Here is a 144,179-nt window from a genome sequence, read left to right on the forward strand (position 1 = left end):
AAAAATGCTGGCATCTCTTTCAAGTTCGTGCAAGTAACATATAATGTGTTGGTGTTCGGTCTGTCAATGCAAGTACATTCTTGTGGACAGTTTGCCTCTCGCGTGAGGTTACAAACAAGATCATATGGGTTTAGGTTTCTCACCTTGACATTCTTTAAACTTTGTGGATTTGCACAAGAGATGTTTACATGAACCCGCCATAAATGCCACCATAGAGCATCCTTTACATTTTGCCCAATGCTCAGAAACGGCTCGAGATAGCAGTCACAATTCAGTTGAATGTCCCTGAAATCGAATCCAAACAAGCTTAGCTGTCCGAGTTCAGCGAGACTTGAAAGGCCTAATAAAGAAGTGAAATCTGGAAATGTCTCGAAGTTAATTTGATTGAAGCTTACAAATCCCGGTTCATATGTATTGATTTTATCCAGGGTAAACCCTAGTGCATTTACGAACATGTCAATGATATTACTCGTGTAGTCGACGTGGCAAAACGGATTTACAGAAAAAGCATTTGTGATATCCGAATCTCTAAGTTTGTTGTGCTCAAAATATGCAAACAATAAATGTTGGGTAGGCTGTGATATACAAGCAGGGTCCAGTTTTAATTTGATTATGTGACAAATCAAGATGTCTTAAATGGGTTAGTTGATTGATCGTTGTATTTTTTAATTGTGTTATCTTGTTGGCGGACGGATCGAGTTTGTCGAGTTTTTTCAGGAAGTTTAAGCTTTCGACTTTCCGAATTTTGTTGTAACTGAAATCAATTTAAACGATGTGGAGCCAGTACTTCATGGTTTCGTTTATATGCCGTGAAAAAACTTTTAGCCGTGAATCCGTGTCCCAGTCACATACATCACTCGGAATCTCTGTCATAACACCATTAAGATGTTCGATCTTGTATTCATTGCTGTCGTTATATATCTCGGGATCAACAACCGGGGATTTCCCCGATACACTGATGTACTCGATAAGCAATGCTTTCTCTTGACCAGACCACGTTGTCTGCGATTTGCATGTGCAACACATGTCGAACCCAGGGTACCCTGAACACTTCTTCTAACTATCACAATTTTCTGTACAACACAGCAGATCGTCTCGTTGTATCCCGCTTGGTGACCAAGGCTGCAGATCTTGACACTGGGTGTCCTCACAGTTGCCACCGAATGGCATCATCAGAATCATCATGCACATGTACTGAGTCATTCTAAACAAATAAAGTTTAAACTATACATATGAATTGTACACGGATATCAATGAACGCAGTTTCCTGCATTTTGACGCAAGTAAATTTATGTAGATTTATATTTGATTAGTGCAAGTTTTCTTCCTGGATTAAACTGGCCCAATAAAATCCTGATTAAACAGTCAACATTAATTCATTGCAATGACCCAGTTATGCTACTAATGGACATAACCCTTGTGTATTAAGCATTTTCCGTTATTCTATGTTAAAATATGATATACAATTTAATATGTATTTGTCACTGACTATTAAATTGTTTATGGAATTTTGAGAAAGTAGTGTTTAGAAACTGACTGAAAGGAATCATTTCAATCGAGATAAAATAAATAAGTTTATACTGACACAAAATAAATTAAACTTAGCATAAATACAAAAAATAAAATAAAACAAATTATGTTTATGTTTAACAAAAGACGGCTTTAAATTTAACCTGGTAAATTGATATAACAAAAGTACTACCAGATTTTCAGTATCTTCATATTGAAACTGATGTCCTTAAGTAATATGGTCATTTTTGCATTTCTTAAAGGTTTGTTCGCTTCACTGGTTGCCGATATTCTAAGATCGGATGAAAATATCAATTTTAAATTAAACAGACACACAGTTATAATGGACAAAATAATATACTCGAACATACTACAAAAAAACGACACATTTACTAAATATTTAGGACAGCAAATGGAAAAATTAATATAAACCATGTGCAAATAAACTTTGTTGTGTTAGATACCGAAACGCATGAGTTGAAAATGTTTGAATTTGATTCAAACTTGGCTAGTTACATTTTAACAGCAAATACATTTTAAAAGATTTGAGCGGTCTTTTCCGATCATAACAAACTGGAAAGCTTAAATCAAAGGCATGGTGACTCTTCTGATATATATAGTCCAAGATAACAAATAGCTTCATTAAATATTTGACGAAACCAGTACTTTGCATTTTTAGCGACATTTATTAAAAGGGTTTTAAGCATAATTTCTTCAAGCTTCTTTGCATAGAAATTGTTCAGTGAGCAAGAACTTAAAATTCTATTTTTAAAACAATACAGACACATGTGTAAAATGAACTTAATTAACATGTGTTTACAACGTAATCGACAAATTCGAAAATATTTATCACATAAAACGCAATTTACAAACAAAATAGAGAATACATGTAGATGTTCAATGCATATACATGTAGATCAATATGCTAATTTAATTCTTTCCGGGCAAAGTCATATGGCAAATTTGCTTTAAGACGTTCGAAGTAAACCGAAAATAAATGTTAAGGACCCACGAGATCTCGACCGCGAATGACAAGACCCCTTCCCCTACCGATCTTGACATTCGTTGAACCCATTTGTTCTAGCAAATTGACAATTAACTACATATAATTATTCAATGAAAGTATTAAAAATTAATTTTTGATTAAAGCCGCGGCGAAACAGTGAATACAATTGAACCTTCTTTGTGACGTGTTTTGTTACATTTTTAGTTTTTCTATATGTTGTGTTTACAAATCAAATATTTTAATTTTGTTCACGTGAAACAGGGGTTTTCAGCTGACTTTTACAACCGATTGTTGTTGGCAATAATACAGGATCTACTCTATTTTCAAGTTGTTCTTTATTACATTTTTGAACACATATTTAAATGTCAAATGACACTTGGATGAAAACACATGTTCATCAATAAACTGAGGTTTACACCTTTGCTTTCGATTCAAAGCATTGGGAGATAAAAACAGTTTGAGGACATCCGAACAGATTTTTTAACCATTCACTTGTAAATACAAATATATGTTTTTGTTAGTGTATTGAATTTTACCACATATCGCCCCATTGGATATAAAAACTATGCAAAGCGCAAAGCGTCAAACACGCGACCAAATGAGTAAATAGCATTTTGTAATGCTGTATTCAAGTGTGTTCTATTATAGTGCTATTTTGACTTTTGTAAGTGTATGGAACTTTAATATAAGACTCGTATGCTAAAAAGGGAAAACAATATTATCTTGTTTAGAATATTCGAGCCGCAATGAAGCATTTTTTAGACATACATTGTCCCGAATTCGAACATGACTTATGTTCCTAAATGTTTTTGTATATTAAAGGAGTACATTACAAGACCAGAAATGTGTATTACATTTCCCAAATTAAACATAAACAAAGTGAAAAGGGCGGCTGAGAAACCTTATTGATCCAAGTCGTCCAAAATTAGACACAACACATAATCACACGAGGAATACCAAAAAACTAATCTATAAAATTTAAGTCATCGCCTTGGAACGGTTAATTTGGGGGTTTAACGAACGGGGTTTGTATGAAAATATGACCCAAGTGTGAATTTTACACACACAAAAACCATCATTGCTATAAGACAAGCTAACGAAGTTTTTTTAACTTAATCAATTTATAAACATGCCAAAGCAAATTGAATGATATTCAAATCTATATCTCTTTGTAAAATTTCCCAAAACCTATAGACCACGGGAGATCGGGTGTGACTCGCTTAATCGCATACATTTCGAATCGCATGGTTTCGCAGTTGTAGTGAGAGCAGGATGTTATTGTTTAATAAGGTATTTAATTTGTAAGGCCAATAGGAAGTGAGTATCTTTAAGGGGATTTTAAGTGGAGACAAAACGTGCGACATATCACTGACTATATATATGACACAAGAGAAATATCAGATTACAGCAGTTTATTTATGAGTGATTCATTTTGGTTAGCATTACGAATATTACAACTATTGCCTTAAGAAAAACAACAAATAACGAAATTAATGAAAATCTGAAAATCGCATTATAAAGACATACATGATGCTAAAGTTTTACAAAAGTTATATACACGTGCTCCCTTCTTTTCTTAGACATGTCAACATATTAGAGAGAGAAACAAATTAAACATACATATATTTATTGTAGATTGCTATAATGATGTTCTCGTATGGACATGGAACGTAAAATAAAGTTTATCAAAGAATGCTTTTCGTTATTCAGGCCATCAATGTGAGTTTCTGTATGATTGTGATATGCAATTAGCGGAATGTAAAACATGTATTTAGTAGGAACCATAACTTTATTCAGGCATGTGTATGTCTTCCTAATTCATAAATACTATTTAACAAAATATTTATTTCACAAAAGACCGGAAACGTTTATGGAGATTCGTGAATGCATTTGACTTTTATAAATAACACCTCTAATAATACTAAACTCGTGCCATCTATACAAGACACTTCAACTGAGTGGGCCTTTTATTCAACGTTGAAGTATTATTTAAATTATAATATTTTGTAAAATTTCAACAAGAGGTCTAAAATATTGTTCACTGGAATCTATTTTGTCCACGCAGAATAATACATCATGATAAATATTAAAATAGAATTTGCGCAGCTCTTTTATTGGATAAATTCTCCTTGTCGGTAAAGTCGATAAATGTGATTGTGGTTGTTGTGTTGATCTTCCTACCAGGGGTGGTGTTCCAGAAGCATCTTAAGTTAAATTTTATTTTTATCCTTAAATTGGGATTTTTTCTTAAGTGTTTTATTTCATACTGCAATAGTTAAGCATCGAAAATAACATCAAAATAAGATCACTATGTCAATGTTATTTGAGGAATACCAAAAACACATACATGTCTTTATTGAGTTAAGAAATACAAAACATTGTATTTTTTAACTTAAGTGAAAATATTTAAGAAATGACTTAAGATATTTCTTAAATACCACCCCAGGTCCTTAATGGTCTTGGTGTTTATGCGCATTTCGTAACTTATTTAATGACCAAGCGATTGGAAGTAAAGGGGCAGCACCAATTGTGTAATATCTTGTGTCTATTTTTAAGCATTATTGTTTCCAAATTCAACGGTAGGTTCGACCCGAAGAAACGCTGCAACCTGTGTGTGTGAGACGTCCAAACGTGTGATATGATCGTTCTTGACACTGACCAGCTTTCGTTCTTTGTCAAATTTAAAATCTTTTTTTCTCAAATCTGAATGTAAAAAATAAATATTGACTGCATTTGATTTAACAGTTAATTATTGTTGATTACATCTTAAAGATCATGTTTTAAGATGTAAAAGGTATATTTTAAATGATTACAGCATACAATCACAGTAATTTTAGATGGTTTTATTCCAATAATAAGGTTACATCGATTGATTATGTTTTACTATTAAGTACATTATACAAGCAATTCAACGGCCTTCGATTTAAATTGACTCACACGACAATTGAACAAAGAGATCTACATGGCAGTTATCGGAAGATACATTATGATAATCATTAAATAATAAGGCCGTGTAGAATGGGTGTAACTCTATCCCAAGTATTCTGAAATATCCTATTGATATAGCAGAAGTATGTGGATATTTTAAATGGACCGTTTGACGTTAAGTAATTCATTATAGGGACACTACTTTTTTAGTATTGTAAGTTTTTGTCTCTTGTATATAGATTTCAAGCATAACAATTTGACCATAGAATAATTTAAGGTTTATGTTTTTTTCTAAACTTGGTCGAATAATTATAACTTTGAGGATGGAAGGGAGTAAAGCCAATAGTGTGTCAATCCTTTTCATAAGATGAATATGAATAAAGGGCGTTCATTGTGCTTTTTCCATTTCAAGATTGATTTCAATGTGATGAACGAAATTTAGATAAGATTAAGAATGCCCTAGTGGTTCTTTCAATCGAGATGGTGTTTTTAATACAAGGGTTCATTTGGTTTAGAAGCATTACTGAGACATAACAATAGACTGATATTGACTCTTTGGTCAGGATCTATTTGGGTCAATATGCAGGCGTCTGTGTCAACTGAAATCCCTTTAAGCGATTGAGATTTGTCCCAAAGAATGGTACAAAATGCAATTATTTCTACATTAAGAACATTGTTGACCGTTTAAGTTGACTAAACCTCCCCACCACGCACAAAAGCAATATACAAATAACCACACGACAAAAGAAAAAAGCACCATAAATCTTGTCCGGGGCAAAAGGTACTTCACCAACTTTATCTTAAAAGAGTTAGTCATGTTTTCCAAATATACTTTGATATTAAGCGATTTTATAGTTCCGAGTGTCAGATTCTGAACAAACTATTGAGGTCGAGGACTTGTTGGACGAAGCTACATAACAAGGAGAGCGAATAGTCCTGAGCTCCGATGGGAACTGAATCAGGGTCTCCCGATTTATAACCAAGTACTTTAACTGCGTCGCGAAAGACTTAGACCAACAGCCAGGCTATTGGAAGTGAAGTTAGTTCATTCTAAAAGTCAACAAAGCTGACAAAGAAGAGGCAGCGAGCGGATGGTCAAGCAGTTTAAAGCTCAACTAAATGTTGACCTGGCTGATTAGATGCATAGAGCTCTCAATGTGGAACTAACACCTGCAGGCGGATGTTGCTTGTTTGCATGATTTCAATTATTCACTTAAATACACACAGATAAGATCGCCTTACTTTGGCATTACAATGTTGTAAACTACGGGCTCAGTCTGTTTGTCAAGTTCACCAATACCAAGGAAATACAACGCGAAAAAATCTTTTGGCAAGGGCATTAATATTAAGATACAGGTCAAAGCAGTTCTTTGAAGCCAGATACACCAAACGTGAGATGGATGAGAATGTCGACTTGGGTGATGGGCGAACATCTCTATCGGGTAATTAGTTGAAAGCGAACATGCCTGAACAAAGACGCAAATGACTTAGCTACTTTCCTAGAAGGTAACTTTTCATCGTATAAATTCGCAACTGTTCCATGAACAATTCATAATGATTGTGCTTCTTTTTGTCTTGTGTTTTTGTAATAAGTCATTCTAGTCATGACATCATTTATTTAAAATAATTGTAATTGTCATCATTATACTGTAAATTTAAAGCACCTAAATAATATTATATGCATATGGAACGAAATATGCTCCTCATATTCTTACGAAATATTGCCTCGCAGTTTAAAGGCCTTAGTTATTAAGTCCATAACCAGTTTTACTTCTTATATGATAATAGAGTAAATAAACACAAACTTGTATTACGAGTTATGTACGCGATCTCATGATATCATGTCAAACAAGACAATTTTCGTCGCATTATACTCTGGCCACAAATGTATATTGGTCACAATTACCTATTTATAGTATTGTATTTTAGCTTCTTGTATTTGGCCGTTTTTTTTCTTTTGCTATTGATTTATTTCTCACATTTTATAGGAAAAAAATTGTATTGCAAATATGGATATCTAACTGTGGGCCCCATGCTTTAAATAAGCATATGCGAAGTTCACTCGGTTTCCATAGCGTACGCTATTAAAGTTCAGTTTGCGTATTTAATTAAGGTTCGACGTTTCAGTGTTTAATTGTGTTTTGCTATCACTAACTGGTTTGAGGTCTGTTCGTTTTATTTGTTGGCGTAAGCAAAACGAAATTGCAACTTGAATCTCCCACACACACACAACTAAAATTACGATGGTTAATGTTCCCGATAGATCGATCACTTAAACAATATCTTGCCTGTGTACCCACAAAGGTGATTTACATCTCTCTGTATCGATCGTTTATTGGTAGCTTTTACATCCGATTTAGGGGATTGTGTGAGGCGAAATATTGCTCTTTTCATTATGTCGTGCAGCAGTAATTTCCACACAGAGTGATCGTACCACGTCCTCGTGTGATCACCGAGCAAGAGATTGCTGCAGTAGATGCAATGATCATAACTACTTGTTTAGAGTGTATGTATCTATTTAAATATTAAGTGCTGCTCAGTGAATAAAATGTTGTTATTACCGAAAAATAAAATAATATAATTAGTTTTAAAGAGAGATCAAGGATGTATGCATCTGGTTAGATTTACCTTCCTTCCTTTATGCACTAGCTTTTATTGCAATCTGGGGGAAATTGAATCAAACCTTGGAACGTTGAAAGCACTTATTGGAAACACATATTTATTGATTCTTCATCAGGATATTAGAATTATACAAAACCAAATAAATTAGATAAAAATAATGTTAATATTATGTAATTTATTTAAAACTTACCGCATAGAGTGGCAACGATTCTTTACGATTTCGCCAATATTGATAATTTATGTTGAAAAGATAATACGAATCACTCCGCTGGTCTTCTTATACATTCATGTCATATATAAAGACCTAAACGTATACTTTACATAGGTTCTGTTTTCCCTGAATCCTAATGATCCAATAAGAATCAGTTTTTGCATATAACAAACCCAATATATACACTTCGACAATCTTTAATCCGAAGTCAAAACTGCAAAATACTGAGCGTAATTTCACACCTTTGTCGTGGCGCGTCAAAAGCCGATAATTACACCTTTGTCGTCTGCGCGAACGCCGGTGTTCAGAGAGACATCGCGTATTATTAAAAAAAGGTTAATTTATTTCCGAAAATGTATGCATATGTATGTATGTATGTCTGATAATTTGTGCTATTCGTTTTATTTATATGTTCTGTAATTAGAGAAAAATAAAAACAAGAAAAAGAATCGTTTTATTCCCCCGTTTGTTACGAGTAAAAATGTATTGCTATCTGACTAGTTTACGTTTTTAAGTAAGCGTGTAATCGAACCATGCGAATTCCACAACGTTTTATTTTTAAGGAATCAAAGAAGTCTTCTGTCAAATGTTTATTTCGAATTATCGTTAATCCGAAGTTTTTTAACGGTCCCTACGACTTCGAAATAACGGTGTTGAAGTGTATGTAAAAGAAAAATGCTGATATGAGACATTTATGAAAACCAAATAATATTTCAAAACATAGATTTAAAAATTTGTTGACTGTAAAGTGAGGCCAGGGATTATAAACATGCAAATGTTCATCAATGTCATGAAGCAAATGCCTTGTATGATTGGTAATTTCCACTGTGAGGTACCCTCAACGACATAACGGTTGAATTAATTAACAGTTATCTAAAATCGGCACCCACATATGTCTCGTCTTTTATGCTTAAGTTGATCGCCCTTGGTAGAATTCCTTTATTCGTCTAACATCACAACAACGAAATCGATAACAAAAAATATATTTTAAAACGTTTTTCGGCGAATATCGTGCCTTCGAACTAAAGGTATAAATGTACTTAAAAATTCGCCGGTAAAATTATATATTTGTTTGCCACTTGTAGTGTTAATATTCCATATGCCGTACAAGAGAAGGACACAATTCTACCGTCTGATGTAAAAACAACTAATTACTTTTGAACGTGCTATGTTGCCAGTATAACTCGTTGGACCGTTTATCTTTCAAATTAACCTGTTTTATATATGCTTCTATTGTAAAAATATTTAGGCCTACTGCATGAAATTAGTAAAGGTGTAGACAGGTATATATAAAGAATACCTATGGATGAATTCGTTTACTAAGTTTTATGATTGTATCTTATATCGTTAAAATAAAACACCCTTTCAGTTTTGGCGGACGTATTGACAAATGGCAGGATGAACAGATGATGGGATTGACAGTCATACTGCACAATGTTAAGTGTTATTGTTTAAGTGAGAGGGACCTTTTTATCGGGATAAAATTGGGGTCGTGCAAAGTCCTCACACTGCCCTTCATAAATATACGTAGATTCACCCAAGTGCCTCCTGTTCATTTTGAGAATACACGAGATCAAATTTTGATGACGGACGGACATATAAATAAATAGACAGTTGGGCAGATACGCAAGACGAACAGAGGGTTAACGTATATTCCCCACTGTAATTAATGGGACTAATAAAATGACTACATGGCCAATGAAACTGGCTGGAACAAGCTTTAAGGTAAACACCATGTCAGACAGGATCAGTGGCTAGAAGGAAATTTACTTCGCAAGTTACATTTAATCTATCAAATAATTATGGACTTCAGTGCTCAAGGTTAACATGGTATTTAAAAAAAAAACTTTATGTATTATCTCTTATGATATTTAAATGGTATTAACGGTATTTAAACTGTCCTTTATATCTTTTCATCTCTATGCTACAAGCCCCAGTGACCTTGAATTTTGATCCGATGACCTCAAAATCGAGAGTCGTCGTCTTTTACTCTGCAGTTACCATCATACTATTTAATGGTTTTACATCAAAACATAATCGTGCGGAAACGAATGGTCTGCGGACCGACCTACCACCTTACCTATTGGCTTATTGACCAACCTACTGACATACCGATATACGGAAATTTGCAGTGCATAAATCCCCATGTCGAAATGGGTCATACTTATGAAACTGTTATATAAACTATATATTTATTGATGCACATGTACATAATACATTTACAAAATATATAACTCTGAATATTCCTTCATTGATGAAGAAGTTTATTTTACCTTTTTAACCAAGGTTCTACAAGGATACGAATAAGTAATCTGCTTTGAAATGCAACGTGCATTTGAAAAGTTAGTCTCAGAACACAAGTATTTAAATGACATGCCCAGTGTATTTTCTATTAAAGTCTTTTCAACACGGAATAAACTATCAACATCAAAGAGTTTGCTCATATCGATGTCACTATTTTCGGGGTACACTTTAGGATACCCATTGAATTGTCTATTCCTTGCTTTATATTTAATATTTTTAACGATGTCTCTGCGTTCTGGCTGGTTTGGTGCTGGCCCCAGTTTGTCATAAATATCGTGCATGATTTGAGCGTCGTGGTTACCGAACTCAACGGTATGTCCGACCCGAAGAAATGCTGCAATCTGTGCGAGTGATACGTCCGAAGGTGCCAGGTGACCGTAGTTGATAATGATCAGCGTTTTCATTCTGTCGTCTTTAAACTGGTTCCAGGCGCATTTCCATTCGTTCTCTGTCCACAATCGGCTGCTCTGATTTTCCGTTTGGTTAAGATATTTTTCTGATAGTACTACTAAAAAGGATCTGGTCTTTGCAAATGTTTTCATAATGATATTGTCTCGTTTACTGCCAAATGGTATGTCTCGGGAGGGAAGGAAAACTCGATAGTTATTATCTTCTAAATTAGGTAGAAGAACTTTTAAAATCCAATCCCGAAGTATATCATCTTCTTCGTTAAACGTAAGTGCTACGTCATGCTGAAATCTCTTAGCAGTTTCTGATTTATCGGGGTTTATTTGTCTAATTTTCAGAAATATTATGAGAGTTTCATATCTTAGCAAAGAAGTTAGGAATCCACATATGATCAAGGCTGCCAAAAAAGCAGACATAACCAATACAGTGACGATCGACGAATATGGTTTGCAGTCTAACAAGGAACTTGAAAAATTTCGGGCTTCTATGATTCCATGGTCTGGTACGGCGCATTTGAAAAGTTTCTCATTAACGCATCTCTTCACTTTCAGCCACTTTTCAATCCAAAGTTCTTGACATCCGCAGGTTAACTGCAAGCCTTCCATATCTGTGATAAAAAGATTTCTATGCTGCACGTGTTGTGGTAATTGTGCAAGCCGTACGTTATTCGATAAGTTAAGTGTTGCGTTCTCCAGAACAGCTATCACACCATCATCTATTTGTTCCAAATGGTTATTTGCAATGTCGAGAAACGATATTTTTGATAAATATGGCGCATTTGACAACACCTTTATTTCATTGTTGGGTAATATTAATGAAATGAAACGAGTTAATGTCGAATTAGGTAGAAATGCTGGCAACTCCTTCAAGTTTGTGCAATTAACATATAATGTGTTTGTGTTCGGTCTGTCAATGCAAGTACATTCCTGTGGACAGTTTGCCTCTCGCGTGAGGTTACAAACAAGATCATATCAGTTTAGGCTGTGCACCTTTTTATTCTTGAAACTTGGTGGATTCGCACAATAGATGTTAAAATAATTCCGCCATAAAACATCCTTTAGCTCCTGTCCCATTCTTAAAATCGGCTCGAGATAGCAGTCACAATTCAGTTGATAGTCATCGAAATCGAACTCAAACGAGAATAGTTGTCCGAACTCAGCGAGACTTGAAAGGCCTAATAAAGAAGTTAAATCTGGAAATCTCTCGATTTTGTTTTGATGGAAGCTTACATATCCCGGTCCATATGTTTTGTTTTTATCCAAGGTAAACCCCAGTGCATTTACGAAATTTTCAATGATATTACTCGTGTAGTTGACGCGGCAAATCAAATTCACAGTAAAAGCATTTGTGATATCCAACTCTCTCAGTTTGTTGTGTGAAAAATTCGCAAAAAATAAATTTTGAGTAGGCTGTGATATACAAGCAGGGTCCATGCTTACGATTTGATTATATGACACATCAAGATGTCTTAACTGGGTTAGTAGATTGATCGTTGTATTTTTGAAGTGTAAGCTTTCGACTTTCCGAATTTTGTTCGATCTGAAATCAATTTGAACGATGTGGAGCCAGTACTTTATGGATTCGTTAGCATGCGGTGAAAACACTTTAAGCCGTGGATCCTTGTCCCAATCACAAACATCACTCGGGATCTCTGTCATAACACCATAAAGATGTTCGATCTTGTATAAATTGCTGTCATTAAATCGGGATATATCGGGATCAACAACAAGGGATTTCCCCGATGCACTGATGTACTCGATAAGCAATGCTTTCTCTTGGCCAGACCACTCTGTCTGCGAATTGCATGTGCAGCAATGTTCGAACCCAGGGTACCCTAGTGCTGTTGAATAATCCTCATTACTATCACAATCGTCTGTACAACACAGCAGATCGGTTCGGTTTAGCCCGCTTGGTGACCAACGCTGCCGTCTTTGACACTGGTTGGCCTCACAGTTGACACCGAATGGCATCATCAAAATCATCATGCAAATGTACTGCGTCATTCTGAAAACCAAAGCTAAAACTTAACATATGAATTGTACAAGGATATCAATGGACGCAGTTTCCTGAATTTTGACGCAAGTAAATTTATATAGATGTATATTTGACTAGTGCAAGTCTTCTTCCTAGATTTAACTGGCCCAATAAAATCCTAAACAAAGAGTCAACATCAATTCATTGCAATGACCCAGTTATGCTTCTAATGGCCACCACTCCTGTGTATTCAAAACATCCTTTTGACTGAACAGATCATGTAGTCGATCAAATCAGTCTTTTTAATGAAAAAAGCACAAATCCAGCTCTATTTACATATTCCTCTTAAGTATATTATTAGCTCTTAATTGGTATTATTTCTTGAATCTTTTGAGACCATACAATTATTTGACTAGGTTTAGTGGTTATTACAAACGTCGAATTATAAAATGGTTCACAAAATTTTAATCTATATTCAACAAAAAAGTTCGACAGCTCAAAGTAAAATCATCATCCCCACTGAAATCATTTACGCTGAACGGTCAGTATCAAATATCTACGTGCTTTCTAACTGCAATATGAATTAATTATTATCAATTTTATTATTATTATTATAATTATTATTATTATTATTATTATTATTTTTATTATTATTATTATTATTATTATTATTATACCGGATTTATATAGAGCCCTTTTCATGCTAGAGTGCATTTTCAAAGGCGCTTTACATAACGAATCGCAGATACGAATACATCTCGCAACACTGTTTCAAAAGAAAACGATCAAAACTACTCAATTATACTATAAAACTACTCTATTAAACTTATACTATAAGTGTGACGTAAAAACACAGTAACCATAGATTAGAAAGATCAATAAGACACTATAAAACTACTCTATGTGTATAGCTATAAGACAATTAATGAAACAATAAAATCTAAAACTTAAACTATAAGTACTACGTACAAAACATGCAGAGTAATCATAGATTAGAAAGATCCGGACGACAAAACAGAGACAAGGGTAACGTCGGGACACCATTACCATAAGTCAACTAACCCCCAAAGAAATAATAATGCTGCCTTTAAAAGGGTTTATTCAAGTTCATGCTGAGTGAGATTTTATATAATGAATTTAATAAACCACTGCTTATGTTGCATAAGATTGAAGGAAGAGGTGAGTTTTCAGTGCCTTTATGAAGGAGTACAGTATTGAATAACCTCGAATGTTTGATAGAAGTGAGTTCCAGAGCTTGGGTGCAGCGTACACGAAACTTCGCTCCCCGTATGATACGGATTGAATCTTCGTTGGATTCACTAATGTAGTCGCTTCGTTCTTTGATCTTAAGTTTCGCCTTGGTTCGTAGACTTCAAGTAGGTTTTTCAGATATACAGGCGATCGTCCATTTTAGGCTTTGAACGCATTGGTAAGTATTTTGATGTGAATTATTTTTTCTACTGGGAGCCAGTGTAATTCCTTAAGGATCGGTGTAATTTGACTATAGCGGGATGTTCTTGTGAAAACACGCGCCGCAGTGTTTTGAACATTTTGTAGTTTCTTGATAGCTCATTTTTGTGTTCCATACAGCAGTGCATTGCAATAGTCTAGCCGAGATGTAACAAGTGAATTGTCCAAGGATTTTGTGGCATTTGGTGTAAGATATTGCCTGATGTGACCTATGTACCTATACTGACCTAAACATGATCTACTTATAGCATTAATTTGGTGTTCCATGTTCATTCTTGAATCAAACTAAGCACCGAGATTTCGAACGTATTGCGGTGGTTTAATTGTCGAAGCCCCTTTCTATAACATTTAACCCATCTACGTACTTGGCGTTGTTTTGACTTGAAAATACTATGACCTCGGTTTTGTCGGTGTTAAGTTTGAGCATATTTTTATTCATCCACGAAATAATATCTTGGAGGCACATTTCAGCTCGATTTAGTGTTTTGTTTTGGTCTGCTCCATCGGTGGGTTCGAAGGAAAGGTAGAGCTGCAAGTCATCGGCGTAGAAGTGATGCTCGAGTCCATGTGTTTTGCAAATTTCCCCCAACAGGCTTAGTAAACATAGTATAAAAGTTTAGGCCTAACACAGATTCCTGTGGTACGCTGAAGGTCTGCAGCATTGGTTCTGATACCTTGCCGTCAATGCTCACCGTTTGGAATCGGTCAGATAGGTAGGAAGCTACCCACTGTAGTGGTTTTTTCAGAAAAGACAAACTGTTGTTCGAGGCGGTTTAAAAGGGTTTTGTGGTCGATGGTGTCAAAAGCGGCGGAGAGATCCAGCATAATAAAGACAGTGACATTTTTCTTATCTAATGATTAAAGGACATCGTTTTAAACTTTTAACAAAGCTGTTTCTGTTGAGTGAAACTTCCTGTATGCAGACTGGTTTTCTTCATTTAAAGTGTTTTCTGTAAAATGTTCATCAATTCTTTTGCTGACAACTTTCTCCAATAATTTTGAAACATATGGCAGATTCGAAACCGGACGATAGTTTTGTAGTGTTTCTTTATCTAAGGTGGGCTTTTTCAATAAAGGTCTTATACGTGATGTTTTAAAGGATCTTGGCACACTTGCTGTTTCAATCGAAAGATTGATGATTTTTGTCAATATTGGGAGCAGTACAGTGTTGCATTCTTTCAAGAGCCAAGTTGGAATAGGGTCAAGCTCGCAAGATTTATTTTAGGTTTGCATGATGATTTTTTCAACTTCTACCTCAGTTGTCGGACGGCAATGTGTCAAACTGCATGTTTCTGCTGCCGGGTAATTATCATTACTCTGTTTTGAATTTGAATGAGATATTTTTTTCAAATTGTATTTCTGACTCTGTGATATCTTGTTTAAATGTTTCAATATTGATCTCTCGAAGTTTCCTAAAGGTTACAGTTTTTCTTACCGGAAGCGTTCACGTAGATTCATGAATGCAGTTGACTTTTATTAATAACACCTCTAATAATATTTAACTCTTGCCATCTATAAAAGACATTTCAACTGAGTGGGCCTTTTTATTCAACGTTAGAGTATTATTTAAATTATAATATTTTTGCAAAAATTCAACAATAGGTCTAAAATATTGTTCACTGGAATCTGTTTTGTCCACGCAGAATAATATATCACGATAAATATTAAAATTGAATTAGCGCTGCTCTTTTATTGGATTAATTTTTTTCTTGTCGGTAAAGTCGATAAATGTGATTGTGGTTGTTGTGCTGATTTTCCTACCAGGTCCTTAATGTCTTTGGTGTTTATGCGGATTTCGTACCTTATTTAATGATCAAGTGATTTGAAAGATTGGGGCAGGACCAATTGTGTAATATATTTTGTCTATTTTGAAGCATTAATGTTTCCAAATTCAACGGTAGGTTCGACCCGAAGAAATGCTGCAATATATGTGTGTGTGATGTCCAAACGTGTGATATAATTGTTGTTGACAATGACCAGCTTTCTTACTTTGTCAAATTTAAAAACTTTTTTTCTAAACTCTGAATTTAAAAAATAAATATTGACTGCATTTAAATAAACAGTTAATTTTTGTGGATTACATCTTAAAGATCATGTTTTAAGATGTAAAAGGTATTTTTAAAATGATAACAGCATACGATTACAGTTCTTTTAGTTGGTCTATTCCAATAATAAGGTTACATCGCTTGATTATGTTTTACAATAAAGCATATAATACAAGCAATTCAACCGGCTTCGATTTAAATTCACTCACACGACAATCGAAGAGTTCTACATGGCAGTTATCGGAAGATATATTATGATAATCATTAAATAATAAGGCCGTGTAGAATAGGTGTAACTCTATCCCAAGTATTTTTAAATATCCTATTGATAAAACAGAAGTATGTGGATATTGTATAGGGACCTTTTGAAGTTAAGTAATTCATTATGAGGACACTTTAATTGTTCAACTATTGTAAGTTTTTGTCTGTTGTATATAGATTTCAAACATAACAAGTTGACCATAGAATAATTTAAGGTTTATGTTTTTTCTACACTTGGTCAAATAATTATAGCTTTGAGAATGGAAGGGAGTAAAGACAATATTGTGTCAATCCTTTTCATAAGATGAATATGAATACAGGGATTTCATTGTGCTTTTCTCATTTTAATATTGAGTTTAATGTCATGAACGAAATTTAGATTAGATTAACGACGCCCTAGTTGTTTCTTTCAATCGAGATGGTGTTTTTAATACAAGGGTTCATGTGGATTAGAAGCATTACTGAGACATAACAATAGACTGATATTGACTCTTTGGTCATGATCAATTTGGGTCAATAGTCAAACATCTGTGTCAACTGAAATCCCTTTAAGCGATTGAGATCTCTCCCAAAGAATGGTAAAAGATGCAAGTATTACTATATTGACGAACATTGTTTACCGTTAAAGTTGACGAGACCTCCACACCACGCGCAAAGGCAATATACAAATAACCACACGACAAAAGAAAAAAGCATCATAAATCTTCGCCGGAGCAAAAGGCACTTCAAAAACTGTATCGTAAAAGAGTAAGTCATATTTTCCAAATATACCTTGATATTAAGCGATTTTATAGTTCCGAGTCAGATTTTGAACAAACTATTGATGTCGAGAACTTGTTGGACAAAGCTACATCAAACGGAGAGCGAAAAGAGCTCCAATGGGAACTGAATCAGGATCTCCCGATTTATAGCCAAGCACTTTAACTGCGTCGCGAAAGACTAAGCACAACAGCCAGGCTATTGCAAGTGAAGTTAGTTCATTCCAAAAGTTAACACATCTGACAAAGAAGAGGTAGCGAGCGGCTAGTCGAGCAGTTTAAAGCTAAACTAAATGTTGACCTGGTTGCTTAGATGCATAGAGCTCTCAATGAGGAACTCACATACCTAAAGTCGGAAGTTGCTTGTTTGCACGATTTTAAAATGCTTCTCTTAAATACACACAGATAAGATCGGCTAACTTTGGCATTACAATCTTGTGAACTACGGGCTCAGGCTGATCGTCAGGTTCACCAATACCAAGGCAAGACAACGCGAGAAAGTCTTTTGGCAATGGTATTAATATGATATTATTAAGCTACATGTCAAAACAGTTCTTTGAAGACAAATCCATCAAACGTGAGGGCAACTCTGTCGACCTGGATGATGGGCGAAAATATCTATCGGGTTATAAGTTGTAAGCGAGCATTCCTCATTAAAGATACCAATGTCTTAGCTGCCATCCTAGATGGCAATCTTCCATCGTATAAATTTGCAACTGTTCCACGAACAATCCATAATGACTGTGCTTCTTTTTGTCTCGTGTCTCGCCAGTAGAGACTTCAGTAAATATTTAAACCACTTTGATATTATATTCCTAAGTGAAAAATGGACTGATAAAAACACTGACATTGACTTACAAGGCTATAAATTATTTCATTCTTATAGAAAATACCAAAATGGACGTGCGAAACGTAGCAGTTGAGGAATTTTACTTTATATCAAAAATAATATTGTTAAGGGCGTTAAGATAGTTAAAAATGATTACGATTATAATACCCCGCCATAGGCGGAGGGATATTATTTTGGCGTTGCCCGTTCTTCCGTCCGTCCGTCCGTCCGTCTTTCCGTCCGTCCGGCACTGTTGTGTCCGGAGCCATATCTTGGAAGTGCTTTGGCGGATTTCATTGAAACTTGGTGTGAGTATATTATGGATAAGAGGATGATGCACGCCAAATGGCATTGTACACCATCTGTTAATAACGGAGATTTGGCCCTTTGTATTTAAAAAAATGCTTTTTAGCTGAGTGTCAAATATAACACTTTTGTGTCCAGAAGCATATTGGCGGGGGATGTCAATTCAACGAATTTGCTTGTTTACTATTAATTAAGTTAGATTAGACGTTTATCCAGAATGCAGAAGATATGTATATCGTATTTACTTATATTGTACCAAAAAATGCACCTTTTCACGATATGGTCAATACAGATGCATTTTTCCAATTAGAAAACAATATATGTAATTTTAAAAACAAAGGAATAGTATTAGCTTGTGGTGATTATAATGCGCGGGTAGGGCAGCAATTGGACTTTGTACGCTATGATCGACATGTAGACAGACAGACAGACAGTTTATTTCAATCCAATAAGGCATTTAAGCCAATGAGGACATATATACAATACAAGTATTGACGAACAGTGTAGACTAGAATACACAATTTTAACAAAAGTTGTAGTTGTATGTTTCCAACATTTTGAGAAGATCACTTTGAGAACATTATTTTAAAAAACATACATGTAAGAAAATTATGGAACGTTTTCTAAGCATTTAACAACCTATTTTAAACTATAATACAATATGTTCTTATCTTAGAGGTTTCTTCAATCAACTACTTTGGGTTGTATAGTTGCCTATATTTTTTTTTTGTCCTTGTAACGATTACTGGATGATATTCTATTAATAATGTAGAAACATAGAAATTGACTTTTAAAATGTAGCATACATTTATCCTTATTTGTATCGTGCTATCAAATATCATCATATAGGCATGATAGTATGTTGTTTAAAAGAAGCCTTTTAAGGCTGTATTCTAAACATATACACAATTACAAAAGAGTAGTTATATATACACATTTACATAAGTATGACATACTACACCACTTTATCCTGCATTAAATGGTTACTCTACATCGGCCTCTTGACATGTGCGTCTACCGGATATGTTTATAAATTTAGTTCAATTTTACTATTACGAAAAAAACAAGTAAAATAACCATTCGCACAGAAACCTTTAGATACATAAGTATAATACAGTTTAACTTGTATGAATTATATATCTATCACAGATGGTATTTTAACATCTATGGAATGTTATCGCGTACTTAAATTTGTCCGACAAGTTGAATAAAGGTTTACATGGCGAGGCTTGCCGTGAGCAACTTATCATAAGCATCATAAAATTGAGTAACAAATCAACAAAATAATCAAGAATAATTATAATTAAACATAGCACACACTTGGGTTAAATAAAATATCGAATGCAACTGAAACCGTTATGAAAAATAAGTTGATGACACCATTTCAGCTTAAAACAAGTCATAAAACAAGAGCTGTCAGAGGACAGCGCGCTCGATTATTCGAGTGTTTGGCAGTATAACGTAAGCCATCATGGGGAAATTGTTCAAATTATTCAATAAGGTCATGGTAATAGTTCAGGTATATTTTCCACAATCTATTGAACATTTGTAAAGACAGAAAACAAACTAATACAATTTTATTTGAAGTTTATATCAATAGCTTGGGTGGGAAGTTCAGATGATCCTTCAAAAATAAAGTAAATAAATAATTGTTTTTGTTTTTTAAACCATGTTTCAAAGAAAACAATATTCTTTTTGGGTTGGGTAGGGGGTGAGAGGGGATATAATGTGGGACGTGGTCATTTATGTAGACGATCTTTCAAAACTAAAAATAGGAAAAAAATGTGAGGGGGGTAGGGGGGTTGAGAGGGGGTATAATTTGGTGTGTGGGAATTTATAAGCCGATGTTTGAACAATACAAAAATGAAAAAAAGAATTGGGGGGGGTGCAGGGATTCTGGGTTGGGTCGTGGGGTATTGTTTGGGTGGAATAAATTGTGGTATTCAGGTAAGTGTTGTTTTGTCAAAGTATTATTAAAATCTGATCATTAATAAAGAAGTTATGGCAATTTAACTAAACTGTATCCTTTTGACCTTGAGAGTCAATGTCATTCAAAGGTAAAGGTCAAATTGATCTTGCCAGGTACAGTACCCTCATGATAGTAATAACATATTTGAAGTTTGAAAGCAATAGCTTTGATACTAAAGAAGTCAAGTGGATCTAAACACAAAATTTAACAAAATATTCAGTTACTAAGACAACAAAGGGCCATAATTCTTACAAAATGCTTGATACAGTTGTCTGCTCTTGTTTATAGATTGGGGTCATGTTGGTAAAGAGGTTTGCAAAATATGAAAGAAATATGTCAAGGGACATTGACAATATTTGAGGTGGTACGCAAACTTTAACATAGATTTATCAATAACATGCATATTCTAAATGGAAAAAGGGCCATAATTCTTACAAAAAAATAATACAGTTGTCTTCTCTTGTTTATAGATTGGGGTTATGTTGGTAAAGAAGTTTGCAAAATATGAAAGCAATATGTCAATGGACATTGAAAATATTTGAGGTGGTACGCAAACTTTAACACAGATTTATCAATAATATGCATATTCTAAGTGAAAAAAGGGCCATAATTCTTACAAAATTCTTGATACAGTTGTCTGCTCTTGTTTATAGGTTGGGGTCATGTTGGTAAAGATGTATGCAAAATATTTAAGCTATGTCAAGGGACATAGGAAATATTTGGAGTGTTACGCAAACTTTAACATTTGCACGCTAACGCTAGCGCTAACGCCGACGCCGGGGTGAGAAGGATAGCTCCACTATATATATTTCATACATTATAGTCGAGCTAAAAACTAAATTTAGTAGTAACGACACGCTTACTTCAATCACAACTTATATCCATTGTTTATGATAATAAAGTTGAAAGGATATGCACTTTCATTTTCTATTCTGTCTTCACTTTATTGAAACTTATTTTAAACCACACTATTTTATTGTATTCTTATCAAAGTTAACATTTATGCATGATAAACAAACTATTCGAACTACGTTTTTCATTCGTTCGATGCTTTAAACAAATAAATAACTTTTAAAAACAAGAGCTGTGTTTGTGAAACACAATACCCCCTACTGCGCCTATTTGAAGTAATTTATTTGACTTTTGACCTTTCACCACTCAAAATGTGCAGCTCCATGTGATATACATGCATGCCAAATATCAAGTTGCTATCTTCAATATTGCAAAAGTTATGACCAAGGTTTAATTTTTGGGACACAGTGGGACGTGCAATACAATATTATTTAAAGCATCGAAAGAATTAAAAGTATTCGGATTGTGTGTTTGTCATGCATAATTAAAACTTCCATAGGAATAAAATAACTCACTGTTATATGATTACGGTTTCGTAAATCATGTTTTGGGTCACAATGGTTAGCATTCGATACAAAATAATGTTATTAAAAAATTGAGTGTGTTCAATGAATGGTTAGCATTCGATACAAAACAATGTTATTAAAAAATTGAGTGTGTTAAATAAATTTTGAGAAAGGGAAGGAAGAACAGAAAATGGAAGTGCATATCGTTGTAACTTCATGGTTTTTTAGCATTGGATTAAAGTTAAAATTAAGGTAAGCGTGTCGTAAATACTAAATTTAGTTCTTTTTTGACTCCTTCGATCTCGTATAGTATGAAATACGTATTTCGTGTACCGTTATTTCATTTAAACTCTGGATTTTAAGGATGACAAGTCGAACCTGTTAGTTAATTTAACAGTAAAATATTTTTTAAAGCATCTTAAGAATCCAATGGTATTTCGGAGCATGTGCTTGTTATGGATTATTTCAACTTCCGTATGGATAAAATAACTCGCTGCGACAATCCTGGTTGGGTCAGAATGGTTAACATTCAATACACGTGTTATTTAAAATATTGTGGTTTTAAATAGATTTTGAGAAAGGGAAAGAAAAACAAAAAATGGAAGTTCATATCGTTGTAACTTTATTGTTTTAAACATTGGATTAAAGTTAAAATTGAGGTAAATGTGTCGTTTAAACTAAATTTAGTTTTTTATGAATTGAATATCCTATTAAAGCTGAAATGAGCGATTGTGTTCCTTCTTAGTAAAGTACTGGAAATTGGAACTTTCCCTATTGGGGAAATAACTTCAAATTTTCCAATTGCTGTCAACAAATTCTCAATTGAAGGTTTCATGAATAAATTGCAACATTTAATTACTTTCTCTATTCAGCTCTATGGCTTGAACCTAAGTAAATGTACTATTGTCTAATTGAAAACACTAAGTTATCAATTGCAAAGTATTTGTGAGCTAAACAAAAAATTCTTAACGTTAAGACTACACAACATACATTTTCCCAATTTCAGGAGTTTTGCGCGATTTTTTTATCCAATTGAGCTGGAACCGGTACTTTTCCCAATTAGGCGAAACAAAAAAATCACTGCAAATAGTGTCATCTAAATTTAAATGTAATTCTTTTCGAAAACAAAAATTGAATTGTTGCACACATTTATTATTTATTTTATCAATTAAACGCTTATATTGTGATTGTCTCATGCACTTTTCATTATAGATTGTAGGATAAATAGAATACCATGTTAATATCAGTGTTATATTAATTACTAATCGGATTTCATTGATATTTTGATAACGTTTTATAAGTCATCTTTGGTATTCCTTGCACAAAATGTGATCTTACATTGTTCGTTACCTTTAAATTTACCTTGTTAACACTCTAGAGGCCACATGAAGTTCAATCTTAATGGTTGTACAATCTTAATGAAGCTTGCTCAGAACACTGTTCTCAACTGGTCTGTTGAAAAACATTGCCGAAATTGTGCATGGCAGTTTTTTTATATGGCTTTAATAACTCCTTGTTTACACTCTAAAGTATAGAAGTCTAATTCATAGTCCAATGTTAATAACACTTGGCCAGAAAATTTGTTTGAATGATATCTGGGTATAGTTCAAAAATCGTTCCGTCAGTTTAAAACCATGGCCGTTGGGGACATGGCAGTTTTCCTTATATGGCTATAGTAAAATCTTTTAACCACTCTAAAAATCAAATTTACTGTGCATCCTTCAAGAAACTTGGTCAGGTCATTTGTTCTAATGATGTCTTGGATAAATTTGAAAAAATGTTTCGCTTCCTTAAAAAACATGGCTGCCAGGGGGGGGGGGGGGGCAGTTTTCTTATACAGCTAAAGTGAAACCTTGTTAAGGCACTGTTTAAATCTCAGCCAAGTTTGAAACTGGGCCATCTGAGCTAAAAAAAAGTCCATATGTTGAATATACAAAAAGAATGTTTATACCACAGAAGTCACCTTGTTTTTCTAATATTCATGAACATCGGTATGAAAATTTAACTTCAAAACTAACATTGTACATATAAATTAAGCATACAAGTTTCATAAAGTACTTTCATTTTTTGTGATAATAGTTTAGTTCCTTAGGGTCTCAGGTGAGCGCCTTTGGGTCCATGGTCCTCTTGTTGGGATACTAACGCTGAATGGGTCAAGGTCCCCCTGGTACTTTTTCCCCATACCCCGGGTACTTTGAAGTATACTTCACCGTACACCGATTTTCAAATGATACTTTTCGGTACCACGGTATACTTACAGGAACTCCATCTTTCCTAATAAAAAAATTCGTACCCAAAATTGTTCGTACTCATTATTGTTCGTACCCAATTGTTTTAGAACCCAATTTTTTTCGTACCCACATTTTGTCTACCCACAATTTTCGTACCCAAATTTTTTTTCGTACCCAAATAATTTTTGCCATAAACTTTTGATGTTTAATATTTGTAAAGTCATAACTGTGTTCATTGATTTAAAGGGGCCTTTTCACCGATTTTGGCATGTATTGCAGTTTGTCATTAAAATCTTTATATTGATAAATGTAAACATTTGATCTAAAAAGCTCCAGTAAAAAACCAAAAACACAATTAAAGAAAGAAAAAAGGTAACCCTTTACTGAGCTCGAACCACTGACCCCTTGAGTAAAAGTCTATCGTCTATACCAATCGGCCCTCTGCGCTCTTTCAATGAGTGGTGTATTTTATACTTTATAAAAGCAATCCTCGTAGCATCACAAAATATAACGACAACAACAAAACTCTCCAAATCATTCAATCGGTTCGCGTTACAACGCTTTATACTTTTCAGGTTTTTAAAGGGTCAAAAGATGCGTATAATGGATATTTTAGAGCATGGTGAATGTTAAGTAATGCTGTTTCCTCACAACTATCATAACTACAACGAAAATTTGCGAATCTGAAACATTTTTTTTTAATTTTGTCAATTTACCAAAACGTGAATAGGCCCCTTTAATTATTATTTCAATGTATAATCGAGCTAAACAACACTGGTTTTAAATCAAGCTCGACTAAAATCACTATCGCCCACCGTGACAAGTTAACCATATTTCGATGCTTTGATTTCATGGATTCAGACAAGTGGATCATTATATGTTTTTACATGTATTGTGATTGACGGAAGGATGCGCCAAATGTTCAGAGATTGCACCAAAATTGATATCTATTATTTATATAATATATTAATTGAGAAACATTTATTCATGCCCATTAGAAGTTGCAATCGATTTGCATTAACTTTTTTGTATATCGTTTTAGGAACGTCTTCTATCATTTTCAACTGTATTAAATCACTCCCTTGGTGCAAAAAGGTACCATGTGACATTGAAATTAGAAGGCACATGGTACATTTTTGCTCCATTTGGGGCTATTTGCGCTTCAAAATAATAGTGTATAATTCATACGGTTTAATGTTTTACACATGTATATATATATATATATATATATATATATATATATATATATGCGTGTGTGTGTGTTTTCATAATGTACTGAATGGGTCCTATCAATATCCGTATTAGTTTGTCTATTTGAAATGAAATTCTTGCTTATCTATAATGCAAGGATTTCTTCTTGCCAGTTTATAAATGTATCATAAACGTCATGCCATTTTTAGGTGATACCATGTGATGTTGTTTTTTTAATCGGAATCAAGTAAACTACGTTTGTACAAATATAAAGAAGTGAAACTCCAGCTGCTGGAGTAGTATTGAATTATTATGATAAACAATTAGAATGTCCTTTATTAAAGGCAAGTGACCGATTGCCCAACCAGTACAAAACAGCACAATACAGCACAATACAAAACAGCATAAACACAAATAAGAATAAAGCTGGGGTCACCGCCTTGAAATGGTCAATGCAACATTTAAGTATAAATAAAATTTAACCTCATAGAATTGTAACTCAAATTAAACAGTAATAAAAGGGAATTAAAACGCATTCAATTTAATTACCATTTAATTACTCAATGGTATTGAAGATACCAGAGCAACAGAGTAACAACTTTTTGAGGAACGATGGAATGAAACTATGAACAAGTGTCAACTACATTCCTTCTTTATAGAAAAAGATTTAAAAATATAGCATCATAAAGTTTATATTTCAGATCATTATCGCACAAATACAGGAAGAAGCAGCAATAATGGGTGTAAAAGTTCTATATTACATTGCTTGGTTGTTTATTTACTGCTAAAAAATAAATCAATCAAGAAACGCCTGTCACCGAGAAAATAAAAATAAAATCATAAACCCAATGACCTATGCATGTAGATTACAACTGGGAAAGTTGGTCGTATGACGTCACAAAAATCAATGTACCCAGGAACAGAGAAAGAGTTATGACGTAATTGACAAGCGAAGACACAATGACGTGAACAAAATCTAGGGGCAGTACTGTAAAGTAAAAATAACAATATTTATGGGGCGGTACTGCAAAATTGAACTGCTTATAAAACAAGTTTAGGTGATTAAATATTAGGAATCAAATGTATAAAAATGGTAATTCCATTAAAGCGACATTATTGGAATCAAACAGTATATAGGTGTTTTGACAACTGACGACAGAAATGATTTGATGTAAGATGTGAGTCTAAATGTAGTTTTCATGCAGAATTGTGCAAACGACACAAAGACACAATTATGCTCAAATGTAAAAAATGCCCATAATATCATTAATGATTCCAAATTTTAAGAGAAGAAAGATAAAGTGAATCAAAAACCATCAAGCACGTGTTTTTAAGTACATCAGCATCATATCCTTTTGATAAAAACGACTGAATTAAATTGAAAAGTTTAATATGAACATTTTCTTTAACATGTTTTTATTTGCGGACACGCTTCAAAACATCTCCATAAAATGATGGATGGGAAATTCCATTATTTAAATGCCATTTTAAAGAAACATTATATTTTTTAATTAAATTACCATACTTTGAGTGAAATCTAGCGAATTTACTTCTTAGGTTATGATACAAAAAGCCTTGTTTTAGCAATGTCTTTGTTCATATAAGATTACGATCATTGGCCAAATTTGCTTGAGCGTTAACTGAAGTTAAACTCATTTTCTTAAAATGAAGTGATGCCATTTGACCATGGATGACAATAAATCGGTTCGACTTAAAACACTTAAAAACAATATTATACCAATAACAATTGATCCAATATAATTACGTCCGACTTAAAAAAGGCACACAGAAACAATCAACAGTAGCCAAATAGCACCGATACAGAACAATTTAGATGAAATACAAAAAATATCATATCATATTTGAAACGAAATCATTCTCACATAATTGCTATCTATTGTCCAAGTAACAATAACTGATCGAAAATTATTTTTAAATTTCACTGTGAAATAATGAGTCCAAAATTTCAATACTATAAGAGTGGAAAAAAACATTGTTGAAAATCGTCCAATTAAATTGATTATTTAAATTGGTTAATATAACTAAGCTTTATTTTCATATGTTGTTGTTGTTAAAAATTGTTCAAAATAGCGATGCTTATTTGTGTGTCACTTTAACTGATTTATTGACAGTGGTTTAAAAGGTTTGTTAGGACCGACGATGTCATGAACACTACTTATGAAATCATTAATAAATTTATACCAATTTGAAATGTTAATCGAATCAAAGAGAAGCAAAATATTGCAGCGTTGATTAAAAACAATCAAACACCGTATATAGCAATACACGATACAGCCAAAATATTAAAAAGAACTTACGTTCGTAGAATTGACTGTAAACGCCTCCTTTTATCGCTGTGTCTCTGAACACTTAGTTCAAACTAACGTAAGAGCAGTGGCATAAACAATTCAAAACCAGTCTCCTTTTATACATATGATCGGGTCGTTGTGGGCAATCATATCTTAAAATCTATTTTTAATCCTTAAGCAGAATAAAGAAAAATGTAAATGCTTTTTTAATCTGCCGTATAATATAAGATTCAATCAGATTTAACGATGTTTCACTATAGCACATAAATAACCGGATACATTAGGAGATTCATAGAAATGTTATTGTCGCGTTTCCAATTACACTGCAATCTATTTTACCCGAATGTATAAGGGTTGGTGCCCAGGCTGGGTTTGAGTTATTCGTTAATCGGTAAATTATTCAATCACGATTGAGATCACATAACATAAAATCATAATTTTACCCACCGCGACCAATTTTGAGAAGAGAACTAGCTCTAAAAGCAATTTAAAACATCAATTGCATTGGAGCTTACAACGGAATTTCGTAGAAGAAAGAAAAAGAAATATTCTTTGACATGTTTTGGACGATCGAATGAAACTGCATGTAGCTGCACATTAAGAAAAGCATGTTATCGTAAGTGAAGTATATTTTAAAGTACCCGGGGTACGGGGAAGTAGTACCCGTGGGGAACTAGACCCATTCAGCGAAAGTTTGGACACAAACAAATCCACTCATCAGTAAAAGAGGTCATCCTTCCACACAAAACATTATTTTAATATGTACTCCATACTTGAAATTACTAAATGTTCTGTATTAAACAAAATTGTTGCAGCAACAGTATTTTACTTAAAAAACGCTCGACCGTGGAAAAAACTAGATACATCAAGTAGTATATCAAGTGTTTTAGGTAAGCAATTTGTTTGCTTGTGTTATTATACTTTTTATAAATGAAATAAAATGGCAATATTGTGGATTGTGACCTAAAGTGAAACAATATATAGATCAAAACCGCAATAAATTAGTTGTTGCATTGATATGTTCAGCTGTCAAAGTTTATACGTGGTTTTGTTGGTCTATTATCAGAATGTATTTTAGCACGGGAATTATGTTATGTAAAGTCATAAGAGTAGATCTTAAAGTAGCCACCCACACAAAGGAAAAATCTTTATTTACACATTCCTTGTATAGATTAGCTCAATGATATGACCGTATAATATGACTTAAAAATAATTTGCGCTGAAATCAATGTATCTACTTTCCACAATCCGTGTGATAATATTTCATTTTATTGCTGTTGTTGATGGATATATAAAACACCATTTTATTGCATAAATGGAAATCTTGTTAAAGTGGTTAAGAAAGCCGACTATCCATGACATAAAAAACATGTGCCGATATATTATAATCTTAATTAATGGGTGTTTCAGAGAGGTCGAATAAGAAAAACACGTTCCTGGTAAAGACGGCTATTTATACATTGTTGTGCTCTTTCAGGGACCTTGCCTATCTAATTCTTTGTTTCTGTTCTATAATACTTAATTATGAAATCACACTGAACGGAAAAAAGAATGTATTGATGGATAACTGTTATCTTACTATGAATTAGCAACCTGTTAAACATACCATAGTATCAAAATAGTTATCTTTCGCGACAAAAACAGCAAACAATAAATAGAACACCGCTCACGATTGATGGACACTCGTTTTTGACCTATTTGAAAGAACTCTGACCTTTTCATTAGAAATAAGTACATTTACTTCACGTGTTTATCATTACATAAAGACATATATGTACGTGAAAAGCTTCCGCGATAGGAACTGATGCTTTCCTTTTAAATAATACATAAGTTAAACGTACCATAATTACTTTTTGCTTTCATGGTAAAGCATATTATTAGTGTCGGTTTGTGCAACGCCCCCCCCCCCCCCCCTCCGAACACAACAATCGGATGATGAATGTAAAACTTAGGAGTCTTAACTGGAAAACAATGTTCGCCTTTCTTAATAATTGTATGGTCCTGGGTATATCTTTGGTACAACACTGACTAACCTCCGGGACTCTCTGACTAGGTTTCGAGTATACGGGTTGAAGCTGAAGGTTTAGTGTTCTTTTTTAGTGGCAGGTTGACATCTTGGGACGCAAGGTGACCGACAACGAGATCGCCTTGAACTATGCCAACATTCAGGTTGTGCTAGATTGACCGGTCCCTATTTCTTCAAAGCATGTCGAACGATGCACAGGCATGGCAAATTATCACCGGGTATTCATAAAGAAGTACTCTAACGTAGAAGAACCATTGTATCTTGCAGGGGTAGAAACCATTTGATATGGGCGGCTTAGCAACAGCGGGCTTTTGATGCGGTGAAGGCAGACTTGACGACACCACCAGTTTTCTTTCTCTCGAACCAGCACGACGAATACATACTTGACATCGACGCGGCACATCTAGCAATAGGGGTCGAGCTAATTTAGGTTCAGAACGGGAGGGGAATACTTTATAGCATACGGTGCTATGCCTTTACCAGGGAGCTGAGACGGTATTGCAACACCAGGGAGGGACTACTAGCAGTAGAACTGTTCACATATCAGTTTCGAAATTTCTACCTTACTTTTTGGGTAAACTTTCCACGATCAAGACTGACCACTTAAGTGAGGTACCCCGGGAGACAGCCGGGATGGTGGAGCTAGGGACCGGACGCGGTCCGATACGTCCGGCTTAAGCGGACGACCCGTCTGTCACCAAGGCAAGCGGGTCGCGTACTGGAATAGAAAGGGGGTCTGGCGAAGGTGCCTAAATGGGATTTTTTATGTCCGGTACGTAGCTGCCTAGATCACTTTTGTATATAGCATATGCTAAAATCGCACGTTCCGGATATCTTTGATCTGAGGGAACCCAATAGCGATGACCTTTCCTGCAGGACATTTGCATGTTTGAATGCCCTTGGGGTCATTGTGATGCGTTCTGGAATCCCTGGAACGGGCAAATAGGCGCCATTCCCAGGTTTAGGCCGCTGAGGCAATTAAGATATTTTCGTGCGATGAAGCAGGGGCTTTCTTAACTTGATACATTTAAGTGTGTTGTGCCGTCTTTTTGGTCACTTGCTTTCAAGTGAGCAAGCGTTTTTCTGGGAAACTTACCCCCTGACGGCCGAGGAGAGAGGCGTGAGCTCGGTATCCACTCTCCCACTATGGAAAAGGGCCCTTGTCGCCAACGTCTGTGACCATCACTCTTAAGCTGCCGTTTCTTTTATTCAGACCTTATCTGGTCTCCGGTGTTATCTTTAAATTGATCTTTATCTCAAAGGAACTTCCTCTTCCGCTGACTCGCATATTGATATGTTACTTGAGAGGCAAGAGGTGGTGAGATTTGGTGAGGCTTGTCTCGACCACTACTGCCCTATGGTTGGGGCAAACCACAGATTGCGGAGAGTGTTTCGATACCTGGAGAAGATCAACGCCAAGGTCCTGCATTTTAGGGGCTCATACCTGATATCAAGGAGGCCCACATGTGCCCCCTTTACATCTTGACGGAGGTGGTGGACCGCAACCAACGAATCAATCTTCACTGCTCCTTGGTGCCATGGACGTATTCGGTGCCTTCAAGGACGCCTTTCCGAATACCTACTTGGGGTACAGCGGCCAAGCTGGATCTCCGGACGATACCGAATGACAGACTTCCCTTTTCGTACCCGATGATCGCTTGAATCTGCGGCGCGTAATGTCTCATAAATCAGGCTTTATGCAGATCATTGCAGCCACGGTGGCTAACGCCCATGCTCGGTACCGGTAGGCATTTTAGGATATGGGCGCACGCTTTCGAGCGGGACGTAACTGCGATCTCCTATCCAGCAAACACATTATTTCATGTTTTAAAATAAGCTTAATGGTATTAAATCATGTGGTCCGTATGGTGAGGACATGTTGTACGTATGGTCCGTAAACCGTTTTAACCAACTCGGATATAATACATACGTCTTAAAACAGAAAGCGGTAACGTTGTGCTGATACGTGTATTTCGATAATACTTTTTCGTCGTACTTAATAAGCAAAAAGATGTTTGATTCCTTGCCGCTTCAAGATGGGAACTTTTTCAAGTATATGGCTTTAAGGAACACTTAGAACAAGTATCAGAAAACCGCCGAAAATAATTCAAAATAATTTCACAGAAATGTTAGCTTCGAAGATTATCTTTAAATCCGTTAGTCTCATTAAAACCCGCTATTAAACAAGCAACTAAAAGTAAAACTGATCATTAATGACTACAGCTGTTCATGTATGGGATCGCAGCGTTGTGATTTGGCTTAAATGAATGCTTACATGAGATTGATATCAGTTTTATACAATATAAACTATATAAAAACAACTGTTAAACTGTCGTCCTAAAAACTGCAGACAGAATTTCAAATTATTTCACAGAAATGTTTTGATGAACAAAGTGTTTTTCACTGAAAAAGAGTGGATAGATGAACACATCATTCGTTGTAGAAAAAACACCAAAACAGTAACTGGTAATCGAATTTTAAGAAATGGCAATCCTTAACCCATTTATGCCTAGCGTCTAGAAAAAAGGCCTTGGTAAACAGCGTAGACCCAGATGAGACGCCGCATGATGCGGCGTCTCTTCAGGGTCTGCACTGTTTGCTTAAAGAAATTTCTGTAAGATATATTCTAAATATCGAAATAAATACACTAGACATCCCTAATTTTGGAAATAAATTGATCCAATTTAGAAGGATGGGAGAGTCCACTAGGCATAAATGGGTTAATGAAATATTTGCTATAAACACCCTACTGCTTTCATTGCTATCGTTTGATCGCGCTGCAATTTGTAAAGACCATCCTCGCCAAAATGAAAGTTCAACATAATTTCGAAACGAATATTTACGCGCAAAAAGCCAAATATTTCGATAAAACTGAAAGTACTCGAGTTATCAAAATAGGTTTATATGCTCATAGTAATGTTCAAATATAATATTTAAAATTTAAATGCTATCTCTGACGACAAGAATGATCGACTTGCTAACCGAATAACTTTAATTTAGCCCGGACTTCAAAGCAACTTGTAGAATAAATTGCATTGGAGACTCGCTATGGAAAAATGGGGCTTATGCCTTATTCTCGTCCTTTCGTGTATTCTCATTTGATTCATGCTTAATTTAATACGTCATTTCCGCTTTCACCAAATACTGCAAGTGTCCGGCTTCTATGTAAGTAGATCGAGCCTTTAAAAATGTTGTGTATTTTTCCGTGGAAAATGCGATTTAAACAGGTAAGGTCCCACAGCACGTAAAGAAATTGATTGAATTAACGTTCAACTTATTATTTAATCGGGAATGATTGCCTTATAGGTCACCTTCACTTTAAAACAAATGAGTTTCCAAACGCTGTGTGAGCCATGTCAGCGTCGTAGCCACGCTGAGGTATAAAATTTGCAGAGCAATGTTGAGATTACAAGGAAAATAAGGAAAATGTATGTCAAAGAATAAAATCTATGTAAGAAATTGAGGCAATTTTGTGAATTTTAGGCACTATAATATTCACAAACAAATAGTATCATTGAGTTTTAGCGCATTGCGAAGCCTTAAAACGTGGACACGTTCTACTATGAAAGAGGAACGGCTTAATGGCATTGCTTTAATGCTTGTGCATAAACACATTCCAGTTGATCGAAAACAAATTCTTCAAATGTGGGATCCGACTAGAGACAGAAGAGTTGAATTAGCGTTCAATAAGATTGATATTTAACAGTAAAAAATAATAAAACATGTTAAGACAGTGAAAAAGTTTTTCACATTTCATGAAACATTATTCTCTAAAATGTTTGATAGATCTGTTTTCTTCATATTATAAGGTGGATCTATATTATTTTAATATTTCAATAATAAATATATATAAAGCACATTCTATTATCTATATACATATTATGGCTTGTATGAGAGAGCTGCGTCTCATTTGTTTCTTTTTCTATCTGACTTCAAATGAATTATATGACTATTTGTCTGTAGTTAAGGTTGTTACATCATTGTCACTTCAAACACCGTTTATGGTAACAGAATCTAAAATTGACAATAAACTTGTAGCATATATTTTTGTTAACTTTATTGATACTAAACGGTCATATGTAGCGTGCACGTTTCCGATAATTTAGGTATAAAATGTGGTTTAAATGGCCTTTAAAACAAAAATTCCGGGGGGCATGCCCCCGGACCCCCTAGAATGACCTAAAGTACCGCCTCGGCTAAAATTTGGGTCTGGCTACACCACTGCATTGTGTTATGTATCTGTAACGAAGTTAACGCTCTATTGATTTTGGAGCGCTTTGAGGTTCCCGACGTCGTATTGTAACTCACTTAAGAACATGCATGACGCGCAAACAAATTAAATTTCAATAAGCGCATTGTTTATAGAATATATGTTTTGTTGACAGTTCCCAATACCAATTTACCATGGTTATTAATCCATCAGAGATTGAATTATTCATTCTGTGATTGTTGATATTTTTATACATTCACAAATAAACATATCGATATTTTTTTCTAATCGAAATATCGTTTATTTGTCGTCTAGTTTAATACATATGTGGCTGGGAACGCGATTTTTACTATTCTGGTCAAAAAATGACTTTTTCAGTAAAGCACATATTATGAAAGTGCTTCATCTTAATAATCAAAATCCGAAATTTCAGCATCGAATTCCTAAAAATTACGAAGTTATGCCTTTTTTTGTTTATCATGCCACAAACGCGAATAGCACTGTTTTGTATAAAATGACGTTTCAATTCAATTTCAAGGAGTATCATTACATGTTATGCTGATCAATTTGTGTTGATACTAGCTTCATTGTTCGCGTATGTCGATGAACATTATCGATTACAAAGTACAGAATTAATTGCAGTATTATAAATCATTATAAACTCATGGTTGCCATGGAAACAAAAGTGTTTTCTTCATATTTGTTACAATTTTGAAGAATTTAAGACAAAAATAACAGCAAAATCAACACCAGAGCACCGCCTTGCGGGTGCAGACCGCTCATCTATTTTCTTTTTAAAGGTGAAGGGACTCTCAATTTCAATCACAAAGGAGGGAGGGGTGGAGTGAAGAGGGGTGTATAGTGTGGGGGTGTGGTCATTAATTACATTATCTTCCAAAAATGCGAAAAAAAATGCAAAAAAAAATCGGGGGTAGGGGGGGTGGGTTTCCAAAAAAATGGGGGGGATGGGGTGGGGGGTATAGTGTGAGGGTGTAGTGGTCATTTGTGAGATGATCTTAAAAAAATGGGGGGGGGGGATTCCGGGGGGGAGGGCGTGGGGGATGGTTTGGGTGGAGTCTATTGTGGTATGTCAGGGAAGAGTTGTTTTGTCAAAGTATCAATCAAATCTAATCATAAATAAAGAAGTTATGGCAGTTTTAGCAAAATTTAATAATTTGACCTTGAGAGTCAAGGTCATTCAAAGGTCAAGGTAAAATTCAACTTGCCAGGTACAGTAACCTCATGATAGCATGAAAGTATTTGAAGTTTGAAAGCAATAGCCTTGATACTTTAGAAGTAAAGTGGATCGAAACACAAAATTTAACCATATATTCAAAGTTACTAAGTCAAAAATGGGCCATAATTCTGTAAAAATGACAACCAGAGATATGCAACTTGTCCTTTTACTGTCCCCTTATGATAGTTTGCGAGTGTTCCAAGTATGAAAGCAATATCTATGATACTTAAGGGGTACAGTGGACCAAAACACAAAACTTAATCAAATTTTCAATTTTCTGAGTATAAAGGGCCCATAATTCTGTCCAAATGCCAGTCAGAGTAACATCACTTTGCCTGCACAGTCCCCTTATGATAGTTAATAAGTGTTGCAAGTATGAAAGCAATAGCTTTGATACTGTAGGAATAAAGTGGACCTAAACACAAAACTTAACTAAATTTTCAATTTTCTAAGTATACAAAGGGCACATAATTCTGTCAAAATGCCAGTCAGAGTTACATAACTTTGCCTGCACAGTCCCCTTATGATATTTAGTAAGTGTTGCAAGTATGAAAGCAAAAGCTTTGATACTTAAGGAATAAAATGGACCTAAACACAAAACTTAATCTAAATTTTCAATTTTTTAAGTATAAAAAGGGGCACATAATTATGTCAAAATGCACGCCAGAGTTATCTAACTTTGCCTGCCCAGTCCCCTAATGATAGTAAGTAAGTGTACCAAGTTTGAATACAATAGCATTGATACTTTCTGAGAAAAGTGGACCTAAACGCAAAACTTAACCGGACGCCGACGCCAAGGTGATGACAATAGCTCATTTTTTTTTCAAAAAATAGATGAGCTAAAAATATGTTCTGGGCAGATATGGAACATGGTAAACATATTCATATTATTCAAAAGGTATTCATATTTTCTGGCAAAAGGCTGTATTCAGAAATTTAACATTTTGTATAGCTTCCAACATGACACAAAAAAGAATAACTGCTCATGGTACAATTTGTATTGTGAATCTTTACTGACTAAGTTAAAATTTAAGCAATAAGCACTACATATTTAATGTCACACGTCACCATAGATTGAACTTAACACAACAAAATGTTTGTTTAACGTTAAAAAAATAATATACACATAACATGAACACATACATTTACATGTACATCACATATCTTGATGTCAATATGAACTACAACAGTATAAATGATATTTTTTAGAACACATACCATGCAATACGGTGTATTTATTATGATGTTTTGTTAAGATTTATCAAATTATTTTGAATAGCACACGTAGGATGCAAAAAGGTGTGTGCTTATTATTTGCTGTGCGGTTCCACTTACCGATTTTTTTAAATGCCCAAAATACAAGCGAAAATGTAATTACCCAACTATTGAAATAAACTTATTAACTCATATATTGTATAAAATTGCATATTACATGTAGGTGCAATCATTTGCTCTTAAAATGTTAAGTTTATAATTATAACAATGTTCATTATTGTTTAAAATATTTTATTATTATACACTGTCCGATTGTTTAAGTTTTCTAAAACCTTCTTTAAAGGGGCCTGTAAGATTTCGACATGTTTTGAAGTTTGTCATTAAATGCTTTATATTGATAAATGTAAACATTAAATGATAAAAGCTCCAGTAAAAAATCAAAAATAAAATTTAAAAAAGGAAAAAAGTAGCCCGCAGCAGGGCTCGAACCAGTGACCCCCGGAATCCTGAAGTAAAAACGCATTAGCCAACTGAGCTATCCTGCCAAGGATGCATAAGATGCGTATTTTATACGTTATATAAGCAATCTTCGTAGTTTCACAAATTTAAACGACAACAACAGAACTCTCCAAATTATTCAATCGTTTCGCGTTGCAACGCTTTTAATTTTTAGGTTTTTAAATCGTCAAAAGATGCGTATAATGGCTATATTAGACCGTGGCAAATGTTCAGTAATACTGTTTCCTCACAAATATAATTACTAAACCAAAAATTTGCGAATCTGTAGTCAATTTACCAAACCGTGAAAAGATCCCTTTAAAATATCACTCAAAGTTATTGTCTTTTCTAACGAGGCTCTGTTTTCTGGCAAAAAAACATTACTTATATAAAGTATAAAATACGTCTCGTATATATACTTGGCACGATGGCCGAGCGGTCTAATTGTTTTTTACTCTAGGTTCGAGCCCTACTGCGGGCTACTTTTTTCCTTTTTTAAATTTGATTCTTAATTTTTTACTGGAGCTTTTTAGATCCAATGTTTACATTTATCAATATAAAGCAAAACTTCAAAACATACCAAAATCTGTGAAAAGGCCCCTTTAAATAATGCCCTACATTCAACAGTTTGGCGCCATAACGAAACGTTAATATATAAAAGATCCACGGTCGTGTATGCTGGATTTAATTCAGAATTAATTAACTGTCATACACATTGTATGGGGTGTATTGATGTAATTTGGTAACGTCCTCGTACACAGTTTACCTGATACGTATTCCCGGTATTGCATGCTTCTGCATGTGTGCTCTGTTTACCAGCCATACCTTGTAAAGGCCTGTAAATCAAGCATTACGGTACGTGCACAAACACATAACATGTCTCGAAAACCGCATTACGGTACGTGCACAAACACATAACATGTCTCGAAAACCGAAACTATGTTCACATGCCATTTAATCATAAATTAGATTTTACCTTACGATAAACACCCATTATGATCAATCCTCATATTAATGTGCGGCCTTTCCCGGATCTCTCAGCTTTCTACAAATCATATGACACGATATTTATACATTGTTTTGCGATTAAAAATTTAGGGATATAATAGCTGTATTTAAATACGGATTTTGCTGTGGATGCAAATAGACTAAACCATATGCGAGTGTAATCATGTTTATATGTCTAATATGATATATGTTTGTGCCATACTTAAACATTGACCAATTGCTGAACATAATGTTGTGTTTTTATTGTAAATAAAGGCGGACTTGTTGCATCCTTTGACGTACTTACGAATTGCAAATAAAACTGGTAGAACAAAGTGCCGTTGAAATATTATGAAATATTTGTGCAGTAAATCATTTATGCCTAGCGTATAGAGCAAAGGCATTGGCAAACAGCGTAAACCCAGATGAGACGCCGCATGATGCGGCGTCTCATCAGGGTCTTCGCTGTTTGCTTACAGGAATTTCTGTAAGAAATTTTATAAATATAGAAATAAATATTCTAGACATCCATAATTTTGGAAATAAATTGATCCAATTTAGAAGGACGGGGGAGTCCACTATGCATAAATGGGTTAATCTTGCTTATAGTGTTGTCCCTACTTAAAACGTATTTTGGAAATATTCGAGGAACAAGGTTTTATTTTCTTATAATAATTATTAATGTTCGTGATTGACAATTAAAACTTAAACTACATACAGACCTTTAATTATATCATACGAAGCGATTTTTATGCTTTCCAAAATGTACTTTGAATTATTAGCCGTTGCGCTACAATGCAATATTTTGGCGATGTTTTCACACTGTGTATGTGTTTGCTGGTGTCAAATTAAAGGGAACGTGCTTATTCTGAACACTACCATCTGAATAATGTACTTGGACGTGTACTTCTTAACTATCTCATCGAGTAAAAAGTATTTAGTATTAAATCGTAGCGCTAAACACGGCGAAGTTTTTCTGTTTACCACGCTTAATCGATATAAGATATATGTTTAGAGTTAAAACGTTAAATGCAATTCACAATGCATAGCCATACAATGCTTGCGAATTAACTTTCATGTTTGGCAGTAGGCTGCTCCTTATTGGCAAGTGTCCAAATCTTACATGCTTCGGAACAGGTAAAAAGAACCTATTCAGATACAGGTTTCTCTCCCGTAGTCGTTGAACTTCAGAATTGTAATTCAATCACATGCTATAAATGGACAATAACTCGATGGCGTATTATTAATGGCATGCCTTTTAATTTAGAAACGTACTTCTAACCTTTGTTCACATTATCAGAAATGAGCTGGCGCATATAAGGGAAACATTATATTCAAGGATAACATATTACTTGGCTTTAAAATTAAACGTAAACAGAATCAAAACTTTGTTTATTAGAAGGACATTCGTAAACGCAATTCAACCGCACCTATAATGCAAAATATATCTGTTTAAACAGCTTGCATTAGTTGACAATACATTTATAACACATTAGGAGAGAGCTAAACGTCCTATTCTACCTCGAAAGGTACACAAACATGTGTTTTTAAAAAATATCAAAGTATTCTATGTTTAACGGTAATGTTAACACAGGAGTATTACTGAGATGGTGCATACATACATGTAGATTGTATGTGTGGGTTTAAATAGTGTATTACTTTTAGTTAACGATGAAACAAAAATATTAATAGTTTCTCAGTGGCGCAGCTATGAGTGAAAATGCTTATTTCCTATGAGCGCGAATAAATAAAATCAACAATCTATGGAAACCAACATTTAATACCTGTTTAATGCTTTTCAGCCGTGTATATCTATTTTTGCAAAAGTTAAATTCGATACTTTTGCGAGAATGATAATGTCATAACGTCAAAATAATTTCGTCATTTAACAGTTTACCAGTGAACAATATCGATAATGTCCACCGTCATTGTTGGTATTTGAAACAATGAATTGATGATATTTCTCATTAAACCACACGAGATAATTATAATATAAGTTATTAAGTAGCATGAGTTTACATACAATGACAATTCGAAAATAACACGCTCTGTATTTGATAAAAACGCTTGTAGCAAACAATACAATAGTGTTTAAATTAAATTTGTGCGATAGTTTTAACCGCTTAAAGTACAAAAGTCAAACGTTAATAATTTATTAAATGATTAAAACTATTAAAACACATGAACACTTAAAATGTTAGATGCTAATTATTTAAACCACGCATTTGCCATTAATGTGAATTTCCTAATTGGGCACCACAATTTTATTGTAAAAATGAGATCGACCGAATTTTGTTCCCATGTAATAATACAAACAATCAAATAATTTACGCAGAGAAATGAATTGATATTAGATTATCGGTTCCACATAAAAGGCAGATACATATCATTCAGTTTTGGTTCCTATTTAAAGCTCAAATGTTGAAGACAACACTATATGTAAATATAGGGTGTTTACGACCTCTAATTCCCACATTTATTAAAAATATAATCAATGTGTGTCATACCGTAACCTGGAATGGACGTGTGCGTTACTCAATTATGCTCAGATGGCTGACTCTTTTGACAAGGTCATATAAAGTTCAAACGATGGCACCTTATTAAAACTAATATCGAATGGTTACATACACAGCATACATGTGGCGCAGGGATGACATGCGAAAACAAGAAAATTATAATACTTCGTCACAACCATATAGCCTTGCCGTTTTTAGGAATTAGTTACTTTGATCCCGCAGGAAAAAGAGTTAGTTTTAGGAACAACCTAAATAAAAAAAGCACAAGTTGTACATGTGAAGCCGTATGAAACAGCCATCGTTCATGGAATATACATCCAGTATATTAAAACATTAATCAGGCGCGTTATAATTATCCCCACGCTTTTTTAAATGCGTGGGGATATTGTTGTTATCTCCGCCGTCCGTCTGTCCGTCTTTCTGTCCGTTCGTCCTGGCCACTATCTCCTCCTACACTATTAGCACTACAACCTTGAAACTTACACACATGGTAGCTATGAGCATATGTGCGACCCTGCACTATTTGGCATTTTGATCTGACCCCTGGGTCAAAAGTTATGGGTGTTGGGGTGGGGCCGGGTCAGAGATTTACACTCATTTTGTAAGGTTATTTTACATTAACTTCTTAATTTCTACACCGATTCATTTCAAATTGATACTGAACCTCTCTTATGACAATACGGTCAATCTCAACTATGCATGGCCCCATTACCAACCCTGGGGCGCCCCGCCCACATAGACCACACCAACCCAAAATTGTCTTTTACTATAATATCTTTATTTCTACACCGACTCACTTCAAATTGATACTGAACCTCTCTTATGACAATACGGTCAATCTCAACTATGCATGACCCCATTACCAACCCTGGGGCGCCCCGCCCACATATACCAAACCCATCCAAAATTGCCTTTTACTGTAATTTCTTCATTACTACACCGATTCACTTCAAATTGATACTAAACCTCTCTAATGACAATACGGTCAATCTCAACTATGCATAGCCCCATTACCAACCCTGGGGCGCCCCGCCCACATAGACCACACCCATCCAAAATTGCCTTTTACTATAATTTCTTCATTTCTACACTGATTCACTTCAAATTGATACTGAACCTTTCTTATGACAATATGGTCACTCTCAACTATGCATAGCCCCATTCCCAACCCTGGGGCGCCCCGCCCACATAGACCACACCCATCAAAAATTGCCTTTTACTATAATTTCTTCATTTCTACACCAATTCACTTCTAATTGATACTGAACTTATCTTATGACAATACGGTCCATCTCAACTATGCATGGCCCCATTACCAACCCTGGGGCGCCCCGCGCACATAGGCCACACCCACCCAAAATTGTCTTTTACTATAACTTCTTCATTTTAACACCAATTCACTTCTAATCGATAGTGAACTTCTCTAATGTTAATACGGTCAATCTCAACTATGCATGGCCCCATTACCAACCCTGGGGGGCCCCTTGGTCAAACATGCGGCGTGGGAATACGCGTCGGCTTCTGCCGCGCCATTTCTAGTTGTTATTTGAATTGTGTTTACTAACAAATCTGCGTATTCTACTTGTAAGATCAGCAAGAAAACAGTATCAAAAAAATTTTGGTAATAAAATGTCAAAAAATAAAAACGAAAGTATATTTCGAAAAAAATGTACTCGTTAACAAATAAATAGGAAACTCTATACATGTAATCAGGGACAAAACGTATGCGTTTCAAACTGGACACGTCGGGATAAGTAAATATACGTTCATTTTATTGTATACATTTGAACTATAACCACTCTTGTTCGATCTAGAGAGTTAAATGCGAAATTACTGTATCCGTTAAATCTTTGTATATATGACATCAAAATAACACAAACATTAATACAACATGCATCTCTATCATGCAAAATGCACATGAGATCTTATTTGTGTACATAATTAATATTTATCAATTAAGGGCCTACTGGCAGGTAATTTTTTGAACACTGAATTGAATGTTAATTTAGGATATAACCGGAGGTATTTACAAGTTACTTTTGAATCATAACGATTCGAGAGGATGAGATTTCGTGTTTTTGTTTATTTAATGGGCTGTTAAATTCGTGGATTTCCTTTTATCAAGAAACTAATTGCATAATTCGTGGATTTCCTTTTATCAAGAAACTAATTGCATATACATAGCTGTACTATGTGAGCCAGACTTTACTGTCAAAAAGTGTGCTTCACTGTGGGAAGTGAGTCCTTAAATCGACATTGTCAATTAAATGAACGACGCCTGCTACGCAAAACATGGTATGTCACCATGGGAGAAGAGGTCATACTCCCAAGTGTCATTATAAAAGTGGACGCCTATTTCACAGATTAAAAAAATCAAATAAAAAATTTCGAAGCCATTGACAACACAATGTTTATACAGATCTGGTTTCACCTTGGCAGTGGGAGACGGCAAGGGTCACGTGCTGTCACCAGATGGTCCCAAAGGTCCAACAGTGTATATTCTTTATATCTGATTTAAATACAACACGCTGATTTACAAAACTGTACAGTGCCAGTTAACATTGCAGTACCGCCAATCCGATTAAAAAAACGCCTTAAAGGGGCCTTTTCACGGTTTGACTTATAGATCAAATTAAAAAATCATTGTATCAGATTCGCAAATTTCTTTGAAGTCACGATAGTTGTGAGGAAACAGTTATGCTGAACATTAACCATGCTCTAAAATATCCATTATATGCATCTTTTGACGATTTAAAAACCTGAAAATTATAAACCGTTGCAACGCGAAACGATTGAATAATGTGTAGAGTTCTGTTGTTGTTGTTGTTATATTTTGCGATACGACAAGGATTGCTTATATAAAGTGTAAAATACATCATTCAGTGTATGAGCACGGATGGCCGAGTGGTCTTATTGATAGAATTTTACTCCAAGGGTGAGTGGCTCGAGCTCAGTTGAGGTCTACTTTTTTTCTTTCTTTATTTTTTTTTTAACTGGCGCTTTTTAGATCTAATGTTTACAATATCAATATAAAGCATTTACTGACAAACTTCAATACATGCACACACCTGTGAAAAGGCCCATTTAAAAGGCAACTATGCATCCAAATAACCTCAAAGTCGCATATACACGAACATTATAAATCCGCCCTCCGGTGCGTCTTTTTCTCCTTGAGATACACATGTTTGCCAAATATTAAGTTAATATCTTCAATATTGCAAACTTTGACCTTTGACCTTGACCTTGAAGGATGACCTTGACCTTTCCCCACTCAAAATGTGCATCTCTATGAGATACACATGCATGCCAACTATCAAGTTGATATCTTCAATATTGCAAAAGTTATGACCAATGTTAAAGTTTTCGGACGGACGCACAGACTGACGGACAGTTCAACTGCTACGAAATATTTTTTTAATGTGGGGGATTCTGAGGGGGGGGGGGCGTGGGGGATGGTTTGGGTGGAGTCCATTGTGGTATGTCAGGTAAGTGTTGTTTTGTCAAAATATGAATCAAATGTGATCATAAATAAAGAAGTGATGGCAATTTAAGCAAAATTTATTAATTTGACCTTGAGAGTCAAGGTCATTCAAAGGTCAATGTCATATTCAACTTGCCAGGTACAGTACTGTCATGATAGTAAACAAGTATTTGAAGTTTGATACTTTAGAAGTAAAGTGGATCTAGACACAAAATTTAACTAAATATTCAAAGTTACTAAGACAAAAAAGGGCCATAATTCCGTTAAAAAGCCGACCAGAGTTATGCAACTTGCCCTGTACAGTCCCCTTATGATAGTTAGCAAGTTTTCCAAGTCTGAAAGCAATAGCTATAATACTTTAGGAGTAAAATGGACCAAAACACAAAACTTAACCAAATGTTCAATTATCTAAGTATAAAAGGGGTCATAATTCTTTCAAAATGCTTGGTACAGTTGTCTGCTCTTGTTTATAGATTGGGATCATGTTGGTAAAGAAGTATGCAAAATATGAAAGCTATATGTCAAAGGACATAGAAAATATATGAGGTGGTACACAAACTTTAACATAGATTTATTAATAATATGCATACATGTACGTTGTGTGAAACACATTTGAAAAACGATGATTGTGTAAATATAGACGGTTATTCGTGGTTCGGTTTTAATCGAACAAATATACACCGGGACGCTCCAAAGGCGTCTGGAAGAGTAGGCATTTTAGTAAGCAATGGACTCAGTGATCAGTGAAATATAACAATTGTGGATAAATCCTTTGAGGGAATACTTGGCTAACGTTTTGAGCATAGTTATACAGGGTCGGACTTCATAGTTTATTCCTGTTACTTTTCGCCAGAAAATTCAACACGAGGGCGAGACGCCCAATCTTTTTTCGCACATCTCTTAACGCAGATATATACTCACAATGATTGCGATGACCTGTTTATCGGCGCAGACTTTAATGCAAGAATTGGTACGTTATCAGATACTATATATCAATGCGATACTATTCTCTGATCTCGCGCGCAGAACACTTGACAATACAGGAAATCGCCATGGTCAAGAGTTGATAGACTTTCTGAACGACTCAAAGTGTTGTGTTCTAAATGGCCGTTACAATTATGATAATTACACTTCAATATCAAATAAAGGCCTGGCGGTGGTGGACTACATATGCGTTCCGCACGAGACACTGTCGAAATGTAGTGACTTTAAGGTATTAACGGCACAAGAGATTGCGAGTGACAATGACCTACTTGGATTATTAGGTCAACGATCAAGATTACCCGATCATTCTGCGCTCGTGACCGAGTTTCAATGTAGGGATTATAATACGAATAGCAATGGCAATAGTAATCCTACTCCAACCGATAATGTACGATTTAAATTGTTTTGCATACCGCCAGACTTTATGCAAAATGAAAGGGTGGCAACAGCTATTATTTCCATCATCTCACAGATCGAAAGTGCACGAGAAAACCAGGAAGATATGATACCAGTAAAAAGACTACCGGTAATAAACGGTGAAAAGTGTCAAAGCAATACTGGTGTGACGAGTTACAGTAGTTATGGGACGTTTTGCGCATCAAAGAACGCTCGTTTCTGAAGTACAAGGGAAATAATCAACAGAAATCGATACTTCGGTTAGATTATGTTAATGCTAGAAACAGGTTCGACAAACAATTACGACAATCAGAACGCGTATATAGAGCGGCAGAAGCATTCGAAATAGAGAATATGTCATGTAACAATCCTACGGAGGTTTGGCGAAAAATACAAAATCTCGGGCCTAGAAAAGACAATTCCATACTAATAGAAATAGTGGACAATGGTAACATAATAAGAAATGAGCAAACAGTGTTTGAGAGATGGAGATTAGACTTTAGTAATTTGTACAACGGGGATAACAACGGCGATTTAATGAGGAACATTATGACCGAGCAAAACTTCATAAACATGTATTGGAAATGAACATGCAGGACCCCCTATATGTGTCCAATGAACAAATGAACCGTAACATAAGTATTGAAGAATTAACGACTATTATTATGCACGCACGGTCTGGTTCGGCGTGTGGTAATGATAACATACCATATGAAGTGCTTAAATTCCCGGCGGTCATAGTTACATTGCAACACTTATTTCAATTGATATTCGATAGCAGTTTAATTCCATCCTGCTGTAGAAATGCCATTATTTGCCCTATACTCAAGGACCACAACTCTGATAGACGTGTGCCGCTTAACTACCGAGGAGTAAGCTTACTGACATGCACAAGCAAACTTTATAGTGCTTTCTTGAACAAAAGAAATACAACATATCTGGATAACGATGATATATTAGCGGACGAGCAGAATGGATTCCGGGCTGGGAGATCTTGCGAAGACCACATTTACACTTTGAACAGCATTATAAGGAACAATAACTCTGTATTTACTTCTTTTATTAACTTAAAAAAATGCTTCGATTGTATAGGCCGCGATATGCTGCTCTACAAATTGCTGCTACATAACATTGATGGAAAGGTCTATAACTCCATACGAAATATCTACACAAGTGCCACATCGTGTATAAGTATAAATAATAAATTAACAGACTGGTTCAGCTGCGATACAGGGGTCAAACAGGGGTGTTGTTTATCCCCGACTTTGTTCGCCATCTTTGCTAATGACCTTGTGAAAGAAATCAATGACCTTGACCTAGGTATTTCAATGGGAGATGCAAACGTGTCCATTCTTTTGTATGCGGACGATATTGTGCTAGTTTCAGACAACGAGGAAAAGTTACAAATCATGCTTAATACCCTCCACGACTGGTGCAAACGTTGGCGCGTGATAATTAACACCAACAAGTCGAAAACCGTTCACTTCCGGCGGGGCAGAACATCGCGGACGGATAAGGAATTCCGAGTTGGTGAAAACATCCTGGAAACAGTAGCGCAGTACCGATACCTTGGAGTGATTTTCGATGAACGAAACGAATTCAATGCGAACTGCGAGGCGTTGGCAAAGGGTGCAGGTCGGGCGCTTGGAAGCTTTATTAGCAAGATTCATAACATGAAACACGTCCGGTTCCAATCGTTTGAAAAACTATACACCGCATGTATTACACCAATTCTAGAATATAGTGCTTCGGTGTGGGGCGCTAAGACATATCAATCACTTGACAATGTACACAACCGAGCATTAAGATATTTCATGGGCGTGCATAGATTTACACAACTACCGGCACTTTATGGAGACTCTGGCTGGAAACCAACCTTGTATGGAACATGGTTATGTGTCCTCAGGTTCTGTAATAGGCTTATTAAAATGGATGACGATAGACTCACCAAAAAAATGTTCAATTTTGATTATACCAAATGTGTGAATAATTGGTCAAGCGACGTTAAGCAGATACTATCAACGTTATGGATTATCGATCGGTTTCACACTAAATCATGTATCGATCTGGATGCAGCAAAATCTTTGATGACCCAGCATTATATAGCCAAATGAACATGCCAAAACTGAGAACATACGCAACATTCAAATCGGAATTTAAGTGTGAAGACTATGCGACGATGAACCTCTCAAAACATGAACGCTCATTACTATGTCAGTTTAGATCGGGAATATTACCACTGAGAATAGAGACAGGAAGATACGCTGGTGAACCAGTTGATAATCGAACATGTAGGTTTTGTGATCTAGCGTCTGTAGAGGATGAGAAACATTTTCTACTTGTATGTGATTTATATAACAATATCAGGACTGACGTGTTTGGTGATATTCTCTTAAATCACGACTTTATCCATCTTAACCCAGAACAAAGGTTTTGTCATATATTGAATGTAAACCCCAGAAAGACTGCAAAGTTCATTGTTAAAGCATATTTGCTCAGGCAGTCCGTAATGTATCCGCTGTAAATTTTAATCTGTATCAGTGCTGTAACTCTTATTGATAAAAGTATATTAGCTTACTGATATTACAGTATAACCAATTGTTTTATGCTGCTTTTGCTATGAATAACCGTGTGTAAATTGCTATAATAATTTAAACATTGACGACATAATCGGGACCACTTGAAGCTGTATATATTTGTTGTATATATGCTATCTGTTTTCGAGTCCCACTCTACATCACTTGTTATGGCATAGAACTGTATATATATGCTTAAGTGTAGAATGAGCTTAACAGCTAAGGTGAATTAAAGGTCCAATGAGCCGGGTGCTTTTTTATATGTATATATTATTGTTTATACCATACGAAATGCACATGTCACTATAATAAACTATTTACTTACTGACTTACTTACTTACTTATTCTAAATATATAAATAACTTTACTAGACATCCCTAATTGTGGAAATAAATTGATCCAATTTAGGAGGATAGGAGAGTCCATTAGGCATAAATGGGTTAAAATCATAACCTAAGAACGACTTGCCAGTAACTTATCATTGATTTGCAGTTTTCCGCTTTTATATCAGCCTAAGGTTCCTACCATACCTTGTCTGGATGTTATACATAAAACCCGCTAGAAATGTATATGCTCAGCGTTAAATTATCCGTCATCGTGTTTCCTGAAAACCTTCCAAAATTATATTGAGATTTAAAAATAAAAGAAGAGATATTAATTCACACCTATAAGAAATCGTTTTCAGATCACTATCCCATCGTACAGGTCCAACAATGACGTTTGAACGGAAAATGGGACATGACGATGGAGTGTTGATTTCGTGACATAAAATAGTACTCACTTATGAAACAATGCAGTACAACAGACAGCTATACCAATCGACGTTTAGTCGAACACTCGATCATATTAATCCAATAGGATACGGCATATGAAGCGGAAACAAAAGTGGAGACTCAAACTTTTGACTTTCTATTGTGCTCTTGACCTTGAGCCGACATGCCTGATCAATACCTTCTTTATATTGTCGTTATAACATTTTGACTTTTAATTGTGACCTCAACCTTGAGCCGACATGCCTGACCAATACCTTCTTTATATTGTCGTTATAACATTTTGACTTTCTATTGTGACCTCAACCTTGAGCCGACATGCCTGACCAATACCTTCTTTATATTGTTGTTATAACATTTTGACTTTCAATTGTGACCTCAACCTTGAGCCGACATGCCTGATCAATACCTTCTTTACATTGTCGTAATAACCTTAAACTTGTCGGCACATTTCACGAAACTGCTTCAATACACCTGGACGTATTATATTTTCCTTAAACTGGCATGACTAGCACATGCATTCTGCATTTCTTCTCAATGTTTTACATGTAAATAAAAAAATCACGAAATTCCCGTGTATACGTGATATGTACCAAAACAAGAAGGAAATAAAGGTTCACACGTTTGGCCTAGAAGTATGACCCTGACCTTAACCCGACGGGACTGGCTTATTCCTTATGAAAAATGAAAATCGTATTAATGACCTTTAGGTTAAATCAAAGTCGCATAAACTTACGTCAAAGTATAAAGAAGATATGGAGCGGGCAGAATATTGTTACAGAAGGACTGAAGGGCGGACGGATGGACGGACGAAGGGTATTCATATCATTCCCATCCGCTATGCGGCTGGTTCCATACACTAGTATAGGCATAATTCTGCGCGATTTGTCATTGTCGACTCGGGTACTACTGAAATGAAACTGGGTACTCTAAAGTATACTTAAAAGTACCCCGAGTTCGGAACATATACTATCATGTACCCGACTAATTTAGAATGTACCCGAGTTTCATGCCCGCCCAAAATCCGATGTCGTAAAACGCGCTAAGGAATACGAAACAATATCATCTTTGAACTAAATCTGCCGAACATACTTTTGACTAGGTGTTTTGATAATAAAGAGGCCATTTTACAGAATAGTGACATAAATATAAGCATAAGTAATTTATTTTAAAAAGCCGACAACGACCAATTTAGCGTTATAATTGCCGGGTACGTTCCAGTATATTTTATGTACCCAGGGTACATTTAATTATACTTAAAAGTACCCGGGGTACATTGAAGTAGTACCGAGCCGACAATGACCAATCAAGTTAAAATACTAGTACACACATAGTACGTCTTAAAATTACTAATTTCAAATGAGAAATTCAGAGCATTAAAAAGAACATGTGTTTTCTTTCGTGGTATAACCGTGAATCATTGTCTAAGTTAAGTGACAAAAAGCCCATTTTCACTCGCGCAAAAGCTGATGAAAATATTAATCAATATACAAAATAAATATTAACGGCGAAAGCATACTAGCTGTACGTCCATAATCCTATATTTATTACGTAGACTTAATGCATGAAAACTGTTTCAGCATGAATGTTCACTCACTCAAGACAAACTCATTAAATTAATCAAATTACCATCGTCTCTGGACAGTGTGATATAATAGCTTAGTGTGATATAATAGCCCAGTGTGATATAATAGCCCGGTGTGATATAATAGCCCAGTGTGATATAAAAGCCGATGACGGGTTGTCATTCATAGCGAAGGTTTTATAAAACATTGTTTTTTACACATTTTGAGAAAAAAAGCCATATCGGTTGCCCTTTGGACTGCCATTGTGTCAGTGAATACCCGTTTTTCTTTAACCTGTTTTATCATGGGATGTGAAAAGTAGATAATGTAACTGCCATATATTATAGTGCTTTGCAAATTATATATTTTGATCCCTAATGTGTGTTAACAATGACAACATTTCAATACTCAATAACTATTAAACATTATAATTTTGTACTAATTAAAATCAAACAGGGTCATTTCACACATTTCCTGGATCGTCTTAATGGCTTCTAGTAAAACTTTGTAAGTGAAATAGTTATTTCACGAAAATCATGAAAAGGCGTTTTTTTGTTGTTGATCTTTTTCCTGCATAGTCTATATATGTCTTTTTATTTGCTTAGCTCAATTCAGATCAGATGATCTTTAATAATAGCTATGTTTAATAGGATCTCTATGTTCAAACCTGTGCATTTATCTTTCGTTAAAAATGTTGCTTTTTACATTAAAATGCATTGGGATGAGAATTCGTGTAATGTGACCTCGACAACGTTCGGCAACTGTCTGCAGGTCTAATTGGAGTGATGTACCTTAGTCATGATCTCGGTCGCACACTTAATAATGTTTGAGAACAAACTGTGAATAAACATTGCGATGACTGCAGTCGTTTGATACCTAAATCACAAGGTACAGATGTTTTATTTTAACCCGATTTTCTACCATTATATCAATAAATTGCAGTAGTCGAATGATTTTGATATTCTGTATATGAATATTATTCGGTTTAAAAATAATTCGGATGGCCCTTATAGGTCACAATATACCAAAAGATTTCCTTAACAATTTCAATGTAAAATCGACAACTTCAACGAAAAATAAAGTCAAACTTTTGCGCGTAGACACCCCCATACCCATACCTTTTCTTAAAGAGCATGCCAAGCCGAATGGATTTACACAATAAAAAAGATAGGTCATCCAGTATGTAAGAAAGAACTCGATGCGAATCAACGGTCACTGTTTTAAGGCCACCTTTTTACCGGCTGATCTCCAGTTGATGAGGGTTTCCCGCCATCTGTCAAAATCTCATGTAGTCTCCAACCTATAAGCAAAACACTGAATTTGTAGTATACAACAATGTTTTCCCTACCACATGCACACAGAAATATTCAAAAATAAAGTCATGGAAAGTGCCCATACAGAGAATTGTGTCTTCAAATAAATGACGTTCCATTCTTTAGAGGGTATAGCATTGAACACAAAAATGATTTAGTATATTGTAACCTTATAGGCCAGTTGATTGTTATTGTTTACAAAAATTAAAAATATAAATTAACTTTAATTTAATCATGCAAGGCAATTTTCAACGCACGCTGCAGTATACAACACCTTTCACACTATTTTCCATGTTTCCAAAGTAAAACAGTACAGCTATAGTGTTAATGCCTGTTAGCCCTTCTTGGGTTAATGGCATATGGCCATAAAACATATCTCAATGGTAAGATGGTAATAATTGGGCCTTGGGGCAAATACAATGCAACACACAAATGTATCTATGTATACCTGTGAGAAATAAAGCATTGTTCTGTTCTGTTCGACTTAAACTACCATATCAGGAGTTTTTATTTGATTTGGGGGAAAGGGCCTTGCCTTTCTTGAGGGGAAAAAAATCGCGCGTAACGCCGGATATTGGAGGGAAAAATCACACAAAACGCCGGATTTTGGGGGAAAATAAAGAAAGTCTTAAATAATCAATAAGGCATAATTTACTGTTTTTAAAACAAATTCAAAGAAGCAGAAAATTTAATTATGCAATATTTTTCTATTTTCTACACTGGATCAGGTTAACTTATATATTTAAAGGTTTAAAAAAAATGAAATCTAGGAGAAAATTTACCAGCTGAGGGGAACAAATAATCGGAGCGGAAAGGGCCGATTTTCGGCGGGTCACAAAGAAGGAAAAAAAAACCTGCATATGCACTGGTGGTCTGCATAGGAATGGACCATGGCCATGCGAAGCACTCCCAGCATGCAGTGGAACACGGGCTGCTCGCACACCTCACAGAGTGGAAACCCAGGGGGGTGTCATCCTGGCCGCCTGCACTACACTCTCCTCACTTTTCTCCTTTTGGGATCCACCTCAATTGGAGGGAGTCGTGCCACTGCGCCCGAGGAAATACCCAAGTACCCCTTTTCCTCGGGACCAGTGCCTCTTGCCCAAACCGTCCCACCGCATCCCGCGGAAGTACAAACACTATCTCTCGGACCCTATGCCTCTATGGTGAGCAAGGGGGCGCCTTCGCCATGAGATAAACTCCTGGACTGCAGGGATATAGCTGATACCCGGGCCTAGGGTTTTAGAGCTAGAGACACAGGCATGCATAAAACAGGGGCCTAGACACATCAAGGCACTGGTCTAACCATATTTCGTATTGTAGTGTAAATGTACTTATACTTGCTTCAAATATTATTAGTGCTGTAACAATACATTTGAATATTAGAATTACTCGAATACGGCTGTGGACGAATCATATTCATTATTCGCCACCTCTCGAACCGAATATTTGACTAATACAAACAACGTGGTTTCGAGTTTGAAAGTTTAATCATCTCATCTTACCTTACAATTTAAGGTTCATTCAATAAACTCCTATATTTAGATGTTCTCCTTATTCCGGCGTTTTTCATCATGTTTATCCCACCCACTATGTTACACAGTGAGATTATCAACAAAAAAGGTGGGCACCAGTTAAATATTTGAGTTGTGGTCAGTATTTATGAGGTAATGAAAACTATTTCTTGTTCAATACTTTTTCTATTGTCACACTGTTTTTATTCAATATATCAAATGAGCATAATTTGTCAGATAGGTGACATTGGAATATCATCTACATCACCTATCTGGCATATGCTCATTAAAAAAATGTGAATGGGTACTGTCACTAATATGTCAACTGTTGACTGAATTACTCAAGGATTTTATTGCCACTCGTCATGTTTTCTAAACTGTGTTCAAAGTTTAAGCAGTTCTAGTCAGTATTTTGTTATTTCAAAGTGTTATATTTCATATTTTCAGTATGCAATGATACTCAATCAAAATTTTGACAAATACTCATAGTTTTATACTATATAATGTCATGTCAAGTTGTCAGTATTACTTTTGTTCGTTGAAATTCAAATTTGCGAATAAATATTCGTATTCGCCACCCTGTATTCGTGATACGTATCGTATTCGTCACCAAGTGTATTCGTAACAGCCCTAAATATTATTATACTTGATTTTACATCTTATGTTTTTCTCATTTAACTATTATCCAAACCACATATTATTATATTTGATTTCATATTTTATGTTTCCCTCAAGTGATATTTACATTGATATATATGTTATAACTAATTGAAAGAGAGACACGTATACTTCTGCTGCCTGTGCTCACACGTCCTTGGAATCAGAGACTTGGTTAGGACGCATGTTCAAGGAATGTCCCACAGTGTTAAGTTCATGGAAAAGAATTGTTAAGTGAGCTCATCATATAAAATGCCAATCAGCTCTAAAAATAGCAAGCGGCATAGTGTAAGGTGTTGGGATGGACAAAAAAAGGATTAATTAATATAGCGGGATCTTATCAGGAGATGCATGATGTTGCTCGCTCCTGTTCCTCGCGTTTGGATGATCACACCAAGGTTACAAACAATTTCAATAGAATGTCAGTTTGTTGGACGAATAATAGGAAAAGTTTTCTAATATCAAAATCAGAGAAACCTATATAAAACATAAAAATCAAACCTATAATCCTGAACCTTCCCTCTACTCCTATTCTCAACTCCTAACGGAAAGTTTAATGGATAAATCATAAATGGTAGTGAGTGCCCCTTTAAAAACAAACTCAAACAATGTACAGAAAAAGAGACATGGAATAAACTCAAGACATAGAAAATGAGGACCAGCTGCTATGCAACAGAATAATGCTAAAAAACGTATTTAATGAATCCTACATCTTTCGACAACTTCCCCCAGTATTCAGCGAGACGGGATGTCCTTATACTGACATCAAGTGCGCTACACGCATGCTGGTGAAAATGCAATGTCAATCACAGTACGAAAAATAACGAGTATCAATATTAAAGTTAAAACGTTACAAGTTACTGAATAAAAAAAAAAGACAACAGTTACTAAAATGTCTAGTATTTAATAATTTGGAGAGTTATGTTGTTAATGTTAAAGGTCCCTTTAAAAGTATATTTTACACAGAAACATTCTCATGCAGATGCTTTTGTAAAATATTCAATAAAAACACATTTAATATAAGTAAAACAATATGCATTGCCTTCAAAGTAAGTGTTGTGAAGCCTACCTTACATCTGCAGTAAAGGTAGAGACATTTTAATAGCCTAAATGCTTTGAATGTCCTTGACTTCCAATATATAGTGTTGCATTTGGCATTTTTAATCTCTGATTGCATTAGATAATTGTGTAATGGTGCATATTGTATATGTTTTTGGTTGCAATCTTGATATAAAATTTGTTGAAATGTTTCCATACCACAAAAATTATGTCTTGGCCATAGTTCTCAGACATCAGATAATATTCATTAAAACATCACTTCAGTATCCAGTAAAAATGGTGAAAACACTGTTTCTCCTTTGTGGTAGAAAATTGTGGTCAAGGACCTTGTTGGAGTGGTTTTTGAGTGGAAATTGAGCCAATTAATAAGTACATGTAATTAAAAAGATCACAAGACTAAACACCATTTGTTTTTATTTGGAAGTTTCAGTGATACAGCTAAATCAGATATACCATGTTTCTCTGATTATAGCATAGAAAAGCAATGTTCATTAAGAGGTTTGACAATGATGATTTTCAGTGTAGACTGAAGAGGCCATAATGCTGATAGGTGGGATGTTGAACAGTGTTTTGCAAAGGCAAGGATATACTTCGTTGGCGCGCATAATACCATGTTGCTTCCAGAAACGAAATATGAGCCAAAAGAAAATTCTTGGTGAAATAAAGTAAGAATCCAATTATATTCAATTTTGATTTGTTTGAGAAGATGAAGATTTTGCATCATTTGTTTATTTTCAATGGGACCACAAAGTGGGGAACTTCTATGTCAATACCACCATATGAATACCCAGCTAACAGAAAAACATCCATATGAATACCCAGCTATAACAGAGAAACATCATGAATAACTGGACTGTAAATTGTTCATTTAAGGAATTTAAAATTTGGCCACAAATTAATACTGTGTAATGAGACATTGTTTTGTTAAAAAAGTGATCCCCAATCAAAGGTCATTGTCACCCTAGCCAAAGGGCAAATATGTGGGTAATATAGATATTTACCTTTTGAGTTTCCTTGAGCACAAAGGTGGCCTTCTGTGCTCATTCAGTGTCTGGCATCACTGGTGTGGTGTGCAATCTGAGTCATCAACGTTTTGATTGTTATAACTTTTGAGGCCACATTTTGTGTTCAACCAGGACCAATCTTGGTCAGAATGTTTATCTTGACAATATATTTTTAGGCCGAATTCTAATCTGGATCACGTGTAACCAAAAACAAAGTCAACAGGTCAAATCTGAGACAAACATTGTACCTCTCTAGAAGCCACATGTATGACTCAATCTTGATGAAACTTGATCAGAATGTATAACTCAACAAAAGTCCAATTTTAATCGAGTCATTTGTGTCAAAACACTAGGTCAAATTTTAGAAAACCTTTTTGACACTCAAGGCGCCATAATATGAATCAATCTTGATGAATCTGTGTCAGAATGTTTATCTTGGCTAAACAAAAGGCTAAGTTTGAATTTCTACCCCATATTTACAAAACCTAGGTCACCAGATCCAATCTTTGATAACCCTAGATACCACATTTATTTCTTGTACAGAATGTTCGTCTTGACAATATAAAGTCCAAGTTTGACTATGCGTCATTGTGCATCCACAAAAACAGATCAAATCGGAGGCAAACCTTGTTATCACATTAGAAGCATTGTGCATCCACAAAAACAGATCAAATCAGAGGCAAACCTTGTTATCACATTAGAAGCATTTAAGACCTTTTTTACTAGATTCAAATTTAAAGGCTTCATTTCCAACCCTTAGATACTGATGAGCAGCAAAAAGCATAAAACCTGAAAAGACCGTTTGTTACTGGCAGGCTGTTCTGGTTTTATGCTGTTTGCACATAGCCATTTTCACTTTGCTGCTGAGTGGGACAGGGTTAAACCATATAAGGTATTATGCTGTTTGCACATAGCCACATAGCCATTTTCACTTTGCTTCTGAGTGGGACAGGGTTAAACCATATAAGGTATTATGCTGTTTGCACATAGCCACATAGCCATTTTCACTTTGCTTCTGAGTGGGACAGGGTTAAACCATATAAGGTATTATGACAGTCAGTTTGGGTGTCATGTCCTTTTTGTATGTCCAAACATGTGTTAACCCTTTGCATGCTGGGAAATTTGTCGTCTGCTAAAATGTTGTCTGCTAAATTTCTAAAATTATCATTTTCTTTGATTTTTTTTCAAAGAATACTATCAGAATAGCAAACAGTTTGGATCCTGATGAGACGCCACGTTCTGTGGCGTCTCATCTGGATCCAAACTGTTTGCAAAGGCCTTCAAAATCCGGTTCCAGCGCTCAAAGGGTTAAGGGGAATCTGATTGTGTAACACATATATAGTTGTGTACAATAGTGCTATAATTGCCTTCCCGAAGCTAGTAGTACTTTACAAGTGCTGTTCTTTATGTATGCTATTTTCATGTACTATTTTAATTATTGTTGACACAAATTATGTGTCATTATTAATATCTGTAATTTTGGTCTTTTTTCCTTACATCACATAGAGAAGAAATTTAGAGACATGTAAACAGTTACAGTGCGCAAGAATACATTTTCTGTTACTTGTATTTTATTGCCACTATGTATGTGCGTGCTGTCCATCATCTACAGTTTAGTCATAATTTTTAGCTCATTAGTCCACAAAGCACATGGGGAGCTTTTGCGATCACCTTTTGTCGGTCGTCTGTCATGTATCGCTGGTCGTCATTATTTACTTTCGTAAACACTCTAGTGTCTAATGTCCAAATGTCTTGAAACTAAGTCAGAATATGTTTCCTAATGATATTTAGTTTGAGCTTAAAGCTGGATTAAGTGGATAATTCTTATGGTCAAACTTCTAGCCAAATTTCAGTCCCATTTGAAATCTCAAAATGTAAATATTGTTCTTGAATGACTACCCAAAATTGCCAATTGAAGGGTCAAACTCCCCTTTCTCCCCCCAAAATAATGAATGGCATTATTTAGTTAATGTCCCTGTCTAGATCAGTACGTTTAATCTTATTAAATATTTTATGGAAAACACTTTATTATGCCTCTCTTCGAAGGAGAAGAGGTATATTGTTTTGCTGGATGTGGGTCAGTCTGTCTGTCTGTAGACAAGTTTGTTTCTGGTCAATAACTCGTCAACGAATTGACTGATTGGCTTGATACTTCACATGTGCATTGGCCTTGAACAGTAGATGACCGCTATCGAAACTGAGGTCACTTGGTCAAAGGTCAAGGTCACTTTCATACTAAGTGGTTGTTTTGCTGGATTTCGGTCGGTCTGTTTGTCGGTAGACCACTTTGTTTCCGATCAATAACTCGTAAACAAATTTACCGATTGGCTTGATACTTCACATGTGCATTGGCCTTGGACAGTAGATGACTCCTATCGAAATTGGGGTCACTAGTTCAAAGATCAGGGTCTGTAACACACTAAGTGTGAAATTGTTTCCGATCAATAACTTGTCAACAAATTGACCTAATGGCTCGATACTTCACATGTGCATTGATCTGGACAGTAGATTACCCCTATTGAAATCAGGGTCACTTGGTCAAAGGTCAAGGTCACTGTTACACATTAAAAGTACGATTGTTTCCGATCAATAACTCGTCAATTAATTGACCGCTTGGCTTGATACTTCCCATGTGCATTGTCCTTGGACAGTAGATGACCTGTTTTAAAATTGGGGTCATTAGGTCAAAGGAAAATGTCACTGTAACACACTTAGTGTGAAATTGTTTCTGATCAATAACTCGTCAACTGATTCACCAATTTGCTTGATACTTCCCATGTGCATTGGCGATGGACTGTAGATGACCTCTATTGAAATTGGGGTCACTAGGTCAAAGGTAAATGTCACTGTAACACACTTTGTGTGAAATTGTTTCCGATCAATAACTCGTCAACTGATTCACCAATTGGCTTGATTCTTCTCAAGTGAATTGGCCTTTGACAGCAGATGACTAATATTGAATAGGGGTCACTAGGTCAAAGGTCACGGTCACTGGCACAATAAGAGGGAAAAGCGATTCTGAACAATAACTCAACAACGAATCAACCGATTGGCTTGGTACTTCCCATGCGAATTGGCCTTGGACAGTAGATTACCCTCTCGAAATTGGGGTCATAGGTCAAAGCTCTGTTTGTTTGTTGTTGTTGTTTGTTTTTTTTTTTGGGGGGGGGCATATGTCTCTGACCGCAGAACAATTGTTCACAATTTGTTCTCAACTGGGCCCTAATTGCAATCAGAAGCATTTAGTGTACTGTGTTGAGTATTGGTTAATCAGTTTGTGTGTGTGTCTGAACTGCTGGATGGATTTTAATTAAACCTCACAAGACTTATCATTTGATGACCCTCTTTCAATATTATTGAAATTATTAGTCGGTCCCTTGTACATGTATGTAAGGGGAGCCAAAATTAGATTTTTGTAAAACTAATCTTTAAAAACATTTTTCTCTGAAAGTTCATTTGTGAATGTCAGTGCTTTAATATTTGGCGTGTAACATCATTAGGCAGACATAGTGGAAAGGGAGAGGCGAAAGAAGAGGACTGTCAAGGAGACCGGGAAGATGCAGTTTGTAAAGGAAGGGGAAACCATCAAGAAGCAGCAGGTGCAAGCAGCATCGATCCTAGATCGTGCGCAGTCATGGGAGATGGTTGTTGACCTGAAAAGAAGGCTGGTTTTCCCAAGTGTTGTCCAGACAACACAAAGCTGTGATGAGGCATGGAGAGGAAAACCCAGAATATGCTGATCTGCAGAGGGAATGCAAGGAGAAGGGGTGGCACACGTGGCTCTTCCCAGTTGAGCTCTACGTCCGAGGCTTTCCGGCAAAGTCTCTCTGGAGACTTTTCACTGCACTTGGCCTGACAGGAAGAGACAGAAAGCGAGCTGTCAACAGACTTGGGGATGCAGCGGAGAGAGCATCAAGATGACTTTGGCTAAGGAGAGAAGAGAGGAGCTGGCAGCCGTCTACTGACACGTAGGGGAATGATCAACCCCTGCGGACCCACCACCAGGAGAATGTATTGAGATTAATGGGTCGAAACATTCAGTGACCGGTGGCTCTCGACTGAGGATGTCAGTAGTCCAGCAGTTTAACAACTGTTTACATCTCACTCAGGCCAAAAACTATATCGAGAGATCAAACTAAATAAACCAATTGTGTTAATATTTGTTTGTTAACATGTCTTTTTTTCCAATCTTCATGAAATTGGTCAGACCTTTTTTTGATGATATTTCGGCAGAGTGAGAAATAATTAATTGTTCTGGTCTGTTTAAAAATACAGCTGCCAGGAGTCAGGTCATTTTTCATTAAATGGCAGGCTATATTAAATCTGTATCACTTGGGAAGTTAGATTTTTGGAAAAGAAATTTTCATAACATTTTTGTAATGCTATTTTGGCACAACGTAAAAATGGGTCTGATCCATTGAAAAGCAAGTTCTATAGAGAGCTGGGCAGTTTTCCTGATATGAGTCGTGTTCTGTGAAAGCTGGGCTTAGTGCATGTGTGTTAAGTGTTGTCCTAGATTAGCCTGTGCAGTCCACACAGGCTAATCAGGGACTACGCTTTCCGCCTAAACTTGATTTGCATTAAGGACTGACTTCCTTGAAATTAAAATAACATAAAAGCGGAAAGTGTTGTCCCTGATTAGCCTGTGCGGACTGCACAGGCTAATCTGGGACGACACTTTACGCACATGCATTATGTCTAGTTTTCTCAGAACACGACTCATATGGTTGTTGTAAAACAATGTTAACACTATAATAGTCACATTGTTAGTCTATAATCTTCAAGAACCTTGATCACAACATGCGTTGTAATGATATTTTGGCAGAGCATAAACATGGCTCCAATCCATCGAAAATCTAGGCCGAAAGGGAGCTTTGCAGTTGTCCTTATATTGCTATACTAAAAACGTTTTAATAAATTGTCAACACTCTAGAAAAATAAACACTATAAAATTCCCAATTTTGGGTCATTCAGAATGAAACATCTTCAGTAAATTATATTTAATAATATTTAGAACAAGTATTTACATGGTTCTGAAAACATTGCATAAAGTTCATCTGGGAAATTTGTCGTCTGCTAAAATGTCGTCTGCTGAATTTCTAAAATTAGCATTTTCTTCAAAACAATTTCAAAGAATACTACAAAGACTCAAAAACATTGTATCAATGCAAAATTAAAAAGATAAACACTCCTATTTCATGTTTTATTGCTTTGTTTTTATGCCCCCTTTAAAAAAAGGGGTATATTGTCTGTCTGTCTGTCTGTCTGTCTGTCTGCCTGCCTGTCTGTCTGTCTGTCTGTCTGTCTGTCTGTCTGTCTGTCTGTCTGTCTGTCTGTCTGTCTGTCTGTCTGTCTGTCTGTCTGTCTGTCTGTCTGTCTGTCTGTCTGTATGTATGTCTGTATGTCTGTGTGACTGTCTGTTTCATAACTTTAATCTTCGTTAAAGTTTTGTCATAACTTTTGCAATATTGAAGATAGCAAAGTGATATTTGGCATGCATGTGTATCTCATGAAGCTGCACATTTTGAGTGGTCAAAGGTCAATTTCATTCTTCAAGGTCAAAGGTCAAAAAACAAAATCAGGGGAAGTAATAAGCTTTAAAGGGGAAATAATTTTTAAACCTGCCAAATGATATATAGAAATTTTATTTTGTTCAATTTTGATCCTAATTATAATTTTCAAATATCAGCAAGTTCCATATTCAGAGTAAGAAATGAGTATTTGGCCATGGTTTACCTTCCGTTTTAAATAGATATGACTGGCACAGAGGACATATATGAGTTTTCTCAGAAAGTTCACGGTGTATTGGCTTGTGGGCCTGTGCTTATTGTGCTCCCAGCATATTAGACTCCCTGTACATATTTCAGACATGAGAAGGGGAGAGAGTTCTTGGACAACATAGACGCTGCCATGGTTGAAAAGAAGGCTCGAATGGAATCATGGATCGAAGAGATGAGGCATCGTGGCACTTTGGTAATCTGTGATAAAAATTGGCACAAGCCATTTAAGCCAAACACTAGTTAATTTTGAAACTGCCTTCCTTGAATTTTAAATTTTATAGGCAGGATTGTAACATTTTCTTGGTCATAAGTGCTTATATAAGAACTTTGACTTGTTTGGGCAAGTCAGTAATATAAATGACTCTTGAACAATTACTCATCTATACAGTTTCATGCAATTGTATCATATTTTAACAAATTAAAGTAATTATTTTTTTCTTTACTCAATGTTTATGGATTCTCATTGTGATTATCTTTGAGCTAAAGACATGCATAATAATTGTACAATTAAAAAAAACAATACAACCTTTTTGTTTTTGGTCCTTAAGGTACCAAAGGTTATCAATGAGTATGACTGGAAGATAATTCTAAAAGATGTGAATTCTCGATCAGCCCTCGAGAAACATTGTGGATACATGTTCCGCCGTGAGTGCAGCAGAGATAATGAAGAAGCAAAAAGAGAGAAAAAACAAAAAGAAAGGGAGGAGAAAGTGGAGGAACTTGAAGGTACACGTAGCAATCACCAGTTTAGTTTGCCGTACAGAAAACGTGACAGCGAAATGGAAATGTGGGCCCGTCTTCGGGGCATAAGGTACGGTGATCCAATCATCTTGGATATGGGTTATCCAGAGATGAAGTTTCGTGAAATGGCACAGGCATACAACCAGTTTTTTCTAGTGATCGGTGAGAACAAAACCCATCCTCAGCCATTTCATATACATGTCACAAGCGTCAGGGATAACACGGTGTTTGCGGATAATTTGGATTCGAACGATTGCCAAAGAACAATGGTTGACCTCCATGAAAAGCCATTTTGGGAACTCTTTCCAAAGAAGGATTTGGTGTATTTGACACCGGATGGGCCTAAGTTAAGAGGTGTTAATTGCAATGATATATTTGTGATTGGTGGTATTGTAGACCTGCACGATTCGATGCCCAGAACTTACATGCGAGCAAAGGAGCTGGGAATAAGAATGGGTTCCATTCCAATCCACGATTACAAATTGTAAGTTCTTCTTCCTAAATTGTTGAAACTAGATCAATTAACTATTGTTTAATTAAAAGCCACTTTGATGCATCAGATCTCTTTCTATGGCAAGGACAAGAAAAATTAAATTGTTTAATATGAAATATCATTTCATCCACTTTTATAAGGATGCTACTTGTTATCCCCCGCCACAGGCAGAGGGATATTGTTTTGGCATTGTCTGTTTGTCCGTCTTTCCGTCCGTCCGGAGCCATATCTTGGAAGTGCTTTTACGGATTTCATTGAAACTTGGTATGAGTATATATATGGATAAGAGGATGATGCACGTCAAAATGTCATTGTACACCATCTGTTAATAACAGAGTTATGGCCCTTTGTTTCTCGAAAAAATGCTTTTTTGAGTGTCAAATATACCACTTGTGTTCAGAAGCATATTTGCGGGGGATATCAATTCAACAAATTTACTTGTTTGAAAAATTTCGACGTGAAGAATATAAATTTCTATAAGCCCCATATTTCTCCTTTTGTTTCAAAGCTCTGCTTATTTCACAAACAAGCTGTTTTATGACCAACTTTGACCTTTGACCTTTAAATGTGACTTGCCTTTGATGATGTGAGAGGTTGTTACAAGGTACACGTCATCTTATGACGGTCGGCATGTGTGGCAATAATTTCAATATAAAATCCTTCAATGTAATATATAATGTTATAGTTACGGCTTTGACACAAAAGTTTGACAGTCGGACAAATACACAGACCGACGGTACGAGAGCAATATGCTACCGTTTTTGAAGGGGGACATAGAAAGAAATGCAAGTTTGCTCGCACACCAACAATGAAGAATCTGTATTCATTTAAAAAACAACTCCAAAAACAGAAATGACGGACAGACTGACAGATGGACGGACGCACAGTGCGCCTGCTATATGCCACCTTACCGAATGCCTAAAACATGTTAGTATTACAGTCACATAGGTCAGGGTTATGTGCCTGTCTGCATTCATTGCCACTGCTTAGCTTATGTGGATGTTACTTTGTCATTAAGTATTCAGTTTTTAAATAACCTTTACCAATGTCCACCATTATTAGATGACGTGTAGAGTCTTACAAGCTTTATTCCTTAGCCAAGTTAACCAGTCTTACTGCCTGAAAGGTCAAGGTAACAGGTAGAGCCCAAAGTTAAAATTCAGCCTATAACAGTTTGTCTGGACTGAAATCTTTATGCAATGTTTTGATAACTAAGCACAAAGAACCACAATGAAGAGAGGGCATGTAATGATACCCGGTTCCCTTTCCTCTAAGGTCAAGCACATAAAACAGTATGTCTTAACTGTAAGTTCATCAATGAACTTATGTCAAACATGACAGATCACGTAATTGAAACTTACATGCACGTTCTGTTATTTAGTCCTTAAAGAGCTTGTTGCTTCATCATATATGGTGCAATTTAAAAATGATGTATCACAAATGCTCACCGTGGGTAGGCAGCGTTGTACATTAACCAAGTGCATCCCAACCTTAAAGGTCAAGGTCATTTAAAGGAAAATGGTTTAAATTTGCCAGGAAACATTTTGTACACCTTGTAATTTCATCATTCCTCAATACTTTAACACAAATGTTCTACATGTGGAGATGGGACCTTCCTGATGTGAAAGTCAAGATCACACTCTGAGGTCAAATATGAAAATTGAGATTAATACAGTTTTTGCAGACATCAAATTTATCATGCATCATGCTGGAGCAAAATAACTATATTTCAAAATTTCGAATGGGGCATATTTCAACGATACTTACGGCTATAACTTAATCATTCATCATGCAGGCTACATATTTTGTTGCCCAAGTTCATTTCACTGAGTCAACGCATTTTCCTAAATAGTTCTCAGCCACTTTCAAAACAAGGTAACATTGGGTGAAAAAATAGGCTGCTATACAATTCTCAAAAAATATTTATGCCCAATTATCATTTAACTTGGTTAGAACATTTGCTAACATGATATCTATGCTGAGTAAAATTTAAAATCATGACAAGTGGGGGCCGGAAGACTTTCCATATTGAGCTATATTTAAAAATTATTAACACTGAAGAAGACAGAGTGTTTTCCCAATCACCATGAAACTTGTTTAGCATATGTTTAGCTCAGCTGTTTTTGGAGAAAACCTGAGGTATCGTCATAGCCAGCTCGTCGTCCGCTGTCCGGCGTCCGCCGTGCTAAAACCTTGACATTTTCCTCTTACATCGAAGTGTTTCCACCTACAACTTTGAAACTTCATACATGTATGTAAATGCACCTTGATGAGTTCTACACGCCACACCCATATTTGGGTCACTAGGTCAAAGGTCAAGGTCACTGTGACCTCTAAAGAAAAAAATTCTGACAAGCTTTCATTTCTTAAAAAATGCACCCGCAGCCGAGCGTGGCACCCGTAATGCGGTGCTCTGGTGTAATACATGTATCTTTTTTGTGAACTATTCAGGACTTGTTTTTTCCCAATCATTATCAAACATTCTCTGATTTGTTAATACCACCGGATCGAAAGATTGGGGGTATATTGTTTTTGGCCTGTCTGTCTGTCATTCATTCATTCATTGTGTGTGTCCCAAAACTTTAACCAAAACTTTAACCTTCGCTCAAGTTTGGTCATAACTTTTTGAATATTGAAGATAGCAACTTGATATTTGGCATGCATGTGTATCCCATAGAGCTGCACATATTGAGTGGTGAAAGGTCTAGGTCACCCTTCAAGGTCAAAAGTAAAAAAAATACAAGCCAAGGGAAGAAATAAGCTTTAAAAGGGAGATAATTTGTAAACCTGTCAAATGAATGAAATGATATATTGACATTTTATTTCAAAGCAGCACAATAGGAGGCATTTTGTTTCTGACAAACACATCTCTTGTTTGTTTTTAGGATATCTGGGCGGATAATGAACAGACTGTTTCATTGCAAAACATGGCCGCCATTTGGCAGGGCACTATGCGTTATACGGCTGAAGTGAAACCTTATGAACTTACTGTATACCCTATCATTATAAACTTTTTAAAACATTTTTGTATGTGGGTAGAGTTTTAAAATAGTTAAGATTGAAACCCTAGCGCCTAGAATATAGGACGAATTTCTGTTAAAAGGCTTTATTGAAACCTTGTGATCACTCTGTTGTCGAAATTTTGGACCGACCATTAAACAAATCGGTGTCAGTACTTCAAGACTAAAATCATTATTGAGTAATGGGCATTTTCCCTGCAAAATTCACGGACCTCTGTAACATAACTCAATAAAACCTATGAAATATGTGTACCGGTACATTTCCAGAAAGGAAATTCATTTCTGCGTTGAATAAGACCGAGTTCATGGAAATCACGGTGCAATTAATAAAGTTATAGCTGTTCAAAGCCATGCACCCTGTTTTGGGGTCATTTTGAGTTGAGTACCTTGTTTTATATATATATTTGATAGTGAAATAATATTTTCAGAGAAGTTTATTTTTTCCTTTATAATTTGATTAATTTTCATTCAAAATGATGTTTTTACTAATTATTTTCATATCTAACCACTTTAATAAATGTATTCGTATTTCAAATTTAAGTGTGTAATGTTGAATAAAATAAATTCATATTAGACAATCATGGATGAAAAATTTGGATATGACAATTAAAATGATTTGCCATTTGAAAGTACCGCAACTCGATTTGTCTTAATTGCGAGACAACGGACTGCTAATAACGCTTAAATTATATAAGCCAATAGACTAAAGATGTTTTAACGCCCATGAAAACTGTCAGATGAAACCAACATTCTAATCCCCCCCCAGTACGTGTGCCAGTGATCATCTCATGATGGCAGCTGTTATCCAAGCAGTGACTGATTCACGAAAGTATTCAACACCGAGTCAAAAATGTGCCTTTGCATTTCAACATGTGTTTGCATTTTCTTTGCATAACAATAAAATAGTTGAATATTAATTTTAGATATTCGGTTTCATCCCTAAAATATTCTTCTACCACTTAATATATATATTTCAGACATTTTAAGTGAAGTGGGATTTTTACTTTTTAGCTTGTCCGTCCGTGTGTGCGTGCGTGAGACTTTTTTGTTTACGCAATAAAGTCCACAGTTTTCATCCGATTCTTTTCAAACTTGTTCAGTGTCTTTATATTAATGAGGACTAAAACCCTATCGAAAATGGGTTACATCAGAGTAAAAAGTCCAGAATTATCTCCCCTTGAATTTGAGAAAATTGTGAAATAAGGCTTGTTTACACAATAAAGTCCACAGTTTTCATCCAATTATTTCCCAACTTGCACAGTGTCTTTATCTTAATATGAGTCAAACCCTATTGAAAATGAGCAATATCGGAGTTATAAGTCCAGAATTATCTCCCCTTGAATTTTAGAACAAAATGAAAATTCAGTTTTTTTATGTGATAAAGTCCATAATTTTCATTTAATTCTTGGCAAACTTGCACAGTGTCTTTGTATCAATGAGGACTTAAACCCTTTTTTAAAAAGAGCAATATCAAAGCAATAAGTCCAGAATGACTTCCCCTTGAATATGAGAAAATTTTGAAATCCCGCTTGTTTACCCAATTAATTCCACAGTTTTCATCCAATTATTTCTAAATTTGCACAGTATCTTTATATCAATAAGGACTTGAACCATATTGAATTTTTATGAGCAGTACCGGAGAAATAAGTACACAATAATCTCACCTTAATTTGAGAAAATTCTCCTTGTTTGCTCGATAAAGTACACAGTTTTCATCTTATTCTTTCCAAACTTGCACAGTGTTTATAGCAGTAGAGCAATTCTGGGCCTCTTGTTACACAGTAACACTAATAGTCTATGTGTTATGGGACATTATATTTTGCTTTGCATTTCAAACTGGTGAAGAGTAATGAAATGTAATATTCTGCTATCTACTACAGGCTGGTTTAGTGTAAAAGGACCTCTAATGCAGCTTTGTATTGCATGCTGGTTTGTACTTCTTATACTGGTATTTACTGCAAGCTTTTAAAGCGTAAAGGGACCTTGTTTAATGGTTTGTGCTTCATACTGGACAGTTGTAACATTTAAAGGGACATCATAAACTGTGTTGGAGGCTGGTAAAATTAAAGTGTCTTCGTATACTTCTATGTTTCAAAATGATAAAATGTAAAGCCAGACATATATCTAATAATTTCAGGCTATAACTCTTTCACTATCTGCTATTATTACAGGCTGGTGAAGGGCCAAGGTCTACGTCTCCCACTTCCACATATCTTTGGCATCATGCAGGAATATTGCCTCAACCACGACTGGGAACAGGCCCTCACTAAGCATCTTCCACCACGACATTTCCTGCCAAAGAATAAAGAGGGGCTTAGAGTGAAGATGGAGTCAATTGACTCATCGAAGCAGATGAAAGCTTTACGCCAGTACGAGCGGGAACTGTTGGGCTTGAAAGTTGAAAGTAAAATATAACGTGGCAAGTCGTTGGCTCCCAGTGTGGATGTTAAATATTCTAGAGGTATTTTTGATGGGTCAGATGGTGTTGGTCTTTTTGGTAGATTAATACGCTTGGGGACATTAAAATAATTATTTAACAAGTAATTATGATAAGTCTGACAACGGGATTGGTTTAGGTAGATTGGCTGGAAATGAATGAGTTTCTAGCAAACAAAGTTGGCTTTGAAAAAAATCAATGTGAAGTCGAATGAGTGTAGATGGGAACAAGTCCTATAACAGTGATGAATCAGTTCAAATGACTCGACACGAGTCTAGTACAAAGATAAAACTTGAGTATGTGTTTCTAGTTAAGGATTGCAGAGAAAGCACCAGAGATGGTGTAGTAAGTGTAAATTCAAAATATTATGCTAGTAAGTCTTATAAGTCAAATGACAGTGATCATTCAGGGCAATTGTATGGCATTTGTAAGATCAGCGAAATGAAGGAATTTTATTTTTAAGAGAGTCTAGGTAAGAATGTTGGCAAATGAAGTACGAGAAACGGTTTTGTGAGTGTAAATTAATAATATAAAGAATTGAAACTCCAGATCCAGCAGTATCGCATTCTTATTATACTCAATATCGTGGTCCTTTATTTATGGCAAGTGACCAATTACCAAAAGAGTGCGTCACAATAGGAAACAACATACACAAATAGTAGAGTAAAGCTCGAGTCACCACTTTGGAACGCTGAATGCAAAGCACCGAGGGTTTAAACCTTAGTGCGCTCAACCTCACACTTGGCCCAGCAATATGCATTATACATATAACTGTAAATACAATTTAACCTCATAGCATTGCACCTCAAATTAAACAATAATAAAAGGGAATTAAAACGCATTCAATTCAATTACCATTAACTTACTCAATGGTAGGAAGGAGACCATAGCAACAGAGTACCAACATGTTGAGGAACGATGAAATGAAATAACGAACAAGTGTCAACTGCATCCCTTCTTTTTACAAAACAAATTAAGAAAAGAGAATCATATAGTTAATATTTCAGATCATTATCATGCAAATACAGGGACAAACAGCAATATTGAGTGTAAAAGATCCATATTAGATTCTGCAAATCAGCCAGGCAAGTCTGCTCACAAAGGACTTGGTCCAGATAGATTGTCTAAAAACCCTTTATCAGGATAGTTAATGTAAATGTTTTAACTCTTTCAGTGCTGGAACCCAGCACGTTATTCTTGCAAGTCATAAAAGATGTCAGCTTTGATTCTGGTTAAAATCTGGAAGTGTAAATTTGACTGATGGAAATAGGGAACTAGATTTTAAAAAGTCTGGGGGTAAACAATGGCACGCAATATACCAGAGATTATGTGACAGAATAAAGTATAGTAGATTATCCGTTAGTGGAAAGAAGATTCAAAACTTTGAAGAGAGAGGGTTATAAATAAGACGATTTAGACGCCATCCTTTGTTAAGGTTAATCATTTGGGAGCGATGAGTTTGATGGAAGTTAAGTGAACAGTTTCCAAATAGGAGAAGTGGCAAGGATTCTCAGAAGTTCTAACAGTTGCAAGATAATGACAGAAAACCAAAGCAAGCGCGAGTGGATTGAAGAGATTAATAACTTAAAAGCGGTGAAAACATGATGTCTCTGCAATGTTGTAGAGGTGTAAGTGTAATAAGTATATGCAAATAATTGTTTAATAAGACTTCATGACTCATAGAAAAGATACACGTTTTAGGAGTAAAAAAACGAGATGAGAGAAAATTGAACAATATACAAGAAATTTAAAAACTGCTGAAATGTGTTGAAATTGTTTAAATTAAAGACTTAGCTGAAATGATAAAGTAACATAACTATATGTTTCAGCTGCCAGAATACATATGTAGGTTGTCCCAAGATTTGTATACAGTAGTTATATTTAAAAATACTAATGAGAAGTTATATGAGAATATGTTTAAATGAGAATATGTTAATGAAAAATAAATCAATAAAAGTACCTTAATTATTTTTTAATACTTCTCCTTTTGACAAAAATCAAAATACACTATCAGCAATGTTTGTTAAATATCAATGTTTGAAAGAAACGTAATGCACTTTCTGTCAGTTTAATGCGTTTTACACACCTGTCAATTAATGGAACTCATTATGGAAGCAATCTTGCAATCTTGCAAAAACCCTGTAATTGGCCAGAGGGTACCATATGTAAATCAGGGGTTTTGTCAACCAAAAATAGCTTATTGTCAGTACTAAATTATAGCACACGCAGTATTTGTTAATCAATATCTTTGCTTAAAATGTTTCCATAAACAACCTTTAAGAATGAAAATGCAATTGCAATTTCTTGTTTCAGTTTATTATTGAGTGTTTAGATTTAGCTTGACTGTTCATTTAATAGTTTGAGCTATGCTGCTTCCGAACACAAATATGGAGGTGCACAAGCTGTTTAACCCTTTGCATGCTGGGAAATTTGTCGTCTGCTAAAATGTTGTCTGCTGAATTTCTTAAATTAGAATTTTCTTCGATTTTTACAAAGAATGCTATCAGAATAGCAAACAGTTTGGATCCTGATAAGACGCCACGTTCTGTGGCGTCTCATCTGGATCCAAACTGTTTGCAAAGGCCTTCACAATTCGGTTCAGCTCTGAAAGAGTTAATAGACAATATTTGTACACTTTTGTCACTGTTGAAGCAAATCTCACAGTTATGTAAGATACAAACATCTGACTCTCAGATGCGGCCGTCGGATGAAGATCGGAAGGCCGACAAGGAAAAATCTATATGACCCTACACGGCATTATACATTATAGGGGAGATAAGTGTGTGTGGCATGTAGAATATGATCACAAGAGTACTGCATCCTGACAAGTTTCGCATGACGTCAGGATTAATTGTCGATTGTTAAGGTCAGCAACTCTACCCATAGAGTGAACTCATTATCATACAATTGTTAAGGTCAGCAACTCTACCCATAGAGTGAACTCATTATCATACGATTGTTAAGGTCAGCAACTCTACCCATAGAGTGAACTCATTATCATACGATTGTTAAGGTCAGCAACTCTACCCATAGAGTGAACTCATTATCATACGATTGTTAAGGTCAGCAACTCTACCCATAGAGTGAACTCATTATCATACGATTGTTAAGGTCAGCAACTCTACCCATAGAGTGAACTCATTATCATACGATTGTTAAGGTCAGCAACTCTACCCATAGAGTGAACTCATTATCATACGATTGTTAAGGTCAGCAACTCTACCCATAGAGTGAACTCATTATCATACGATTGTTAAGGTCAGCAACTCTACCCATAGAGTGAACTCATTATCATACGATTGTTAAGGTCAGCAACTCTGCCCATAGAGTGAACTCATTATCATACGATTGTTAAGGTCAGCAACTCTACCCATAGAGTGAACTCATTATCATACGATTGTTAAGGTCAGCAACTCTACCCATAGAGTGAACTCATTATCATACGATTGTTAAGGTCAGCAACTCTGCCCATAGAGTGAACTCATTATCATACGATTGTTAAGGTCAGCAACTCTACCCATAGAGTGAACTCATTATCATACGATTGTTAAGGTCAGCAACTCTACCCATAGAGTGAACTCATTATCATACGATTGTTAAGGTCAGCAACTCTGCCCATAGAGTGAACTCATTATCATACGATTGTTAAGGTCAGCAACTCTACCCATAGAGTGAACTCATTATCATACGATTGTTAAGGTCAGCAACTCTGCCCATAGAGTGAACTCATTATCATACGATTGTTAAGGTCAGCAACTCTACCCATAGAGTGAACTCATTATCATACGATTGTTAAGGTCAGCAACTCTGCCCATAGAGTGAACTCATTATCATACGATTGTTAAGGTCAGCAACTCTGCCCATAGAGTGAACTCATTATCATACGATTGTTAAGGTCAGCAACTCTACCCATAGAGTGAACTCATTATCATACGATTGTTAAGGTCAGCAACTCTACCCATAGAGTGAACTCATTATCATACGATTGTTAAGGTCAGCAACTCTGCCCATAGAGTGAACTCATTATCATACGATTGTTAAGGTCAGCAACTCTACCCATAGAGTGAACTCATTATCATACGATTGTTAAGGTCAGCAACTCTGCCCATAGAGTGAACTCATTATCATACGATTGTTAAGGTCAGCAACTCTACCCATAGAGTGAACTCATTATCATACGATTGTTAAGGTCAGCAACTCTGCCCATAGAGTGAACTCATTATCATACGATTGTTAAGGTCAGCAACTCTGCCCATAGAGTGAACTCATTATCATACGATTGTTAAGGTCAGCAACTCTACCCATAGAGTGAACTCATTATCATACGATTGTTAAGGTCAGCAACTCTACCCATAGAGTGAACTCATTATCATACGATTGTTAAGGTCAGCAACTCTGCCCATAGAGTGAACTCATTATCATACGATTGTTAAGGTCAGCAACTCTGCCCATAGAGTGAACTCATTATCATAAGTTGCAGATGTGTTATCATGTTCCATTATGTAAACACAATAAAATGCAGTTACATGTAACGTTATTTAATAAATAATATACAAGAACGTGTATACTTAATACATAATTTAACATTCGTATATGATAGCGCATAATTAGGTCGCTTTCAAGCACATGCTTTATTACTGTACTCATTTTGTATTCGCATATTGACTATGACTATATATAATAATTATATTTTGACAATGTCTTAAAATTATCATGTTTGTTTTTAATAACAACACCCATATTAAAATCAAATGTTTACGTTTAAATACTCGTATAATTACACGTTTACATCTTCCTCATATCACAATATCAATATACCGGTGTATACTTTTTTATGGATTTAACAGTCTGGCAATGCGTACTTTCATATTAAAACACAATCTATACATGAGTGTTATTAATCTCACGAATGTATGCTTTAAGTCACAATGTTTGCGTATGATTAAACATATGTAATCAAGTGTTTAATTATAATACTGTTTACCCTTTTACAGCTATTACCCAATGTTTGTTTCCAAATAATATTGGTCCAGTAAATGTACTGTGCCACATTTATTAACACTATTTTAGGTTTACATAAGATATTTATCACACGCAATTAATTAATATCTTCAACTTACTGCACAATAACTGTTTCATACAGACTAAAATCTCAATCTGAAATGTCAGTTTTTGTTTTAACTTAAAAATGATATTTTTATGTTAACGACTGTGCGACCCTAGACGCTGAAGTGTAGTTTAAGGAAGCGTCAAGATATAGAATACTTAGTTATCCCCCGCCATAGGCGAAGGGATATTGTTTTGGCGTTGTCCGTCCGTCCGTCCGGCATTTTTGTGTCCGGAAACATATCTTGGAAGTGCTTTGGAGGATTTCCTTGAAACTGGGTATGAGTATATATATATATATATATATATATATATATATATATATATATATATATATATATATATATATATATATATATATATATATATTGATAAGAGGATGATGCACGCCAAATGGCATTGTATACCATCGGATAATAACGGAGTTATGGCCCTTTGTATCTTGAAAAAAATGCTTTTTTAGTGTGTCCGGAGCCATATCTTGGAAGTGCTTTAACAGATTTCATTGAAACTTGGTATGAGTATATATATGATTTAGAGGATGATGCATGTTGGCGTTGTTCATCCGTCCAGAAATCTTTTGTGTCCAGAAGTATAATGGCGGGGGATATCAATGCGACGAATTTGCTTGTTTTCAGTTGAATCGTGAGCAATCATGTTAAAGCTTTAAAACCACAGGACTGATACCTGTTTGTTTCAATACTCCTTGTATAGATGACTTATGCGTATTCTTACAAATTAATCTACGGGCCCACGTCAAATGTTTAATTGAGCAGGGCTCAATGCAAGTGTCCACCTCATAGGCTTATGGGAGACGACAATTCCGCTTTAAAGCTTAATTTGATTAAAGGAAGTTTTGTTATCGCGAAAATGATCTCCAATCCACTCAGAGAGTGTCGTACCTGATTAACCTGTGCATTAATACAAAATTTCACAGTAAAAGCCCCATAGACTAGTGGGGCCGCTGATTCCAACCCCTGCTGTCGGTCCTTATCAACCATAAACACTCTCAGTTGAGAAGCGCATCTCCACTTTGTCCGCCAGGTCTTCCTTATTCAACTTCCGCAATCCACGAATCAGCTGCGCCACATCCGCGTTACGCCTACTAAACGTCCGCCACTTCTCCAAACACTTCAACGCCTGCTCCTCCACTGTCTGGTCACTGCGGGCGCTGTAGATGTCAATCAGTTCAATGTCGTGTTTCAGCTTGCTCGGCTCCCGTTGCGGCTCGAACGGCAGACACTTGTACAGGCGCTTCCAGTCACTCGCTATTTCCTGCGCCACGTATCGACAGGCGTCCGTCAACTGCCCTGTGGGGAATATAAGGGTCTGGTTAAAATCTTTCTCACGTGCGTTCAAAAATAAAACCACCCGGTCAAATCTTTAAATTACCCCAATAGAAGCCAGTTTACGAGTCAATCGTGATCAGTTAAACTAACTTTATTTTGGATCACGCTATGTATGTGACTTAATTATGACTCGGGGTATATGGAATTTATTTGGTTGCTTTTGTACAATATATATAGGAATTATAAACCTATGGATAATAAAACCTCATGGAGTAATGGATATGGTGTCCGCCTACCGATTGGGAGATCAAGGGTTCGAGTCCCGACAGTGGAAGCGTTCTTTAGATGTCCCCCAAAGACACCAAGTACGGGTTCCAGTACCAGGAAAAGAACTCGAGAGTGTTTCAATATAAGCCTTAGGCTTTCGATGCAATCCAGCTAAAATAATTAGGTTAAAACTCAACTAAACAGCTGCAATATTGGCAGGAGATAAATTATTGCTACGATCTGAAAGTCTGGAAGGCAATCGACCGATTGCTCATATGGCAATAAAACAACCCAACATTAATGGTAAACTTGAATGAAGCTGTGGACACCGCCTTCGGACATACGACACAGAGATTATAAATGACAAAAAATTATTAACAAAAAATGGTGACGAATGATTTTCTTCGTCGAGTGTGATTCAATCTAACAATTACTAGTATCTTGAAAGTAAAACGTAAATAATTTGAAGAAGACGGCTGCATATGTACATTGTGTTTCGTGATACGTATATTGTAAGCGTTTTGTAATAAAAAGTGAGGCCCTTGTACCCAACATTAATGGTAAACTTGAATGAAGCTGTGGACACCGCCTTCGGACATACGACACAGAGATTATAAATGACACAAAATTATTAACAAAAAATGGTGACGAATGATTTTCTTCGTCGAGTGTGATTCAATCTAACAATTACTAGTATCTTGAAAATAAAACGTAAATAATTTGAAGAAGACGGCTGCATATGTACATTGTGTTTCGTGATACGTATATTGTAAGCGTTTTGTAATAAAAAGTGAGGCCCTTGTACCCACGGCGACAAGGCATGTTTATATTCGTCGCACATTATCTAGAACAGTGAGCTTTATTACGACTTAATGTGTCTTGTTCTAATCTGGGACGGCACTTTACGCACATGCATTATGCCCAGTTTTGTAAGAACAAGACACAAACATATCCACCTGACCTCATTGTCTAATACATGCACATAATAATGAACAACATAAATTATTAAATAAAAGATGTCTTTGGCTCTTTAAATCGGTTTAAAAAGATAAATGAAGACGCTTTAAAGTGTATGAATCAGAATGTAAATTATAGGAAACGTATAGTGGCAGTATTAAAAGGTCCCATGTGTATTACACGATATAAAATAATATCAAAAATATTCGAGTGGAGAGCTGATGGCGCATAAAAAAATGCTGTGTGAAAACGGGATTAAATGCATGTGCGTAAAGTGTCGTTAAAGATTACCCTCTGCAGTCCGCTTGTACGATTTTTTTTCATTTATAGTAGGTCTATTCTTAGGGAAAATACAGTTTAGGGGACAGTGTCGTCCCTGATAAGCAAGTGCGGACTGCACTTGCTAATCTGGGGCGACACTTTGCGCATATGCATTTAATCCCGTTTGGAGCAAAGCTCGAGTGCTTTCCAAATCAAGATGTTTCATTGCATCAGGCACCTCCCAATAGGATCTTTACCTTCATGATAGAATTCCCGCCGCCGACGATAGAGTTTTCTGAGTGTTTCCGGCGACATCTTGAGTACCCGGATGTGCTTCATGACAGACGTCTTCCGGTCCAGATTATCCAGCCGCTCGTGCATGGACTGGGCAGAGAAAATAAAGGACATTTGGTAAACATGCACTATTAAGTCAAATGTATGTGTATGGCCTTTGTTCCTCAATACGCCTTAAAATATACGTTTTCATAAATTAACACAAGAGAGTGCCAAGCAATATGGTCCCCTACCGGTGAAACTCCACCATTATCAGATTTTTAATATATTTTCTTTTATATTTGTTGCCATTGCAACCAGAATTATTGACGTAAGAACAAAATGAAATGACGTGCATAATCTCCATATTGCCATCTATCAATGTTTTACGTTTCATGAAACAATATGAAGAACTTTTATCGCAGGATCCATAAAAGTGTGACGGACAGACTGACAGACAGACACAGCGCAAACCATAAGTCCCCTCCGGTGAAGTTTTACCGGTAGGGGACAACAATGGCCATTATTAAAGAATCAGGACGAGTGCTTTATTTATGGAAAATGATATTTCTATTCAAATGTATTAGTCGATAGTTTAATACAAAAGGAGTTTTATCTCGGTTCTGAATGATAAGTTAACGTTTGATATAGTGGTCTCTGAGTCAATATCGGTGAACATTTTAATAACTTTTGCGCAATGGTTTTTGCGGGTGCGAAAGCGAAAACAATATATATATATATATATATAAGCCGCGCTACTCGAAAATGTGTCTTATGCCATATACGGCCAGCGTAGCTGCAGACCACACAGCGTATTTTCAATAACTTATTAGCGAACATGATAGTTCCATACGGCGCGAAATCGCTGTCTGGTCTGAAGCTACGCTTGCCGCATATGACATAAGACCAATTTTCGCATGACGAAGCTCAGAAGATGTGTTAAACTTTGTGTTCTACATGTTTTAAGTGAAAACTCATGAATTTGACATTTTGAACCATTGCCCAGATATGTTCGCATTTTATAGTTATACGGCCTGTTGACTGTCTTCATTCAATAATGACTTCATTATTTTGTTTTAATATGTGCATACCTTTTTTCCGCGTTCTTAATATATATATATATTATATATAACAGGCTTATCAGGGACGACACTTTCCGCTTTTATGACTTTTTTCGTTTAAATGAAGTCTCTTCTTAGCAAAAATCCAATTTAGGCTTGAAGTGTCGTTCCTGATAAGCCTGTGCGGACTGCACAGGCTAATGTGGAACAACACTTTACGCACATGCATTATGCCCAGTTTTCTCAGAACGCGACTCATATATATGCAAGAAAAGACGTTCCACTTTCTATATTAAATGCGAATACATAGGTATATCATAATAAACACACATTAACTACTAAATAGAAAATACTCCTGATGCAAACGTATTTAAGATCACCCAACAATACTTCCGAGACTATTGTGTATTAGATGCTTAACAATTATAATGTAGCTTTTGTATAAAAAATGACCAGTACGAATGGTTTGTAACTTATCTCCCTAGTTATATACACACTGTCCTCTAATTTTTTACACTCATTTTATTCCAGTATTTACTTTTATTTAATTTAATTATTTTATTTAAGCTGGAGTGCCTACAAAGCCAAAAGATAAAACCTTTGAACGGAAGGGATAAATATTTAAAAGTGACCTATTTATTGTCCGAATAAAAAGTTTGACCAATTTCATTGCGGTTGAGTCACGCGTGAAATCTAGAGTGGTAACACGTTTTTTCTAGGGTTTTAGAAACACGTGATCTAGATTTAAACTTTTCTTAAATACTGTCCATACCAACACTTGAACAATGTTTAATAAGATTGAATCATAATTTGGGCTTCTGGGGTTGCAATTGGGTATTTCTATAATTTTACCCATTGATCTAGATTTCAGACGCGCGTAACCCAGATTTCAACTCGACCAGTATATTTTTAAGGCAAGAAATCTGAACAGGTCTCATCATTCAGTTGTAAATGTGGTCTATGGAGTCGCAACAAGTTTTTCTAAGATGATGACATAGTTTCTTGATGCACGTAAACCAGATTAAAACTTGGCCCAGATATCGTCCATATAAACAGTCTGGGTATGTTTCATTAAGCCTGCGTCATATATCTGGTCTCTTAAGTGGTAACTAGTTTTATGTAAGGTATGGCCTAGTTACTAGGCTTTTGGTCGCAAGTGACCCAGATTCTTACTAGTCGTAAATATTGCAGTGCTTAGAAAGGGTTTGAAACGGACAGGGTGCTAAGTTGTCACTTGCAGTCATAGTACCCTTAAGGCATATTTTCAATGTAGCATGAGTTGTGTATGTATATTTTCATATTTCATGAATGGTCATTTGAAACCTTGTATCTATAATTAGTCAAATTAGTTTAACTGTGAACATTTGATTGATTAATTAAAACTTCAAAAACAATGTCCTGTATAATTACTGATCAGATAAAAATAGGGCAACGTATGGTTGCCGGTCCAAAGGGTAGGGTGAGACCTCGGGGCGGCAACGTGCTGCGCTACTCCATTTAGGCCTGGCTTTAAACTCTACCGTCGCCGTCAGATCAAGATAAACATTCTGAGCAAACTTCATCAAGTATGGCCCATAAATTTGGCCTCTATATTTAAAATGATCTACAAGTTGACCACATACGTGCAGATCGCACGGCGCTGGAAGCCTTACATAGACTGACAATAATAGCTCACTTTCAGAACGTCGTGCTAAGGTGAGCTAACGTATTTATATACTGCACAAGTACCGGTATAACATATTTGTCCTATTTATGCCAACTGGACTCTCCCATCTTTCTAAATTGGATCAATTTATTTCCAAAATTAGGGATGTCTAGCATATATATTTCTTTATTTAGAATATTTCTGACAGCAATTCCTTTAAGCAAACAGCGCAGACCCTGATGAGACGCCACATCATGCAAGCGGCGTCTCATCAGGGTCTGCGCTGTTTGCCAGGGCCTTTTTATAGACGCTAAATGGGTTAACCAAAAAGCGGACTTTCATTACCTTCAACTCGATATCCATGCCTTCAAGACTTGTTCGCATCTCGTCGGTCTCATGCCTATTCGTAACCAGTTCTACTTTCAATTCATAAGTTCGGTCGGAAATGTCTTTTAGTTCTTTTTCAAGCCGCACCTTCTGTCGGGTTGAAACCGACGACCATTCGGTTAATCGGTCAATTTCTTTTAATGTTTTGGCAAGCTTTGTGTGCATTTCTTCCTCCTGACGCGGCGATAGCATACGCTTGTTTGACAACGACGTCTTTGCCCCTTCTACAGTCTCATTTTTATGTTGAATCTGAAATTCTAGACGTTCGATTTTCATCTCTAACGTCTGAATACTGTCTTTGCGTTTCTTTTTCTCTTTTCTAAAAACGGCATAATCCTTTTCAACCTTTTTCCTAACTTTCGCACGTCTTTCAAGGCTTCTTTCAAGAGATTGGCGTCTTTGGTGTAATTTAAACACGTCCTGCTGAAGAGTTTCTTTGTAACCATTATTAAACAGAATCTCCTGCTGCAGTTTCTCCGGATAGGCCGCGTCGTCGCCCGTCCATTTCTTGATCTCGTGTGCGATTTCTACAATTTGCACACAAATACTCTCCATCAATTTGCCGATGTTGCCACCCTCCGCCACGAACCTCTCAAACGAAGATTTCACGTCGCTGTATCGCAGAATATCACCATTTATTGCCGTCAACATACTCTCAATGTCTCTCTTGTAATTTCGTATGTGTTGCTCGTATTCCGTCACAATACTCGCATCAACGCCACCAGTTTCCTCCGCGAAACTAAGGCAGTATTTGTACACATGCTCCTTCACACAGTTCAACATTCGCTCCCTCACATGTGGTATCATCACTTCAAACTCCTTGGATCTTTCACAGATGTGAATCAGGTCTCTGAAAGCCGCTTGATTCTTCACCGTCTTGTCGATATGATTCTCGTTCGCACGTTCAATAAACTCTTTCCAGTTGTTAAACTCGCTAGTTTCCACCCGCCATGTTTTTACGATATCCTTAAAACACATTGCGCATGCGTCAAAATTTATTTCCTTCTTCGTGAAATATTTCTGGGCATAGTTTTTTATGACGGTGCACAGATCGTTAACGGTGTCCTGAATGAACCTGTATTCAACCTCTCGGGATGGGGGTGGTCTACTTCGCCTTTCTTGAAGTGACCTATTTGACCTTGGGGTGCTCATGACGTCGCAAATGACTTAAAACCATTATCATGACCTTTGACCTTTCTCTAACGAAAGGACACAAACATATATAAACGTTCACATCGTCAAGCACTATGTTAAATTCCACATTAAAAATAAAATAGACCACCGGTAGATGAATTTCGAGTTCATACTTTGTCACATTATCATCTCTGACTTCTTAAATCCCAACAATTGATCTTGCTAATGCCCTGTCGCTTATCGTTGTTCTGTTAATGATATCTTTTTAAATCCGTAGAAAGTGTTATCATTGAAAACTCGATTAATGCTCTCAACGGGTGTCCTCAGTTAGGAAACAAGAACGTTTACGTTGCTATGTAGACCGTTATTTAACAACTCTGACTCTTCTCATCCTCTCGATCTGGAGGAAAAAATGATTATGTTTATACAATTGCGTTATAAATATATTTATTTAACCATGAAACTATTAGAACAACGTAAATTTACGTAAAAACTCCACCATCCACAATGGGTCTGTCTGTCTGTCTGTCTGTCTGTCTGTCTGTCTGTCTGTCTTGTCTGTCTGTCTGTCTTTCTGTCTGTCTGTCTGTCTGTCTGTCTGTCTGTCTGTCTGTCTGTCTGTCTGTCTGTCTGTCTGTCTGTCTGTCTGTCTGTCTGTCTGTCTGTCTGTCTGTCTGTCCGTCCGTCCGTCCGTCCGTCCGTCCGTCCGTCCGCCCGCCCGCCCGCCCGTCCGCCCGCCCGCCCGCCCGCCCGCCCGCACGCCCGCCCGTCCGTCTTTGCGTCAGTCAGTCTGTCGGTCTGTCTTAGTGTCCTAATGTACGAAATATGTAAATGCAATTATTTCTGATACATTTAATTTCACGTTCTACGCCGCTGAAACTGACACTTAAAACCATTCGGCTGAATTATGTTGTGTACATTTCAATTTATTCGCGTGTAAAATGTGTGTAACAAACAGAAATACTCGTCCAGTTAGTAATACAATTTTCTTTGTTTTCTACAAAAATCTCCACTTAGTTTTATGTGCTTAATGAAAACCGATATTGCGAGGATCTTCATTACGTAGAAGCTAAACTGATATCACTACTCGTTTTATTCCTACAGAAATTGCAACAGGAATTACCTCTCAACATGCGTATTTTTTATTTACACCAACCACTTCAACGAACATTTTCCACGTTCTGAATTAATTTCAATATGGAGTGAAAAACAAGCAAAGGAATGTCATATTATATATAATATAGAACAATAAGATATACTAATCAACACCCGAAATAGGTTATTAACGCATACCTCCAAATATTGTCAACGGTATTATTACAATTTCGTTCGATGTCACATCTAAGACAAAAAATATCTATCCATTATCGCTCTCAAACCCTTATAATTCTTTTTGCCACACAATTCGACAGGGTTTTAAACGAAAATCTCCCTGTCAATAGGCTGTGAGCAAATTCGTCCAAAGATGTTATCTTTAGGCTTAAGTAATTTCAATATTGTTCCTCGGTCTTATTTCTATGTCCCTAACTTTTACCGACAATGGTTTTAAGGATTTGCCTTAAATGGGCCTTTTAACAGATACTGGCATGTATTGAAGTTTGTCGTTAAATGGTCTTTATTGATTAATGTAAACATTGGATCTAAAAAGCTACAGAAAAAAAAATAAGAATACGATTTAAGTAAGAAAAAAGTTACCCTCAACTAGGCTCGAACCACTGACCCCTGGAGTAAAAGTATATCGCTTAAAGTCTATCGCTTTATAATTTTCAGGATTTTAAATCGGCAAAATAACGGACATTTTAGTGCATGGTAAATGTTCAGTATTACTGTTTCCTCATAAATATCATAACTACAACGAAAATTTGCGAATCTGATACATTTTGTTTATTTTGTCAATTTACCAAAACGTGAAAAGGCCCCTTTAACACTGCAGAGACATTCGTGTGGTCCAACAGAATGCAAAACTATGGTGACAAAACTCGCCCTGGGAAAACGAGCTTAAATACGTATAGGTTTAGTGTCGTCCCAGATATGAATGTGTAGTCCGCACAGGCTAATCAGGACGACACTTGCAGCCTAAACTTATTTCTTGCTAAGACGAGGCTTCCTTAACCCTTTGCATGCTGGGAAATTTGCCTTCTGCTAAAATGTCGTCTGCTTAATTTCTAAAATTAGCATTTTCTGCGATTTTTTTCAAAGCATACTATCAAAATAGCAAACAGTTTGGATCCTGATGAGACGCCACGTTCTGTGGCGTCTCATCAGGATCCAAACTGTTTGCAAAGGCCTTCAAAATTCGGTTCCCGCACTGAAAGGGTTAAGCCTAATCATTGCGGACAGTTTCTCCGTAAACTGAGTTTTCGTTATAAAGACACTTTGTTCAGACAACCAATTCAATACAAGCAGAAAAGTACTTCCCAAATTAGCAGGTAATGACTACACATGCTTATCGTGGACGACACTGAACGAAGTTACGTTAGACCCGGTTTTCCATGGACCTGCTTATGGACGACACTGAACGAAGATACATTAGACCCGGTTTTCCATGGACCTGCCTATGAACGAGACTGAACGAAGTTACATAAGACCCGGTTTTCCATGGACCTGCTTATGGATGACACTGAACGAAGTTACGTTAGACCCGGTTTTCCATGGACCTGCTTATGGACGACACTGAACGAAGTTACATTAGACCCGGTTTTCCATGGACCTGCTTATGGACGACACTGAACGAAGTTACGTTAGACCCGGTTTTCCATGGACCTGCTTATGGACGACACTGAACGAAGTTACATAAGACCCGGTTTTCCATGGACCTGCTTATGGACGACACTGAACGAAGTTACGTTAGACCCGGTTTTCCATGGACCTGCTTATGGACGACACTGAACGAAGTTACATTAGACCCGGTTTTCCATGGACCTGCTTATGGACGACACTGAACGAAGTTACGTTAGACCCGGTTTTCCATGGACCTGCTTATGGACGACACTGAACGAAGTTACGTTAGACCCGGTTTTCCATGGGCCTGCTTATCGTGTCCAAAAATAATTCTTACGATTTGAATCGCCGGTGAAGACAGAGTTTGCAATATTATTTTTTTAAGAATCGATGTAAAAAATGAGGGCTATTATAATTCGACTAAATAGTGAAAGCGATTGTAATAATTCTTCAAGCCTACATGTTCACTTGGAGACTTTTCTAACGCAACACGTATTCAAATCGATATAGCTCCTTTATTTTTGAACGGATTTTGTGGAAATTTGGACTAAGACTAATTCATCACATATCTAATAATCAAAGTAAATTTAATTGAAATTGATCAACAATAAAATAGCATACATAAAAAAAATTAAAAAATCATTGAAAAAGTAAAATTCTCAAATTGTACTTCGTAAAATAATAATGTGAAAAGTAAAACGCATTAACTTACACGTCTTAATGACCGACCGGCCTGTAACATTGCGCTCATAAAAGCCATGTTGTTGTTCTAATTTATGTTATGTTGTCCTGGTGTAAAAACTAGAATGATGAAATTGAAATTAAATTGGAATTATATAGCGCGCTGTACTACACTTGATGACTTCGAACGCAGCATTTTTCAAACTTAAATAACTCAGTTATGAGTAAATATTTTGATTTAAAATTGTATATGTGATCATTTGACTACAATATGTACAAGCAAACGATGAAATCATTCGTCCGTGTCTATCGGATGCTTCGGCAAGTGGTTAAGTTAGCATGCAACATGCCGATTGCTCTGTTGCGCTCCTGAAATTTTATACGAGACATATCGATTTTTAAATTAATGTTATGTTTTCCTAGTGTATCAACTCAACCTAAAATGAAGCAATTGAAATAAAATTAGAATCATATCGCGTTTCGCCATTTCCACATGCAAAAAGCACCTACTCCACGTGCATAAGCGTAGTATGTTTTGTTATATCAGAACTTGCCTTTAGGACGTTTTCAAATGTTCCCTCCATATAATCCGCGTCTGTGTTTGGCCGATTATCTTGTGCGCACAATATAGCGATTGTGTTTTCAATTCTCAAAAAAGAGACGGGAAAACAGAACTTGTGTTTTCCGCTCCAAAAAAAAAGACGTGAAAACAGAACTTTTGTTTTCCCTTCGCCAAAAAAAAATAACTCCTGAAAACAGACTTATTTTGTGTTTCCCCGAGTTAATTATTTTTTGGCGACGGGAAAACATAACTTGTGTTTTCCCGACTTTTTTTTGAGCGGTGATGTCACCTTAGTGCCACCGTATAATGGTTTACAAAGAATGTGGGAAACTTTGCCTGATGTGAAATAACGATTTTCTATCAATAATACACAGGATGATTGATTGTGTCAGGTTTATACGTTGAAGAACGTTTAAGTATGTTTAAGAATACTTCAGATAATGACATGCATTAAATTTACAACGAAGACCATTAAAGGGAATGTTACTCAACGTTTCTAAACTTATGCCCTCTATCAATGTATCATTTCGTAAAGGCTTATCATAAATAAAGTTTAAAATATACACATAAAAGTACAAATAAGAGAAGATATAACATGTTTTTGTAGCTGAAAATGTGAAAATATATCAGTAAAAACTGGAGTAAAGTTATTTATATTTGTATTTATTTATTTATATTTGCATTTATTTATTTATTTATTTATTTATTTATTTATTTATTTATTTATTTATTTATTTATTTATTTATTTTTAATTATGCCAACGACAAAATGATATAAAAGCGACGTAATTTATCCTTAAGACCACATGTTCTTATTAACATATATGTTTAAATCAAGATATCCCCATTTACAGAATAAATACCGAAAGACAATCGGGATGTTCTAATTACTAATTACATAATCAATCAACTGAGCACCAAGTCGAGTGCTGGTAGCGCCACGTGCCAGGGATACATTCAATTAAAAGACGTATCGCGAAATCCCATCACAGTGTCGCCATGAAGTACACGCTTTTACAAGCGTAATATGGCATCTGACAACAAATTATCTGGTGTATCTCTGTAGAACAATAACAGACTGACAGATATTTAACTGTATTTGGTTTGTGCCCGCTTGTGATGAAATATCGCCGAATAGCGTGTGAACAACGGCCAATCTAGCACTCGGGTTATGAAATGTATTTGTTTCGATAAAGCGATTAGTGCTGAAAGCAATCAGAGATTTAACTGCTTGTGTGTGAGACCGTTGTTTTACCGCCCATATTAATGCGCATCGACCAATTACGGAGGTTAAGTATAGTTCCCTATGTTTAAGCGGCGACTTTTTAGATAAAAAATACCTGCTTAAAGGGACCTTTTCACAGGCCTTGTCAGGTACGGAAGGTTGTCATTAAATACTTTATATTGATAAATGTTAACAATGGATCTCAAAAACTCCAGTAAAAAACACAATCTTGAATAAAATTAAAGAAAGAACAAAAAACTCTCAACTGGGTTCGCACCACTGATCCCTGGAGTAAAAGTCTAACTTTTATACCACTGGGCCATTCGTGCTCATACAATGTGTGATTTTTTTTTATCCCATCATCAGACGTGCATTGCCGAAATAAATCACTGTGGAATATATTTTCCTTTATTTCGGCAATGCTGAAATATAGCTGTCACGCGCGGCGAAGGATGGTCATATTACTCGGAATCAACTATAAAGTAATAATTTTTAGTAAAATGGTAAATGTTCAGTATTACAGTTTCCTCGCAAATAACATAACTACAACGAGCATTTGCGAATCTTAAACACTTTTTATTTTGTCAATTTATCAAAACGTGAAAAGGCCCCTTTAAACTCCCATATGTAAGGATCGAACGTGTTATCCTAAAATCAGTAGGTCGTCACTACTGGATACCATACATTTGACCAAGGCGATTAGTGCATGCATACGTACACTTATTGGCATATTGTTTGTAATAATTTAATTATCGTGCGTTCTTTTGTATAATCTGAAATATCATAATTATAATTATTATATAAATTCACACTGTGTGATGTAAATCGTTTTTCAATTATCACAATTGCTGCGCTACACTTATTTACGGGACCGCGCTCGCACAAATACGGCAGAATCTCGAGTAACCAATCCACTGCACGTGACCGCCACATAGACGGCGCACGTGGTCTTATTCGGGTGAGCAGATTCAATCGGCAACGCTTTATTATATACGTAAAGTTATCAATAATTTTCCTTGAACACATATCGTTACGAAGCAGCCTTGTCGTATTTTCTAAATTATTCGGATTTTTTTATGGCCCTATGCACATGCGCTAAAAACACCTTAAAATAACGATTTCGCTAATAATGGATTATTTTTATCTTTCATAATATGTAAATGTGTTTACATTAACCACACGCATTAAAAGTTTCATGGTAGGTCCTCTATAACTTTAGTTTAAAGAAAAATCTATTGTGAGAACATTTAAATGACGCAATGTACACAGTAAGTAAAAAAATACTTCATTACAGTATAACATCTTAAAGGTAAACCGCTTTCAATGCATATGATTTTTAATAAATTATTGTTATAATGCAGTCTATCACCATACTTACTTTTAGTTTACAAGTCCATGTTATTTATGAGTACCACTGTATATTGTCTAGATGACATGACCAAAAAAAGAACAGCAACGATTAATCATACCGCAGAGGAGATATAATACTACTACTGGGTATTCAAAAAATTATTAATACACCAGGCAGTGTCTTTAATTCGTCCATCGTTGTCGAACTTATCGTGCTTTAAATTACACGGGTGTCGAACTTGGTAATAGCTCTGTATGCGTGTTAAATGTTTTCGTTTTCATGATTCAAATTACTTATTTGGTTGACAGTTTAAGTCCTCTTAACATTTTTCTCGCTTATTCTCCTGCAGACAAAGATTGAACTTTTAGTTGTAAATTACTCATTCACTTTACAAAAGATTGTTCCAGATAGGAGCCAGTTACAATGAAATTTAATTCTCATTTCACTGGCTCACATATTTATAAAATCAAGTCGATTCGACATTTTCGAATTATAATTGTTTATCGACAAGTTCACAACTGTTTTTGTTGCTATGAAAGAAATGTTATCGCGTGTTTAAATTCGTAACTATCAGAACTCCTTCGTAACGATTCAGTGTATCCACTTAATGACATCTGTGTCAAAAAAATTAACCGAATTGCGCACAAACATCTGATGTAAACTAATCAAAATATCTCAACATGCCACAAAACATCTCATCAGGTGGGGGCTCTGATACGCTTCCGTAAAAAGCACACTTATGTTACATACGTCTAACTTAACGTTTAAAAATTCTTCAGTGTTTTTTAAAAGCGTAATTCATGAAAAGCTTTTCACACTTTATAATACGTTAATTTAGAAACCTTAATTATAAATGTAAATGTCTCCTTTTATTTCAGCATATCGCGGCTGTATAGGGCTTACAACAACGAGGACTGGGCAAACGCCTATTAACCTATTTATGCCTAGTGGACTCTCCCATCCTTCTAAATTGGAGCAATTTATTTCCAAAATTAGGGGTGTCTGATATACTTTTTTCTATATTTAGAATATTTCTTACAGAAATTCCTCAGGACGCTAGGCATAAATGAATTAAGACGACTTGAGCCTACATGTATACAATAGTAACTTTGACTGTGAGAATGCGTTCGCTGAGTGAATGATCTCCATACATAGAACCATGGGGCTCGAAAACTATGGGCTAAAAACAACGAATTTTCAAGCGGTTCTTTTAACTCATAGCTTCGATAAGAAATCGAATTGCATGAAAACGCGAATAGATAAAGACATAAACACCCATCAGCTACAGTTAAACACCTTATTTGTTGACTTTGGGTTAGCGCTGATATTGAATGTGTCTTTGTGTAAATAAGAAGCGATAGAAGTTTTTCTAATAATGTATCGTTTGCTAGGCAGTGTAATTTGCAATTGTTGACCGACGTAGTTTACTAATTATACTGCTGCGCGATAAATTCACATACTCATGAATGTATTAAGTATTAAAGCGAATACTTTCGGCCGTATTTGTAACGTTTATAGATAAATATAGATGAATAGAATAATGAAGGAATGTGGTTTGCAAAAGAAACAAAAATGTAATCGTTTTCAATACATTTATGTCGGTTCAATAGCTAATCGTAAAAAATGTTTTGCATTGTTAAGTATTTGTGTCCCGGACGGCTTCAGTGTGGAAGTGTGAAATATGGTACGGTATTATATAGTACGGTACTATATGGTATAATACTATATGGTACGGAACTAAATGGTACGGTACGATATGGTCTGTACGATATTGTAGCGTAAAATGAACATGATTTTCATGGTACTCTATGACGTGTACGGCATTCCGACTATAGGTCAAATTGGTACAGCACAATATGACGTCAATGTGGTGGATACAGTATTTGTGTCGTGCTTATGATATAGAAAACCATGATTTGGCACTGGTCAACCAGTCTATGATACGATATCATACATCTATACATAGTATCATAGCGTATGGCATGACATTGTACGATATAAGGTACGATAAGGTACAGTAAGGTACGGCATGGTATGGTATGGTATGGTATGGTTATGGTATGATATGGTATGGTATGGTATGGTATGGTTATGGTATGATATGGTATGGTATGGTATGGTATGGTATGGTATGGTATGGTATGGTATGGTATGGTATGGTATGGTATGGTATGGTGTGGTACGGTACGGTACGGTACGGTACGCTTACGTAAGGTGTGGTACGGTGGGGTAAAGTTATGTGTGGTTCGCCCACTCATGCTTGTGGTCGATACGAAAAACAAATGTGGTAAATACATGATAAAAAATGCCACACTTTATGAAACATGCCGAACGTGCTTAATAAGATGAATATTAAGGCCACAATTTTAACCCATTTATGCCTAGTGGACTCATTCTAAATTGGATCACGTTATTTCCAAAATAAGGGATGTCTAATATATTTATTTCTATATACTTACTGAAATTCCTTTAAGCAAACAGCGCAGACCCAGATGAAACGCCGCATTATGCGGCGTCTCATCTGGGTCAACGCTGTTTGCAAAGTCCTTTTTTCAGGACGCTAGGCATAAATGGGTTAATTTAAGTGAACTACATGTATCCCACTCAAAATGTAGATCATTTTCTCTCGTTTGATGGCCTTCAAAAGCAGATGTAGGACATTTTTCTTTCATATTGAACTATTTCCTAATTATCCTAGCATGGCGTTTAAAGATCTTTCTTTTCTATTTCAGATAACATCAAGGTATGTACACAACGTGCTAAAATCAAGGACGACACAAAATAATGCATGGTTTAAAGTTATTTCATACTGATCCAATAAGAATTTCTACTATTCCACATAACGGACAAAATAATAATCAAGTTTCAATAATTGAACATTAAAAATAAACTGGACCAAGTTTTCCATGTATGATTTAGGCCCCAGGGATGGGTTTTAGCGGATTAAATTCAAACCATTAGTGGTGTATTTCTATTTACAAATGAAACATGGCTTGAGTGTTTTTAGAGAAAGGGCATTGAACTCACATGTTTCCGGATCCATTAGGATTAAAAGCATATAATCATGGTGATAATTGTGCGTCGAAGACAATTAACACATTTTGCAAGGGAAAACAAACCATAGTTACAAGAAAATGCATATAAGAATCGAACAGGACTTATGCATTTCATCTGTGTAGAAATCGTAGATGGAAAATTACGCTTAATTCATAAATTAGTCGTAGATTTTCGTATAAGTTACCGTTTTTTTTCCAAATGTGCTGTCCTCTTAATACTATGGAATTACTTATGCTACTGCTACTACTACTACTACTACTACTACTACTACTACTACTACTACTACTACTACTACTACTACTACTACTACTACTACTTCTACTACTACTACTACTACTACTACTACTACTACTACTACTACTACTACTACTACTACTACTACTACTACTACTACTACTACTACTACTACTACTACTACTACTACTACTACTACTACTACTACTACTACTACTACTACTACTACTACTGCTACTGCTACTACTGCTGCTGCTGCTGCTACTGCTTGTGCTACTGCTGCTGCTGCTGCTACTACTACTACTACTTCTACTACTACTACTGCAACTACTACTACTACTACTACTACTACTACTACTACTACTACTACTACTACTACTACTACTACTACTACCACTACTACTACTACTACTACTACTACTACTACTACTACTTCTACTACTACTACTACTACTACTACTGCTTCTATTACTACTACTACTGTCGTTTTGTTCAGAAGTAAACAAATCAGGGTTGAAGCACAGGTGGTGACTGACATTTTGCCGCAATTAAGTTAAGACGAGTAAATTAACATTACCTCGACGAACGTCTGTGCGTGAGGTCGCGTCGCAATATGAGTGCAGGGCTAAATACATTGCTTTCATATAACAAGTCCTATAAGAATTAAATATCGCCGTCAGATATTTTGAAGGTTGTCCGCTTTAAATGAATCACTGCATGTATTTGTCAATCAACTTAAGTATACTATGTCCTGTGTATGGTTCGTAGACCTCGTAAATTGCTCTGGAATTCGGTACATAGTTAATGAGTAGGCACGTTATCTTGAACTCTGCGTTCGCAAACATGCCATATGATTGCTCAACATCCCATATCTAAGGCCATGTGGACAACACTAGCACTTTGATTGGATTGACCGAACGTTAGGCGCGTACATGAAAGTATCTATGACAACGGCTGAATGTCCCTGTCCCATGTTTGTCGCGCAACATTAATTCGAAATTAAAGCCCTTATATCGCATAACATAAATAGGAAATGTAAGCCCTAATATAGCATTACTTGAATATGAAATGTAAGCCCTAATATCGCATTACTGATATATGAAATGTAAGCCTTACTATCGAATTACTTGAAAACGAAATGTAAGCCCTAATATCGCATTACTTGAATATGAAATGCAAGCCCTAATATCGCATTACTGGAATATGAAATGTAAGCCCTTATATCGCATAACTTAAATTTTAAATGTAAGCCCTAATATAACATAACTTAAATATGAAATGTAAGCCCTAATATCGCATTACTTAAATATGAAATGTAAGCCCTAATATCGCATAACTTAAATATGAAATGTAAGCCCTAAAATTTCATTACTAGAATGTGAAATGTAAGCCCTAATATCTCATTGCTTAAATATGAAATAAAAGCCCTAATATCGCATTGCTTAAATATGAAATGCAAGCCCAAATATCGCATTACTTAAATATGAAATGTAAGCCCTAATATCGCATTGCTCAAATATGAAATGTAAGCCCTAATATCGCATTGCTTATATATGAAATGTAAGCTCTAATATCGCATTACTTAAATATGAAATGTAAGACCTAATATCGCAATATTTAAATATGAAATGTAAGCCCTAATATCGCAATACTTAAATATGAAATGTAAGCCCTAATACCGCAATACTTAAATATGAAATGTAAGCCCTAATACCGCAATACTTAAATATGAAATGTAAGCCCTAATACCGCAATACTTAAATATGAAATGTAAGCCCTAATACCGCATACCTTTAATATGAAATGTAAGCCCTAATACCGCAATACTTAAATATGAAATGTAAGCCCTAATACCGCATAACTTAAATATGAAATGTAAGCCCTGATATCGCATTACATGAATATGAGCCGCGCTCTGGAAAAACGGGGATTAATCCATGTGCGAATTCTGCACAGGGTAAATAGGGACGACACTTTCCACATTTGATAAATATTTGTTTATACGAGACTCCTTTTAAAAGAAAAATTCCTTAAAAACACATGCATTAAGGCCCGTTTTCCCAGAGCGCGAATGATATTAATGAATGGTATTAATCGAATGGCTGCATTTTTTACACCAAATGACGACCACTGTTACGTAAAAGAGCGGAAATCTAATTTAATGCCAACCAGGCGAATTATCGACAATCGCCCGATATACTTGTGTGTTTCTAAGAAACCCATTTCCGTCCTCCAGTCGAAACACGAGCGGATAATTACAGAGATATTAATCCGCCATAATTCACCCAGCGGGGTCTAAATAGCAGACTATCGTATAATCATGGTCAACTATATCTATTTTCCCAGTAGGTCCTTTCAATTTAATTATCTAATTGTACGCGTATACTTCAGTTTAGTATGACATAATATTAGATCTAGTTTGGTTAAGTATGACATAATATTCGATCTAGTTTGGTTAATTAGATATAAGACAACAATACCATTAGCTCTCTCATTTTCTTATGTTCTTCCAATTAATGTCTGTTATAAAAAATGCTTAAAGTAAGGTTTTTACAATTCATCACCGTTTGGTGTTCATATATTACCGGTAGATCTCGGTAACGCATGTAATCGTAATTACAAATTAATTGCTCTTATACCATAGATTACCCCAGTTCATGTCCGACTTACGCGACTGTTTTCTCAAACGCCGCAAGTTATTGGATATTGTGAGAACATCGTTCTGTGAAAACTGGGCTTAATAAAGATAAGCCTGTGTATTCCGCACAGGCTAATCAGGGTGACACGTTCTGATTTTATGGATATTTTGTGTTTTTCGATTACTTACTTTCCATGCGTGTTCGACAAGTGTGTATATAGGGCAAACACTAGGAAAATGTAGTGCTATTTATGGAAAGTATCTTCAAGCTTGTGGTCTTTAACACATTAATCTATGTTAAATGTTTACAAACCTAAGTATATATACGTGTAGAGCCAAAACCGATATACATTTAACGCAACGTTTCTTCCCTTCCTTCCGCTTTATTTTGTATGTCGAGCGATGGGTGAGTTCAAACAATTTTGAATTAAAAAGCAGTATCGTCTAAATGTTGAATAGATAAAAAACAGGTGGCTTTTGCATCTTCAAATATTTCCAGGAAATATTTCTAACTTCGATCCTCCCGAGAACAATTGATTTTCTATCGCAATTAAGTCAAAATTAATTGTCTTTAGGATAGGTTACTCGATGTTATAGTGCATTGTAGCCTTTGATCATCCTACTTCCAATCGTTGTCGCATTCCTGCATAATGAGCTGGAACCTTTGATCATTGTAACAACTAAAACAAAATACTTTTAAACGTGTGGGTTTTTAAGAAATACATATCGATTAGTCGTTGTTAATCGGTCAATAAACAACGACATGGAATTCTGATGCTTGAGTTTTTAAACACGATAATGCGAACGTTTTTTTCGATTCTAGCGCGATTTGATACTTCTCTCTGCGTTGTTAACCCATTTATGCCTAGTGGACTTTCCCATCCTTCTTAATTAGATCAATTTATTTCCAAAATTAAGGATGTCTAGTTTATTTATTTCTCTATTTAGTATAATTCATACAGACACTCCTTTAAGCAAACAGCGCAGACCCAGATGAGACGCCGCATCATGCGGCGTCTCATCTGGGTCTACGCTGTTTGCCAAGGCCTTTTTTCTATACGCTAGGCATAAATGGGTTAATGAAAAATTGTACAGCGGCTTATGTTATTTGTGTGTTTGGGACGATCAATGAGCATCACCAAGATAACCCTCTCAAGAGATTCTGTCTGACCATGATTGATTTGACTTGTACAAATCACAATATTAGAATACTCAAATTACCGGTAATACTGATTTGAAAAATGAAAAATTCTTCATTATTGGGAATCATTATGATGCGGTTACTGACACATATGCTCTCCGCGGGTTACTTCCGTAATTGTTTTGATATTCATTCCATTAGGAGCATTTGTTTAAATTGCGCTACTATCCTTGGAGAACTTAGTGTAACAGAAAAGTAAAACAATTTGTCACGATGCACGGGCGTAGCTAAAACGGCGTACCATAAACGATAGATAATTATTTGAGGTATTAGTTTCGTATACTGTGCAGTATTAATTTACGGTATGTCACCCGTCGTTTCAATGACATAATTCACCTACGCATGTTGTTTTGCATCAGATTTCTTGTAAATATGTTGTCATAAATCTATGTTATCAACACGAGAAAATAGACAAATACATGGTAACGTATAATTCATTTTATTACACGTACCTAGTCTAACTACGTGTACGTGAAACGTTTCGTATGTAAAAAAAAAACGGCGACTACTTTGCAGATGTTTAAATGGAAAGCCGAGACTCTACGTTTTACGGCGTATCTGGCTAAAAAAACCGTATGATCGCTTTCAGGACACTGTAGACGCAGAAGCAGGGTCAAGTTCGCAGAAATGTCGTATTAGGTACGTCAATCACATTATAAGGTCATAATTATACCAAACCTATACCAAACCGCTAGTATGGCAACGCAATTATCAAGAACTCGATCCATCAGCATTTCCCTTCTACGTGTAGGAGAAAAGTTTTTTTATTAAAGATGTATGGAATCGTCTGAGCCATTCTGAATAAGTCCACAATAGTACCATCGTCCTGTTATTTAAGATCGCTTCTGGGCCGCTTATTTTTTTTTCTTTATTTGGCTTTCTATACGTCTGGCTCTGTTACTAGAATTTGTTCACGACCTTGTGCGTCAGAGATATCGTCGGTGTCTAGACAGCTCTTCCCCGCACACGATTTATGGACTTTACCATACCGTGTATGAATATTTCGCAGTTTAGAAGTTCCTTTCGCGCCTGAAGATGTTTTACTACGAACCCGGAGTGACCCAGCACTCCTTCCTAATTAACATACTATATTCACGAATGTTGGGACGAAGTTTGAAGTATAGCTGCAATTTCCAGCTATTAAAGTATAGCTGCAGTTTCCAGCTATTAAAGTATAGCTGCAATTTCCAGCTATTAAAGTAAAGCTGAAATTTCCCGCTATTTAGATGTTAGTCGTGTTACTTATAGATTTATAATTATGGTGTGGTCAAGTGTTGTCGAGGGAAACCGCAGTACCGGCCCGGTATGATGACCCCCCCCCCCCCCAACCAACCAAACTCGCATGCTTCCGGGAACGGGAATTGAAACCTGGTGGCATATGTGAAAAGTGCGTGTACCAACCAATGCGCTTACCGGACTGCCAGAAGCAGAACGTGTGAAATTAATCAAAAACAAATGAAGTCTTTACAATTTGAACTCAGCCATAATAAGTTTTAATTGTTAATACGAAGAATTTGATAAAAAGTAGTGAGACAAGTTCTGAATTATATGTGATGTATTTTTTATCTAACGAATTATAAATACGTATCCATATTCAACTAATATCTTCACAATGAACCTAAAATATCTTAACAGCTTAATATCTCGCTATAAAACAACTACTACTACTAATAATATTAATTATACAATTGTTACTTCTACTACCTTCACTACATTTACTTCTAAAACAACAGCAGTTCTAATAAAATAATCAATTAGATTATAAATTAACAATTAATACATAATTAATTGATAATTTACCTTGTTCGGTGCACAAACTCGTCCAGTATTCTCACTGCACATCCGTCATTTACTAAAATGCTAACCATGAACTTTAATCTATTATATTCCTTATCCCATTCACATGTTCAAGTGCTCCTATGTTAAACCACAATTAATTCGTCAGAATCAAGTACGGCATTAACTCATATTTCTTTAACTGCTCACTCGACTCCCTGTATGTGTTACATTTGTTTGCACAGTGATTGAAACTTGATATCTCACGGCGAACTAGTTCAATATCAAACTTTCTCTCATTGTATCCGGCGTTGAACAAACAAGCGCCACAGGGTTTGAAAGCGTCTTGAATAAAAGACTTGCCGTTCTAGAACCGTGGCACCGTATTCTAGCCGCTCAAAGAGAACTATGGTGTCGTATACAGGCAATCTGTTATAATCTATGCTCTGTAGTGGGTGTTACCCATGATGTCCAATAAGAGACACACATCACAGCTAGGAAGTTAAGGCATATCAACACTGTTGATTAATACACTATAGTGTTTAGTTTGCCGAATTCAGTGTTAGTGTCTGTTATACAACATCGACTATATAATTTAATAATCCGGTTAAGAAAAATAGTATCATAAAAATAATTATTTTACGTGTAAACCATAAACAAAATGGAAAATTTATAACAAAAATATTTTTTTCTTAAATAATTATTTTTGATGATTAACTATTATTATTATTATTATTATTATTATTATTATTATTATTATTATTATTATTATTATTAGTAGTAGTAGTAGTAGTAGTAGTAGTAGTAGTAGTAGTAGTAGTAGTAGTAGTAGTAGAAGTAGTAGTAGTAGTAGTAGTAGTAGTAGTAGTAGTAGTAGTAGTAGTTGTAGTAGTAGTAGTAGTAGTAGTAGTATAATCATGAGCAATACATGCAGTTCATTGCATATAAAACTGAAATATAAAAACATCTTTATTTAAATCCTGCTGAGCCATTTCTATGTCAGGTGGGAGACAATACTACTATAAGAGACTGTGCGTGCTAGTCAGAGTTTATTAACAGGTCCTTTCGGCATCTTCGCGACTGCCTCTATGTGCGGACCTGGTTATTCGAGAGTATATGGTGGGTCAATATGTGCCAGCACTGTGACTGTGCATTAGTAATACTGTGCAGAAGAGAATATCACATGGGGAGAGAATTTACAGTACTTTAACTAGGCCTTTAAAATGGACTTTTTTCACAGTTTGGTAAATTGATAAAATAAAAAAAAATGTTTCAGATTCGCAAATTTTCGTTGTAGTTTTGATATTTGTGAGGGAACCGTAATGCTGAGCATTAACCATGCTCTCAAATATCCATTATATGCATCTTTTGCCGATTTAAAAACCTAAAAATTATAAAGCGTTGCAACGCGAAACAATTGAATAATTTGGGGAGTTCTGTTGTAGTCGTTTGTTTGTGACACTACGATGATTGCTTATGTAAAGTATAAAATACGCCACACATCTAGGGTGGCCGAGTGGTCTAAGTGTTAGACTTTTACTCCAGGGGTCAGTGGTTCGAGCCCAGTTGAGGGTTTTGTTCTTCTTCTTTAATTGTATTCTTATTTTTACTGTAGCTTTTACGTTCCAATGTTTACAATTATCAATATAAAGCATTTAATGACAAACTTAAAAGATGCCAAAATCTGTTAAAAGGTCCCTTTAATAAATATCTACTGATGTTGATGGTGTTCAATTTAAGCATTCAGATGTGACCTGTGCATTAATTGTACTTTGCACTCACGTTGTATTGATAGCTCTTTGTCAATTCGTGTTTTTTTAATGAAAGTGTTTATTTCTAAAATGTCACAACAGTTCACAAATAATACTAATTTTTTTATCGATAAAACGTCATTTGATTTGAAAATTTTACAAGCGCTATAATTGAAAATATTATACGCGCTATATTTAACGTTGATTGCCACAGAGGTTGCGTTTGTAATATTAATCATTGCTCTGGAATGATGTATCTACGTTGGACAGAAAACTGCAAACACAAGGGTCCAAAATTGACCGCATACAAACATCACCACTTGCTGCCGCATTACCGATTGGTCCTCACCGAACGCTTGCTAAAAGACTAACGGTACTCATTTTCCTAAGTTACTATCAAGACGGGTAAGACTGCCTGAATAACAAGTACCCGACAAACGAACGCGATTGTGGACGTTTTCTTATAACATTTATTACGGTCATCATATTCTTCATTCTATAACTGGTCAAATTGTCTTTAAATGAAGAAGAAGAATCGATATAAATCCGCCGTTTTGTAATGTTTTATGCAAAGAAAAAACGTGCGCGTCTAGTATCATTTTCATAGCTAAACAATTAGATTTAGTCCACATGCTGTTTTTGTTATTGTCTATAGTTCAAAATCTATAATGTAAATGTACCTTACCTTAGGTTACCTTAGGTGGTTTACCACCGCAGGTCTTTGGATCCTCTGTAGTGGCCTCTTCTTCGTCCTCACTATTTAATAGTCTCGGTGTTTTGCTTCCGGTTATTATTACATTATAGTCACATTTATAATCATACATCATAGGGTGGTTGATCCAATGTTTATCCAGGCGTCTTTTGAATGTATCCGTGTTCTTAGCTGTGACGACAGCACTTGGTAGATTAAACAATATGTTTACAATGCGGCTGGAGAAAAAGTTCTTGCGAATGTCACGTGCACATCTGTGCTTTAAAAGTTTCAATGGATGACCTCTATTTGTGTTTGTGTTCAGAGTAAAAATTCCAGCTGTTGTTCTTTTGTCATAGATATTATTCAAGATCTTGTATGGTTCAATCATATCCCCCGTAGTCTGCGAAATTTCAAAGTGGGTAGTTTAATAAATTTAAGTCTTTCCTCGTATGACAAATCCTTAAGTTTTGGTAACAGTTTGGTTGCTCTACGTTGGACGTTTTCAATGCTATGTATGTGGGTTCTAAATCTCCACAACTTGATAACGGTGTGTATCTTTATACCGATGTGTATCTTGATACCGGTGTGTATCTGGATACCGGTGTGTATCTGGATACCGGTGTGTATCTGATGACCAGTGTGTATCTGATGACGATGTGTAAGTGGAAACCAGCGTGAATACAGATAACGGCGTGTATCTGGATACCAGTGTGTATCTGGATACCGGTGTGTATCTGATGACCTTTGTGTATCTGGATACCAGTGTGAATCTGGATACCGGTGTGTATTCGATGACCAGTGTGTATTTGATGATCAGTGTGTATCTGGATACCAGTGTTAATCTGGATACCGTTGTGTATCCGATGACCAGTGTGTATCTGATGACCTTTGTGTATCTGGATTCCAGTGTGTATCAGGATACCGGTGTGTATCTAGATTCCAGTGTGTATCTGGAAACCAGTGTGTATCTGGATACCAGTGTGTTTCTGGATACCAGTGTGTATTTGGATACCAGTGTGTATATTGTTACCAGTGTATATCTGGATACCGTTGTGTATCTGGATACCAGTGTGTATTTGGATACCAGTGTGTTTCTGAATACCGGTGTGTATCAGGATGCCGGTGTGTATCTGGATACCGGTGTGTATCTGGATACTGGTGTGTATCTGGATACCGGTGTGTATCTGGATACTAGTGTGTATCTGGATACCGGTGTGTATCTGGATACTGGTGTGTATCTGGATAACGGTGTGTATCTGAACACCGTTGTGTATCTGGATATCAGTGTGTATCTGGATACCATTGTGTATATGGATACCGGTGTGTATCTGGATGCCGGTGTGTATCTGGATACCATCTTGATACCTGTGTGTTTCTGGATACCAGTGTGTATCTAGATACCGGTGTATATCTGATGACCGGTGTGTAATTGGATACCGGTGTGTATCTGGATATCGGTGTGTATCTGAATACCGTTGTGTTTCTGGATTCGGATGTGTATCTGTATTCCAGTGTGTATCTGGATACCGGTGTGTATATGGATACCGGTGTGTCTCTGGATACCGGTGTGTATCTGGATTCGGGTGTGTATCTGGATTCCAATTTGTATCTGAATACCGGTGTGTATATGAATACCGGTGTGTATCTGGATACCGGTGTGTATATAGATACCAGTGTGTATTTGATGATCAGTGTGTATCTGGATACCGGTGTGTATTTGGATACCGGTGTGTATATGATAACAGGTGTGTATCTGAATACCGGTGTGTATCTGCTACCGTTGTGTATCTGAATACCGGTGTGTCTCTGGATACCGGTGTGTATCTGAATTCGGGTGTGTATCTGGATTCCAATGTGTATCTGGATTACGGTGTGTATATGGATACCAGTGTGTATTTGATGATCAGTGTGTATTAGGATTCCAATGTGTATCTGAATACCGGTGTGTATCTGGATTCGGGTGTGTATCTGGATTCCAATGTGTATCTGGATACCGGTGTGTATCTGGATACCGGTGTGTATTTTGGATACCGGTGTGTATCTGATAACAGGCGTGTATCTGAATACCGGTGTGTATCTGAATACCGGTGTGTATCTGGATACTGGTGTGTATCTGAATACCGGTGTTTATCTGAATATCGGTGTGTATCTGGATACTGGTGTGTATCTGGATACCGGTGTGTATCTGAATACCGGTGTGTATCTAAATACCTATGTGTATCTACGCATGTTTTAATATGTAAATTGATTGGTTTCACCGCTGAGAAACAAGTGGAATGATAACAAAGCATTGTCGAATGAATTGTCTACCCGTGTTTCCAAGTATCTCTATAAGCCGAGATTGTTTATCAATATAAATTATAAAGTGTTTATTGTCCAAGCTGAAAACAGGAAACTGATATCGGGAAAAGTTTGCATGAAGTCACGCACAGATGTTCTGTTCACTTGGCACAAGTATCGCTGATTGATTTTCCGCTAACATGTGATTTAATATATAGGTGTTATAAAGCCACGGTAAATTTCATATATGGCTGTCATAAAGCAGATGAAGATGCGCGACATCTGGTAAATAACAACAATATATGTTCAACATATCTTAAGAGTATACGACAAAGTATGGTAAATTAAGTTCAAAGTATGCACTGAGGAATAATAAATCCAAAACTGTTGTGATAAAGGCGCTCACCAAAGTGTTTTCTGTTGTCTTTTTTTGACACTACATGTACACGATTAAGGCAATAACATCTTTACTATATTTAAAGGAAACACCCCTTTGCATTGTGGATTTTTAATTAACCAACACTTCAGTGATATAGATAATCAATTACTAGTTTGTGTACGATTTTACGAACGTTCTTATCAGGGTGCAGAATCAACGCGGTTTCCCGGGTTTTACAAACGGGCTGGGCAGAATGTAAACACACCGTTGAGAAGTTTATTTTTGCAAATATCTCAAGTTATTGAAATACATTTGCAAAAATCTTTAGTGCATAACAATCAGTTTGTCTTGCAGTTTGTGCCGATATCTTAAGCTATAAGAATAAATCCTTGAATACGTCTGAAATCGTTGACAAAATTTCACGTTGCGTGAAGCTTAACGGTGTACAATGAATGCAATAGATACCGAATTTTTTAACAACAACATTCATATTAAATAAAGTAATGCCGATGTATTTCACATGACGTAAGCAGCTTAAAAATCTGTCTTTTATGTTCTAGTTGAAATTCTTAAGAAAAATAATTTAAAAAAGTTATTTGAAATAAAGCACCATTTACCTTGTGATATTTTTACAAATTTTCTCATCTGAGTCATGGGACACGATAACTTGCAAATCTATGCGTCCCCGAATTCAACGAATCAGTTTAAATATTAAACGATATTATTTTTTTAGAAATGTCAATGCCTTTTTGGCACTCACATTATTCAAAACTTTGCATCCCCGGAGGTCAATGTGAGTCCAGGATGCAGGACTCGCAGGTAAAAAAATCACTGCTTACCGTCGTGTATACATCCACTGAAGTAAAAAGGGGAGCCCCACACAGTCACGTGATCATGCATCCTGTTATAGTGGTCGTAGCTAGGTTGCTACGGTGAAAGCGTTCAAAGATTCACGTGTTAATGTTTTGCAAACTACAGAGAGATAAGAGAAAGTCCGTACGGGACCATGCAAAGTCCGAGGTATTTGACACCGTAGGATTCTGTTTTCATTTCCCGTTCTAATGCGGATTTCGTGCAGAGGCCGAGTTGTTTCTGTGCGAAGTGTGTCTGCCGACAGTGTGGCCGGAGCCTTTTGTAGCCGTTTTTTTTTACCTTGGGGTGCTCGTGCAATATGAATTTACGGTAGCGCACGCGCATCATGTGACAACCGTACCATATATATGCGTGGGTCGAAAATCAAATGGCTCTTTCAAGACGGTAGCGTGGACAGGGAGTCACTGTCATAATCACAAGCACCATAGACGGGCCATAGTCCGTTAAAAAAAAACAATTTAAACTTAATTCTGTTTCGGCTATGGAAAGATAGGGTAACTTCGAAATGGATGTCAGTTGCTTGTAGCATCCAAGTAGCGCGTCCATATGCCATGGATTCACATACACATATGAAGAAAAAACCATTGATTGGTCATCTTGGATAAAAGAATATACATACATATAAAAAAGTTAATGTTGGATCAATACACGGTGGAATATCATATGGAGCATGGAGTGGCTAGACATTCCTTAAACTATGCCTTTACGCTGTGCTTCTATCACTGATCGTCGGGGATATTGTTCCTTGAACATACAATATAGGTATCTTACGTTCTTTCGCCCAAGGTAAACAACAAATATCTTTAAAAAAAATTACGGCGTTGATTGTGGTTGTGGTTGATGAAAGATAAAGAGTTATATCAATGAGACAGCAAATGCCTTTTTCAGAGCCGGATTAAGCACCATGCTAACAAGGCTGCAGCCTTGAGTCCCCGATTTTTAAGGGGGCCCAACGGCAGACCAGTTTCCAAATGCATGATCTTTCCTTATTACGCCATTGAACGACTCTATCGGGATTGCCGTAGAAATTGTTTGTGTGATTTTACCAGTCTCACGATGTATATCCAATTGTAACCGTTTAAAAGGTTAAAGGTTAAAGTTGCGGTTTATAGTCTGCTTCGATAACGTATTCATCTTCAGTCGACTTCGACATTTACCCCCGATCACTGGGATCCAAGTCGTCCGTTTACATATGGCGCCGAATGCAGCCACGGTACATTGGATTATTTCCCTCACAGGTACCCATTTATACACCTGGGTGGAGAGGAGCAAGCGTGGGATTAATTTTTTGCTCAGAAAAATCCAGTGCAAAGAGCGGGATTCTAACCAGGAACCTTCTGATGTCCAGCATCCTACCACTAGACCACTGTCCCCCACTGTTTAGTTCGCTTTGATTTACTATGCTATCAATTTTCTGTCTGTGTTGTATATCCATTAAGATCCATTAGTTTCTCTGTTCATTATACGACTCGCCCGTATGGTCATGACAACGTCTGGACCGTTTAGTTTGCTTTGATTTTACTATGCTAACTGGATGCACCAGTGTGGGACCTCTTAAGATATGTATTATGTAGCACAATATTTCTTCCTTATGTTATCGGGCCTTTGATGTATATCCAATAGTAGCGGAGCCAATCACTGGCTTCTTTCTGTTGTTAAAACCGTGTCACGGTTTTCAAGCTCAAATTACCGTATGTTTATACCCTGCACAATTTTGTTCACGCAAAACAGTCCACTTCGATAAGTCTACGGAGAAATAACCGGAGAAATAACCACACTAACCTATAGGATATTTCACTGACTTATCAGATTACTGACACGATCCACAAGGGTATCTCACAATTCCAGTTAATAACTGTGAAGGTGATAGGTCATTTTCAACATTATCACGCGTGAAAAACTATCTGAGAAACACCATATGTCAGGAAAGGTTGACAACATTTGGGCTTCTGTCTATTACGATCCATACTGGAAGAAGGTTTGGCTGACTTAACTGATAATAAATGTAACTGGTTCGGAAAGGTCAGGGACTTACTATGTAAATACGGATTTAATTGTGTGGGGTCTAATAACTCACAAATAAATGAGGCAACCTTTTTGTCTTTGTTTAAACAAAGAGTTATCGACGAATACCTACAAGAGTGGAAACGAGATATTGATGATAATAGGGTACTCATTGTATATAAAGCATTAAAAACAACCTTTTTTTTAAATCATATCTCGAGACGATTTTGTCAAGAAATCTCAGTATGGCGATAACGAAATTACGCATCTGTGCACATAACCTTAGAATTCAGACGGGTAGATATGATAGAATGGAAAGAAATATGCGACCCTGCCAATTATGTTACAGCAACGAAGTGGAAGACGAATTCCACTTTCTGTTGAAATGCTCCAAATTTGTCCAAATCAGAGGAAAATACATTACAACTTATTATAGATTCAGACCTAACATGTTCAAACTCACACAGTTATTAACCACACAAAGTAAAAGTGAAATGTTCAAGTTAGGCAAGTTCATATCAGAGGCACTAACTATTCGCCAAGTTTATAATCATAGTAATGTATAATTGTGTTATATGTATAACTGTAGTGTTATATATATAACTGTAGACTGAATTCATTTTGATACATTATGCTATAAAGTGATAGGCTGCATTTAAACATGTTGTGTAACTATTGTATGCTGATGTAGTTGTTGCATTAACATCAAGTATAAATACAATTCGGTATTCTGTGTACTACCAACATTTTACTGTGATTCAAATTGTATTATTTTTTGTTCTTTAAAAGATATTGATTTATTTTATTGATCATGTTGTGTAACTATTGTATGCTGATGGAGTTGTTGCATTACCATTAAGTATAAATAAAGTTCGGTATTCTGTGTACTACTAACATTTGACTGTGATTCAAATTGTATTATGTTTTGTTCTTTACATCGATATTGATTTATTGTATTGATACAACGACATACACATGTATTAAAGCAGTTTCATATATAGCTAGATACACTGTTATCATGTTTGTCTAAAATATCTGTAAAGTTCATCCATTACCAAATTATGATATTTCTGTAAGAAAAAACAACGACTTACTATATTCATGTATTTTGTATTGTCATTTTGTTTAACACTAGAAACTGTAAAGTTTATGTGTAATAAAATTCTGTTATGTTCTGTTCTGTTCTATTGAATGTGAAGTCTCCGAGAACTATACTTCACACAGCTTATCGATGACTTTGGCCAGCTGAAGTGTCGTAGAAGAGACTTATAGGCTGGAATCTGTTACATGTAACACGTGTGTTAAGTTCAGTTAATAAAATAACCTTATACATGGTTTAACTTGTTTTGCTATATATATATTGTGTCTCTGTCAACTGTGAACAAATGCAAGTTTTCTGAATTTAGTAGTATCAAGTGTGCTTTTTTTAATATACAGAAGGGGACCAGCGGGAAGAGGGCACCCCGTAACATGTGCAGCCTTGGGCCCCAAAACAGCTTAATCGGCCCTGGCCTTTTTCTGAACAGTTCTTAGCAGAATCACATGCAAATCAATTACGTTGCGCCAGATTTCGTGGTTTATTTCGCATTTACCGGTAATATAAGATATAATTAACCATACATCTATAGATATAAAACAGAAATACACAAGAAGAATGGAAAGTAAATGAAAATATACGAGTCAATGCTTCTCACACGCATCAACCGTACATATTTGAAATATTAATAAGCGCGTTCTTCGAACAGACATGTTGTAGTGGTTTTCCGGATATAGTTATTTGATTTGATTGTTTAAAGTATCGTGAATCATCGCGCTCATGCTTAGTAAATTGGTCGCTATGGTGGAATCACTCTTAATAATCAAAACTTGTACTTATCATGGAATTATTGAAAACAAGAAATATCTTTTTAAAAAGATATACTGCGTTGATTGTGGTTGGAGTTAGTGAAAAGTAAAGATTTCAATGAATGAGATCAAAGATAGCGAATGTCGTTTTCTGTGCAGTTCTTAGCTGCATCACACGCAGTACGGGATGTTACGCGAAGTTTTCGCGGCTTATTTTACATTATTACATATTGCTGGTCATAAACCTATAGATACAAAACAGAAAACCAAAAGAAGAATGGAAGTGAAATTAAAACATTGAGTCAACCGGCCAAACGCGAAGTATCCGTACATATTTTAAACATTTATACGCGCGTTCTTCGAACAAACCTGTTTTAGTGGTTTGTCGGGCATTGCTATTTGATCCGATTATTAACAGTATCGAGAATCATCGCGCTCATGATTAAAACCTTGGTCAATATGGTAGAATAATTCTTGTTAAATTAATCAAAAATAATATTTATCATGGTATTGTTCAGAATCTATTATTGACATACCATTAATTATATCGCTGAATATCTTCATTGAACTTATTTCTGGTCAAAATAAAATTCCAATTCACCTAGTTCGCGCGATAGCGTCTATATTATATAACGGTTATTTTACTGGCCGCGAACTGACCCTGATACCTTGAGGGTTGGAATGCAATGTATTAATTAAAGTGAGGCCACGCTTCCACTGCCGGAACGATGGCTTGTTTAAAACTTAATACTTCTGCATGTTAAATGTTCAATTTCGAAAACAATTTAAAATGGTTTGTCCAAAACGAATATCAGGATAGGAAAACACGATAGTTTTATGAACTTAAATATACTAGTACACAGACAGGAATATGGCCCAAGTAATAACTAAATATGATAACATAGCCTTTAAGTACAAACGCTCTTGCGCTGGACATCCCCTAAAAATAAAAGGTGCACGCACAAACTGTATTGATGTCAAGAGTTGAGTGTACAACTGTTCTATCTATCAAGCCTTTTTTTCATTAGAGATAAATTGTTTCATGCTGAACACGCAGTATAACAGTGTTACAAAGACGCGTTCGTGTTTCCAATGGTCTGGTGGTATAATCAAATCAGCCAATGGAATAAATGAAGTGTATTCATTCGTGTCTAGCCGCGGGAAAGGTCAGGTAAGGTCAAAAGTGACGTTTAACAGCTATGCCGAAAAATAATCTTAAATACTAATTAAACGCCCCTCACGTACTATACGTATATGTCTACGTCTAAAGTAGTATTTTTCTCCTGGCTGTACACTGTTCTTTTATTTATTTAATCTACGTCCGAAAGTTGAATATTGTCAATTTATCAATATGTGCACAAACAAGTGTCATTCACATTAAAGATGGATTGACACAAAAGTGCCGTACAACACTGATCATTTGCATGAAGTGCAGATCAAGAATAAAATTGACAAGATAATGAGGAACTATGGCCCATAGACGGCGATGAGTAATTATTATGGATATTTGCTTTCTATCAAGATTTCTTTGAAGAATAATGTTGTACTAATGAAATAATCGTACTATTTTGTGTGATGTAGATGCCAAATCGCAAATGACAAGGATTAATGTACGGACGGACGGATGGGGAGAAAAAACTACAGCAATATTTTAGTTTTATAATCATATACATAACTTATGTGAACTAGCTGTCAATAGCTTGAGTAATAAAATACATGAAAAATGGTTAAATCTTTCTTATTAAACGAAGCATTCTTTGCTTTCATGTTCACATATTGCATATTCTAACATCGGAATAATTCGAACAATTAAAATCAGGTAAGATTCCTGTTGTGTAACATTTTCTTTGCGTTTTTCACGATTCAATTTTTTCGTTACACCGTCCGGTAAACATAACTTCCGGATTTGCCACATCAACATGGAAGCACTGTACAGCATTCCTTTCACGCTTTTAGAAGTCCCTCACTTGAAACTTAAGAGGCCGACATGGATAAAACAGCCATCTGCAATGACCATGTTTGCTTTTGTTCTGCTGTCATATTTCCTTGTTACCGGAGGTGTGTTATATTTTGCTAAGTGTCAATTTCGTAACTGGATTCCAAATAGTCCAACTTGTTGACGCTCTCAAATATTAAGCTACTTTTTATATTGGTAATATTTGGAGCGTACAGCCGGGGAAGGAATAAAACAATGGTGGAAAGTTTTCCTTCTTTGTCTATATTGTTGCGCAAGGATTTTGTGTGCAACATTCAAGCCCCGATATCAGACACTTAATATCAACAGATTTCAATAATATTTACATAGCTGTGTAGATAATTCATTTCTCGATCATGTTCCCTAAAAATTATGTAATGACACTTTGAATTTTGCACACCTGAGCAATTTAAATCGACCACTATTCAATTTTTCAATATCTCTCGATTCGCTCGCTGTGTAGATATAAATCGATAACACAACCTCGATGTAAGCATGTGATTTAAATGTGAAGAATAAACGGCTTAACATACAGTTTGCGTTTGTCTGTTGTGGCTCAGAGCGTTATATAGTAAACTGATGTTATAGACCAGTTCACGCGTGACGTCACGCGCACCTGCGTGTTTACATCCGGGCTATCAGTGCTCACTCTGGCCTTCAGAAAATAATAGCCATATTTTTTTCCTTAAAAAAATAATAGCCAAAACATATGCGGACTTTTCCGCAAAACGGTACTGAAGGCAAAAAGAAAGAAAAAACCATGAATCTCATTTTATCTATGTTTTATTAAATGTATATCTATTGATTTAAGTTATAATATATATATATATATACTCAAAAACAAGCATAATATCAGTGTGTCATTTTCTTATAAAATATTATCATGGCTTTACAATAAAGTATACAATCAATGTTGTGGGTGTGACTTAACAAACCAGATCTCAGCTACAGTTACATACACATAAGAATTAAGGGCAGAGGCCCCAACCCACCCAGAGCACTAATTATACTATTTTTTATAGTTTTTCCAATTGCAATTTTTGGTGAATACTCGAAATATTATAAACCACACCTTCCGTATCACCGCATGTGTATTCGTCATTCTATTTTTGCTGTTATGAACTTCGAAAATAAATCATAATGGACGAAAAAAATACAGTATCCGAAAACGGTAATCCGAAAAATTGTACGCGTTTTGCACATGAAATATGCATAATATAAAATATTAATATGCATAATCTAAAATGTGCATATCGTTCGACTACTTTATCTCTTAATACGGCGTTTGCCATCGGCCGCAATATTGTAGGCAGAGGCCAATATCAATTGTAAATGATTTATTCCAAAAATAACACTTTCGCAATGCCGATCATGTTTACATCAATTAACGTCACAGCGCGTGAGTTAAAATACACCACCTTAGTGTAATTCCAAACACGTGTTTCGTTAAAATTAGCTGACCATGGCATATGCCGGGTCCCTTTGAATTGGGAAAACCAGGTTACCTGGTTAAAAATTTGAATCATTATGTTAAAGCAGACGACAAACAGCGGTAATTACGGGGATAATTAGTTGATGGCGATTAAATAATTATTTCATCAAGCAATTTTCAACGAAATCTAATTGCAGAAAAAACGGCGTGCAAAACAAAACCAGCCAACAATATTAGCGTCGATTTTCAATAATGACGATTAAATAATAATTGGCGAAAAGTTAACAAAGATCTAACAGTTACCGATAATTGGTAAAGCACAGGGAGATTAAAGACGTTTTTTCCGAAATATATCACTGCTGTCGGACACTGATTGAGAAAAATGCTCTAGGCCACAATGTCGCAGAAGTTATTGACGCGTGTATGACAATACACAGGGTCGAGTGTGTACACAGGTAATCTCGTTATCGATTTTTCCTGCTTGATGGCCCGATTTGCAGGCGTTTCGCAATCGCGGGACAACATTTAGTGGCAATTTGTTTTTTATGTAGGCGGATAAAATAATCGCCATTTTTTCTAGACAATTTTAAGAAATAATAGCCAGTTGGATAAAATAATCGCCATTGGCGATAATGTCTGGCAGCAGCGTGAGCACTGGGCTATATTGGTAGTCAAAAGAAAGATACAATCAATGGGGAGTAATAGAGCGTGAACGGTTATATTTAAACGATTATATTTAGATTTTATTTTTCAACATGCCAACAAGTTGTTCTACATTACTGAAACAAATAAGATTGAACACAATGAATACATAGATCAATTCCAAATAAAAAACATTTACAAATTAACCATAATGGTATTTGTCTGGGCAGGGACCTATACCCTGGTCCGGGAAAACTAACATGTTGACTCATTAAATAAACATTTAATTTAATTAAATGCAATAGTTTTCATTTGATTGTTTGCATCAATCTTAAAATCGTTTAAGCCTTTGTATTCTGGTGTTTAATTGCCCCTTTGTTCTGCCTAATCCGATTATCTCGTTTTGATCAGATATTGTTCAGACCTAACTAACAACATGGTGTCATAAATCACACTAGGTGGCAGATGAAAGTCTGGTCATTAAATTAATTGATGATGCCACCATGTCTTCACTCTGGTAGTATTAAGTAACTAGGCATTTGGTTGAATAATTTACCGCCGACATACTTAACAGTTGCTTAAATTAGATATGTTACATATTGTACAAATTTGAAGTCTATAGATTATCGGAAATTGAACACGGTAAAGATACAAGCCCGTTTTATTTATAAAAAAATAAAGTATTTATGAATTATAAAATGTAAATAAAAAATATTAAACGTATTTAGCGGGCATCGGTTAATTATAAATACGTCATTCCGTATGAAGATGTAATGTTACGGCAATGCGCGAAATACATCATAAAAACAAGAAATTACGTTTGACATCAATGGGGGTAAATAATAATGAAACAATATATATATATATATATATATATATATATATATATATATATATATATATATATATATATTATAATATATATGTATATATATTATGTTGTGTGTTTGTGTGTGTTAAATGTTAGATAGTTGTCACTCATACTCGATCACTAGTAACGAGTTTAAAATATACATGAATACACAGTTCAATTTGCATCATGTAAGGTTGTGTTTTTCAGTTGTATGTTAATATGCCTCAAGTCATTCTCTGAACAACACCCATCCAAATTAAAATTACATGTAAATACCGTCATGAACTTTGCTTTTAATAGGGCTTTGTAGTACGTTTATTTTCAATGAAACACTGACACATTCTATCACTATTTTTATATTACTCTAGTTTACGCATGCAATTGATAATTATAATTTTATAATTAGATGTATCATTATTTTTATTGAAGCTTTTCTGCAAATAATTATACGGCTAATGCATAGAGCTCTTTGTTGTGTCGAATTGTCTGTCGTTCAGTCTTCAGACAATCTTAATTACTTTGATGCTTATGACGCGTTCTTTTAAAATGCACATAAATGTGTTAATGCATTCTTTTGTCACTTAATATTTTATTTTCTAAATATTATTTAGGTGTTGTTTTTTTAGTTTCTCTTCGATTTATTGACTAAACAAGTCTCGTTATCCATATGCTTTGCGTTAGCTGTAAGCAATGCTTTTGACTACCAGTGCATTGCGCATGCGCGAAAATCAGGAATCAAAACAATAACAATGAACTGGTCTATTATACTTTTCTTGATTAATTGAGCATTGTTTTTTAGGTCATCTATTTTTTGAAAAAAAATTATGAGCTATTGTCATCACCTTGGCGTTGGCGTCGGCGTCCGGTTAAGTTTTGCGTTTAGGTCCACTTTTCTCAGAAAGTATCAATGCTATTGCATTAAAACTTGGTAGACTTACTTACTATCATGAGGGGACTGGGCAGACAAAACTAGATAACTCTGGCTTGCATTTTAACAGAATTATGTGCCCTTTTTATACTTAAAAAATTTAAAATTTGGGTTAAGTTCTGTGTTTAGGTCCATTTTATTCCTTAAGTATCAAAGCTTTTGATTTCATACTTGCAACACTTACTAACTCATAAGGGGACTGTGCAGGCAAAGTTATGTTACTCTGACTGGCATTTTGACAGAATTATGTGCCCTTTTTATACTTAGAAAATTGAAAATTTGGTTAAGTTTTGTGTTTAGGTCCACTTTATTCCTACAGTATCAAAGCTATTGCTTTCATACTTGCAACACTTATTAAATATCATTAGGGGACTGTGCAGGCAAAGATATTGTAACTCTGACTGGCATTTGGATCGAATTATGGGCCCTTTATACTTAGAAAATTGAAAATTTTGTTAAGTTTTGTGTTTTGGTCCACTTTACCCCTAAACTATCATAGATATTGCTTTTATACTTGGAACACTCGCAAATTATCATAAGGGTACAGTAAAAGGACAAGTTGCATAACTCTGGTTGTCATTTTTACGGAATTATGGCCCTTTTTGACTTAGTAACTTTGAATATATGGTTAAATTTTGAGTTTCGATCCACTTTACTTCTAAAGTATCAAGGCAATTGCTTTCAAACTTCAAATACTTTCAGGCTATCATGAGGTTACTGTACCTGGCAAGTTGAATTTTACCTTGACCTTTGAATGACCTTGACTCTCAAGGTCAAATTATTAAATTTTGCTAAAAATGCCATAACTTCTCTATTTATGATTGATACTTTGACAAAACTACTCTTACCTGACATACCACAATAGACTCCACCCAAACCATCCCCCGTGCCCTATCCCCTCCCCCCCTCCCCCCCGAATCCCCCCCCTAATTTTTTTTTTTTAAGATCATCTCACAAATAACCACCACCACCCTCACACTATACTATAACCACCCCACCCCCCAATTTGTTTTTTTTTAAACGGTTAAAAAACACAAATATTTATTTTTATTATTTAATGTTTGAAATACCGTCCAACCATCGCACCCAAGAATACCCGAATTCACCCCCCCCCCCCTAATTTTTTTTTTTTAAGATCATTTCACAAATGACCACCACACCCTCACACTATACTATACCCCCCCCCCCCCCCGAATCCCCGCCCCCCTAATTTTTTTTTTTTAAATCATCTCACAAATGACCACCACACCCTCACACTATACTAACCCCCCCCCCCCCCCCCCAATTTCCCCCCCCCCCCTGTTTTTTTTTTTTTTTAAGATCATCTCACAAATGACCACTACACCCTCACACTATACTATACCCCCTCCCCCCATCCCCCAAATTTTTTTTTGAAACGGTTAACAAAACACAAATATTTATTTTTATTATTTTATGTTTGAAATAACGTCCAACCATCGCACCCAAGAATCCCCCGCATTGTTGGAAGATAATGTAATAAATGTCCACGCCCCCACACCATACACCCCTCTTCACTCCACCCCTCCCTCCTTTGTGATTGAAAATGAGAGTCCCTTCACCTTTAAAAAGAAAATAGATGAGCGGTCTGCACCAGCAAGGCGGTGCTCTTGTTTTCTAAAGTGACAATTAAAAATTTGCAAGTTCTGAAATAAATAACATCTTTTATTTTTATACAGTACATAAATAATAGTGATACAGATCGTACAGTATACCGTCCTATGTAAGGTAGAATGAAAGTACAGATAACAACACAGACAGAGGTGCGAAAAAGACATGAATAAAAAGTTGCTGAAACTTAGAAGAGTGAATAGAAACTGCACCATATCTGTTTTGAACATTAAATCGACAAAGATCAGCATACTAGATCTACTTAGGTAAAAGTCGATGTTAAAAGCTCATGTTAAATAAAATTACGTGTACACGTTACAACGTAATGCCTTCTTCTGATTGGTTCATATTTAAATCAGTTTCATGACATGGCCACAGGTCAGTGATTGTTTTGCGATTTAAGCAGAAGTTTAACTGAAGTATTTATGCCTTTCTAACTTCAATTCGCCGATATTTGAGATAAAAATGGACTTCTGAACTAAAACATTATGAGTTGGTAATGTTATTTTGCAATTTTACGCTAATTGATGAAAATTTAAACTTTCTGGTGTCTACCACATAATTGATCCTTCACCGATAAGATGTTCCAAAGAATTTAGCCCATATTAAAAGTATCTCTAAATTCTTTGCGCGTCTTATTAATAAGATCCACCACATAATTGATCCTTCACCGATAAGACGTTCCAAAGAATTTAGCCCATATAAAAAGTATCTCTAAATTCTTTACGCATCATATAAATAAGACTAGATTCCAAACTGTTCACTTTTCAGTTGTAATTTTATGACTCAGTCAATTTTAAAGCCACTATTCGGTTATATTCCAAATTGCAAAAAGTATATTAAAAAAAAAATAGTAAAAATTCCCAATCCATGAATGTTATAACTGATAGGCCATCATCAAAGTTAAATTTAGTTGTCAATTTCCAATTTATGTGTTCATTTCGAGTCCTGTTACTGTGGGTCAATTGGTCATTGTCAGCTCGAGTACTACTTAAAATTTACCCCAGGTACTCTTTAAGTACACTTAAATATATTGCAGGTACCAAAATTATACTGAAACATCCCCCGGAATTCTAACACTAAATGGTCGTTGTTGGCTAATTTTTTCAAATTAATTATGTTCATATTTATGTCAATATTCTGTAAAACACCTACTCATAAAAGCATGTTGAGGCAGGTTTTGTTCAAAGAGAATTCTGTTGTGTATTCCGTAGAGTGTTTAACGACATCAGATTTTGTGCGGGAATAAAACACTGGTACAGTCTAAATTGGCCAGGTACGTTTTGTACATTTTCTGTACCCGGGGTACATTTAAGTAGTACCCAAGCTGACAATGACCAATCAAGCTTAACTGTCAGTGCCGTTAAAAATTCTACCAGATGAATGAAAAGCTTGACACTCACATTTGCTTTTGCAAAGTTGGGAGAAATGGGCTTAATTTGGAAAGCATCGTTCAACATTTGTAAAGACTCTTTCGGCTTTTATAACAGACTGCACAAGCTAATCTGGGATGACACTGCATAATTGTATATTTCTGTCATCTTATTGAAGCCTACATTAATGTTAAATGCTGATTTTGAGATGATATATTGATTTATTGCAGGTATTATTTATGATGTGATAGTGGAACCACCCAGTATTGGCTCAACAACAGATGAAAAAGGAAACTCAAAACCAGTATGCTTTTTAGAAAAATCAATTAAGATAAGCAAAAGAAAGTAAAAGAATATCTAAAGAAAGAAGTATCTTGAGTATTTTTATATTTAATGTAGAAAAAGTGTTTTGTCTTAATGTTCAATGTCAAAAATGTTTTCATTTAATTCAAGTTAAAGTAATAAATCTCTAATGTAATTGGATATTCCTAAGTGAGAAAAAAACATTATAAATTTGTCCAGGCTTCCAGCCCAAAACCTATCAGAGATTGGAACATGATCTTATTTTGTTTATTACACAGGTTCTTTGTTAGTTTTACTGTCCCCAAATAGTATTTGTATACAAAACAAAATTCCACAAACATGTTAATTTAATTGAAAAGATTTTGTGTGGCCGGTGTCTTTTCATGGTCACGTGGTATATCCCCCATGAAATACAGATGAAATTTTTTGTGTGGCCAGAGTCTTTACAAGTTCACACCGTTCACCCACCTTGAAATGGAATATTTTCATCTGCTTTCATTTTCAGGTAGCCTTTATGCCATACCGGGTGAATGGCCAGTATATAATGGAGGGCCTGGCGGCCAGTTTTCTATTCACACTTGGAGGCCTGGGGTTTGTCATCCTGGACAGAACCAACGCTCCAATAATGCCTAAGCTAAACAGAGTTCTGATGTTTTGTGTAGGGTTTGCCTCCATTCTCATCTCATTCTTCATGTGCCGAGTGTTCATGCGAATGAAGCTGCCGTGAGTATTTCACTTCCTTATGTAGTACTGTCACTGTTGTTAATTTGTTAGTTACAAGTGAGTATTTCACTACCTTATGTAGCACTGTCACTGTTGTTAATTTGTTAGTTACAAGAAGGCTCCAAATGTCATCATTTCAATGGATAACAGCATTTTTTTCCTTCTGTATAAAATACCAGAAATCACACTTTCCCAGACATTTTCCAATGCTGTCAAAAAAAAAATCCCAATTGAAGGTTTCAACCACAAGTGGTTAGCGTGTGGCTATGATATTTATTAGTAAAATCATCATGTTTAATGAAAAATAATTGAATCATAACAAAAAATCAAGTTTTTTGGGAAAAAAATTCACTATCAAACAAGATATATGTTTCACTCAAAATCACCCCCAAAACAGGGTTCATCACTTCGAACAGCCATAACTTCATCAATTATGCAGCTATTTCCACACACCCGGTCTTATTCAAGAAATGAATTTCCTTTCTGGAAATGTACACTTCTTGCAATATTAATACAAATGCTTTGTCAAATTTTAAGAAATAATATGAAACACATCTTGCATGACCTACTAGTTATCGATCAGAGCGATCGAAGACTGAAATCTTCACGGAGTTAAGGGCATTTTCCTTGCAGGGTTCACGGATCTAGTTACCATAATTCAATAAAACGTATGAAAAACATTCTTACCGTTCTTGCCGTTACATTATGCATCAAAATTAACTGTCCAGTGCCGTTTGAACCTTTGTTAACATACATTTCAACTGGCCTACATTTTAACCCTTAAAGCGCTGGAGCTGAATTTTAAAGGCCTTTGCAAACAGTTTGGATCCAGATGAGACGCCACAGAACGTGGCGTCTCATCTGGATCCAAACTGTTTGCTATTCTGATAGTATTCTTTGAAAAAGATCAAAGAAAATGCTAATTTTATAAATTCAGCAGAGGACATTTTAGCAGAAGACAAATTACCCAGCATGCAAAGGGTTTGGAGTATCTTTACTCCTGGAGATTTCATTCATTAATCGGATCTGATCTAAGACTAGTAGGTCATGCGAGTTGTGTATTGTATTATTTCCTCAAAATTTGACCCAGCATTTGTAAAAATATGTACATTTCCGGACAGGCATTTCAGAAAATGTGCCGGTCCGGAGAAAATTTAGCCGGACCGAAAAAAACATTACAACTATGTACATCATAGAAACGTAAAAACGACATATTGGATGATGATCATCCAATGTAATATGTAACAGGGCATCTAATTGGTCAAACTATATTTATCTGACCAATGATATCCATTTAGGCATTATAACAACCTAAACTAAAGTAAGAAGAAGTATCGAAAATACACTTACTTGAACAATTTAAAATGATAACATTTTTGGAGACCTATGACAATTGCAAGTTATAAAGATGTCACTAGAACATTGTTTATATTTAATAAACAACCTTTTTAAAGCCATGCTTCATAAAGAATTTCATATTTTAAATTCCTTATCTTCACGAACAATATGTCAAAGCTATCAAGATCTATTTTGATAGAACGCAGTTGCCAATTTTTTGACTGAGTTTGAAGTATGTGTTGTGTAACCAGTTGGATTTGCTAATTGAACGTAACAAACTTATTGCAAACATCACAACAATGAGCGATTTCATGTTCATGATGTAGCAAGGGGTTTGCTCTTGGAATTTTCAACTTTGAAAAAAATGTGATTTGTTTGCATTCATTTCACATTTGCCGGTCGCCAGGACCGACATTCTTGTTAAACCTGCAGGACCAAATGGAAATCTACTGGTCAGGACTGGTGGACCGGCAATGATTTAGTTATTTTTTCAATGCAGCTCTATGGTTTGAACCTTAGTGATAATATAGACAACTTGACAATACTTAAGTATCAATTTTAAAGTATTTGGGAACAAAAAATCACATACACCAATTACCCAATATGAAGACTTCACAATGCAAAATTTCCATATTTCAAGGTTTTTCTCGCATATTTTCACAATTGGGCTGGTACCGGTAAAAATCGCTAGATAATATATTCATTTTCTATGCTAGTCTGTCAAAATGTCTGTTTTCAATGGAGCCATGGATTTGAAAATTGATTATAACATAAGGCTATGCTCTGAGCCAAACACCCATTAGTTTAACGTTCTATTTCCCCCTGAAAGTGCTTTTTCTAGCCCACAATCTTTTTTAACCAGGTTTTCAACCAAGTTTAAAATCCGTGTTATTTGAATGGGATATGATGACCGGGCAGTGTCAAACAGATGGTTTTCTGACAATAACTTAAGTTCGCAGTAACCGATCAGTGTAAACAATATATAAACAGAAGATTGACTTGTACAAGCCACAATCAAGAATGACATTTTAAAATATAAATAAGGTAACTACTGCAACACTTTTAAAACTGTGATCTCCCTTGTTAACAGCACTGTATATTTAGTGTCTGGATGATTTGCTCTTCTTCATTTAAATTGCAACATCACTTTTGTTACCAAACGCTTGGCAAATTAGTGGATTTTTTATGCCCCTGGATCAAAAGATCGGGGGCATATTATTTTTCGCCTGCCTGTGTGTCATTCATTCATTGTGTGTGTCCAAAAACTTTTACCTTGGTTAAAGTTTTGCAATAACTTTTGCATTATTGAAGATAGCAACTTGATATTTGGCATGCATGCGTATCTCATGGAGCTGCACATTTTGAGTGGTGAAAGGTCAAGGTCATCCTTCAAGGTCGAAGGTCAAATATATGGCTTCAAAGCGGCGCAATAGGGGGCATTGTGTTTCTGACAAACACATCTCTTGTTGCTAGTGTGTTTGAGAAAAATTAGATTTTGAATGTTTTCATTCGTCTCCTCCGAATAGATTATCTTTTCACTTGTGCGGACCTATATTATCTGTGTCCCCCACGAATGTACTGTCTTTAATGTTGTGCATGGACTCACTAACTTGAGTTTGGATTGCACCATCATCTAGTGTTAAGGTAGCTTAGGTTTACCTAGGCTTACATTAAGTCTTCGCTTGACATTGCACAATTGCTTATATTCACATCTTAAATGCAGATATCGGTGGAGCAGTTTTCATGTTTATTGTCCCCTACCGGTGAAACTGGAGGGAACTTATGGTTTGCGCTCTGTGTGTCAGTCAGAAAGTCAGTCTGTCCGTCACACTTTTCTGGATCCTGCGATAACTTTAAACGTTCTTCATAATTTTTTCATGAAACTTGAAACATGGATAGATGGCAATATGGAGATTATGCATGTCATTTCATTTTGTTCCTACGTCAAGATTTCTGGTTGCTATGGCAACAAATAACAAGAATAAAAAAATCTGACAATGGTGGAGTTTGACTGGTAGGGGACCATATTGCTTGGCAATCTCTTGTTAGCTCATCTATTTTTTGAAAAAAAATTATGAGCTATTGTCATCACCTTGGCGTCGGCGTTGGCGTCGGCGTCAGGTTAAGTTTTGCGTTTAGGTCCACTTTTCTCAGAAAGTATCAATGCTATTGCATTCAAACTTGGTGCACTTACTTACTATCATGAGGGGACTGGGCAGGCAAAGTTAGATAACTCTGGTGTGCATTTTGACAGAATTATGTGCCCTTTTTATACTTAGAAAATTGAAAAAGTTTTGTGTTTAGGTCCATTTTATTCCTTAAGTATCAAAGCTATTGCTTTCATACTTGCAACACTTACTAACTATCATAAAGGGGACTGTGCAGGCAAAGTTATGTAACTCTGACTGGCATTTTGACAGAATTATGTGCCCTTTTTATACTTAGAAAATTAAAAATTTGGTTAAGTTTTGTGTTTAGGTCCACTTTATTCCTACAGTATCAAAGCTATTGCTTTCATACTTGCAACACTTATTAACTATCATAAGGGGACTGTGCAGGCAAAGTTATGTAACTCTGACTGGCATTTGGACGGAATAATGGGCCCTTTATACTTAGAAAATTGAAAATCTGGTTAAGTTTTGTGTTTTGGTTTCACTTTACCCCTAAAGTATCATAGATATTGCTTTCATATTTGGAACACTCGCAAACTATCATAAGGGTACAGTAAAATGACAAGTTGCATCACTCTGGTTGTCATTTTTACGGAATTATGGCCCTTTTTTCACTTAGTAACTTTGAAAATATGGTTAAATTTTGTGTTTTGATCCATTTTACTTCTATAGTATCAAGGCTATTTTAGTTTAAACTTCAAATACTTTCATGCTATCATGAGGTTACTGTACCTGGCAAGTTGAATTTTACCTTGACCTTTGAATGACCATGACTATCAAGGTCAAATTATTAAACTTTGCTAAAATTGCCATAACTTATTTATTATGCCCCCCTTCGAAGAAGAGGGGGTATATTGCTTTGCTCATGTCGGTCGGTCGGTCGGTCTGTCGGTCGGTCTGCCCACCAGGTGGTTGTCAGACGATAACTCAAGAACGCTTGGGCCTAGGATCATGAAACTTCATAGGTACATTGATCATGACTCGCAGATGACCCCTATTGATTTTGAGGTCACTAGGTCAAAGGTCAAGGTCACGGTGACCAGAAATAGTAAAATGGTTTTTGAATGATAAGTCAAGAACGCATAAGCCTAGGATCATGAAACTTCATGGGTAGATTGATCATGACTTGCAGATGACCCCTATTGATTTTGAGGTCACTAGGTCAAAGGTCAAGGTCACGGTGACCCGAAATAGTAAAATGGTGTCCGGATGATAACTCAAGAACGCATACGCCAAGGATCATGAAACTTCATGGGTAGATTGATCATGACTCGCAGGTGACCCCTATTGATTTTGAGGTCACTAGGTCAAAGGTCAAGGTCGCGGTAACCCGAAATAGTAATAAGTGTTTTTGGATGATAACTCAAGAACGCATACGCCTAGGATCATGAAACTGCATAGGTAGATTGATCATGACTTGCAGATGACCCCTATTGATTTTGAGGTCAAGGTCACGGTGACCCGAAATAGTAAAATGATTTTTGGATGATAACTCAAGAACGCTTTTGCCTAGGATCATGACACTTCATAGGTACATTGATCGTGATCCGCAGATGACCCCTATTGATTTTCAGGTCACTAGGTCAAAGGTCAAGGTCACAGTGACAAAAATCGTATTCACACAATGGCTGCCACTACAACGGACAGCCCATATGGGGGGCATGCATGTTTTACAAACAGCCCTTGTTTATGATTAGATTTGATTGATACTTTGACAAAACTACTCTTACCTGACATACCACAATAGACTCCACCCAAACCATCCCCTGTGCCCTCCCCCTCCCCCCCAAATCCTCCCCCCCCTATTATTTTTTTTTAAGAACATCTCACAAATGACCACCACACCCTCACACTTTACCCCCCCCCCCCCAATTATTTTTTTTGAAACAGTTAAAAAACACAAATATTTTTTTTATTATTTTATTTTTGAAATACCGTCCAACCATCGCACCCAAGAATCTACTCCCCCCACCCCCCCCCCACCCCCGAAATTTTTTTTTGCATTTTTTTTTTGCATTTTTTTTCGCATTTTTGGAAGATAATGTAATAAATGTCCAGACCCCCACACTATACACCCCTCTTCACTCCACCCCTCCCTCCTTTGTGATTGAAATTGAGAGTTCCTTCACCTTTAAAATGAAAATAGATGAGTGGTCTGCACCCTCAAGGCGGTGCTCTTGTTGTTATTGTTGTGTTATGCGTATGCAAGTGTAATCCTGATGGTCTGTGTTTTTGTTTTCAGGGGGTATTTGCAGGCATAGAGAAGAAATCCATCTGACACATACCATCACGTGTGGACATTATCTTACAGAAATAAATATTTTCATTTTGCTGTAAAAAAAAGTTTTCATGACAAAAAAGGTTAATATTTTAAATTTAGCTTGTAGATGAAATGACCCTGTTTTTAGTTACTTTATGTGATGTAATTGCATGATTTACCATGTGTATTAATGAAGTCAGAAAGAGATAATATATGTATAATTGATCATAAATGCACAGTTCTTATCAATGTTAAATTGTAAAACAGTTTGAACACATTCATCAATAATACAGTTTGTTTTAGAAAAATGTAAAACACATGTAAATCTGTACAATAATTACGTTTAATTTTGGTTATGCATTTACAGACTTGCCTAAGTTCGTCTTTGCAAGGAATCATGCTTGTACACATTGAAAATTGACATTTCTCATTGTGATTGTCAGTAATCGAATTGTTACAAATGTTTAACCCTTTGAGCGCTGGAACCGGATTTTGAAGGCCTTTGCAAACAGTTTGGATCCAGATGAGACGCCACAGAACGTGGCGTCTCATCAGGATCCAAACTGTTTGCTATTCTGATAGTATTCTTTGAAAAAAAGTGAAGAAAATGATGATTTTAGAAATTCAGCAGACGACATTTTAGCAGATGACAAATTTCCCAGCATGCAAAGGGTTAAGAGCACTTGCTTTTGTGGATGTGTTTGTATAAGAGTGTTGTGCACACATATTTTATTTAAAAAATAAACTTACTGATTTTAGGATTTGTTCTCACGAAGTAATGCAAGTTTTCACTTGGATGGCATTACACAGTTTAGGAGTAATTCAATCCTTTTTTGTCACAATACGTCCAAAATTGCTAGTATGGAAGTAACATGACTTACATAATTAAATTCATTAAAGTGGGACCATGGTATAGTGCACAAGTTGATGAACACAAAATTGAAACGTTACACTGGTATATGATTTTTCCTTGTTTCTTCTGTGTAACTATTTTACAATATTTGAGTAGGATATCATAGACCATGTGTGATGCATCAACTGATTCAACACATTTCAGTTGACCTATTCTCTTATCTTACCGGTACTTCAATGTAAAATGTAGCACAGTGTTGCATGATATTATTAAATGACTAAACATTCAAGTAGAAACATTTTGCAAGGATATAATTATGGGTGCAAAGATAATCTCCATACTGGAGTGATGAAAAATCAACAGATAACATTAATTCTTTAATATGTTGACTGCAGTACTATGGACAGGAAGGAAGTCATATGCAAACATCTCCTCCACTGTAAACTCAAATTTGCTTTAACGACTTAACCCATTTATGCCTAGTGGACTCTCCCATCCTTCTAAATTGGATCAATTTATTTCCAAAATTAGGGATGTCTAGTATATTTATTTCTATATTTAGATTATTTCTTACATAAATTCCTTTAAGCAAACAGCACAGACCCTGATGAGACACCGCATCATTCGTTCAGACCACGGAGTGTAATCTAGAGTCCGTGTTCAAACCAGGCACCAAGATTTCGAATGTATTGCGAAGGTTTAATTGCCGAGTCCCCTACTTTAATAGCTAACCCACTTACGTACTTGGCGTTGTTTCGACTTGAAAATAATATGACCTTGGTTTTGTCGGTGTTAAGTTTGAGCATATTTGTACTCATCCACGAGATGATATCGTGGAGGCACTTTTCAACTCGATTTAGTGTTTCGTCTTGAGCTGCTCCATCGGTGGGTTCAAAGGAAAAGTAGAGCTGCGAGTCATCAGCGTAGAAGTGATGCCCGAGTCCATGTGTTTTGCAAATTTCCCCAACAGGTTAAGTATACATGGTATAAAATTTTGGACCTAACACAGATCCCTGGCGGTCAGATAGGTAGGAAGCTACCCACTGTAGTGGTTTTTCAGCAAAGCCAAACTGTTGTTCGAGGCGGTTTAAAAGGGTTAGGTGGTCGATGGTGTCGAAAGCGGCAGAGAGATCCAGCATTATAAAGACAGTGACCTTTTTCTTATCTAATGATTAAAGGACATCGTTTTGAACTTTTAATAAAGCTGTTTCTGTTGAGTGAAACTTTTCCTGTATGCAGACTGGTTTTCTTCATTTAAATTGTTTTATGTCAAATGTTCATCTATTCTTTTGCTGACAACTTTCTCTAATAATTTTGAAACACATGGCAGATTCGACACCGGGCAATAGTTTTGTAGTGTTTCTTTATCTAAGGTGGGCTTTTTTAATAAAGGTCTTATGCGTGATGTTTTAAAGGATCTTGGCACACTTGCTGTTTCCATCGAAAGATTAATGATTTTTGTCACTTAACTATTGGTAGCAGTTCAGTTTTGCATTCTTTCAGGAGCCAAGTTGGAATAGGGTCAAGCTCGAAAGATTTATTTGGGGATTGCATAATGATTTTGTCAACTTCTTCCTCAGTTGACGGACGGAAATGTGTCAAACTGCATGTTTCTGCTGTTGGGTTATTATCATTACTGTTTCGAATTTGCTTGAGATAGGGCTTGTTCAGAGATATCTTTTTTGATACCTTCAACTTTATTTATGAAAAAAAAATTGAAATCTTGTGCTAACTCATCGGATGTTTAGCCAGACGGGAGAGCTATTTCAGATGGGCCATCTAGTAAGTGCATAGTAAATACAGCAAGACAGAAGCGCTTCCGTGAAGTAAACTCTTTCAAGGTACATGAAAATACACCACGAAGGAAGGCCTTTCTTGAGGTAAACTGGTTAGGGTACACGGAAAAGCATCTCGAATTAAGAGCTTTCTTGAAATAAACTGGTTAGGGTGGATGAAAATACACACCGACGGAAGCGCTTTTATGACGTTAACTGGTTTAGGGTACAAGAAAATACACCGCAACGGAAGGGCTTTCATGAAGTAAACTGGTTCAGGGTGCAATGAAATACATAACGACGGAAGAGCTTTCATGAAGTAAACTGGTTCAGGGTACAGGAAAATACTCCACGACGGAAGGGCTTTCATGAAGTAAACTGGTTTAGGGTTCACATAAAACATCACGAAGGAAGAGCTTGCATGAAGAAAACTGGCCTATATAGGGTTCACATAAAACATCACGACGGAAGGGCTTGCATGAACAAAACTGGTTTATGGTTCACGGATATACACCACGACGGAAGGGCTTTCATCAAGTATACTGGTTTAGGGTTCACGGAAATACACCACGACGGAATGGCTGTCATGAAGTAAACTGGTTCATGGTACACGAAAAAAACACCACGACAGAAGGGCTGTCATAAAGTAAACTGGTTTAGGGTTCATGGAAATACACCACGACGGAAGGGCTTTCTTCAAGTAAACTGGTTTAGGGTTCACGGAAATACACCACGACGGAATGGCTGTCATGAAGTAAACTGGTTTAGGGTACAAGGAAATACACCACGACGGAAGGGCTGTCATGAAGTAAACTGGTTTAGGGTACACGGAAATACATCACGACGAAATGGCTGTCATGAAGTAAACTGGTTTAGGGTATACAAGAATACACCACGACTGAATGGCTGTCATGAAGTAAACTGGTTTAGGGTACACAGAAATACACCACGACTGAATGGCTTTCATTAAGTAAACTGGTTAAGGGTACACGGAAATACTCCACGACGGCTTACCTGAAGTAACACAGGTTGAGGTACCCGAAAATCCATCACAACGGAAGGGCATGCGTGAAGTAAATCTGTTTTATGGTACAAGGAAATCAATCATGACATAAATATTATCATGAAGTCAAATGGCTGGGTGTGCACGGAAATACAACTCGACGGACGGGCTTTCATGAAGATAAACTGGTTAAGGGTACCCGAGAGATCAAAGGATACATTCACCATATGACATCTTTAAAAAATGTATACCCAATCACAGCATGCCCCAACAAGAGGCTACCGTCATAAATTATTCATCTCACTGATGTGGAACCCGTACACTATAGGAATTATTTTCATCGTATATAACCTTATTGCGAAAAACCTAGTGATGTAACCCATGCAACTTGGAAGAGTGCCAGACTGGGTTTGCGGGCGTCAACAATACCATGCAAGCAGGGCGTACATAGTTTCACATCGGTTTACATTGACACATAATGCCATCTCTCGCTAAGTACATATAACTATATCTGTGCAACAATGTATGAAGTTTTCAGCACTGCAGAACTACTGAGAAAACGACTATTTGCCGAAAGTGTGTCATATCTACCGGTTACTTAAAGTTAATATACCTTTAACAACGCACGTAGAATCGCATGTTCATTGTCGTATATGTTGGTAATTACTTCACGGCCAACAATGATTGCAAATGCCGGTGTAGCGTAAAAGATGCAAGGCCCGTAAAATATGCAAGTTCCGGTTCCGGTCATGTGAATTTTACGTTAGGCTCTGTAAAAAGGGCAAGACCCGTAAAAAGTGCAAGTCTTATATTGTTTTGCAATGACTTTGGTATTTAATTGGAGAAAAACATCACTAATAAAGAGGGTCGACGTTCGTTTCTTCAAGATTGGGCAAAAAAACATTACAATGCGGGTAAGACTAATTTTCGGACATAACTCTTTTCGGATATACCGATAGACTTTCAAACTGAGCTCCAATTTGAGTTTTAGGAATTATTATTTTTTCGCCACACTTGATATGTGTATGTATAAATAGCGTCGTGTGTTTTTAAATTTGTAAAATAAAGCGTGCAGAAATGTTTATGTGAGCTATTTTCTTGTTTTAATGTGAATTTTCGACCATAAAATATGCAAGTCAGGCGTCTTAAGTGTTTAATATTACCCAACATTAATCTTATTTAACAAAGAGAGCTTAATTATAATGTAATTGCTCACAATCAAACCTGACAAGCCTTAAGACAAAGTTTGTTGCATTATGTGCGGTAGAAAATGTACCATATGTTATTTAAATCAGGCAATAAGGCCGTAAAATATGCAAGTCAAGGTTATTAACTCACTGGCATTTTATATGGAAATATCCCTCAATATTCCCTTTTTTTTGTTGCAAAATGAAAAAAAGTGATTTATTTCACATTTTTTTGCCCATAAATTTCATTTTGACAAACTTTTCTAAATACAGTTGTCGGTTTATGCAAGCACTGCATAAATTTTCTCACTTAAATCATCATAAAAACCCTTATCATTTTACAAAGAAATCGAAGAACTATGCAATAGGTGTCCCAAGCACTGCGTACATTTACGAAGTATTACATTTATAAAAAAAGTGGTGTGGTAGTTTGAATTTCACTAATACAGTATTTTTGGGAAGTATCTTTTAACATAAATTTACGCACTTAAATCAATATAAAACCCTTGCAAATTTACAGACTATTTATAGTTGTAAACAAAAAATTGTCTCAAGCACTCACTGCATAAATTAATAAACTAATTTATGGCAAAAGATAGCAACATTATAGTTTGAAATTCAAATATACAACACTTTTAACTAAAACATATGATCTTTCTGCATAAGTCAGGCTCTTCATAAATTTACGCGCTTAAATCAAATAAAAACCCTGGCAATTTCTCCAGTGGCAGTGCGTAAATTTAAGAACTAATTTATTGCAAAAGCAGTTCGTAATTTTATTGTAAAGAGGTCAGCTAACTATCTTTCTACACAAGACAAGCTCTGCGTAAATGTACGCACTTAAAATCTACATCAAAATACCTGATATTTTTACCAACTTTTCAAGCAAACAAAATTGTGCAAAGAACTCTTCTACATAAGCCAAGCTCTGCGTAAATTTACGCACTTAAATCAATATCAAACCCTGGCAATTTTACAGACTATTTGAAGTTGTAAACAAAAATTGTCCCAAGCACTGCGTAAATTTACAAACAACTTCATGGTAAAACAAAACAGTAGAGTTATACTTTGCATTTTACAAATACAACATTTTTTAGTCCCCTACCGGTTTCACCGGAGGGGACTTATGGTTTGCGCTCCGTCTGTCAGTCCGTCTGTCAATCCGTCCGTCCATTACACTATTCTGGATCCTGCGATAACTTTAAAAGTTCTTAATATTTTTTTCATGAAACTTGGAACATGGATAGATGTCAATATTGACATTATGCACGTCATTTCATTTCGTTCCTAAGTCAAAAATTATAGTTGCTATGGCAACAAATAAACTAAAAATACTGCTGGAATGGTGGTTTTCTGGATCCTGCGATAACTTTTAAAGTTCTTTATAATTTTTCATGAAACTTGAAACATGGACAGATGGCAATATGGACATTATGCATGTCATTTCATTCTGTTCCTACATCATAAAATTCTGGTTGCTATGGCAACAAATATATATATTTTTTAAATCTGAAAATGGTGGAATTTCTGACAATGGTGGAGCCGGTAGGGGACTAATATTTCCTTACAATAGTCTTGTTCTAACTATCTTTCTACGTAAGCCAAGCTCTGCATAAATAACAATGAAAATCTGCAAAATACTAGCAACTACAAAATACCTGATATTTTTTACCAACTTTTCAAACAAACAAAATTGTTCAAAGCATAAGACAAGCTCTGCGTAACTTTACGCACTTAAATCAATATAAAACCCTGGCAATTGTACAGACTATTTGAAGTAGTAAACAAAAATTTTCCCTAGCACTGCGTAAATTCAAAAAACTAATTATTTGGTAAAAAAAGTTTGGTTATGTTATACTCTGAATTTCTAAAATACAAAATTTTCTGACTATCTTCCTACATAAGTCATGTCTTGCATAAATTTATGCACTAAAATCATCTAAGAAATACCAAATAATTTTACAAACTAATCAAAGTAATAAAAATTGTCCAAGCAATGCATTTATGTACGAATGTATGGCAAAATATAGGAATATTATAGTTTGAAATTCATAAAACAACACTTTCAACTAAAAAATATGTCTGGAAAGTCTATTTCATCTTGTTCTAGTTCGCAGTGCGCAGGCTACTGTCCCCCTTCAAGAGCACCCAGGTCATACAAGCTGAACACGGTTGACCTGCACACCTAACAGTGGAAATAATGAAACAAGTGATCACACATCCACCCACTTTCTGCCCGGAACAACAGGTTTTCCTTTGTATTATTACTGTTTAAAGGTTAACATTGCAGGATTAGTTTAAACCAATTTTTTTAGCTCGGTTGCATAGAAAGCCATAGTTTATTTAAAATGCTTTCAAGTCCGTTTCTTGAGACTAGGACCAGTACTTGTTGTCTATGGGGAGATCTAAAGAACGTGCCCGCATTGTGGATCGAACCTGTTACCTCCTAGCAGGGCTTTTTCTGCCTATTTTGGGAAAAGGAGTCTGACCAAATTGGGAATTTTTTATCGACAAAATTGGTTGGGAATTTTTGCGTCAATGAAACGGCTCATTTGGGAAAAAATTGTGAATTTATCATGCTTAAATAATTCAGCGGTTTAACAAATAAATTTGCTTTTTATTTGTTATTTTGTCTTCTTTATATAAACAGATGCAATATTGGGCGTGTTCAACGTTTATTCAAGTACTGCAGTTTTGTTTTTCAGTTACAGTTACACTCTGAGATAAGAACTGAACAGTCAAAACCGCATAGCAGATATTTTTGACCTAATCAAACACTGGTTAGTCACACACGTTTTAAGACACTTCATTCTTGAAAAAAAACAAAACATTTCTTTTTTGGAAATTGGGATAATTTTTTTAATAATTTCGGTTTGGGATCAGGTCTGTTTGCTTTAGGAGTGCATCCGTTTTCTGGAGGCGTAGACAGTGCGGAAAAACCCCTGAGCCTAGTCACTGGGTGGACAACAAAAAAAATTTAGTTGTTTAAATATTCATTTATTTTGTTTTGGGGGTGTTAGAGTTCGGGACCAAAAGAGGCGTTTTGCTGTTCAGCCTTAAAAGTCAATATAGACGACATTTTAGCAGACGACAAATTTCCCAGCATGCAAAGGGTTAATAAGAAATAACTATATGTACGCTGAATTTGTAACTAACATTGACAGGAATTTCCAATAAAAAAGTATTTTAAATGCAAGTGTGGGTAGTTAAAGGTCTAGCACTTGTCACGGTATTACTTCAAGTGGTAGTTATTTATTAATTACCAGTAATTTATAGCATAAAGGCATCACACATGTACAATAATTTTGAATGTTATCCTGGGCAGATACAATTAAACGTTAAATGAAGAGTTTAATTCATTGATTTTCAAACATGTTATTTTACATTATATACATTCTGTTCACAAACATAAAGTCGGTTGTGCTGTATCAAAAAGGCAGCATTAGGCTCTCAGTGTCTATCCTTCCGTCACACTTTCGTGAGGATACACACTCCTAAAGAATTTTCACCAATCTGCTCCAAGTTTAAATACAAAATGCTTTCATAAGACAAAAGCTCACTGACTAATTTTAGAAAGTTTGCGACTCATTTATTTACAGTTTGGAACTGTTCGCAGCTCATTTTTTCACAAAATGAGGGGGACAAGGCCGCTTAAAAAAAAACAGGAAGAGAAGTCATGTACTATCATGTCCAAATATGCATTTTTTGTTGTAAAATATCCAAGTCAACGTTTTAAAGCGTAATTATACGATTTTTATATGTGTTAAATTTTGATGTATTGATACAAATATGTTATAATAACACACAATATGCAAGAAAAATGATACATTTAAGACGAATTTCATAAAATACAGCAAATACAAATTATCCCCCGAGCCTATTGTGACGAAGATAATTCGTACATATTTTCCTGTAATAACCGATGCATTCGTCTTTTTAGTAAGTGTTCGGGTGTCGTATGAACCAATATCGATGCAGTATTTCAAATGAACCGTTAAACTAAATTTAGATTCACATCGTACATGCATAATATACATGCTGCGAATTCGGCTGTACAGCCTTTTTCGATTTCAGAATTAAATATCTGGCTTATTTAGCATTTTGGCGACACATGTTCTTTTTAACTTTTATTTTAGTTTATATTGAAATATATGTATAATAAGTTTTTTACATATTTTATATTAATTAATAAATATTTGACAAGATCATATATACCCGCTTTATGGTGCTAAATGGTTAATATTTCCCACACATATAGCTTAGTTATCATGGTGTTGTTCATTAACAGGCACTCATCTGTTAGAAGCCATTTTTCTTACATAGTTTCACTTAAAAAATTCTTATAAAAATATACATTTGTGGCTATAAAATTTGCAAGTTTAGCCAAAAAATTTGCAAGTGTGGCCATAAAATATGCAAGTCAATATTTCTTTGTGCTTAACTTACCAACTGTTCATCTGTTTTTAAAACCAATTTAGCTCATTTAGGTTATTTTATATAAAGATTATCAAAGACTGAAACTAACTTTCATGGATACTTCAGGTTAGAATATAGTTGTTGTTTTTTTGTTCAAATGTGTATTTTAAAGGGACTGTCAACCACAAATGACGAAAAAAGAAAAGTTCTAAAATACCGTTTTTTTTTAACAACTATTAGTTTATATTGATGAACATATCACAACCTGTATATTATATTACTTGAAAAAAGTTCATATTTTCAGTATAATTGGTAATAAAATTTTACGATGTGAAATCGAAAGTAGATCGTGAAAATAGGTGATATAACAATATACACACTCTAAATATCGCAAGTAGATTGAACATTTTTTATATATAATGTATACAATTCATTACGCATGCACAGTTTGCATTATCCTGGATTTACCTACATGACGATGATGATCAATCTACTGGTGTTATTTATAGTTGACTGGTAGTTACCTGGTAGACATACCACAACTTTTGTTAAGTCATGTAATATATCGTGGACGAACCATCTTTCGAACCTCTTAATTTTTGACATGTCGTGATATTTTAATCAATATAATCAATTGTGAAAAAATACAGTATTTAACAACTGTTCTTTTCTTCGTTGTCGTGGTTGACAATCCCTTTATCCGCAACATATGCAAGTCAAGCATCTTGTATGCTGAATTTATTCAACGTGTACAGCTTGTCTTTAAAGTATTTGTTCTCCTTCATGTAGTAAATGAATACATACCATGTTTCTTGCATTATTTAGGTTCGAATAGTCATGTTTATTTAATATTATTGTATTTTTATCGTCTACACATACAACAGGGCCTCTCAGGATGTTCTCAACCATAATGGACATCTTTTATCATCGTAAAAACGTACATTACACCGTTAAATCCGTGTGACACCTATGCAATCAACAGCATGGCTTACGTGGCTGACATTACATAATGAAAAGAATGTTAATTATCATCTCTTTTCGTAGATTTATTAATATATTTACATATGCAACTTGCACTTTTTACGCCGGATGTTGTGATCCCTTTGCACATGCGCACTTGCATATTTTACGGGTCTTTCATATTTTACGCCACACCGGTCACATTCGGTCCAAATTACAATCCATAGCTGGTCGCATTGAGTAAAAATTTATCGGGTGCATCATAAACATATTTTTCGTGTGCAATACAAGTTTGAATGAAGTCACATATATATTTTCACATAGCATTCCAACAAGCGATCTCTTTAAAGTTGGCTTTGCTTATTAAACCCCTGGTTTACATTATAATAAGTAAAATTATTATTCCCCGCAAAAGGCGAAGGGGTATAAAAATGGCGTCTGAGACAAACTTTTCGGAGCTTTATCTAAAAAAACTATTTAATATCAACATGAAACTTTATGGTTGTATATATTTCACTGAGGAGAAGTGCCATGCGCAAGAACCAAAACCCCAAACTTTCTTAAATAAGAGTTATTGGCCTTTGTTGTTTTTGTATGGCGTAAATTGTCAGGGCTATATCTCAGATACGATTCAAGATTTCAACATGAAACTTCATTGGATTGTAGAAGGCAATGGAAAGAAGTGCCATGCACAAGAAACATAACTCTAGACTTGTTCAAATAATAGTTGTTGCCTTTTGTTATTTTCGTATCATGTAACTTTTCAGAGCTATATCTCGGATACGCTACAAGATTTCAACATGGTACTTCATGTTTATATATATATCAATGAGGAGAATTTCAATGACTCAAAGCAATAACACTTCTTGTTTTCAGGATTGAAATGTATATCAAGGGATTTGCACCTGTCCAAATTTCATTTGGCGGGTTATACAAATTTAACGAATTTGCTTGTTTAAATAGAATCTCAACTCTCCTTAGAAGTATCAGACTTGTCCACATATTAACGCATACTGTTGTCAATCGATCACAAATGATTAGAATGTTCTCAGCTGCACGTGCCGATTAACTCCACTCGCGCCATATGATTCATTTCACAGTTAACCAGTAATCATCACTCACAAATCTACAATACCTAGGGAATCGATCTGCATCACATACATATTCTTATAGAAGGGGAATACATATATGATAAATGTGATCCTTTGATAATGTTTTGTGAGTAGTATAAAAACAACCATTTCAGCGCCATTTTGTTAGGTTCCATTAGGTGCTCTGAGTTGCTGAGGTGCTCTGAGGTGCGGGTCAAGTCGATAGTGTTGCAGCCATTTTGTTAGGAGCGGGTCAAGTTGAGGTCGAGTCGATAGTCCAGATGTAAGGTGGTTTTCACCTGGTGCCTGTTATGCATATATTCGGTCAGGGATATGGTAATAAATTGCTGTTTATTGTTGTCGGTGTAATTAGCGTGTAATTCACCTGCGAGATATGCGTAACTTTTGGGTATTAGAAGCGGTTTCATATGATTGGAGCGTAATCGATTTGGCGCTTTTTTATGCAAACCCGATATATTTTGAATGCATTTGAAAAGCGAGCGGTATGGAACCACAGGCGCATATAACGTTTTACATGATTTGGCGCTTTTATGCAAAGCCGTTATAATTCTGAATGTATTTGAAAAGCGAGCGGTATTGAACAACAGGCGCGCAAAAGTTTTACATGATTTGGTATAGTTCCTTACAATGTTCATTAACAGTCAAAGTAAGCGGGTTGATTACACCGACATTAGCGAAATCCAGAAATTATATTCATCTGTATTGTGTTACTATCAGCTCAAATATTATTAACTCAATCGCACGTTCTATTATCTGACACATCGTTCATTAATTACCTGTGAAAACTTGTAAACAGTTAACCACGCGTTCAGCTATTCGCGCAGCTCGATAATCGTAGCGTAATAAGTTTCAGATTAGGTAGGCATGACCTTCTTGCATAATCTCTTAACGGTTTGTTACATTCTTCATTTGAGCAAATCAATTAGTTTTTAAATGATCAAGCGATATTTAAAAATTCCGTATGTGTTGTTTTTTTTCTTTAAAGAGATCAGTAAATACAAAATAAAATAACACGAATAACCAATTTTAATAATTTTTGATAATAATAAAAAATATTCAACGCATATATATCGACAGTTGGAGATTAATCAGTAGGTATTTGTATTAACTATAATTCTTCACTCAAAATAAGATATTGTGTAAATATAGAAACAACCTGGAGATGATGACCTTAGGTAAAATGTTGTAATAGCACATAATACATTTTTCGTTTAATAACTCTTCATCAATCAAGTAACCCCTAAGAATCAATACTCCGAAATATTAAATGTATACCCCTGGAAGACTGTTAAAGCATATTTGCTCAGGCAGTCCGTTATGTATCCACTGTAAATTTGAATCTGTATTAGTGCTGTAACTCTTATTGATATAAGTATAATAGCGTTTTGATATTACAGTATACCCAATTGTTTTATGCTGCTTTTGCTATGAATAACTATAATATTTTAAACATTGACGACATAATCGGGACCACTTGAAGCTGTATATATTTGCTGTATATATGCTATCTGTTTTCTCAGTCCCACTCGTACATCACTTGTTATGACATAGAACTGTATATATATGCTTTACGTGTAGATTGAGCTTAACAGCTAGGGTGACTTATAGGTCCAATGGGCCGGGTGCTTTTTTATATGTATATATTATTGTATATACCATACGAAATGCACATGTCACTATAATAAACTATTTACTTACTTACTTACTTACTAACTCTTCATCAAGCAAGTAACCCCTAAGAATCAATACTCCGAACACGACGAGGGTAATATGAAATTGTATCCCTCCATTTTGCATCAATTTCCGAGGAAGGATCAGAGGTTGTTTATTTCAAACAAAATGTTATAATATGTTTGCACATTTTACTTTATGTAATCGACTACTATTAGTATTCAATCGTTTCGCATCTGTAATACTTTATTAATTTCAAATGATGAAAACTTATAACGAACAGCTATTTTGCTTTGAATATACCAGTCGTTTGTAGTGCAAATATATGATTTTAAAATTGTTAATTATGTGAATTAACACGTCCATTGAAATAATCAGCAACACATTTCGACCAGATGTATTTGTTACGGCAATAAATTGATCAAGCCAAGAACTACAGATTTAGATCAAAATGCAGCCCTTTGCGGTGTAAAATATTCAGGGACATAGTTTGTAGATTGTATCTAATATTTTTGTGACGAAACACTTTTTGTTTCATAGCGATGTGATCTGATAATAATTTATGGTATGCGAGAGGAAATGAAAATTATCAAGTCATTCCGGTGAATATGATACCTATTGTTTTGATTCATACCTTCCAAATAACTAGTCAGTTAATTTATAGACGATGTTTGGTTATTACCCGAATCTGTAAAGCACTGTATAAATTTGCTAAAAAATAACAAAGCATGCGGCATTGATAATATTTTGAATGAGCACATTAAAGCATCCTTTCCAATTATGAAAGATGTATATGTAAAATTATTTAACTTAGTATTTAAATCTGGTATAGTACCTAGCAATTGGACCATTGGGTTTATTAATCCAATTTTTAAAAATAAAGGTTCTGAAAACGATCCTTCTAACTATAGACCAATCACTCTGTTGAGCTGTGTGAGTAAATTATTCACTTCAGTCTTAAACATACGTTTAGAAAAATTTATTTTGAAATATGACCTTATTGATAAGCATCAAGCGGGTTTCCGTAAACATTTTTCAACAGCTGACAATATGTTTGTCTTATATGCGCTGATTAACATTCTTAGAACTCAAAAGAAAAAACTGTTTTGTGCATTTATCGATTTAAAGGCTGCATTCGATACGATTAATAGGTCATTATTGTGGTATAAGTTAGGCAAGTACAGTATAAATGGAAAGTTCTTAAATATTGTCAAAAATATGTACAACAACGCAAAATCATGTATCATGTGTAATGGCGAAAAATCTAACTATTTTTCATGTTCAGTTGCGGTAAGGCAAGGAGAAAATTTATCCCCCATACTATTTTCCTTCTTTTTGAATGACCTACATTCATATTTCAATAATAGCAGTGATGTAGACGGAATAAATTTTCATGTTCTATCAAATGAAAACGATATGTTAATTTTTTTCAAACTATTTGTTTTGCTGTACGCTGACGATACTGTTATTGTAGCAGAGTCAGCTAACGATCTTCAAAATTGTTTAAATGTGTATTCCCAATATTGTCACACATGGAAATTAACTGTTAACATAGACAAGTCAAAAATTGTAATTTTTTGTAAAGGTAGACCATCTAATTATGTATTCTACTATAAAGATCATCCCATTGAAGTTGTTAGAAATTATAAATACCTCGGTATTTTATTCAATAGCAGCGGCTCTTTTTTCCAGACCAAAAAGAATCTAGCCGAACAGGCAACAAAATCTATGTACTGTCTGATTAATAAATGCAATAACCTCGCTTTACAAATAGATATGAAAATTGATCTTTTTAATAAGATGATTAAACCTATTCTTTTGTACGGTTGTGAATGTTGGGGGTTTGGAAATAATTATATATTAGAAAAAGTTCAGTTGAAGTTTCTGAAAATTATATTAGGGGTTAAAGCCAGTACGACATCTTGCATTATATACGGAGAAACTGGAGTAAAGCCCCTCCAAATTGACATTGAAACTAGAATGATTTCCTTTTGGTCTAAATTGGTCCATCCATTGTGTTTTAAATTGTCATATCAAATCTACAACACCTTATTTAATATACATGCAATAAAAAATGCTAAATTTGACTGGATAGAGTGCATCCGAAACATTTTTGTTAAATGCGGAATGATGAATATTTGGCAGTCTCATGATTTTCCGAATTGCACCTGGCTCATTCAAAGCGTGAAACAAAAACTTTCAGATCTGTTTATTAATGAATGGTACTCAGATATACATAATTCAAGTAAATGCAGTAATTATAGGCTAATTAAAGACACATTTGGGTTCGAATCATACCTTGTTAAAACTCCAGATAAATGTTTAAAATACATTATACAAATTCGGACAAGAAATAACAGGTTACCTGTCGAAACTGGAAGTTGGTACGGAATAGAATCGAACCAAAGACTGTGTAATTTATGTAACTCCAGTAATCACATTGGTGATGAATTCCATTATTTACTTGAATGTAATGCCCTTAAAGATCTAAGAAAACGTTTTATTGATAAAAAATATTACACAAGACCTAATACTATTAAATTTAAATTGTTAATGTCCATCGATTGTCCTACTAACAGTAATTACAGAAAACTATGTATGTTCATTAAGGAAATATTGAAACAGTTTTAATTTAGAACTTATATTTTTCTGGTGTTGTTTTTCTATACAATCAAATAGTGTATGTTGTTACCCCCATGTTATTGATGCTTAACTTCAAAACATTCTCTCCCTTTACATGTTTTTTTGTGTGTTTAGTTTGCTTTGTAATGGCCCCTTCAACTATGTATTTTTTAATTTATGTTTGTGTAACTTTTGCTTACACTGTCATGTTATGCATGAAATGAGCTTGAAATAAATAAACTTGGAAACTTGGAAACTTGGATTCATACCTTCCAAATAACTAGTCAGTTTATTGATAGAAAAACAACAAAGGCGTGAAATTGTAGCGCTTTTTGTCGCGTGAACCCGATATATTTCCAAATGTATTTGAAAAGCGAGAACTTATTCAGTATAGTTTTTCACAACGTTTGTTAACAGTGTTGACTAAGATAAAATCAGTTTTAAAATTGTATTGTTTGAGTCATAAACGCACGTTATAAATATTATACGTAAACATAAACACAATAACAAAAGTTGTTGGGAGCACTAAAACTTATCACAAGAAAAAGGTATCTGTTATTAAAGGTAGCGAGGAAAATAACAATGCATGCAAATATCCAACGCTTTAAGTGTATTTGGAAATACCTGAATGAAAAATGTTAAATCGACAAGTTTTAATTAAAATATTCCAAAAAAATATTAAAACTCATTAAAGCAAAATGATTGTTAACAAATAATTTTACATATGAAAATAATTGTTAGAATTTGAAAGAAAAAAGTTGAAAGGAAAATATTTTTAAGGTGAATGTTTTTGAAAATAAGTTTAAGAAATTAATTTAAGAGTGAATTTTTCTAGAAAAGCAATGTTTAAGGAAAATGTTTTTGAAATTAAGTTAAAGAAATAATTTTGGAATGAAAAGTTAATCAAACTATTTTTTAAAAATAAGATTAAGAAATAAATTTAAAATGAAAACACTATGCAAAATTTCTTTGATATAAGAAATAAATTTAAAATGAAAACACTTTGCAAAATATCTTTGATATAAGAACATATTTTTTAGGTGAATGTTTTTGAAAATAAGTTTAAGAAATTTATTTACGAGTGAATTTTTCTAGAAAAGCAATGTTTAAGGAAAATGTTTTTGAAAATAAGTTAAAGAAATAATTTTGGAATAAAAAGTTAATTAAACTATTTTTGAAAATTAGATTGAGAAATAAATTTAAAATGAAAACACTATGCAAAATATCTTTGATATAAGAAATAAATTAAAAATGAAATCACTATGCAAAATATCTTTGATATAAGAACAGAATATATATTTTAAGGTGAATGTTTTTGAAAATAAGTTTAAGAAATTTATTTACGAGTGAATTTTTTAGAAAAGCAATGTTTAAGGAAAATGTTTTTGAAAATAAGTTAAAGAAATAATTTTGGAATGAAAAGTTAATCAAACTATTTTTGAAAATTAGATTGAAAAATAAATTTAAAATGAAAACACTATGCAAAATATCTTTGATATAAGAAATAAATTTAAAATTAAAATACAATGCAACATATCTTTGATATAAGAACATATTTTTAAGGTGAATGTTTTTGAAAATAAGTTAAAGAAATTTATTTACGAGTGAATTTTTTAGAAAAGCAATGCTTAAGGAAAATGTTTTTGAAAATAAGTTAGAGAAATAATTTTTGAATAAAAAGTTCATCAAACTATTTTTGAAAATTAGATTGAGAAATAAATTTAAACTGAAAACTCTATGCAAAATATCTTTGATATAAGAAATAAATTTAAAATGAAAACACTATGCAAAATATCTTTGATATAAGAACAGAACATATTTTAAGGTGAATATTTTTGAAAATAAGTTTAAGAAATTTATTTACGAGTGAATTTTTTAGAAAAGCAAAGTTGAAGGAAAATGTTTTTGAAAATAAGTTAAAGAAATAATTTTGGAATGAAAAGTAAATCGAACTATTTTTGAAAATTAGATTAAGAAATAAATTTAAAATGAAAACATATGCAAAATTTCTTTGATATAAGAAATAACTTTAAAATGAAAACACAATGCAACATATCTTTGATATAAGAAAATGTTTTGAAAAGTTATGCACATTTTTTTTTAAATAAAAGAAACTGTTTTTGAATAAGTTATAGAAATAATTTTAAAATAAAAGTTAAAACAGCAGTGTTGTACAGATGTAAACAAATCATATATACAATTTAGGTGCATGGATGGTTGAAAAGAAACATATCCTGAAGGAATTAAGATTGACACAATTGGTCATTAGCTGGTTTAGTTTTCTGAAAAGAATGTGATGAAAAGAAATGCTGATATGAACTAAAGGTTTTATCGAATGGTCTGGCATTTATAACAGCCATATTTTATCAGATACAATTTCTATGTTTTATTACATCATATTGATTATCAGATAAAAAAACCGGTAGATACTTTTATTTTAAACATGATATTTTCAGTTGTTGGTCGCGAAACGTAAAATATAAAATAGATCTATAATGGAAAGAGTTCCATAGTCAATTGGTCATGGTTAGCAATAACGTGATGTAATGCAACAATTGGATTTAAATTCACTTTAGGACGTACGAACGTTTACGCACTTTGTTGCCGGAAATAGACAAACGTCATGGAATGTGAATACATTAATCTATGTATTTAGACACCTGTTTAATATTTAACTTTTTTTTCATAAAAATAATAATGCGTTTTACTTTATTTATAATATATAAATATATATATTTATTTATTGTATATTGACAATTCTATTATAACCGACCTAGTATGCATAAATTTATTCTTTTGTTAACAAATAATAAAACCAAAGTCCTAAATAAACTCGCGATATATTGTAAAAATGCTTTTAAAATGAGAACTGATACATTGAATGCAAACGTAAAGTAATTCGATGGCCTTAGTGCATTTTTAACACCTTTTTATGCACTAGTTTGTTCACTTTCGCATTACTATGCATGTGCTTATTGCTTATATATTGTCAGTTTTGTACATGTAACGATGAACTGTAAATGTTCAAGTTATATGAATAAACTTTCTGTTCTGTTCTGTTTATTTACGAATCAGCTCAGCAGCAGTGAACGCGTAAGTTTGTTTTTCACATCTTTTGAATAGTGTTATATCGATAATTACCTTTTCAATGACAATGCAAATTTAACATTATTTAATTTTACCTTTTTAAAAATATATTCATGTTTAAATAATCAAGAATTGTCATTATAATCAACAATTTCTTTGTAATCATGATTAAATAAATTATTATATAAGTTGTGTGTATTATTGTGTGTATAATTGTGAAGGGAACTTTTCACAGATTTTGGCATATTTTTAAGTTTGTCGTTAAATGCTTTATATTGATAAATGTAAACATTGGATCAAAAAGCTTCAGTAAAAAATCAAGAATAATTTGAAAAAAAACAGTGGCCCGCAGCAGGGCTCGAACCAGTGACGTCTGGAGTCCTGGAGTAAAAACCAATTAGATCGCTCGGCCATCCTGCTAAGTAAGTGTGAGAGACGTGTTTTATACTTTATATAAGCAATCTTTATAGTTTCACAAAATTAAACGACAGCAACAGAACTCTTCAAATTATTCAATCGTTTCGCGTTGCAAAGCTTTATAATTTTCAGGTTTTTAAATCGTCAAAAGATGCATATATAATGGGTATATTAGACCATGGTAAATGTTCATTATTACTGTTTCCTCACAAATATTATAACTAAAGCGATAATGTGCGAATCTGAAACAACATTTTTTTGTTTTGTCAATTTACCAAAACGTGAAAAGATCCCTTTATTGTGAATAACAATAAAAAGAACAACAATAAGCATTGAATCATTTATTTACAAAAGAACAACAATCGGCAATGAATCATTTATTTACAACACAACAGCAATAATAAAACGTTGAATCAATTTTTAATTGCATAATGTCCATAAGCATAGGATGAAATACTTAGTACCATCTTCTTTCAAATACCCTTTGTCATCGAAACATGATTATCCAGTTTTTGTTATTTTTTCACAATATATAATATGATCATGACTACGAATAACATTCATAGTAGATTTCTTACATGATTCTTGAAATAAAGTGTTTTAATAATCATCTAATCTGATATCATTTTTAACAACTACTTTCGAAATACCCTTAGCACGTTTATCTTCTTTGTTATTAAAAGCATAGGCATACATTTCGACCTTAATCCACAAAATTCGGATATACAGTGGTCGTTCGTCTCTGATTTTATTTTGCCCATCACTTTTTTGTTGATATCACTATACAAAAAATGATCTTTTGGGAAATCAGAAGTATCAAATTTGTTAGAAGGTTTAAACATGTCTTTAAACAAATCCGATGTTTGACAAAACACTAAAAATGAGTCAGTATCAGTCATTTGTAGTTGTAATTTATTTCCGTAGAACGATTTGAGGTGATTGAGATAAAAGTCGTACATAGTATGTTTCGATAAATCCAACACAGTCATTCCAATGTAGATAGGTTTGTTGAGTTTTACTTTGAATCTATTTAATTCAACCCCAACGAGTTCTTCTTGAAACACGCGATGATGCTTATATGTCGATTTTGAAGATAATTTCATTAATCGTTCTTCTGTATGCACCAATTCTATTGATCTGTGTTTACGAAGGTTTTCCATGATTTTACCTATAAAAAAGCGAGATGATTAAAGGTATGTATGATTTTATAAACACGTACATTTCCAATTACATTAATATTATACAATTATTATATCATAATAATATCTCGTTCATATTACATACACATTATTATATAATTTAATAGTTTTAATAGTTTAATATTATGTTATATAATTTAATCGTTTTAATAATTATATTAATTAAATATTATGTTTCAATAATTAAAATATAATTACCAAACACAGAGTTGTTCATTAATTTGAAGAAGTCTTTCTCAAAGCTGGAGATAGCCTGTTGTCGCATGCGTGTGTTGAACTCTACATATGACTGCATGAATTTTTCTTGTTTGAATTCTAAAATCTTGTGGATCTTTTTCAGTTTCAGTCCCAGTTGAAGATAAAGCTGAAGATTCCGGTAATGAAGAAAGTAGTGATGTTTATCTTCAAGAGTGGTGAGTAGCTGATTTTATCTTCAAGAGTGGTGAGTAGCTTTTCTATTTTGGCTCTGGGTGGTAATTTTTCAGTATTGTGTAATTTTTTCAAAACATTTTGTGCGTATTCAGACAATTTGTCATTGGAAATAAATTTTCGCTCTGGAGCAAGAGGATGATCATTATAATTATCATGTAAATATGTTGGATATTCTTAATCGACTTCTAAAATTAAACCCAATGTTCCATCCTCTGGTATTTTGTGTATTTGAAAATTGCTTACTTCGTTTTCAGTTATAAATCGAAAAAACCTACTGGTAAGTTTTGAGACATACTAAAACCAAACAAGTTGTTAACGTCATAATACGCTAAAAAGCTTGTTTCTTGTGAATAGTTATAGTCTTTTAAGTACGGATTGTTTGCTTTAGCATATCTGTTAGATATTTGACTAATGCCACCACGAATTCCTCTTTCAATAAACAAAATTTGATCAATATCAGTAAGTAATTCTAAGGTTACACCCGTTTTCTTTAACATAGCTTGCCAGCTAAGACCAGGGCTTGTGTAGAAATGACAAGGATCTAATTCGTAACATTTAAGAGACATATTTCTAAAGTTTTCAAAAACGTCCGCTAGAAGTAATACATCTGTTTTGAGATATAAATCGTGATAATCTCCTAAACTGTTTAGATTACACGTTTGAAACACATGTTGTGCATGCTCATAATCTTCTTTTGAAATTTGATCATTTTTTACTGATGAGTAAAACCTTTCTATTGATGGTAATCGTGTTTCTTTAAATTCATCCCAAGAATCCATATACTCGCAGGGGTAAACACCTTTTCTCAGCAAAAGTTGTGCATTGTGTTTTATTTCTTAATGAAAGTGTTCAAACGATTGATAACCACTTTGTGCAAGGTTTTCTGTTAATGCATCTAACGAAGAGGGAAAAAATCAAAAGAGTCGATAAATCTTAGTTTTCCTATAGAAAAACTCACATATTTTTCCATAGTTTGTGGAATGCATCGAAGTTTATGCTCTTTGAACGAGCTTATGCTTTGACAAAACAAATGACTATCAAAATTTTTAAGACCGTGGAAAATAACTGGTATGAAATTTGCCTGTTTGCATTGCAAATTACAATTAATGTGTGAAGCTCCGATAAATTTGCCTGTGGTAGGATCGTGATGTCTAGCTTTTTTATCTGATGATGTAAAACATTTTTTACATAGAGAGCAATGTTTAGCTAATTGAAACGTGTTTTCCTCGCTCGAGGTCAAATTTAGCGGTTTTATATCGTTTAATTGTTCTTCTATTGTTTGAGCTTCTCTCATTAGACATTCAATTAGCTTTTTAGGTGCATCAATACCTCTGTACAAGACAGTGTCTTCTGAAAAGTTGGGATCGGTTGATACCACTTTTTAACCAAATGAACAAGGTTCTAAGAGTTGCGTTTGAATAGTAGAACCTAACTGTGATGTTGTGTCTAAGGGTTTGTTTAAAGTTTCAAAGTCTGCATAAATGACGTAAGGTACACGTAATGACTTTGAATTCTAAGAAACAATCTTCTTTAATTGGTAATTCAATTTTTTGTTCACCATGTACTTGACAATATAAAATATGTTCTTGTTATAGTCGTTCATATGTTAACCAGTGTAAACAATACGGACAGTAATGATTAAAGTTTGTTGATTGGTTTACATGTTTAAGAAAATTATTGAAATTGGTAATCAAACAGTAATGTGATTTGTTTTCTTCATGTAACATCAACAGATTTATATGATGTACACGGTTGCTTTGTTTTGTGATTCGAAGAGGTATTATATCCCTTTCTTCATATCCAAAAACATTTACTGACACAGATGGGTTTTGTTTTTCAAATTTACTAATTTCATTGATAGGTGTTGGAAAAGAGATATCTTGTATATTTAATTCGTGTTCATATGGTTCATACTCACTTACCAGAGGTGAATCTTGAGGGTGTGTAGAAGCGAGACAGCACCAGAGAAAACATTTTTGATCTAAATTTCTAATATTT

At 35.2% G+C, this 144,179-nt stretch overlaps 4 protein-coding genes and 1 long non-coding RNA gene across 8 annotated transcripts; 3 read left to right on the forward strand and 2 right to left on the reverse strand.

The window, feature by feature from the left end:
- Positions 1-10,482: 10,482 nt before the first annotated feature.
- On the reverse strand, positions 10,483-27,869 carry LOC127838739 (uncharacterized). The gene is made up of 2 exons (XM_052366711.1): positions 27,699-27,869; positions 10,483-12,992 (listed from the first exon to the last, which is right to left on the reverse strand). Exon 2 carries the CDS (start codon positions 11,591-11,593, stop codon positions 10,541-10,543), a length of 1,053 nt encoding a protein of 350 aa, XP_052222671.1. The 5' UTR covers positions 11,594-12,992; positions 27,699-27,869; the 3' UTR covers positions 10,483-10,540.
- Positions 27,870-50,921: 23,052 nt separating this feature from the next.
- Positions 50,922-70,127, forward strand: LOC127839419 (tRNA methyltransferase 10 homolog B-like). The gene is made up of 5 exons (XM_052367781.1): positions 50,922-51,038; positions 55,214-55,358; positions 61,565-61,670; positions 62,026-62,702; positions 67,903-70,127. The coding sequence occupies exons 2-5, from the start codon at positions 55,234-55,236 to the stop codon at positions 68,144-68,146; spliced, it is 1,152 nt and encodes a 383-aa protein (XP_052223741.1). The 5' UTR covers positions 50,922-51,038; positions 55,214-55,233; the 3' UTR covers positions 68,147-70,127.
- A 2,563-nt stretch (positions 70,128-72,690) lies between these two features.
- On the reverse strand, positions 72,691-96,247 carry LOC127839416 (uncharacterized). Of its 4 annotated transcripts, none has more exons than XM_052367777.1 (4): positions 96,019-96,247; positions 79,373-80,948; positions 76,306-76,432; positions 72,691-74,584 (listed from the first exon to the last, which is right to left on the reverse strand). In XM_052367777.1, the coding sequence occupies exons 2-4, from the start codon at positions 80,564-80,566 to the stop codon at positions 74,268-74,270; spliced, it is 1,638 nt and encodes a 545-aa protein (XP_052223737.1). In that variant the 5' UTR covers positions 80,567-80,948; positions 96,019-96,247; the 3' UTR covers positions 72,691-74,267. The 4 variants fall into 4 exon arrangements, with proteins under 4 accessions (XP_052223737.1, XP_052223736.1, XP_052223739.1 ...); XM_052367776.1 differs by lacking the exon at positions 96,019-96,247 and adding an exon at positions 87,116-87,274; XM_052367779.1 differs by lacking the exon at positions 96,019-96,247 and adding an exon at positions 81,842-81,934.
- Positions 96,248-107,697: 11,450 nt separating this feature from the next.
- Positions 107,698-122,205, forward strand: LOC127839421 (oligosaccharyltransferase complex subunit ostc-like). The gene is made up of 4 exons (XM_052367783.1): positions 107,698-107,878; positions 114,883-114,956; positions 115,461-115,678; positions 121,430-122,205. Exons 1-4 carry the CDS (start codon positions 107,740-107,742, stop codon positions 121,446-121,448), a joined length of 450 nt encoding a protein of 149 aa, XP_052223743.1. The 5' UTR covers positions 107,698-107,739; the 3' UTR covers positions 121,449-122,205.
- Positions 122,206-125,804: 3,599 nt separating this feature from the next.
- LOC127839423 (uncharacterized) lies at positions 125,805-129,070 on the forward strand. The gene is made up of 3 exons (XR_008030339.1): positions 125,805-125,992; positions 128,376-128,513; positions 128,971-129,070. It is a non-coding gene; the product is annotated as an uncharacterized LOC127839423 (long non-coding RNA).
- Positions 129,071-144,179: the final 15,109 nt, after the last annotated feature.

Source organism: Dreissena polymorpha, chromosome 7 (assembly GCF_020536995.1).
Source record: "Dreissena polymorpha isolate Duluth1 chromosome 7, UMN_Dpol_1.0, whole genome shotgun sequence".
In the NCBI taxonomy this organism is placed as follows: domain Eukaryota; kingdom Metazoa; phylum Mollusca; class Bivalvia; order Myida; family Dreissenidae; genus Dreissena; species Dreissena polymorpha.

Coding starts and splice junctions, on each gene's coding strand:
- LOC127838739 (XM_052366711.1), bottom strand. CDS start 11,593: ATGGAAGGCTTGCAGTTAACCTGCGGATGTCAAGAACTTTGGATTGAA.
- LOC127839419 (XM_052367781.1), top strand. CDS start 55,234: ATGCTGATAGGTGGGATGTTGAACAGTGTTTTGCAAAGGCAAGGATAT. Junction 55,359..61,564: donor AAAATTCTTGGTGAAATAAA/GTAAGAATCCAA, acceptor TACATATTTCAG/ACATGAGAAGGGGAGAGAGT. Junction 61,671..62,025: donor TGAGGCATCGTGGCACTTTG/GTAATCTGTGAT, acceptor TTGGTCCTTAAG/GTACCAAAGGTTATCAATGA.
- LOC127839416 (XM_052367777.1), bottom strand. CDS start 80,566: ATGAGCACCCCAAGGTCAAATAGGTCACTTCAAGAAAGGCGAAGTAGA. Junction 76,433..79,372: donor GCATGGATATCGAGTTGAAG/GTAATGAAAGTC, acceptor TTCTCTGCCCAG/TCCATGCACGAGCGGCTGGA. Junction 74,585..76,305: donor GCGGGAATTCTATCATGAAG/GTAAAGATCCTA, acceptor TATTCCCCACAG/GGCAGTTGACGGACGCCTGT.
- LOC127839421 (XM_052367783.1), top strand. CDS start 107,740: ATGGAAGCACTGTACAGCATTCCTTTCACGCTTTTAGAAGTCCCTCAC. Junction 107,879..114,882: donor ATATTTCCTTGTTACCGGAG/GTGTGTTATATT, acceptor GATTTATTGCAG/GTATTATTTATGATGTGATA. Junction 114,957..115,460: donor AAAAAGGAAACTCAAAACCA/GTATGCTTTTTA, acceptor TTTCATTTTCAG/GTAGCCTTTATGCCATACCG.